Here is a 130,717-nt window from a genome sequence, read left to right on the forward strand (position 1 = left end):
CTGGTGAGTATTTGCTTCAGGTTGGGGGGCTGTCTGTAAGCGAGGACTGGCCTGTCTCCCAAGATCTGAGAGAGTGAGGGATCGTCCTTCAGGATAGGTTGTAGATCCTTGATGATGCGCTGGAGAGCTTTTAGTTGGGGACTGAAGGTGATGGCTAGTGGCATTCTGTTACTTTCTTTATTGGACCTGTCCTGTAGTAGGTGACTTCTGGGTACCCTTCTGGCTCTGTCAATCTGTTTCTTCACTTCCCCAGGTGGGTACTGTAGTTTTAAGAATTCTTGATAGAGATCCTGTCGGTGTTTGTCTCTGTCTGAGGGATTGGAGCAAATGCAGTTGTATCTTCGGGCTTGGCTGTAGACAGTGGATCGCGTGATGTGGTCTAGATGAAAGCTGGAGGCATGTTGGTGAGTATAGCAGTCAGTAGGTTTCCAGTATAGTGTGGTATTTATGTGACCATCGCTTATTTGCACTGTAGTGTCCAGGAAGTGGATCTCTTACAGTTTTTGGGCATCTACGTATTTGTGAACCGAGAACACCTAGGTTTGTGCATGCTGATGAGGTTGTTAGACATCTAACTATATAGACAAAGGGATCTTTATTTAGGGCCTGATCCAAAGCCCAGGGACATCAATGAGAGTCTTTCCTTTGACATCAACGAGCTGTGGATAAGACCAATCATCACAAAATCTAAACTGGAAGTAAGTGGAAAACCATGGTCATTTGTGCTGCCACACAGTGATGAGTTAGCAGTATATCCAGGAACTCCACAGTCAATGGTAAATTCAAGCAATCCAAGTCATCTCAGTAATGCTAGCTACAGCTCAATAAAACAATTACAGAGAGACAGCTGTACTGTTTCAAACTCACTATCACTTATAGAACAGAATCACACCATAAACTTCAGCGATAAGAAAAGTGATAAGACAGCAGCTAAAATCACCAATAGTTCATGGCGCCACAGGAAAGTCTCTCTCTCTCTCTCTCTCTAATATCCTGGGACCGACATGGCTTCAACTACACTGCATATAACAAGAGTATAACACAGTCTGAGGGAATGACTGTTTAGAGAGAATGAACGTAGACTTGTGAAACTGCAGTTTGCCATAAGTGGAGAAACCTAGGTTAATTTCAAGAACAGACTAAAAATCTTTCAGCCAAACTTACACCTGAGGCCTCATTCCCCACTGTCTTGCTTCTTGTGTAGTCATTTGGACATAGCATTTAAATACGTGCTTACCTTTAAGCACACAAGTTGTTCCACTGAAGACTACTTATTTGCTTAAAGGTAAGTACACATGTAAGTGCTTTATTGGATCACAGCTCAGCACGTAGCAGAATTGAGCCCTAAACTAGCCAAATGTGCAAACTGTGGAAGTGATGCCTGCTAGGGTACTAGCAAAAAGGACCGGAGACCAACAAAAAGTAGCTGTGCAATAAAGAAGCTCTCTGATTGAATCAATTGAAGCATTTAATCTGATCCAGTTCTGTGCAGCAACCATACATATCTGTCTCAAAATATGTCCATTTCACAATGCAAAAAAAACAAAAACCCCACAGCTTATGGCCTTTATATTGTTAAATATTTTAACAGTATATGCCAGTAAATGTATTCTCAATATGAAAATATTTCAAGTGTTATTTTTTTCAATTGCTACTGAAGATAGATTCATATTTTAAAAAACTTGGTGCAATGAATTATCATTTGTCTTGAAACACCCACTGATTCGTACTGAAGTAAATCTGCACTGGAACCACACACCTGGGCGTCATCTGACCCAAAACAAACTGGCAATCTTTGTATTTATATCCTGCTGCAGTCAACCTGAAGGAGCACATCTGGTGAAAGAAAGTACAAAATAACCATGAAATGGAGGAGGATTTTTTTTTAATGCAGCAGTCAGTAATCCTGAAAATGATCACATTACGTGGAAAAAAGGAGGTCTTAGGGCAGCATCCTAGACTGTGTATGCTCATGCACCGAGCCATGGAAGAGCCTTATACTTCTCATCTCTGCATTTTCTACAGTAAACATACATACGCCACAGTATATTTTTCATCTACTCATTTAAAAAAAAAAGTTTCTCTTAATTGTAATTCCTTTTTCATTTGTCTGTGTTTTATTTCAATTCTATTCTAGCTACTGGTCTGGATAGATTATACTTAATGGCTTTCCCCGTTATATTTTCAGGTTTTCATTTTTTAAAATCCTCTGTTTTGTTTTTCCTTCTCATTTTGACTCAACTCCCTTTTCAAGTTTTAATCCCTTGGGCCTGATTCTCTACAGCCTTGCAACTTGGGTGACTATTTACAGCTGTGCAAAGTGAGTATAGAGTATCCAATGACCTGGTGCTAACATTCGGATTTGGTAATGTCTTGCACCCACTTTTCATAGGTATAATTGACTACACAAGATGCAAGACAATGGAGTATAAGGCTTTAACATTTTCTTTACATCTTAAACTATTTTCGGGTCAGATCCTCAGCTGTTGTATTAGTCCCCCCTAGTTACACCTTACAACTTCTGTTGCTTTTCTTACCAACCCTCATGTTCCACCGGACTTACTCAAATATGTAAAACAACAGAATCTGGGTTGGAGTAAAAGTGGATTTTTTTTAAACATGATGGTAATGTTTTAAAATCTGAGTGTAGACAGGGAAAGTCATAGTTTTAACACATTTTAGCTGAATGAGGTGAACCCCTAGGTGAGGGAGAGAAAAATGAAGACATACATGCAAGAGAGAACTATATGATCTCAGATAAGATTTTAAAGGAGAAATACAGATCATATACTTATACTCCACAATACTAATGACTATATACATGAATCATTTTACATATATATGGTTACCTGATCTACTCATATGGACAATATCTAGTCAGTATTTTGTTCTCTAGCTAGAACAAAAAATAGTATGAATACCTTGATGCTGCATGTGTTCTGACTCCTGTAAATAAGGTGTGGCTCCAGTGAAGTCATTGAGATTAAAGAATCATAGAATATCAGGGTTGGAAGGGACCTCAGGAGGTCATCTAGTCCAACCCCCTGCTCAAAGCAGGACCAATCCCCAACTAAATCATCTCAGCCAGGGCTTTGTCAAGCCTGACCTTAAAAACCTCTAAGGAAGGAGATTCCACCACCTCCCTAGGTAACCCATTCCAGTGCTTCACCACCCTCCTAATGAAAAAGTTTTTCCTGATATCCAATCTAAACCTCCCCCACTGCAACTTGAGACCATTACTCCTTGTTCTGTCATCTGCTACCACTGAAAAAAGTCTAGATCCATCCTCTTTGGAACCCCCTTAGAGATAGTTGAAAGCACTTCTCAAATCCCCCCTTATTCTTCTCTTCTGCAGACTAAATAATACCAGTACCCTCAGCTTCTCCTCATAAGTCATGTGCTCCAGCCCCTAATCATTTTTGTTGCCCTCTGTTGGACTCTTTCCAATTTTTCCACATCCTTCTTGTAGTGTAGGGCCTAAAACTGGACATGGTACTCCAGATGAGGCCTCACCAATGCCAAATAGAGGGGAATGATCACGTCACTCGATCTGCTGGTAATGCTCCTACTTATACAGCCCCAAATGCCATTAGCCTTCTTGGCAACAAGGGCACACTGTTGACTCATATCCAGCTTCTCATCCACTGTAACCCCTAGGTCCTTGTCTAAAGAACTGCTGCCTAGCCACTAGGTCCCTAGTTTGTAGCAGTGCATGGGATTCTTCCATCCTAATTGCAGGACTCTGCACTTGTCCTTGTTGAACCTCAACCTTGTTGGTTACACCAGTATAAATCTGTTTTCAGAACAGACTCAGACTTCTTATGTATAACTACTATACAGTGGGCAACAGGAGGTGATGACAATTCATACAGCTTATAGTGGCCTCCAAAATGTTCTTCCTGGGTCTTTCTCCTGCCTCTTCTCTCTAGGCAGCAAAAGGCTGGGATCTCCAGTCAAATCTGCACACATTACAATGAAGCCATCAAACTGGTATGGATGAATGCAAAGTTGTAACCAAACCGATAAACTTTTTCATTAATTGATGCACTCTGGATAAACCTTATATCAGGTCAGATAGATAAAGTCCACAAAAGGAGAAATTAGATTAGTCTGTGAACCAATTTTGATATTTGATATTCCATCTGTTCTATTTGCATTGACTAAAGGCTCTGTCCACTCAGGCAATTTCTAATGGGTATCTAAGTGAAGACTCTAAATGTAACAATTTATTTTATGGCCTATTTTTCATTTGTCTGAAAAAGCAAGGATGCCCCCTTTTGACAACTTTAAATGTTTTCCCTATTATACCAGGAGAGAGAGCAGTAGGCATATTTTCCTTTAAAAAAAACAATGTTGTTTGCTTAGCAAACATTCTATTCCCCCAGCAGATTAGGGTTTAATCTCCAGGTTTCTTACCATATGGAGAAATTTTGCCAGTTAAGATGCATGTAAAGAGGAAATTGTCTAAAATTACTTGTGGCAGGTAACAAGGACTATAAAAACACTCTCTCAAATCAATGGAGAGACAAAAGATGTGTTGGGAGATAGGGCATCCTGTGATTAATAGATAATGGGCCAATGCTGCTCTCTGGTATATCTATGTATCAGAGGGGTAGCCGTGTTAGTCTGTATCCACAAAAACAGCAAGGAGTCCGGTAGCACCTTAAAGACTAACAGATTTATTTGGGCATAAGTTTTCGTGGGTAAAAAAATCCACTTCTTCAAATGCATGACTCTGCATTGTTTTTCTGGTATATCTATGTAAATTCTGTTCTTAGTTACACATCTGGTTATCTACAATGGAGTTATTAGGGTCAAATAAATGTAGCCCCCTCTTCACCTATGCAAGGTGTAATGAAACATCTGAAAGAACTACTCCAGTATCTCCATCAAAGCTTGTAGCATTTGTCCTGTTGATGACAAAGAGTGGAAGCTGTGGGCTGCTTCGGGTCCAAATACGAAGATACTTAAAAGTCGTTTTCATCTCTGAAATTTTCATATTGAACCTAGTTTATCATCACAATTGAATATATACTGAATCTGAAGCCAAATTTGAACACAAAAATCTCTGCAAAGTTCAAATCCATTTACCCCTTATCCAAAGAACAGAATGTTTGTGAGAAGCCTTGTAATATCCCTTGAGGCTTAATTGGGTGTGGACTTGCCCAGGTCCATAACTATTTCTCCAGGGGAGACCATAGAATCTAGGGTACTTTTGCCTTCCCTTCCTGCTCCTACCATGCATCCATCTTCTCTTCTAGGCCCATACTAGGGGCTAGTATAACTCCCATTGTTCCCCAGGCTGGCTTGAACCAATTTCATTTAAACAAGTCCTCTGTACAAGGCTCACAGGGCCGCAACTTAGTTCTCCAGCTAAGATTCATGGCAGCTAATATTTATTTATTTTAATTAAGATCCAAAAATTGTCCTAAATAAATGAACACAAATTATAGCAATTTAGCGACTTTCATCCAGAAGAATTCCAAAGAGATTTACAAAGTGATTACAAGATAGTTTGTACAGAACCTCGCACCTAGCATCCTGAACCCTAGTCAGGAGACCTTGGGTTCTGTTCACAATCCCAGCTCTACCGCTGTTGTGTACCCTTAGGCAAGTCAATTCATCTCTCTGTTCCAGTTTCCCCACCTGTAAAATGAAGTTAAATATAGTTACCTTCCTTTGTAAACCACATTAAGATTTATGGATAAAAAGCACTATATCAGAACTAAGTATTATTGTATGAAAATGCAACTGTTTCTAGAGAAAAACACAGCAGCTGTTTAACAATGGGTAGCAACACTACACAACCATTTTAACATAGAAAGTGCAGAATCCTTTGGCCAATTGAAATAAAGGGAATTGTAGGCAAGCAGAATGGAAAAACTGAAACTAGACTTTGGTCAGTCACCAGGGCTAACATCCTTACATTTTTACTTCAGTTTCACGTCTACTTGGCCTCCATACACAGCTGTAATTCATCATTATTGATCCTGAAGTTCTTACTCTACCCATACTCAGTCCTAACGCAGGCAAAGTCAATGGGACTTTTGCCTGAATAACTAAGGAAGGATTGCAGGAGTTGGCCCATTATTTATTACTTTTTATCTAGATCCTTAAGAGTCCATATCACACACTGCAACTGCATACAGCCAGCCAGGGGAGAACTCCCCCAGCACAGGCCCACTCATTAGGCCTGCCATGGGCAGCATGCTGGGTGCAGAGCCAGGAGGGCAGTAGGAGCTGTGCAGCGCTACATACATCCTGCTGGGGGCTGCTTCAGCCCCCACGGCAGCCCAGAATTGGGAGGGTGCAAAGTTGTCTTGGGGTTCCCAAAAGGCATATCACAAAATCTAATTCTATACTTTTTATCCTAAAGAAATGAAGTCTCCTTTTGCAATGCTTGAGAGAGTGAAATAACTTCACTGTCGCTTCCTGGCTTTTTAATTTCAAGTCAGTCAGGTGGGTTTCCTGGGCCAGCAATTCCACCTACAATATTGTTTTTGAGGTGCATTGCTGCGTTCACCAGGGTCACTATGACCTGTTGCAATACAGCTACTACATTTTCAAAGAGTTGTGTGCATATTTAGCCACACATGTCCCATTAAAATCAAATTGTCTTGGATCAAAAAATCATTGTGTGTCTAATTACCCGTGCAACTCCCGAAAAAATTTTAAGAGACTACATTTACATTATAGTCTCACTTTTTCCTTAACATAGCCAAAGATTTATCAACCCATTTCTTTCTTGAGCAAACTAAGTTTTCATGCAGTGTATTATCACATCATTCATTAGTAGCACTGGCCTTGACAATTTTTCACTATTAGCATTGGCCTCACAATTTAAAAATTCTACCCTTCACTGTACTAGGTATCTTGGTCTAGATCATCAGCTGGTGTAAATTGTCAATGGAACCATGCTAATTTACACCAGCTGAGGATCTGGCCCATTATTTTTAAGCAAGGAAGAGACGTAACAAAAAATAACCAAATTCTCTATCCTGTCTAACATTTATGCAAACAGAGTGTCATTATAATAGTCCACATCCAACGGCACTGCTTCTTCCAAATGCTGTATCAGCACAAATATCAGGTGAAACCTGGTGACAGAAAATTAATTCAGACCCTTTCCCAAAGGTATTTTCTGTGTTGTCATTGTAAGGAATCTCTGTCTGCTTAAACAGAGAAGTATTTGCTATTCTGTGAGCAAATTAAGGTCCTGCAGTTAAAGGAGGTCACCTTTGAAAAGGTTCTCTATCCATCATCTAAGGGTCAGATCCTATATGGCCCAAAGCATAACCTGAGAAATGCTGAGTGCCCTCCTCTGCAAATCTCAGTTAAAACAAATAAGCACTCGGCCTCTTTTAGGATCAGGTTCTAACATATAGATATGACTGGCTAAATCCAACATCCACAAAAACCAAACGTCAGAGTTCATTGTTTATTTACTTTACCTTGATTTGATTTAATAGTTAGATTTTTTTAAAATGTCTCTTCCAATGCTCTAGACCACAGGTTCTCAAACTGGGGGGCATGCTGGGGGAAGAGGGGTTGAGACGCTTTAGGGGAAAAAAAAAAAACTTACTGAGCACATTTTACCCACAGGAATAAATAACTAACAAAGCTGATTCCTCCCGACAGATCAGGTCCTCAGGTGGCACTGTGCATTCTGACGGATTTCTGGTAAGCTTGCCTGGCATTATACAAAGTCGTTGCCCTCTATACATTATTCTGTTTGCAACGATGCGGTGTACATATTTAATTGTAAGCACTGACAACAACCAGAGTTTTGCTTTTTCTCTTATTACAATGGATCCTTGGCTCTGTTTGAATCAATGCCTTACTGTTTTTAATAGTTAGTAAGAGCTGTGTGTTGATTTTTTTCACTATACGTACTTGTGTAGCAGAGGTGGGGGGAATAAACTACTACAGACACACAGATGGGGGATACGATAAATCAGTTTGAGAACCACTCATCTAGACTCATCTACTAACATTATAAAAATATACATAGGAAGTAGGCTCTAGAGTTCCTAAATAGGAAGGTCCTCCTAAAATCCCACAGCTTAAAAACCCTCAGCATTTCAAAACAAGCCTTTCCCATCAACCTCACCCACTTTTCATCCCTTTTGCTCCCTAATATACCGGACAGCTTTAGTTTTAATGAAACCTGGAGGAAATAAATTCAGGTTAACTGTAATTCCAATCTCGACGTAGACTCAAACCACCCCAGCAGGGCATTTGTCTTTGTGATTTTCAGTTTAGACCTATCTTTAATTCCTGGTTCTACAGGCCATTTTTTTTTTTTGGTCTTCCTTGTGCTACCCAAGCCTTTAACAACTTATAGTGGTTTGTATTTGTTCCTTCCCTTCCCTAATACTGCTATAAGAGGTTTGTGACAGGTTGGATCACAGAAACCCCCTTGTGACTGCCAATTTTTGTGCCAAGACTACTTCTGCCCCGCTTTCCCTGCCAGCTTGAGACTCCAGCACCCTGTCTTGCTGAGCCAGACATGCCAGTCTGCTCCAACACAGACCCAGGGTCTGAACCACGTACCCCAAAGCTGCAGACTTAGCTGAAAGCAACTTAAGAAGTGTTCCTGTCTTTAACACACAGATGCCCAACTCCCAATGGGTCCAAACCCCAAATAAATCCATTTTGCCCTGTATAAAGCTTATACAGGGTAAACTCTTAAATTGTTTGCCCTCTATAACACCGATAGAGAGATATGCACAGCTGTTTGCCCCCCCCTTCCAGGTACTAATACATACTCTGGGTTAATTAATAAGTAAAAAATGATTTTATTAAATATAGAAAGTAGGATTTAAGTGATTCCAAGTAGTAACAGACAGAACAAAGTGAATTACCAAGCAAAATAAAACAAAACACTCAAGTCTAAACCTATTACAGTAAGAAAACTGAATACAGATGAAATCTCATCCTCAGAGATGTTTCAATAAGTTTCTGTCACAGACTGGATGCCTTCCTAGTCTGGGCCCAATCCTTTCCCCTGGTACAGCCCTTGTTCCAGCTCAGGTGGTAGCTAGGGGATTTCTCATGATGGCTGCCCACTTTGTTCTGTTCCACCCACTTATATATCTTTTGCATAAGGCAGGAATCCTTTGTCCCTCTGGGTTTCCACTTCTCCTTCTCAATGGAAAAGCACCAGGTTAAAGATGGATTCCAGTTCAGGTGACATGATCACATGTCACTGTAAGACTTCATTACCCACTTGCCAGCCCACAGGTATATAGGAAGACTTACAAGTAAAACAGAGCCATCTACAGGTAATTGTCCTGGTTAATGGGAGTCATTAAGATTCCAAACCACCATTAATGGCCGACACTTTGCATAACTATAATAGGACCTCAGAGTTATATTTCATATTTCTAATTTCAGATACAAGAGTGATACATTTATACACATAGGATGACCACACTCAGCACATTATAAGCTTTGTAATGATACCTTACAAGAGACCTTTTGCATGAAGCATATTCCAGTTTCATTATATTCACACTCATTAGCATATTTTTATAAAATCATATGGAGTGCAACATCACAAGGTTTTACCCTTCTCTTTCGTAAATATTGTTCACATTTATTCTTAATTTGGTTTCTGGTTTCCTAAAGTAGGGCTGTATTCAGAGATAATAATCATTTGATAGATTTAGAAAATTAATTTAAATCATTTTAGCTTTTTTAGAGCTCCAAAAACATTCACTGTTATGCTTCTCTGACCACTCTTTTCATTATTAAGTAGTTTAGGGATGAGATTATTCTTAGATTTAGAGAATATTTTATTGGCAGCAAGTTCCAAGTAGATCTTTTCTTTTCATGTTCAGTGTGTTTAGCATTCACTATCAGCTCTGGGATTTACTGCAAACTCAGAAAAGTCTGTTCTCATATTTTGCCAAAGATTAGAAATTTTAGGTTTTTCTATAGACATACTGAATTGGTTTCTAGAAATCTCTTTATCACAAATGAACTCTGCTTTGCTGAAATTAGACTCATAATATTTTAAAAATTCTCAAGATCATCTAGTATCAAAAGGATTGAACCAGTCACTGCGCAAGTAGCACTTACTATGCCCCCGTTTACCTAAAAAGAAATGGTTACCTACCTCTCGTAACTGTTCTTCAAGATGTGTTGCTCATGTCCATTCCAATTAGGTGTGCGTGCTTTGCATGCACGATTGTTGGAAGGTTTTTTCTCTAGCAGTACCCCTCGGGTCGGCTGTGGAGCCCCCTGGAGTGATGCCTTTATGGTGGTGTAAATAAGTACCTGCCAACCTGCTGCCTTCTCAGTTCCTTCTTGCCAGAATACTCCAACAGAGGAGTAGGAGGGTGGGTATTGGAATGGACATGTTGCAACACATCTCGGAGAACAACAGTTATGAGAGGTAGGTAATCATTTTTTCTTCTTCAAGTGCTTGCTCATGTCCATTCCAATTAGGTGACTCCCAAGCCGTACTCTTGAAGGAGAGGTCAGAGTTCATCTGGTAGCAGATTGCAGCACTGCCCTGCCAAATGCTGCGTCATTTCTGGACTGTTGCGAAATTACGTAATGTGAGGTGAAGGTATGGATAGAGGACCATGTGGCTGCCCTGCATATATCCTGAATGGGCACTTGAGCTAGGAAAGTGGAAGATGTAGAGTGCGCCATCAATGCTGGGGATGGAATCTTGGCCAAGTTTTAGCAAGTCCTGATGTATGGCGTGATCCAGGATGATATGCGTTGGGAGAAGATGGGAAGCCCTTTCATTCTCTCTGCAACAGCGATGAAGAGCTATGGGGACTTCCAGGGTGTGTCTCACATCTAAGGAAAGCCAGGGCACATTTCACATCCAAGCAATGAAGCACGTGATCTCTGCTATTGATATGTGGCTTGGGAAAAAACACTGGTAGGACAATATCCTGATTTATATAGAATTGAGAGACTACCTTAGGGAGAAATGCAGGCTGTGGGCATAGTTGCACCTTGTCTTTATAAAAGACAGTGTAAGGGGGCTCAGATGTCAGTGCCTTGAGTTCGGAGACCCTTCTGGCTGAGGTGATGGCCATGAGGAAAGCTACCTTCCAAGACAGGTATAGGAACATGGCCAAGGACAAGCAAGGAACATGTCGCCATGGGCTCAAAGGGGGTGTGTGTGCCTATAAGCCTGGCAAGTTCTAGATTGAGGTCCCAAGGAGGAAGGGGCTGCCTCACCTGAGGATACAGTCTATCAAGCCCCTTGAGGAAGCAGCTTACCATTGGGTTTCCAAAGACCGACCTACCCTCCACCCCTGGGTGAAAAGCAGAGATGGTGGCCAAGTGAACCCTGATCGAAGAGGTCACCAATCCCTGCCTTTTCAAGTCAAGCAGGTAGTCCAAAATAAATGGAATCTATGCTCGTGGTGCAGGAGTACCCTTCTGCATAGACCAAATCGATAACCACTTCCACTTGGCGAGGTAAGTGGATAGAGTAGAAGACTTCCTGCTTCTGAGAAGGACCCCCTGAACTGAGTCGAAGCTTTGAAGTTCAGACTGGTTTAACCCTGGAGCTTCTACGCCGTGAGGTGGAGGGACTCCAGGTTGGGATGTCATAACCTGCCATGGTCTTGTGTGATGAAGTCCAGGAACAGGGGAAGGGCTACGGGCCTGTCTACTGATTGGTTCACCATGCTGTTGGACCTGTGTTGGCAGGCCCATGACAGCGCTATGAGGATCAACGAGGCCCTGTCCAATCGGACTTTGAGGATGACCCTGTGTATGAGAGGGAAAGACAAATGCGTAGAGCAGGTGATTCGCCCATGACAGGTGAAACGTGTCCATGATGGAACCTGGGCTGTGGTTCAGGAAGGAGCAGAAGTGCTGAAACTTCCTGTTGCTCCATGTCACGAATAGGTCCAAGTGAGGAAAGCCCCACCTCCGGAAGATGTCCAGGGTGATATCAACTCTGAGGGATTCATGCCCATTGAATGAGTGCCTGAGCTGGTCTGCTAGCTCGTTCTGAGCTCCCGGCAGATACGACGCCTCCAGGTGGATGGAATGGGCTACACAGAAGTCCCACAGATTGAGGGCTTCCCGGCACAGGGGAGAAGAGTGAGCACCACCCTGTTTGTTTGATTATAGCATCACTCTGGTGTTGTCCATCAGTACCGACACACAATTGCCTTGAAGGTGAGCTTGGAATGCCTGGCATGCCAGACGGACCGCCTTCAACTCTCTGACATTGATATGCAGTTATAGTTCTGCCTGGGACCACATGCCCTGTGTCTTGATAGTGCCCAGATGTGCTCCCCACTCAAGTGCCAAGGCATCTGTGAATACCCAAGGGGCTGCCGAGAGCTCAAACAGGAGCACCCTAAACTGGTAGTGCTGGGCATTGACCACAAACTGGAGAAATCATCTGTGGGCCAGGGTGATGGAGATGTGGAAGTACGAGTCCTTCAAGTTGAGGGTGGTGTACCAGTCCCGCAGACCAGGGAAGGAATAATGTAGGCCAGGGAGACCAAGCAAAACTTTGCTTTCTTCATGAATACGCTGAGGTCTTGCAGTTCTAGGATAGGTCTAAGCCCACTCTTGGCCTTGGGGATGAGGAAGTGTCGGGAGTAGAACCCTTTCCCCCTGAACTCCTGAAGAACCTCCTCTATCGCCCTGAGAGCAAGGAGCAATTGCACCTCCTGTAAAAGGAGTTGCTCATGAGAGGGGTCCCTGAAGAGGGCTGGGGAAGAGGGATCGGAGGGTGGGAACAGAATTGGATAGAATATCCCACCTCTACCATGCCCAATACCCAGTGATCTCAGGTAATCTGGGCCCAGGCATGGCAGAAGTGGGACAGACGGTTCACAAATGGGGGAGAAGGATATGGGAGATGGATTGGTGTTCCGTCCTCGGGCGCACCTTCAAAAATTAGGCTTAGGGCCAGGAGGCTGTTTAGATGAACCATGGCCCTGATCAGAGGATGATCTCAGTGGCCTCCTCCTGTTGTTCCTGCCCCTCCTTCTATTGAAGTCCTGCCTCGTGCTCCCCCTAACAGAAGCGCTGGGGAGGCTGGGGCTTGAAGGGCTTCCTCTGCAGAACAGGCGTGTGGATTCCCAGGGACTTAAGGGTTGCCCTAGAATCCTTCAGACTGTGCAGCTGTGAGTCTGTCTGCTCTGCAAAAAGACCAGCACAGTCAAAGGGGAGGTCCTGGATGGTATTCTGGACCTCCGTAGGAAGGCCTGACACCAGAAACCATGAGCTTCAGCGCACAGTAATCACAGTGGCCATGGTCTGTGTAACCAAGTCTGCTGAGTCCAGGGCCACTTGGAGAGAGGTCCGAGCCACCACCTTACCCTCCTGGAGTATTGTGGTGAACTCCAAACAGGAGTCCGCGGGCAACACCTCCAGGAACTTGGACAGGGAGGCCCAAGAGTTGTAACCATACTGGCTAAGCAATGCATGCTGATTGGCGATGCGAAGCTGGAGCCCCTGGTTGAATACACCTTGCAACTGAAGAGGTCCAGCTTCTTGGGCTCCTTGGCCTTCAGACTGGGACCCGGCTGTCCTTGCCACTTCTTGTGATTGGCAGCATCCACCACCAATGTATCCACCTGGAGATGGGTGAAGAGGTGCTCATACCCCTTCTGTGGAACAAAATATTGGCATTCTACCCCTCCAGCTGTTGGTGGGATAGAGGCCGGATTCTGCCAGAGCACCTTAGTTGTATTTACAATAGTCTTAATAAGAGGAAGGGCCACCCTAGAGGGCCCTCAAGAGTCAGGATATCAACTATTGGGTGTGAATCCTCTGTGACCTCCTCAGCCTGTAGGTTCAAGTTTTGTGCCACCCAGTGAAGGAAGTCCTGATGGGCCCTGGTGTCCATTGCTGGCAGAGAGGTAGTCATCCCTGCCACCATCTCATTGGGCAAGGAGGAGGAAGATGCCTGGGGAGGGATTGGGTCCTCTTGCCCTTCCAAATCTCCCTGATGGTCACCGGGACAGTTTCAGGTGCATCAGCTATAGGTGTCCTTCTTTGCACCAAGGGTGGGGAGACAACAGCTCCTGTCTGAGGGTCAGATTGCCCCAGGTTTTCCTCTTGAGATGCAGCCTGCACTCCTGGATCCCTTGAGACTGATGTGGCCACCGAAGTCACCCTTGAGCCCAGTCCCTGGGTCTGATGGTAGGCCCATGGGGTCCAGAAGGGCCACTGCACTGGCCTCTGCCACTGGGGAGGCCACGACACCATTGGCACCGGTTGGGATGCATTCCTTTTTGAGTGGTGCCAGAAACAGGGCTGGGATCTAGAGCTGTACCAGCTCCGCCTGGAGGCGTAAGATTACACCTCCGACTCAGAGGAATATTTAGATACAGACCAAAGCAGGGCAGAACCCGATGGTGCCGGGGATCAGTGCTGCAGCAAGGATAAGCAATGACCCATCATCACAGGCTTGCCTCTATGTCTGATGGGGGCAGAGCTGTCATCAGTGCAGTCATTGTCAGAGCTGTCGATGTCGGCACTGTGAAAAGCAGATGTGGGTGGGTGGTGGTGCTGGGCATGTGCCAGCGGGCCCGAGGATTGAGCTGTTATGGTGATCAGATCCCAAGCCACTTTGAATGTGTCTGGTGTGGAAGGAAGATTGAGGTCTTCTCCCTCCAAGTCCTCCGGCACTGGAGAGTCCACCCACACTGGACTCGAATGCACCCGTCACAGCCGGAGTCAATGGCTGCGGGACTTGCAGGCCAGGTTTGGGGTGTCCCAACACAGGCCACACCCCACTGGCGTGCCATGCCAGCAAGCGGCCTGTCCACCTTTTTCTTCTTATGTGGCACCGACAATTGTGAACGGTGCCTCATGGTGGAGCTGGGCCTCGGGGCCGGAGGGTGGTGCTGATGCTCCTTACTGGAGTCCTTTCTCAGTGCCGAGGGTTCCCGCACCAATGCTGCTGCGCTGCACACCAAGGCTGCCGGTGCTGGCTCCAGCTGTGGGAGAAGTGCAGATTTCATTAGGAGGAGCTTCAGGCGAGAGTCCCTCTTCTTCTTTGTTCTGGGCTTAAAGCCCCTGCAAATCTTGCACCTATCCACCTGATGACCTCCCCAAGGCACTTGAGGCAGGAGTCATGCGGATCGCCACGTCGCATAGGCTTCAGGCACTTCTCACAGGGCTTAAAGCCCCGGGGACCGAGGCATGCCCTGGTCCGGGGGAAAGGGAATTGGGGAAAATCCCCCAGCTAAGTACTATTCAACTAATTAACACTAACGGGTAACTATTTACAACAACTATTCGAAGGCAGACCGCTAAGTAGGCACTTGCAATACTGAAGACCGAGCTGCTCCAACAACCGTCACTGGTGGTAAGAAGGAACTGAGCAGGTGGCAGGTTGGCAGGGACCTATATACACCACCATAAAGGCACGACTCTAGGGGGCTCCACAGCCGACCCGACAAGTACTGCTAGAGAAAAAACCTTCCGACAATCATGCACGTTGCACGCGCACACCTAATTGGAATGGACATGAGCAAGCACTCAAAGAAGAACTTAAGGCTTATCTGCTGACAGCAGGAAACATTCACTAAACTGGAAATTTGCAGTATAGCTGTTGCACACAAGTATGCAATTTGTAAAGGTAAAGTCTGAATAGTTCCCATGTTTTCATCTTTTTTTTCTCCCAAGTCCTATACATCAGGTTGGGATGCTGTCTTGAATGGGGTTAGTTATAGTAGAGTGTGGAATTAGAACACCTATCAATCCTAAGTATAAGCAAACTTGACTAATTAACAATTTTTGTCATTTTCTTAGATACTTCATTGGTGGTGTACATATAGAGGGAGTGTAGAATGAATCCACATCAATTTCAGATCTAGGCATGAAGATAAGCTACCAGAGAAAGAGGTCTCCCAACCTATATTTCTGAAAAAGAAAAAAGACATTAGATTTTTTCCCCAGGAGTTAAAATCTGAAAGATTAAAAAAAAACAAAAAAAACCCTTTACTTATCTGCATCATGTATGGACAGCCCACCTTTAGATCTCTTTGCTGTGAAAGGGCTTGTGCACTAGACAACTGTACTTTTTGAGCTCTCTCTCTACTCTGCATCAGTTGTGAAAATCTAGACTGTCTCTAGAGGGATGGAACCGAATATGTGGTTGCTGAGATTCAAGACAGCAAGTTAGTAGCCCCTGCTCTGTTTCTGTATTTACAGTAAATATTATTTTAATCCCAACCAATTGGAGAAGTTTTAAGAGAAAACTTTCTTTACCACTACAAAAGCTATACGAGGGGAAGACTTTTTTTTAAAAGATGCAAAGAAGAGGGACTTCCCATGTGAACACCTTGCCTCCATGTTATGGAATTTGCATTAATGAGCAAGATATTTGACAAGTTGGCTCTCTTTTTCCTCTGATGAAAAATTGCATCTGTGGGTGTAATTTAGGTCTATTAGGTGTCTCAGTACCTGATAGCGCTCTACTACTTTGACATCTAAAAATTTACCTAAATTGTGCCTGCAAATATTGGCACCACTAAATTGTGGGCACAAACAGGGACACTCATTTAAGGCCAGGATGAAAATCAGCTTGTATGTTTCTACCTTTACACTACTACAGATAAAGTCAAATCCTGTAGCCTATGAAAGGATCACAAAAGGCCTCAGAGCAGCACAACCTTTGCAGTTCTGATGCCGGAAGCTCTCAGCTGTGAAGTCCATCCTAAGGCACTCTGCCCCTGCCATGCTGTACAGAGCAGTGTTTTGTAGTAACTCTCCATGCCACTGTGATCAGAAGCAATTTCAGGAAGCAACTGGTGTGCAGCAATTAGACCACATGCCAAAACCTCCCATGAAGGCAGCAATAGAGGCTGCAGATAATGCATCCTAAAAGGCTGCAGTAGTAACAGCCATGGAAAAGCCCGACAATGGGCACTCTGAGGTTTGGGGAGCAGAAAAGCTTCCATTCTCCCACTGAGAACCCCTGCACTCTTCCCTGTTAATAAGCTTTGCACAGGGCTCAGTATTTGGCCCAAAGTGATTATAAAAATCATGGGGAAAACAAAGATGGATAATGTGTGATAATTACCCAGATCACGGTTCAGATCTCTAAATCGGGTGTTAACAGACAATCCCCAAGACTTGGAAAAGTTTTCAGGTTTTTAAGTACCTTTGGGTTCTCTTCAGTAAAAAATCATTCCAATAGAGAGTCACTTGTCTTATTCAGGGAATCATTGCAACCATTGATACACAAACAGCTACAAGATGTAGTTGTTATTATTCCCTTTTATTAGCACCCATTCCCATCATCCATAGGTGCCACTGCATACATTAAAAAAAGCAAATCAATGATCCATCAAGAGAAGGAAGCTATGGTTTGACAAATAAGATATTGGTGAGGACATGGGCCACATCCACTTGTAAATAAACAACATGCCTTTTCCCTGTGCCATACATTCACCTACAGGACACATGGGGATACATGTCTGTTTTTATCCCCTCAGGCACAATTGCAGCATCATGTATTTTCATTGTATAGCAGTTTTCAGTTATCTTAAATTGACATAGTCCTTTATTTTCATGCCTATGTCCATGTGGCTCTTCTGCCAGAATTTGTTCTTCATTAGGGTGCGTATGGATTTAGCTATGTAACTATCTTTAATCCCTGTAAATGCTGGTTGTTTGCACAAGTTATGTAGCAAAGACAGAAAAGTAAGTACAAAAAGCAAGTGTTAAAGTGTGACTTTTTAATTTTGTACCTGTCCCCAGCCTCACACTATAATAAAACATCCCCAAAGCTTGTCAGAGAACATAATTAAAAACAACTTTGTGCAAATTAATACTGTTCCCTAAATATCTGCAAAGAAAGAAATATTACTGTATAAAACAGAAGAGTGCAGAGCTGCAACAGACTTCCCATTGAACTGTGAACTGAACCATCCCAGGAGGTGCTACCATATCTAGTTCTCATCGATAAACAAGAGCTCCTTAAGGAAAACAGAGTGCTTCAAAGATGGAAACCTTATCTACTGACAAATTCCTACTGCATCAAGAAAGAGATTACTTGAAAAATAATAATACAGTACATTGGAAAGCAATGTACAGGCATCTACACTGCAAACACTTCCCTTTTTATTACATTATCATAGACAGCAAGTATATTAAGTGGAAGCTTTTAGATTAAATTGGAATTGTGTTACCTAAAAGAAATAAAAGCAAATATACATTATTTAACAGGATGTGGATGGAACAGAACAGTACAAATCTAAATGTGACTAACACACATACAGTAGGGATGGACTGAGTTATAGCACCTGAATTCTGTAGACCCAATTCTCAGGTATATTAAGGCCACTTTACACCATTCTGGTAATGTAAAGGAGTCTTAAAGTGAGATTAAATTATATTTACCCACCCTCTAATGCCCCCTAGCATTGCTAGCACAGTGGAAAGTGACCTTAGTGTACATAAGAATTAGGCCCTATATTTCAGTAGTTCCCTATTTTCTTTTCCGTTGGAGACCCTTACCCATTGTGAGAAATTGATAAATAGACCCACATTTGCCCAATTCTCCAGCATATCATGACTGTACATCTTTCTGTCCATTCTCTCTCTCTCTCTCTCCAACCCCTTTCTATTCACATTCCCCCCCCCTTCTCCTCCTTGTTTTTCTTCTCTCTTTTCAGTTCACTTTTTATTTAATTTTATACTTTTCCTTGGTTGTGGGGGTTATTTTGGCTCCTCTCTCCTGATTGCTCCCTTTACTTGATATGTCACTCACCAGAAGCCTACATATTCCTTGTGGAGGCGGATCCACAGGAGCTCTGTGGAGATGGCATACAGGTCCTCCCAGCTGAATAATGTGTTGCAAGGACATAAAGCTTTGAACCTCTACAGTGCTTCCTTAGGTCTCAGTTTAGCCAAACACTGAAGTACATGCCTAACGTCAAGAACATAAGTAATCCCTCCATGTTGAGGAAAGCACTAAGGCATGTGCATAAATTTAAGCATGTGCTTAAGGGACTTGGCTGACCAAAGATGGGATTGTTCACATGCTTTAAGTAGCTTTATATGCATGAGCTGTTCCTATGACCAGCTGTATAGGGACCAGCGCAGAAGAAATGGGGGTAGGTGGGTTTCAAAAAGCTGCTCACTGCTTTCCCCAAAGCAGCACATTTGCAGACGGCAGTCGGAGATTCATTAGCTCAATATGGTACTTCTGTGATTAGAAGTAGAGTGCAAAAGTTTAGGTTATTTAGCTTGGAATGGAGAAGTGCAAAGGGGATTTGACTGAGGAAGTTAGAATTATGAAGACCATAGTGAAAACTGAATTGTCTTTCCTTTTTACAATGTTAAATAATACAAGAACAAGAAGACTTTTAATGAAGTTAACAGGCAGCCCCAATAAAGTGCTTTTTGCAACGCAAAGACAACCTATGGAATTCAATGCCTGGTAATTCAGACTATACTAGGGCTAGAGCTAAATATCTGAGATAACAAAATTAACAGCTATGCAAGCAAAAAAACCAACAATAGGATGTGAAATTTCTTCTAGCACAACATCTGAGATTCAGGATATCTGCAGGAATCATGGAGCAATGTGTCCCTTACGTATAGTTTATACCCATTGGCTAGATGCATTTTTGTCCTGCCTTCCTTTGGAGCACCAGGCTACTGCTAGAGGCAGGATACTAACTAGACCAGCGGTTCTCAACCCACGGGCCGCATACGGCCCAATTAGCACACAGCTGCGGCCCAGTTCATCTGTGTGCTAAAGGCTGGCCTGTGTGCCTGCGTCCGCGGTGGGGGTCAGGGCAGCCAGTCAGCCCAGTGCAGCAGGGGGTCTGAGGCGGGCAGCCAGCTGGCCCAGCACAGCAGAGGTCCAGGGTTGGGGCTGCTGGCCCACCTAGGGGGCCTGGGGCTGCCAGCTGGCCCCATGGGGTTCAGGGTCTGGTGCAGCTGTGCGGCAGGGGCTCAGGATGGGTAGCCAGCCAGCCAGCCCCGCATGGTGGGGTCCAGAGTCAAGGTCTGGGCTGCCGCTGCAACTATCACCGAGCCCCTGCAGCCCAGGTAATACATTGTGTAATAAGTTGAGAAACACTGAACTAGACTATATGAACCGATGGTCTGATCAAGTCCCTGGTGGACAGGGTGGAGTATAACATAATGACTATTAGGTCCCTTACTTGTAACTGAAGACACAGTGAAGGTGAACTGTGAAACTTTTACATAGTTGAAAGCACATATAGGAGCTGCTTTCCTAGTTACGTACAATGTGCACTCTGCCCCCTTGACCTCTGCTTACTAGTCATCAAGACCAACAGTGTTATGTTCATATATACAGATTTATATACAAACGGAAAACAGCTTCAGAATATGCACATAAAACTACGTAACCACATAATCTTATTCTGCAACCTTTTTCTCCCTCTCTTGTCACATTGTTTAATGATAATTACACAGGAAATGCATCCCTATCATGTCTATTAGGAGTGGGAGCACAAAATGGAGGCAGACACAAAGGGAACAGCTGAAAAGGAGTACTTGTGGCACCTTAGAGACTAACAAATTTATTAGAGCATAAGCTTTCGTGAGCTATAGCTCACTTCATCGGATGCATGATGAAGGAGCTGGCCTACACTCTTTTGGTCCCCCTACACCTCCCACATTGACTAGAAGTGTAAGTAGTAGGTGAATGCGCATAGTAAACAACAACAAAAATTTTAAAAACCCAGAACAAGTATGGAATTTATCTAATAAGATCTGAGGAAATCTTCTAGGTCAATGGGGCTCCACCTACACAAGTGTCCACCCACAGAGAGCTCATTGTGAGATAAGGACTATGTCTGTGACTGCCTGCAGGTCACATCCTCCTGATCACACTGACTATGGATCCGATTCCAGCTCAGTAATTTCATATCTAATTTTTATACAAGGAGCATTTATAAGAAGTTATCATTAGTGATTTAGTGTTTTACATTCAAACAGATACTTAGAAACTATTTTTTATTCTCCTGAAGCTTTCCTTTAAATCATGGGCCAGATCCTGAGCTGATGAAAACTGGCACAACTGCATCGATTTCCATGGAGCTCTGGTAATTTACACCAACCGAGGATCTGGCCCATGGTTTTCTCAAGGCACAAGAAACAACCAAGGTACAGCAGGAAGCCAGGGATTTGAGAGTTCCTCACTAGGAGTATGTCTGCACTGCGATGTAAACCCAGGATTAGTGGGACTCCAGTTGGTGGACCCTGGGTTTAAAAGCCCAGGGCTTGACTGTCCACACTCATTGGAGATCCCAGGTTAAGAATTTTTGAGCCCAGGTCTCACACCAGGACCCCAGAATCCACACTGCAGTAGGCAGAGCTGAGTCCAACCAATCATACCCGAAACTAGCGAGTGCCCTTCTGAGATATGGCCGCTCTAGCACTTTGTTCATGGTATAGTGTGGGAAAACTTAACTGTCTCCCCGTCAGACCACCCCACGTCACAGGAAGTTTTTGCAGCCTGCCAGCACATCTTGTCGAGCCATCATTTTGGTCTGCACACTCCCAGCAACCAGAGCCAGCAACATGGAGGAGTCACCATTTGAAGAATTTCTCTTGCTTGGGCTTTTACTTCTCTTTCAGGAAACAGGCAGAGCTTAAATGAGATGCAGATGGACCTTTTGGTGGTGTTTTCTGACCCACAGAAGGAACCTGACAGAACTAATGATGGTGCAGGAGGATGATATAGACATGGAAGATCCCAACTGGCTGATGCTGCTCATGACTCTCAGAATAGCCACAGATGCCCCTGCATAGACTGGCACTTCTGGAGCAACGCCACAAGTGCAAACTGGTAGGATCACATCATCAAGTGGACCTGGAATGACCAGCAGTGGGTCCAGGACTTTCACATGAAGAAAACTACATTTCTGGAGTTTTGTGAGCTGTTTACCCTGACCCGCCAGCATCACAACGCACATATGAGGGCAGCCATATCAGACAAGAAGCAGGTTGCTATAAGTATTTGCAAACTGGCTACTCCAGACTGCCACCAATCCACTGCTAACGAGTTTGATGTTGGAAAATCAACTGTAGGTAAAGTGGTGGCAGAGGTTCTGAAGTGACCAGGCATGTGACTTCTGCAAAAGTGGTGGGCATAAACAATTCTCCTAAAATAATTACTGGATTTGAGAGAATGGGCTTTCCAAATTGCACCATTGATGGGACTCATGTGCCCATGGTTTGGCCTTCTGGGGGAAGCAAATACCTCTATACCCAGAGGCAGATTAAGCTTTTGTGGGGTCCTGGGTCAGAGCAAGTGGGGGCCTCCTCCCCACCCCTTCCACCTGCAGTCCCCCCTTCCCCCTCCTTCCAGGGAGTAGAATCGGAGTGCAGGGGCTTTCCCCGCTCCTTGGCAGGAATGCCAGGCAGGTGGAACGGGGCAAGCCCCGCACACCCCAACCCCACTCCCTAGCAGGAGAGCTGGGAAGGCAGAGTAGGGCAAGCCCCCATGCCCTGACTCCATTCCCTTAGCAGGAGCACTGGGTGAGTGGATGGAGTGGGTCAGAGTGCGGAGGCACCCATTTTTCTAGGGCCTCCTAGTTGGCTTGGGCCCCTAAGCACAGGCCCTGTTAGCCCAGTAGGTAATCTGCCATTGTATATACCCTGTATTTATCTTTATTATTCAAAATACACGATAAGATGTTATAGTGATCACATCATTTGCATTACAAAACTAACAATATTAGAGCATTGCCAGGCTAGCCAGCTGCCACTACAACACCTAAACAACAGTACTTAACCCACACCACAAGCAGTTATAAAACACAGTGCACAGACCAAATGTTGAACAGTGCAAACAGTGCTGTCAAAAAATCCCGTAATTTTGCATGTCCTGTGGCATGTTCTCCTTTCCCTACCTTATGTGAAAAGCATGCATTTGGGGCCACTGCACTGTGGAGACTTGCTTCAGATCCTAGAAGCTCCATGGACACAAAAGGGTTAATTACAGTGAAGAGTGCACAGAGAATGGCAAATTAAAAAACACAATTTTGTTTAAAAATTGCAGACCGTTTTGTGGTGCATATTTTCTAAGTTACTTTGTTGTTCTTATTTTTTTTTAGCTCTAACATTTTTGAAAGGTAATATACACTAAAAACACTGATAAATGCCTTCAACCTTAACTTTATTTTAACGAAAGATTTTTGTGTTGGATTACATTTGTCTTCTAATTTACTTTTTCCATTGTCATTGTTTCCAAATGAAACATAAGAACAAGTCCCTCTCCTGATTTTGCTGGGAGGTTGTCCACTTTTAACGTAATATCATCTGACACTAAGGCTACCAGCCATGAGGGATTCAGAATCATAACTTGCTGTCCATAGCTACACAACTTTTAGTTTGTCCTCTCTGCTACCTGTATTAACTTGTGTCTGCTGCATTATTTTTCCCTGGCCATTAGCAAATTATCAACCCTTTTTACAGAAAACACAGTAATCAAGCTGCAGCTGGGGTCAATGCTATGAATTATTAATACTGCACTATCACTTAGAGACTGTAATCAGGGCCCCATTGTGCTAGGCACTATCCATACATGTAATAAAAAGACAGTCCCTGTCCAAAGAGGTTACAGTCTTAGTATATGACAAGAGACAAATAGTGGAGAAAAAACAAACTTACAGCACTCTAGAAATAATGAATGCTAATGACATAATATAGAAATTCATCTCATGCACCAGTAAACTTCCCCTACATTTTCTAATATTGAGAAATACAAAGGTCACTGAATAGTTATGAGAATTCTAGTAATCAAGATCATACAAGTGTTTCACTCAGTTTCACAAATATTATCAAATTAATGTGAACTCCTACCCTCACACCTAAAGCTTCTCTCTGCATGTCCTGAAATAACTCATTTACTGAGTTACCATTAAAAGCCCCCTTCCTATGCTCTTATCAGTTTTCCATTCTATTCAGGAGGTGTTCAATTGAACAGAACTGGTTCCTGGTCTGTTGGGCAAGAAGATTTTAAAGACTGTCTACATAACCTATGCGTTGCAATGATTTTCAAGAACTGGTAGGGTCTGGGTGGAGGATTGCTATTTAGATACCTTATGTGTGAAAGGAACTGTATACTCCATCCTACTGTCATAAACCCAAAGCTAGCTATGCTAAAGGGAGGAGAGGTGGCAAAGAGAGATTTTCATCAAACTCCTGATTCTCTAATAATCAGTCCTAGCTTGCTCTTACTCTGAAGTGTATTGAGAGAGAGAGACTTCTCTTTTATAGGGCAGCACCACTTACCAGAGTTGAGCAGTGTATGGAAAGAGGGAGTAGAGTAGAAGAAGAATAAACAACTTTTTGGAATTGGGTAAGTGTGCAATTGAGGTGGGTCAGAGGGAGCATAGCCAGGAGAGAACTAGCAGCTCCTTACCTCCCCTCATGATCTTCTGCTGGGACTGGGAGACCATGAAATTTTAGGAATTATTTTTTCTCAACCCAAGGGGTAGCTATCAGGAAGCAGCCCCTCACAACCACCTGTGGTTTGCACCCCATCTATTGAAAAGTCTTGCTTTAAATGGAATGGAGGAGTCTTTCAGAAGACTGGCTCAGGTAATCAAAGTAGCAAACTACCAGCCATAATACTGCCAAGTGATTAGAAGAGAACTGGTTGTAAATTTAAAATACCACTTTTATTCATTAATCTCCAATAACTAAAGACAAACTAGAAGCAAAATTAACATGATTGTAAACCAAGCACTCCTATCCTGTGGCTATTTTTTGGCCTGCTGAGAGAGAATGAGCTGATCAAAGAAAGAAACCCTCATTGAGAGCAGTAAGATTAGTGCTGCTTCAGTGAGCTCACAGAGAGTTTCTATAACCTATCTGTTTTAGAAGCTGGTGAATACCACAATTAATCTTGGCTTCAATTTGGAGTGAAATGAGGGAAATGACCTGTTCAACACACTAATCCTAGTGTCCACTGGGATCCAGACTAAGTAATGTACAGTCTCCTGCAAAGATATTTCTGTTGAAGGGGTGAAAAAATATAGAAAATCTTGTGGAAATCCATGGGTGCCAAGAAGAGCATAACATTAAGAGATTTCTGTAGGAAAGATGATAACTATTTGTCTCTCTGGTTCAAGTGGAAGCCTCACCGTTCAAGCTGAAGTCTTAACAAGCAGTTGAAAATTGACAAGGATTCAACTACAACTGTCAGTACCAGACATGAATAGCTCACACCAGTAGAGGCAAACCAGCTCGGTCAGAAAAATTACATACCACAGGCTAGCAGTGAAGTCCCTTTCTTGGTTAAATATCCAGAGCCATGTTCTTTGAAGACAATTTCTGGGTATATATTATAGCAGAGTGCCAGCTCCACTATAGTTAAGAGTCACTTTCTGTTTAATGGATGACTCTTCTAAGTGCTCTAAAATCTGCATGGTTACTTGGATTGCTCTGAAATTTGGTGTGCCTTAGGGGGCATGGGTTAGGGTTAATAAGCTAATTTTGGGGCCATTTGAGCAAGGGGTGCCTGAGATACAGTCTCCCCAAAAACATCGTTCCTTAAGCATGACAGATTCTATGAACATTTTTTGCAAGCCAGGGTTCTGATTGGGCCCCAAAGGGTCTCAGGCACTCAACATCTAACCCAGCTAGTGCTTGCCATCCACTACCCCTTTGAAGCAGCAATACTGGAAACACTATTCAAGAAAGAGTTAGGTACTACAGACAGGGTCATGCCTAATGCTCACACATCAAAAGGATTACACTGGTCATATGCAGACAGAGTGCCCAAGGGGGTGGCTAGCCATCTGTTATTCACCAGCTCTGAGTGGCTGAGACATATTATGCCCATTGAACCTGCACAACACCCAAGCACTGCAAATTCAAACCCAACCTTGGGCAGAAATCTGAAAATGAAATGTAGACATGTTACTACCATTGGCCTCTGTCAAAGGGTTTTAGCGGGGGAGGGTGGATTATGCTGAGAAAATTCTACAAGCAGAAAATTCAGAAGACCCCCAAAGTATTATGACATACGTGAATGCTTGCTGGGAGAGGAGAGGGCTTTGGAGCTGCCGCGAGCGAAGGTAGATTATGGGAAGAGGGATAAATAGGGATGTGTGATAGGGGATTGGGACTCTGGTTGGGGGGGAGGATGTGGGGATTAGAGAAATGGGAGGGAAGAGGTGAGATACTGGAAGGGGTGACATGTAGGCAGGTAGCAGGATGAGTGGGGGGCATTAGGGGCCTTGGGCACCTGTCAACTCCACATTCTCCCATCCTGTGTGTCCTGGGATCTGGGAGCGGGAGGCTGTCCCTCTGTGGGTATCCAAGCATCTCTCTTTGCCTCACATTTGAGTGCAAGGATTTGGGGACCTCCTGGCCCTCTAGGGTGTCTGAGCCCCTCTCCCTGCGCCCAGGTGAGCCAAGATCTGGAGGCCCCAAGTGAGCCAGCATCTAGAGAAGCCCTGTGCCTCTGGAAAGCTGAGACGAGGCATACTGGGAGCATGCACCAAGAATACACTACTGAGACTGGGGTGAGGAGTTGAGAACTGGCATACTTGACGTGTATCACAGGTTCTCAAGCACTAGTTTTGGGGTAGGTGTTTAGGGGGGGTACTAGGATACCCATTGAGATGAATGGAGAAGTTCTTATGTCTCAGAGCTATTTTTCAGGCTATATTCATCTTAACAAGGTGTTCTCATTCATCTGAAAATATTGCATTGAGATGACTGGCCACTTTACACCTCTCCAAGCCCCCTATGCTGTATAGGATGTGTAGAGCCCCCTCCCAAGTCATTTTGTGTGTCTCAGTTTCCCCATCTGTACAATGAGGATAATGATGTTTTCCTTCTTGGTAAAGTGCTTGAGCTCTACCGATGAAAAGCACTATGTAGTAGTTAGGTATAATTATCATTACCTGGCCAAAACAGCATGTCAATTGCAAACCTACATAACAACTACAACGGCCTAAATGAACACTAACTCCTACCAACAACATTTCTTTCTGCTTAAAAAAAATTAATGGACAAAAACTTGATGCAGAGTTACGGTTGCCCGATATCTCATGCCCTTTCAGAACTTTGAGTTCAGCAACTCTCAGATTTCTAAAATCCAGGAAATATAGCGTTAAGGTAAATGCCCACACAACCTTAACTCTGCCCTCTTTAAGCAATGCCCCAATACACCCAACACACATACTTGTGTAGCCTTTGGGTGGGCTAGAGTTCACTTCACTGCCCTTCTCCAGTGCCTTAAAAAAAAAAATCACCAACAAAAAACCCCCAGCTCCCATAGAAAAGTAGCTAGGGCCCAGAGTTCAGTCTCTAAGGATTTTCAGCAAGAATTGCACAGGGTCAACTCCCCACATTCAAGTCCCAAAGGGAACTAAAGAAATGAAGTTATTTAATTAACTTTATAAAATCTTATGATAAAGAAACAATCTAATTTTTACAGCATAACATGGCTATTTTATAACCACAGACATTATCTTCACAGATAAACATAAAGCAAGAAAACAAATCAAAATCTGAACAGTTCACTCCCTACAGAAACACAATGAGAAGAAACTGAGAGTTCCCAAAAGCTTAGGTTAGTTCACCTAAGTCTCACAGTTAGTGTCTTTGATCACCAAATCTAGACAGTCTACTGAGTCTAAAACAACATCTTCCCTCCACTTGCTTGTAGGACTCTTCAGATGGAATCCAGGCAGACTCTTCCTCTGCTAAAATCACCGCTTGCCAGTCAGCTAACTGATTAACCAACCACTCGGTTAAGTCACAAGTGTATAGATTTAAAGAAAACTCTGCTGCAAAATACTTCAGAGTTAGGGACAACAGCCTGCTTTCTGCTCCTGGGCTCAGCTTCTCCCAACTCACACAAGACACATGGCTCTTACCGAAGCAGCTAACCTGGCTGCTTGCCCTCATGGAATCTGACCCTAGCAACAAGGGAACCCATCGGAGCAAACCCAAAACTACCACACCCAATTCCAGAAGCTTCTGGATGCGGAGTGCTAAATCAGCCTCGCAACAATGACCCAGACCCAACTCACTCCTACCTCCCCTCAATGGGTCTCTTAAAGAGATATCTCCCTATTAGGCACATGGGTTACACTTGTACTCTGCCTTTGCACTGTACTGAACAGGAGCTACCTATGCCAGCCCTCCACTCAAATTTATACTTAGCCTGTTCCACAGAAAGAATATATGGTAAATTTTACAATCCCTTCATCCTTATGCACATGGTGCCATCTAACATCGCTTATCCTTCATTAAACCCACAGACCATACTCATCTCCCACCTAGCTGCCGACAATCCCCATGACAGGAAGACCCCTGTGCCCTATTACTGAAACAACCTACACAATGCAGTGCTGAAATTAGGCATTCTGGATCTCTCAGTATACACATGCACCTCTTTCCTTTGATCACACACACAGGGATCTGGGAGAGGGACTCAACCTGCTCCCAGAGAGGCATGTGCCCCCTGACTCACCTCATATCACAAACACGGCTCTACCAAACTGCTCCAACTAATCGTTTCACCATGCAGTACAGCTACACATAACACAGTGAATGCAGCTGGAGTGCATGCAGAAAATTCCCAGTAGCTATTGCCAGCTTCACAGGGCAGAGTTGAGATCACATTGCCATGTACCTTAACTCTATATTTCTTGGTTTTCAGAAATTTTAGTTTTGCTGAAGTTTATGTTCTGGAAGGGCATAAGATATCACCAGGTAACCTTAACTCTGTGTTAACAAAGCTTTTTGTCAGTAAATATATATTACATATGCCTAGTAGTGTGACAGGCAACCTTAATCCTAGCATTTCCTAACTTTTGAGTGCTTGACTTTGTAACCTTTATGTAATTTCCTAATTAAAAAAACAGAAATACCATGAGGAGGAACCCTACAGACCCATAACTTGGATCATTAGCAGCATTCAGTGTTTGATCCACAGCACTTGAGCACTGAGTAGAAGCCTGTTATCCTCTGTATGAATCAGTTACTAGAACACTTTGCCAAAAGATTTCATAGCTCTTTCCTGACAGGACTCTTGAGCTCACTTTCAGGTTCTGCATAGGAGTGTGAGATAGTGATTATAGATACTTCTGTCTTTAGCCCATCTCCTTCCCCATCTGCTCCTACCCACTCGTCCCAACCCATCTTCTGTCCCTATCCCACATCCACTCCTCCATACCAGCTCCTTGCCCTTCTCTCCCTGTGCTCGTATCCCCCAACATATCCAAGCTCCCTTCTGCCCATCCACTCTGCTCCTATCCAATCCCCTTTCACCCTGGCTACTCTCCCCCTCCTCTGCTGTTGACTCTTCCCCCCTATTCCTGACCTCCTCTGCTCCTGTTCTACCCCCCATGCCAGCTACTGCCACCTCCCCATCCTACTATCCTGCTCCTCTAAAACAGTGGTTCTTAACCAGGGACCGGGATCCCCTGGGGGGCCATGAGCAGGTTTCAGGGAGGCCGCCAAGCAGGACCCACATCAGACTCACTGGGGCCCAAGGCTGAAAGGCAAAGCCCTCCTGCATGGGGCTGAAGCCTGAGGCCCTGAGCCCCACCACCTGAGCTGATGCGAAAGCCTGAGCAGCTTAGCGTTGTTGCTGGCACAAAATGCCCGAGGCAGGCAACAGCTGGATTCGTTGCCCGGTGGGCATCGCCCAATAATCACAACGGGGTGGAGAAGTAGAAAAGTTTATTTGAAGCTTCAAGCGGTACAGGGAGACAACAATCTCAAATCCTGCACACCAGTGCAAGCAGTTACACATATTTTATACATTCATTCTTTAGCATGCTTATCCAATAGCAAGCTGTCCTAAGTATCCATATAGCCAATCCGGTATACCAGGCAGTTCCCCTTTTTCTTCTTATCATCTATTCCCCCATATATGGAGTTGTTTATTCAGCACTATCTAACCTTCCTGTCCTGCTTGACCTAATCTTACTCCAGCCAGTCTGTGCCTGCAATACACTGTTGCAAATTTCTCAGCCTGAAGGCTGTGTGTATCTCCAGGCAGAAAAGGGAATGGGGGGGCCATCTGGGCTTAGAGTGAGGAGGCTTCATCGACACTCGTGGTCTTCCATCCCCTTGAGTTACCTAGTGGCCATGCCCGGTGTCCCCAACAGCATCATGGGACTCCCTGGGGCCCCAAGCAATTGCCCTGTTTGCTACCCGCTGATGCCAGCCTTGGCTTTTATATGCAAAAAATCAGTTGCTGTGACACAAGTGGGCCACTGAGGTTTTATAGCACCTCAGACAGAAAAAGGTTGAGAACCCCTGTTCTAGGGTCCTCTCTGCTTATATAATCCCCAGTCGCTTTTGCTTCTATTGCCCCCCTCCTCAACCTCATCCAAACCCCATTGAAGTCAATGGAAAGACTCCCAATACCAGGCCCCAGTACAAATTAAGGCCCCAATCCCGCAAACACTTATGCATGTGTTTAATTTTACTACCACTGCCCCTTTTTGAACCAAGCAGTCAAAGTTGAGGGCGGAAGTAGAGATTGATGGAGTCTGGTATTTTCTTTAATGCATTCCAGTTTATTTACAGGGAACATACAAAGTCCTTCTCAGAAGGCAGGAGGAACTAAGACCAAAAGGAGCAGTTTCTTAGCTTACAGCTTCAAGTCTCTTTTGCCAACAGAGCCAAGCCCTAGCTCTCTGTCTTTTTCTAGAGTCACTGTCAGGATGGAATGAGAACATACAGCTGTAGCTTCACAGTCTCCAAGCAGCCTCTGAGCACAGCTACTTGATTGACTCCACCTCCTGATGGGCTGGGGAAGTCAGCAAACCTGCTCTTAACCCTAACAGCAACAGGTGCTCTCTGGCTACTCAATGCCGGTGCTATCTGTCCCCTCCCCACTGGCTTTGTAATGCTAACTCTGACCCCTTGGCTTTGGTTTCCTGATGCTGGCTGTGACTCCTGGCTTTAGTTCCTGACACCTGCTCCAACCACCGTCAGTTTCATCAAAGAGACCAAGAATGAGCATGGAGACTGATCTACCTTTTCATCTCTAGAGATAGTCACCCTAGGTCAGACTTGAAACAAAGGCAATGTGCATAAGCTTTACTGCCACTGCTGTGAATATATACAAAGGACTTAGGCATAGGTGGCACGTGAACCCCTTCTGCCTGAGGCCCCCCCCTTCTGGACACATCCCCACCGGAGCCCAGAGCCCCCCCATTGTGACTGCCAATCCATGCCCCCAGGCTAGCACGCCCAGCCCCAGAGTGCTGGGAAGGTGGCCAGCGCATTCCCCACTAGCCCCGGAGCACCAGGAGGGCGGGTGGCACAACCACAGCCTCCCTTCCCCCAGCCTCGGAGCACTGAGCCGGGGCCACTGCACAGGGGGAACTGCAGTGGGATGCAGGAGGGAGTCTGGGGGTGAAGTGTGGGTGGGGCCACACCTGGCTGTTTGGGGAGACACAGTCTCCCCCAGCCTATGATACCTACCGCCCATAGACTTAGGCCCCAATCCTGCAAGTTGGTTCATATATACAGGTGCCTTATAAAACTCTACAATAGACAAATAGTGCTATCAGTTCAGTAACTTTCACAAGCACTAAATTTACACAGAGACAATATGACTTAAGGAGAGCAATGGAAAGTAAGAATCTTTATCCACCCTTGCAAAGTGTACTGAGAGATTCTGTGTCAGGTACTGGTCCTGTAAAATGATTCTGCACAGGCAGAAGGGTCGGCTCTTGTGGATCACTTTCCAGAATTGGTGCCTAAGTGGACTGAATAAAGAAAACTGAATTACTGACACCCTACCACTAGATGGACCTTAAAATTACATTTACCTTTTACCTGAACTGAGCTGTATTAGTGTGCAAATCCAAAAAAAAATCCCTTCCATCTGTTTTCCCAGACAAGGGCTGTGAGGCTAATAGGTGCCATGTAAACCAGTAAAAGACTTTTAACAAAGTTATGTGTCATCTTTGTGAGAGATAAACAAAATTATTATTTGGATGAGCACTCAGGTTTTCTGTTTGGCACAGAATGAAACTCAAGAAGTATATTACATGTTTGCACACAGATGGGTTTTTAAAATTAATAACATCGGCTTCCTTTAGACCAACAATTTTCTGAAGATATTATAAAAGTTATGGTCTATATGCTTGAGAGGGCTAACAACTTAATACCAATAAAATATTCACAGATTTTAATGAAAAATTTTAAAATTATAATAACATTGTTCTGCCATGTTGTGACCCCAGCACTGCACTGTGCAAGAGAATCAAGAAATGATAATGACCAGTTTGGTTTCCCCATCCAAATACATCCAGTGAAACACAATAAACCATATATACATTATTTAGTTTTAATTTTAATTAGAAAAAGCTGTTAGTAGTGCAAGTAAGTACAATTAAAGTGAGTGTGAGCATCTTTTGTGTACACCTTGGCAGTTTCTACTGTGAGAACAATGTGAATGGGAGAGATTCAATATCTCATTAAAAAACACAAAGGCAAGATGCACAACATATTCACTGCATACTTGAGATACCAAAATAAGGTGTCACTTGCAATAGATTGTGCAGACATAAGTTCTTTAGGAAAGGGACAGTCATTTTCTATAGGTCTGTGCAGCACCTAGCGTAACAGGGTCCTAGCTAGGTCAGCTTCTGTGCACTACTTCAATAGAAATATAAAATCAATAAGATCATGTGTGCTCTCAGGGCTTTGTTGATTCCTGCAGGTTAACTCCTCCCTCCCCCCACAGTGGGACTCAGAAGTTCACCTGGGCTGCTTGGGCTTGGTTCTTTGCAGAAAAAAATAAGGGTGTCTTCACTGCAGAGTTAACCTGAGTTAGCCTTGCCCAGGTGTGAGCTATCTACAGGGGAAAGGGGGGGACATAGCAGAAAGCCAGATACACAATGCCCACTGCCCCACTACCTAAGAGGGAAAGAGGGAACAGGGCAGAGACACACACACCCCAATACCCATCCTCCCCACCACCCTACAGAAGAAAGGGAGAATATGGCAGATAGATAGATATCCTGATCCCCTCCTGCCCCAGCACCTACTGGGGAAGGGGAGAACACAGCAGAAACAGACACCCCAATTTCCTTCCACCTCAGTAGCTACTGGAGAAACAGGTAACATGGCTGAGAGTCAGACATCCCAACCCTCTTCAATCCTACCACCTAGGGTTTGTCTTCACTGCCAATTTAGCCCAAGTGACCAGCATCCAGGTGTGAGCAGGCACATTGCAAAGCCCTGCTTGAGTTAGTGTCCTCACTGGTGCTGCGCTCCCCGTTGTGTGTCACTATAACTTCTGGGGACACATCCTGTTCTTCTTTGTGCTTCCGCTCTATGATTCTTCCCTTGTGAATTGTGGGAGAACTTGTCTGTCCTTCTGGGCACTGGGCAGAACTTTGGGACTATTATTGCAAAGGGGGTTGGTAACCAGCTCAAGGCCTTGTCTTCACCACTAATAGAGGTGTGTTTTTATACAGAGGGAACTAACATGTATGAGCTACCCTGAGGTAAAACCACTGTGAAGACAAGGCACTTTAGTTGTAACATGAGGTAAACTAGGTGAAGTCAACCCCAGGCAAGAGTATTGTGTAGACCTCACCTGGTTTACTTTGTGGTAAAACTAAAGTGCCTTGTTTCACTGTGGTTTTACCTTGGGATAGCTCACAAGCCTGTTACTCGGAGATTAAAAAACACACCTTTTTAGCATTGAAAACAAGGCCTCAGCAAAAGCCTGACTCTGGCTCTGTTCTAACTCCAGATAAGCCAGTTACCCTCAGTTGAAAGCACTTCTGAACTTTGGTGAGAGGGATTTGTGTGTCGACACAAGGGGATTAGGAGCAACTCCTGAGTAAGAGCCCAAGTTAACTCTGCAATGGAGTAATACTCTCCCCAAGACATTCTCTCCCAAGTTGACGGCACCAAAAAGAATTGTTGCTCAGGTAGATTGCTTAGAGTTTCATAATATGATCTACTTCTTTATTACATGCTTTGATGGTCAGTGAAATAGTCAACACTTAAAGCACCATCACTGGATCTGAGTCAGCACTCACTGAGATGAATGGGGCTGCTCACACTTGTCAGTACTATGGCTGCAAGCTCTCCACAGACATGCCTTTACTCTTGTTTCAACTCTTGAGAGAGATGCTGGTATGCACTACTGCCTAGGAGGGCCCCAGCTCATGCTTTCCTCCATAAAGCAAAATCCTCCAGCTACAAGGAGAGTCACCAATTTGAAGTTAAATTCTAGTGAGTGAGGGGAGCCTGGAGCAGCATATGTGGGAGGGAGTCTCCTTCCCATGAGCAAGAGGGGCTCAGGACTGGGTCTGTATGAGAAAGTGTCCCCCTGAAGAATGAGGAAGGCCCAAGAGAGGGTCTCTGTAAGGGAATGTCCCCCTGAGGAGCAAAGGAGGAAACAGGACGGGGTCTGTGTGAAGAGTCAATCTGCCTCCACGTGCATTTCCCATCAGAAACTGTTTACACTCCCCAATAGGCCACAGGCTGAGGGAAGGGCGGGGCAGTCCTTGGCCTCTGGGGCTATTGGGAAGGCTGCGCCTTTCAGAGGCGAGGCACTATATAGAGGCAGGCAGGGGCTGGTGGCAGCTTGCTTTTGAAGCAGAGTGTTGGTTGGTTTCACTTGTGCAGTGCTTGCAGTGGAGGCTATGAAGGAGATGTGTGGGTGAGGATTGGCTGGACAGCCCCGGGGGGCTATTTTATTGTAGCTGCAGTGAAGTTTTGGGGGTGGTCCCTGTCCCCCTTCTCTGGTTATATCAGGTGTCCTTGGACTTGGCTACTTTCCCTGGGGTCCTTCTTTTTACCCTGGCTGTGGGGGGTGGAGGTTTCCCCAGACCTGTTTATTTTCCTTGGACCCTGGTGTCTGAGATTTTGGTGGTGGGCTTTAAAAGGGGTGAAATTCTCTCCTAGAGGAGCTCTGCTATGGCAAACCATATGGCCAGGCTCTTCTCTAATGTCTAGTTGTCTCCATTTTCCCTATATTCCATACTGCTTTACACCCCCTTTCTCCCCCCCCCCTTTCTTGGGAGAGGGGAGCACCTGAGGCTAGTTTCCCTGTGAGTTTTTTTCACAGCCCTGAGTGATGCAGCTAGATCAACCTAAGTTTTATGTCTATACTAGGCCTAATCTCCTTCTTTATGTGCTTTGATGAGCAGTGAAATAGTTAATACTTAAAGCCCCATCACTAGCATCTGAGTCAGCACTCACTGAGATAATTGGGGAAGCTCACACCTATCAGAGCTATGGCTACAAACTCTCCACAGACATGGCTTTACTCTTCACTCGGCTCTTGGGAGAGGTGCTTGTATGTGTTCTTGCCACATAGAGCTCCAGCTCGTGCCCTCCTCCATAAAGCAACATCCTCCAGCTACAAAGGACAGTCATCAATTTGAAATTAATTTCTAGTGAGTTGGGGTGGGGACCTCGGGCAGGTTCTGTGTGAGGGAGCCTCCCTCTCAATGAGTGAGACGGATGGGGGGAAGGGCTGTGTGAGGGAGTCCTTCCTTCCCCCTCCTCCCATAATGAGTGAGGGGTCCCAGGGCAGCATCTGTGTGAGAAAGTCTTTGCTTCCCTCTGCCAATGATTGAGGACAGCTGAGGTCAGGGTCTGTGTGAGGGAGTCTTCCAACCCCAAATGGGGGGTGGGGGCAAGTCAGGGTTTTTGTGAGGAGTCATGAGTGAAGTGGGGACACAGGTCACAATCCGTGTGGGGTGTCCTGGATAACCACGCAATCTCCCTGCATGTGCACTTCCTACCAGGGACTGTTTACACTCCCCAGAGGCTTGAGGGGGATGGCCTCTTCCTGCAGGGGCTGGTGGGATGGCTGTGACCAGTGGAGGTTTCATTATGTTGCAGACTGTGCTGCACTGTACCATATAAAGGTAGGGCAGCGGGGCTGGGTTGTTTTTGGAATGGAGTGTTGGTCCATTTAGCACTCATGGAGCTTGCAGCAGAAGACATGAAGGAGATGTGAGGGTGAGGATCTGCTAGGCAGCTCTGGGGCAGGGCTGAGGGCTACTTTATTGTAGCTTCAGGGTAGCTTTGGAGGTGGCCTCCAGGGCCCTCCTCACCTGGCTGTTTGGGGGAGGTCTTTGGACTTGGCTGTTTTCCCCAAGCTTCTGCTTTTTCCCCAGGCGGTCTGGCGTGGTTGTTCCTGGACCCAGCCACTCTTTCTGAGACCTCCAGTTCAGGGTCATGGTCACACTTACTAAGCCTTAGACAGGGCGAAGTGAGGCCCCAGAGGAGCTCTGCTGTGGAAAACCATATATGGCCCTTCTTTAATGCCTGCTTGTTTCGCTCCCCTCCATCCAATCATGCTGCTTCACATCCCTTCCTCCCCATTTTGGGATATTGGGGGGGGGGGGGGAGGGAAGGGGAGGTCGGTCTGCTTGAGGCCAGCGTCTCACCTTCCTACTGACTGAGCCCAGTCCACATGTTCCTGATCAGCATGTGTGGGAATGCTAATTGTCTTTACTCAACCATGTCTTTCCCCAATGATGGCTATGGGGTCCCTTCAGCCCATTTGTTTTACTCATCTTCTGCTGTCTGTTAACCTGTGTTTAAAGCACCCCAACCTAGAGTGACAGGGATTTGTGTGTGAACAGGTCAGAGCAACACCTGAGTAAATGCCCAAGTTAACTCTGCAATGGAGAAATGTTCTCCCCCAAGACATTCTCTCCCAAGCTGATGGCACTGAAAAGAGTTTCAGTGATCCACATCTTGCTTTCATGTTTTGTTGGGCATTGAAATAGTTAACTTTCAAAGTATCACAGGCATCTGTTTTAGCACTAAGATGAGTGGGGCAGCTCATGCCTGTCAGAGCTGTGGTGCAAGCTCTCTGCAGACATGGCTTTACACTTAGGAGATTCAGCTCTTGAGAGGGATGCCTGTGCCCTGTGAGGGCGGCAGAACTCCATCCCCTTGTTGTTTCCCCTCTCTCTCTTCTCCTCCTCCCCCACTCCATACAGGACAATGAAACATGATTGATTGGGGGCAATGCACTCCAAAACAAGGGCACAAGTGGTTAACAGACCACCTGGGAGGGTTTGAGCCAATGAGCAGAGTTTGGAGGGGGGAAAAAGAAGCTGGAGCTGCCCCAGATGGATTTCAGCAGCACAGAAAGATGCTGAAGCCCAGGGTTGTGCGAAGTCCGAACTAAGCTGCTTGAAAGAGAGCCAGCTGCTGTACGGGTGATTGTGCCCACATGGGTCCCCTTTTTTGGAGAGCGAGACCCACCATTTTGAGCTCTCAGCGCACACCAATGTCTGAGTGTGTGGACAGGTTGGACTGACCTGGGGGGGTGGGGCAGGGTTGCATTGTTGTGGGGCAGAAAGTCTGTGTGTGTTTTGCTAGGTTAGAGGTCAGGGCTGTGGTGTGTATGTTGTTCTGGAGCTGTAATGTTTGCTAGAAATTCTACCCTGGATTTACTCCTGACTTTGCCTGGGTTAGATAAAAGTGGTGTTCTATTGTTGTGTGGTACTTTTCACAGGGGTTAACTCTGACCTCTAGGAGGAGGGTTGGTGTTTGTGCAGAAGCATGTGGCTAGGACCCTTTCCCCAAACCAGGGAATCCCACACCTGACATGCTGGTATGTATTGCTGCCAAGTAGACCTAGGTCATGTCCTCTCTAAAGCAAAATCCTCCAGATACAAGACAGAGTTGCCAGTTTGAAATTAATCCCCAGTGAATGGGGGCACAGGGCTAGGGCTGCGGTCTGTGTGAGGGAGTCTCCCCACCAATGAATGAGTGGAACTGGGTCAGTGATTATCCCCCAAGGACTGGGAGGGGGCAGCAGGCCAGGCCAGAGTCTGTGGGAATTTCCTCCCAGAGACTGAAGGGAGCTAGGGACAGGATCTGTGTGGGGAGTTCTGGACAACTAAGTTTCTCCCCCCCCCCCACCATGCACTTCCTGCTCACCACAAGTTGAGTAAGGGTGTCAACTTTCTAGTTGCACAAAACAAACACCCCTGCCCCTTCCCTGAGGCCCAGACCCCCATTTGCTCTCCCCCACCCTCACTCACTTTCACCAGGCTAGGGCAGGGGATTGGGGTCTGGGTGGGGGGAGAGGGCTCTGACTGGGGGTGTGAGCTCAGGTGGGGCTGGGGATCAGAGGTTTGGGGAGAGGGCTCTGGCCTGGGCCAGGGGGGTGGGGTGCAGGAGGGTGGTATGGGCTCTGGGCTGGGGGTGAGGGCTCTGGGTGGAGCCAGAAATGAGGGGTTCAAGGTGTGGGAGAGGGCTCTGGTTGGGGGCAGGGGGTTGAGGTCTGGGGGTGGGGATGGGCTCTGGGGTGGGGCTGGGATGAGGGGTTTGGGGTACAGGAGGGGGCTCAGGGCTGGGGCAGAGGGTTGGGGGGGTCCAGGTTGCAGGCTCTGGGAGGGAGTTTGGGTGCAGGAGAGGATTCCAGGCTGGGGCAGTGGGTTGGAGTGCAGGAGGGGGTTGGGGCACAGGGTCCTGGCAGCACTTACTGCAGATCCCAGGAAGTAGCCTCCAGGTCCCTGCGGCCCCTAGGCACATGGGAGGCTCTGCATGCTGCCCTTGTGCTTGCAGGCACTGGCCCCACAGCTCCCATTGATCATGGTTCCTGACCAATGGGAGCTGCAGAGCTGGCCCCTGGGTGGGGGCAGTATGCGGAGCCTCCCTGGCTGCCCATGGACCCTGGAGCTTCAGGGACTTGGCACCTGCTTCGAGGAGATGCACATAATAAAATTCATTCTGCACTTGGACATAAATTAGAGGGAATGCTGCCCAGTCCATACATTACTGCTAAGGGAGTGTGGAAATCCTCATTGGGCCTGTGTCACACTCAACAAGGTCTGTTCTCAGTGATGGCTATGGGGTCCCGTCCATTCATTTTTTTATTCATCTTCTGCTAAGTTCAGTCTTGTCAGGGTTAGGAAAAAGGTAATTTTAAAAAATTGATGGCAAATGCTATTTTAAATAAAAGGAATACTTGTAGCACCTTAGAGACTAACACATTTATTTGAGCATAAGCTTTCGTGAGCTACAGCTCACTTCATTGGATGCATTCAGTGGAAAATACAGTGCATCCGATGAAGTGAGTTGTAGCTCACGAAAGCTTATGCTCAAATTTTAGTCTCTAAAGTGCCACAAGTACTCCTTTTCTTTTTGTGAATACAGACTAACATGGCTGCTATTCTGAAATCTATTTTAAATACCACTTAGTCTTTGTCTAGACTAGGATATAAAGGTGTGATATCGCTGACAAATCTAACAGACAAGGCTCCCTGCTGTTAAAGCCACTGAAAACTCAAGTCAGTTTAACACATGTTAAATGCAATGTTTCAGAGTAGCAGCCATGTTGCCTGTGAAAGCTTATGCTCAAATAAATTTGTTAGTCTCTAAGGTGCCACAATTACTCCTGTTATTTAAATGCACTGTGTCCTGTTGTCAACATTAGACTCTTTCAGTATGTTGGCTACACCATGAGTTGGCTGAGGAGATCTCTGGCCTGCTGATACTGTCTTTTATTAAACCTTGGAATACCAGGGATATTCCAGAAAAGGGTTAATGTTATACCTATGTTCAAAAAGGGTGAGCTCACTGACATAGGTAACTAACTATATGTCAGTTAGCCTGACATCAGTCCTGGCAAAATATGGAATTTAATTGAGAGAATTAAAAGGACAAATATAATTAAGGCCAATCAATGTGGGCTTATGGAAAATAAGTCTTGTTATACAAACCTGATTCTACTTGAGATGACAAGATAAAGGTAATTGCACAGATTTAGTATACATAGATAATACAAAATCATGTCATCTGCAGATTTTATCAGCAGTGAAGATTGGCAAGTCATAAATGCGGACAGGGCAGTCGCACAATGTGATCTGCATCATTTGGTAAATGGCACATTCAAGAAAATGTATTTTAATACAGCCAAATGCCAAATTATAAATTTAGGAACAGAGAATGCAGGCCAGGCTTACAGAATGGATGGGGGCCAATATTCTGGATGGTGGGTAACTCTGAAAAGGATGTAGGGGTTATGGTGGGCAAGCAACTCAATATGAGCTCCCAGTGTAATGTTCTGGCAAAAAAGGGCTAATCCAGTGCTTGGCTAAATCAAACGGAAGTTTGTAAGTAGGAAGAGGGAAGGGATTTTTACCTCTGTATACAGCACTGATATGACTGGTACTGGAATACTTGCGTATAGTTTGGTGTCAATATTTTTAGAAGGATTGAGCAATTGGACTGTAGAAAAGAGCCACAAAAATGGTCTGAGGGCTGTTCACTTCTAAAAAGAAACCAAGTCAGGAAGATGTGACTTTAGTCATTGCCTTTTATTCCCCTCCCCAAGAGGCTGCTTCCTTATCCTCTGCTTCTGATGTTTAAGATTGTAAATCATTATCCCTATGCTCATTCTCTATCATGAAGTGGCTGAACTAGCTTTCCTCCCCTCTTTTGCAGCTCCTTTAATACCTGACTCTCTGCCACTGCTGACGAGCTGTTCTCTCCAGCTGATGTGTTGTGATGGAACCACAGAGATTCTGTGAACATGAGAAAACAAACTTTAGTTTAGGACTAACACAAATTGGGTCAGCTTTGCTTCTCTTGCAGACATACTTTCACTATCAACTTTCTTTCTAGAGTCTTGTCGTCCCTAGGAAAAGTGTTCTTAACTTGTTAGCTAACTTGAATTAATACACTTTCGCCAGGAGAACCTTGCTGAACCTGAGAAGAACTGGCCACTTTATACCTCTGCTATCCTCCTAAGCTACAGTTGGATGTGCAGAGCCTGTTCCCCATATGGTAGGCCCAGATTTGGAGTGGGGAGTCTGTATCTCCATGCTCCTTTCCCTTCCTGGCTCCAGCTGGTAATGCACTCTTTACTGCCCCCACCACCTTTCCTTCTTGTGTAGCCCCTCCAAGTTTACCAGGGGCCTGGAGAAATCTGGAAGAAGTGGGACTTGGTAGTTGACTGGTGGTGAAGTAGGTCCAGATGTGCCACTGAGACATGGGTGGTGATTGTTATACAGATTCATGATCATTTGGTGAAGAGGGTTCCTGAGATACTGCCACCTCCAAAACGAACTGCTTATAAATTTCATAGTGCTTTAAAATTGATGTGCAAAAGGAAATAGCTTTAAAAATTGGGGTGGAGTTTGTGCTGCAAATTCAGTGTTACTTGATGAAGTTCCCAAAATGCATCCCACAAAACTACTTTTTAATTTTTAAAATGTGCTAAAATCCACATGGATAATTAAATTGTCTTGAATGTTATCCTGCAACAAGGGCAGGGATATACTTTTGGTGAAAATTTGGGATCATCTAGCCAAAGGGGTCCTCAGATACAGGCCTGTAATAAAGAGCTCATTTTAATATTTGTTTTAAAGCCCATCTGCAGAAGAATGGTTTTTAAAATTGGTATGATACAACAGTGGCTGGGCTAGGATACCTTTTATAGGGGTAGGGGAAGAACACACATTGTAGAGGTTCAAAATGTCTTCTCCATCTCAGTCCTCATATGCGGTGGAAAGTTATATAGAGTCCCTTCTCCTACACTCCCCCTGAAGTGAAACAGGAAGTCTGGAGCTCCCCCTTTCCCACTTACTGGTGGTAAACATGCTCCTCGCAGCCCATTTCTTACCATTTCCCCTCTTCCCTATCTCCTCTCCAGCCCTACTTTGGAGCTGTTAGTGGAGGGGCAGTGGGGTCTTCCCAGAAAGACACTTCATTCCTACCACCATAGGTACTTCAGTTATGCCCCCAGATTACCACCACTTTTCTCGGAAAATGGTTTATAAGGCTTATTTTGCTTATCTTTAATTGACACTGGTTTACTGTATCTAATACATAACTAAAAGCAAACCAGTACTGAGATGTTTGCTGCATATGTCTTCATCTTGCTGGGTTTGGAGTTAGCAGAAAATTGAAAACAACTATAATTTGAAAAAAGGTGGGGAAACAGAACAAATGTAAAACTTGAAAGTAGTCACTGTTATCTTTACTGGCTCAGTGACCAGCTTCATCCACCTGACTCTATATGTAAATAGCTTGAATTAAGGTCTTGAGTATGGCAGCAGTAAATTTCTTTTCCTCCTAAATCTATATTGGTTACTAAAATATAATGCTTTCATTATCATTGCAGTGCCATTAATTTGACCTCTTGCATTTGGATAAGCTCATGGATAATCATTACTTTCTCTTTAGTCAGGATTAAGTCTGGCTTCCAACTTGGCACCTTCTTACCACTGTGGGTGAAAAAGCAGAGGTTGGCTTTGAAAGTGTAGGCTAAAGTGGTATAACCATTGACTACAGTAAGAGTACCATTTCTGGCATTGGTTATATTTAACATTACTGTTTCCTGCAACAGAAATTCTATGCTGGAGAATCAGCCTCAGAAGCACTATGGAATAACCTCTCCAATTAGCTTGACTCCTCCTAAGGAAATAGATTATATTTACACTCAGAAATTAATTGAAGCCATGAAGCCATTTGGAGTATTTGAAGATGAAGAAGAACTAAATCACAGGTATTACTTTTAATATAATTGAAACACATTGCTTGAATCTATTTTAAAACCAAGTCTAATGATGATTCTCATTACAGGCTGATTGTTCTTGGTAAATTGAATAAATTAGTCAAAGAATGGATTTCAGAACTCAGTGAGAGTAAGGTAAACATTTTTAAATTTCCAATTTAAGAAACAAATTAAAAGAAAACAAGTACTTTATTTCTACTATTCAACTTATTTTCTTGCATTCATAGTGATAATTGTCAATCTTGTATTCTGGAGTCTGTCCTCTGACTTTCTCCAAAGGAATAATAAATTTTCCATCTACATATTGGGCAATAGGCTTGTAGCAATTGTCACTCAAGTTAAGGCTTGGAAGATTTTAACTACCTAGATCTAGGGTGACGGGATGTCCTGATTTTATAGGGACAGGCCTGATATTCGGCCTCAGCCAGGCCAGGAGCGCAGCCTTTCTCCATCTTGTTCCTGTGGAGATTAAGTGTGACTGGCCCCACTCAGTCCCCAGCCAGCAGTGTGGAAGTTGTCTCTGGGCAGGAAGTGTTGAGCAGCAAGGCGGCCGCTACCACTGCTTCCTCCTTGCAGCCCTGACCAGGGGTTTCTGCTCTGCCCTGCCAAAACCACAGCCAGCCTACCTCCCTCCCTCCCCTCACCCCTTGTCTTCACAAGGATCAGGTGCTGCTAGGCCTGAGGCAGTGCAGGGAGCCCTCTGAAGCACTGCTGTTGCAGACCCCCTTGCTCCAGTAACAGCAAGGCTTCAGAGGGCTCCCTGCATGGCTGCAAGACCAGTGACACCTGATCCCAGCAGGCACGCCCACTGTTGGGATTTATAGTTTTTTCATCAATTTCAGCATCAACAGAAATTGTCATTTACTGACAGTTACTAATTAAAATTTAATCCTGCTGAGCCTCCCAATAGAGCAGAGAGTGACATTCTAGCCTTGACTAAAGTTTTAAAAATATCTGTCTGGCAGTGAAATAACTACTTGTAGTTATCAGAATGTCAGTTATGATCCAGTTTATATCCTGCACTGGCTGTATTTAATTTATTACCTGGCTCTTCAGATTCACATAAATGGAAGTATCTCTTATCTACACTGGAGATGTTACTTCTAAAGTAATAAATGCATCCATTGTATTTTTGTAAATCCTTCAGGAAATGACTGCCACCATGATTTCATATTGCTGTTACTTCAGTTGGCTAGAGAACATTGGTAGGGTAAAAAAAAAAAGTTCTTACTCCAGTGACAACCTTTTGTACCTGAGCAATCCAGTATGTTGCTGTTCATTAAGGAAGGCTAAGCCAATGTCCCCATAGAGCTATTTTTATTTTTGTTTAGAAATTACTGAGATCTTATTTTCCAAATTATTTCATATGTAGTAACTGCACTTTATCTATTGAAATCTTATTAACTGCCAAAACAAGCCACTTAAACTCAAAGTGCTAATATAGCTTGTAGGGCTTTAGACCTTGGGAACCAAGAGCTGTTTTTTTAAACTTGTATTTCTGCTCTATTTATAGAACCTCCCACCTTCAGTTGTAGCAAATGTTGGTGGAAAAATATTCACATTTGGCTCCTATAGGCTTGGAGTACACACCAAAGGTATGTCTTTTTTAAAGTGTCTAGTCATACACTGTTTCAGACTAACTGCTTGATTAACTGAAGATATATGGGGTATTTTTGCAGGTGCTGACATAGATGCTCTTTGTGTTGCTCCTAGACATGTGGAAAGATCAGATTTCTTTCAGTCATTCTTTGAAAAGCTAAAGGTTCAAGATGGAATCAGGAATTTAAGAGTAAGTGGTTTGGTTTTTTTTAACTTGTATTCAGAGTAATAAACTTGTCCATGTTAAAGGGACACTGTCAACTGGAACTCTTAAACTGACCAGTTTCACAAAATTACAGTTGCTGACAATAGGCTTCAAATAATATTGTACACACAATGCTGTTAAAACACTAAGGTTGCAAAGTCAAGTACTCCAATTCTGATATTTCCTACCTAAAGTTGGAACTGTGCAACTTTAATCAACCCATTTGTGTATATGCATTACAATAGTGGATCACATAGTGTTCTTTCTACAAGTTTCCACTACTTTTGTGTGCCCAATTTGAGAGACCCTGAGAAAAAGCATGTCCTACATGGTTTGCATTATACTGCACTTAACATGTTTAAATCACAGCTCCCATTGATTTCACTTGCAGTTGAATGCCCAGCATTTCTGCAAAATCAGGCACCAAGGTCTAAAGTTAGGCATCCAGACAATGAGGAACACACACATTTAGTGAAATTTTTGGTTGTAAGTGACTTGCCTAGATTACATAGGAACTGTGCAGCAGAGGCAGGGATAGAATTCAGTTATCCAGGAAGAAAAGGAGTACTTGTGGCACCTTAGAGACTAACAATTTATTTGAGCGTAAGCTTTTGTAAGCTACAGCTCACTTCATCAGATGTATTTGGTGGAAAATACAGAGGGGAGATTCCACCAAATACATCTGATGAAGTGAGCTGTAGCTCACGAAAGCTTATGCTCAAATAAATAAATTAAAATAAATTTCCTTAGTCTCTAAGGTGCCACAAGTACTCCTTTTTCTTTTTGCGAATACAGACTAACACGGCTGCTACTCTGAAACCAGTTATCCAGGACAGCATTCAGCTGCTTTAACCAGGAAACTGTCCTTCCTTTTCCTACAGTCCCCTGTCTCATTCTCTACGTGCCTTCCAGCTTCTGCAACATGAGGCAGGGGTCCTATAGGAACAGCCTCCTTTAATAGACATGCTCTGAGGATGAATTGGGGATGTACATCTTGTGCACTGAATGAGGCAAGGGTCCTGCGGGAAAAAAAATAATTAAAACTGTATCATGCAGGCACACAAGGGGGTCAAATTAAGGTTGAACAGGCAACCTTAATTTTGGCATTTCCTAAATTCTGAATGCTTTTAAAAGAGCATTAAGGTTGCAATATAGTGGTTTTTAATAGCTTCCCATAATTGTTTTTTCAGTTTGCCTTTTTTTAAAATTAACTCCTTCATGTTGCATTATACTAATGTCCACAGGGTCAGCAGCAGGACTGGAACCTTTAAACCTGCCACACAGACTCTTGCCCACTTGAACTAACTGGGTAACTGATAGGTTGTTTTGGTTTTTATTCCATAATGGTTACAGTAAACGAAACATGTGAGAGAAGGCTGGTGTCTTTCTCCTCCTGCTATCCCCTGCAACATATAATATAGCCTGAATCAAACGCTCAGGTGTGTGAACTGCTCCATTCATCTCAGGTGAATGGGGCAGGCGTCTCCTAGATCCTGGCACACATAAGGGAAAGGAGAATATGGGACTGACATACACCCCTCTCTTAATTCCTTCCTGTAGTCTCTCTCCAACCACCTACATGTCATCCCTCACCTTGCCCCTTACACCTGCTCCTCATCCTGAGTCCCCAACCCTTCTACCCTGCCACCCATCCCCATGTATCTTCCTCCCCTCCCATGAAGCATTTCCTTGTGTAATGTTTTTCTTTTCAAAGATAGTTTGAGTGCACTCAAATACAAGTTTCCAAAATAAAAAAAATCCTTTGACGGAAGCAGATTTTTAGAAACATGCTTACATTTTTTTGTCCTGACTTACTTATATTTTTGGCTAACGGCAAGATTAGAAGTTACTGTGCCGGGTGTTGCTCAGGTTCAGTGGTAGTAATATGTTCCTTTGAGCTGCTCAGGTCTTGTGCCTTGTGGCTGGCTAACAAGCCTTTGGGGTTCTCTTTCTGCTAGGGTGACGAGACAGCAAGTATTGAAAAGTTGGGAGGGGGCGGGGGGAAATAGGAGCCAATATAAGAGAGAGACCTAAAAATCAGGACTGTCCCTATAAAATCGGAACATCTGGTCACCCTACTTTCTGCACATACACAGTGTAAACAATTGGCATGTGAGCATTAGGCAGGTGCATCTCTAGAGAGCTAAGCTTCCTGGGAAATACTGTTCAGTTTTGCTCTCCCAAAGAGTTAATGGGTGCCTTGTATACTTGGAGTAAATGCCAAGCAACTGAGACCATTTTGCACATGATCAGAGTCATTGCTTGATTCCCAGGTCTGTGCAAAAAAGTTGACTAACTCTGTCAACCTTAAGACAAGCTTTTTTTGGGGGGCAGGAAGCTGTATCTTAGGAAAATGACCCTAAACTTGGTTCAGTAACTCTGCCCAGTGCCCCCCTGAGCTAATCCTAATTTCAATACTTAGCAAATTGGTGGAAACCATAATAAAGAACAGAAGTATCAGAAATCTAGATAAATATAATGTATTGGGGAAGACTCTGTAACGATCTTGGGGTTCATTAAATAACAAACCATTCAATGAGAGGAATAAAACTTTAATAAAATAAACTGGAGAGCTTCTGTAGTGAGCTGCTGCACACAGCCAGTTTGGTGGTCCCAATGCCTGCCTCCAGGGCACATCTCCAAATTCTTGTGCTCATAATACCCTTGAGGGAGCATCTCTAAATTATACTCTTCTACAAACATATCCCTACAGACTCAACATGGCTTTTGCAAACAGAAATCATGTCTTACCAATCTATTGGAATTCTTTGAGGGTGTCAACAAACATGTGGATGAGGGTGAACCAGTGGATGATAGCATACTTAGACTTTCAGAAAGCCTTTGACGAGGTCCCTCACCAAAGGCTCTTGAGCAAACTAAGCCATCATGGGATAAGAGGGAAGGTCTACTGATGGATCAGTAACTGGTTAAAAGATAAGAAACAAAGAGTAGGAATAAATAGTTTCAGTAATGGAGACAGGCAAATCGTGGGGTTCCCCCAAAGACCTGTACTGGGACTTGTGAGATGGCAAAATTTGCAGATACAGAATTATTCAAGATGGTTAAGTCCAAAGCTGACTGAGAAGAGTTACAAAGGGATCTCACTTGCCTGAGTAACAAAATGGCAGATGAAATGTAATATTACATTTTTAAAAAAACCAACCCAATTACATCTATATAAAGGTGGTGTCTAAATTAGCTGTAGAAAGAGATTTTGGAGTCATTGTCGATAACTCTCTGAAAACATCCATTCAATGTGCGATGGCTATCAAAATAAAGTTAGGAACCATTAGGGAAGAGATGATAAAATGGAAAATATCATAATGCTACTATATAAATTCATGGTATGCCCACACCTTGAATGCTGCGTGCAGTTCTTGTTGCACCATCTCCCAAAAGATATATTAATTGGAAACAGTACAAAGAAGGGCAACAAAAATGATGAAGGGTCTGGAATAGTTTCTGTATGAGGAGAGATTAAAAAGACTGGGATGGATCAGCTTGGAAAAGATACGACTGAGGGGGGATATGAGGTCTATGCAACCATGACTGGTGTGAAGAAAGGGAATAAGGACGTTGTGTTGACCCCTTCACATAACGCAGGGGCCAGCCGATGCTCTGAAGAGACAGCAGGTTTAAAACAAACAGAAGAAAGTACATTTCATACAACTTACAATTAACCTGTGGAACACATTGCCATAGGATGTCGAAGGCCAAAAGTAGAACTTTTTAATTTTAAAAAATAAATAAATTAAATTTAAGTTCATGGAGGATATCCATGGCTATTACACAAGATGGTCAGAAATGCAACTCCATGCTCCAACTGCCAGAAGGTGGGACTGGATGACTGGATAGATCACTTGAAGTTACCCAGTTCTGTTCATTACCTTTTGGTCATTTGGCAATGTTATAAGACTGGATAATGGGTTAGATGGACCATTGACCTAGTATGGCCGTTCTTATGTTCTCATGTACTCAAATTTCAAGGCAATCCAAGTAATCATCTAAATTTTAGAGGAGTTGCATTTTAAACCAAGCTTTTTTCAACTTTTGAAGGTAGCTGAGCATTAACTGCTGTCAGCTGCAATCTTATTGATTACAGCAGACAAATGTAAACACCCTTTTTTAAAAAAAGTGGACTTTCCACCTTCCCAAGAGAAATGGGAAGACTAACTAAGTATTGTATTGCATATATGCAAAATGGTCTAGCAAATTGATTTGTGTTAGTACTTTTAAATATTGGTGAAATACTTTTTCTGGCCTTACATCCGGGGGGGGGGAAACAAAAGGTCAGGAGGTGAAACACAAGACTTGCTTTTTAAAAATGCAAAAACTATTGGGCATTTTCCCTTCCCACTTTACAGGCAATAGAAGATGCGTATGTACCAGTTATCAAGTTTGAATTTGATGGTATTGAGGTAAGAATTAAAGTTTAGTGTCTTGTTAAAATGCCGATTGATTGGTTTTTTGCTTTGGAATTTTAATGATGTATCAGCTGGTTCTGGTCTCACTGGCACAACAAACTATTTTGCAAGGTTATTCATTAGTACCCCAAAGTGTAAGGGCTTGTGTACACAGCTCTGCAGTTCAGATTACGGGATGTGAATTGCAGCATGCACCAAAGTGCTACACTGTAACTGCAACATGTGGACACTGCTGGCATGAACTAAAAGGCACCTAGCTTGGGTTAAGACTATGTTAACGTGAGCTAGTTGCCTTTTAGTTCATGCCAGCAGTGTCCACATGGGGAGTTGCAGTGTAGCACTTTGATGCATGCTGCATTTCAGACCAGCTTTAAGGGATGTCTACACTGCAAAGAAAAACCCATGGCTGGCCTAAGTCAGCAGACTCAGGCTGAGAGGCTGTTACATTGCTGTGTAGTGCTCGGGCGCAAGCCCGGAAGTCTAAGACTCTCCCACCCTGCAGGGTCCTAGAGCCCAGGCTCCAGTCCAAGGCCTGAAGTTTACACAACTATGAAACAGCTCCACTGCCTAAGCCCAAGTCAGCTAGCACAGGCCAGCCAGAGGTGTCTAATTGCTGTGTAGACATACCCTAAGAGCTCATCTAGTTTGGGGTGGGCTGGATTCACACACTAGTTTGCTGCAGTCTCGTTGTTTGTGCCCTCTGCTGATGTGAATTAACAGTCCTCTTTCAAAGAGGACTAGATCAAAGCATGTTAACAGACTGTTAATGTATGTCAGCAGAGTACTTGAACGGATAGTCCTAGTGTGGGCTAGATTCATACCCCAGCTTGCCACAAACTAAATGTTCACATAGACAAGTCTTTAAAAGACTACAAAGTCAGTCAGGCTCTCGTGGGGCATGCCTTTCCCCAGATTGCATTACACTAAACTTCTATTTTAGGATATGTCTACACTAGAAATGTAAATTGAGCTATATTAGGTTGATTTACAGCCACCTCAGTAATTACTGCTGGGTACATGTCCACCCTACCCTCCTTGAGTCGGTGCTGCATGTCCCCACCAGGGATGCTTCCACTGACCTGAGAGAGGCTGTGTGGGGAGCTCAGAGGCCTGTGTCTCAGCTCTGCTGGCAGCTCACCCCACAGGGTCCCAGCAGGCTGCCCCATCCCCGTTTCCCACCAGGAGCAAGAGGAGGGAGAAGCCGCTCAAGGCTTTTCAGCTCCCCACTGGGAGCAGAGCAGCCTTGTCAATTTCCTGGTAGGGAACAGGAGCAGGGCCTGGTAGCCCAGGGCTTTTTGCCCCAGCTCCCAGCCAGGAGCAAGGTCTAGCCACCCAGGGCTCCTGCCATGAAATTGACTGACAGCCAACAGCTGAGGTAAGTGACAGAGACTGCATTGCCCTAATTACATGGATGTGAGTCCTACGCTTCTCGTGAAGGTGGAGTTATGATGTCTGTGTAGCAGGGCGCTTACCTCATCAGGAGCAAGGCTGTAGCATAGACACTGACATAATTAGGTTGGCATAAGCTGCCTAACTGTGTCATGTAGACTAGGCCTTAGTAGAAAAAATATCTGTGGGATGAAAATCGGAGCTAGGGTTTTGAGATACACACGTTCCTACTCAGTGACCCCCTTTCTTCTCCCCTCTGCCCCTGAAATGTATAGCATGAATTGACTTGAGTAAATGTGATGGGACTTTCAAGGAAGAACACATCAGATTAATGAAGCAGAAGAGACTTGCCATCTTTTAGAACAGAAGTTTCCAGTTTATGTCCCTGAGGCTGCTTGTGACCCTTCAAGGAAACTTAAATATTCATTTTTCTTATAAATTAAAAATGTGTTCCCTGAGCCACACTCTTAAAATGAAGTGTTTGAATTAGCTCTTGCTGCAGTGAGTGGAGAGTGTTGCAGAGGAAGGCAGTTCTGTGGAGTAGTTCTGGTGGGATCCAGATGTGTGCTGAGCAGCTACTGTCCCTTCTCTGCTGTACCCCTTAGCTTCCCGCTGGCTGGCTACTATATTCTAGCAGAGGGAGGTAAGTGGCTCATTTGCTCCAGAGACCAAGAGCAGGATTTTGTCTCCAGAAAAAAGAAAAGGAGTACTTGTGGTACCTTAGAGACTAACAAATTTTATTACAGCATAAGCTTTCGTGAGCTACAGCTCACTTCCTCGGATGCATACAGTGGAAAATATAGTGTAGAGATTTTATATACAGAGAACACGAAACAATGGGTGTTACCATACAGACTGTAACAAGAGTGATCAGGAAAGGTGAGCTATTACCAGTGGGGGGGGGAGAAGGAAGGGAACCTTTTGTAGTGGTGATCAAGGTGGGCCATTTCCAGCACTTCACAAGAACAATAGGAAGGGAAATAAACAAGGGGAAATAGTTTTACTTTGTGTAATGACACATCCACATCCAGTCTTTATTCAGGCCAAAGTTAATTGTATCCAGTTTGCAAATTAATTCCAATTCAGCAGTCTCTCGTTGGAGTCTGTTTTTGAAGCTTTTTTGTTGAAGGATAGCCACTCTTAGGTCTGTAATCAAGTAACCAAAGAGCTTGAAGTGTTCTCCAACTGGTTTTTGAATGTTATAATTCTTGACGTCTGATTTGGGTCCATTGATTCTTTTACGTAGAGACTGTCCAGTTTGACCAATGTACATGGCAGAGGGGCATTGCTGGCAAATGATGGCATATATCACATTGGTAGATGCGCAGGTGAACAAGCCTCTGATAGTGTGGCTGATGTGATTAGGCCCTATGATGGTGTCCCCTGAATAGATATGTGGACACAGCTGGCAACGGGGTTTGTTGCAAGGGTAGGTTCCTGGGTTAGTGTTTTTGTTGTGTGCTGTGTGGTTGCTGGTGAGTATTTGCTTCAGGTTGGGGGGCTGTTTGTAAGCAAGGACTGGCCTGTCTCCCAAGATCTGAGAGTGTGCTGGGTCATCCTTCACGTTCCAGCGTCTCTTGGAGCAGTGCAGAGGGAGCCACAGGAGCTGGTTGAATATATTAGCTGGGCAAAATAATAAACCAGTATTTGCAAAAACCAGTTGCTCAAACAGCAAGAGAGCCATATAGGACAAACGTGAACGTTTGAGGAGCAAAAGTTGAGGCAGTGGTGCCAAACAAAGACTGTCTAAAAGTTCCTCATTTAAGTTCTGGTTCACAGTATCTGCCAGTTGCAGGGAATGCTGTCAGAAGTCAGTAGTGTGTCTGAGGATCAGGTTGCTAGTGATACTTGTTCTATGGTTAATACCTAAACAGTACATCAGAAGGTCTTGGCACTGTATATTATACTTTAACTCTTCACAAAAGTATCTTATTGTTAACAATCCAACTTAAACTGTCTAAATACTAAATGTACATCAAGGAACAGGAGTTGCAAAATGAGAGGGAGTTTTCAGAAAACATGGGTAACAATTGAGGTTTTTTGAGTCTTTCCTGTTATGGATCACTATCTTGGCAAGATATTGTATTTTGGGTCCTTATTTCCTTAATAGAGATTAAGCACTGCTTTCATACAAGTAGGCCAGACTGCTATTTATCTCTTCTCTTCCCCGCTCCCCCCAAAAATGAATTGTATTACTATATTGCCTTAATATATTGACAAGACAAGTCAGAATACTCGGAGCAGTACATCTGCTCTGATGGGCAGATAGCTCCTAGAAAAGTACAACTGTTAGCAGAGTAGTATAGTGTTGCTGATATGACTAAATAAATCAAAATGTAAAAATTCAGAGGACAGGAGATTAAGAAACAGTACTGAAAACTAAGGATGTAAATATCGGTTAAAGTTAACTGGTTAAACAATTAAAATTATATCTTTAACTGAGGTTGCTCTGGCCAGGCTAGCACAGTGGGGGTTCCTGTGGCCGTTCCAGCCAACCTGGCATGGCAGGGGTAACAGTTAAGGTCGATAAACGTAATGCTTACCAGTTAATCTTTTACATTCCTACTGAAAACAGCATCTGGTAATTGTTGCTTTTTTTTTTTTTGAAGCAAATCTTCCTTGTCAGAGTCTAGAATACTTCTTAACATAGTGTGGGGGGGGGGGGGAAGCACACATGACTATATAGCCATAGCAAAGGATATAAAGTTCAAGGCCCACGTTCTTCAAGCTGAGCTTTACCTGGTACAAGTTAATGGGAGGAGCATGGGCAAAGATTGCTTTAAGATACCCTTGCATTCTCCTGATTACAGTTGTGCTGGTCTACTGCATAATAGGGGTCTGAAGACCTGTGTAGCTCATGCTAGGTTTTCCTGCATGTAGGGATCAGCCCCACAAACACCCTGACAATGTCCCATATGCTGGGTCACAAGGAGGGGGTTGCATAACGTTACTGTTGTGGTTCTACATCCACTCAAGGATTCCTGGATGTAGGGAGAATGTGATGCTCTGGTGGCTCGAAGCTTAACAGGCTGAAAGAAAAGGAGTACTTGTGGCACCTTAGAGACTAACAAATTTATTTGAGCATAAGCTTTCATGAGCTACAGCTCACTTCATCGGATGCATTCGGTGGAAAATAAAACTTCAAAAACAGACTCCAGCGAGAGACTGCTGAATTGGAATTAATTTGCAAACTGGATACAATTAATTTAGGTTTGAATAGAGACTGGGAGTGGATGAGTCATTACACAAAGTAAAACTATTTCTCCCCCCCACCTCACCCCCCACTGTTCCTCAGACATTCTTGTTAACTGCTGGAAATGGCCCACCTTGCTTGTCACCATGAAAGCTTTTCTTCCTTCCCCCTCCCCCTGCTGGTGATGGCTCATCTTAAGTGATCACTCTCCTTACAGTGTGTATGATAAAACCCATTGTTTCATGTTGTCTGTGTGTGTATATAAATCTCCCCACTGTTTTTTCCACCAAATGCATCCGATGAAGTGAGCTGTAGCTCACGAAAGCTTATGCTCTAATAAATTTGTTAGTCTCTAAGGTGCCACAAGTACTCCTTTTCTTTTTGCGAATACAGACTAACATGGCTGCTACTCTGTAACAGGCTGAAGAATCTGGTCCTGAATCTTTCTCACAAAATATGAACTCTAAAGCTGCCTTTGTGTATTTAAAGACTATTCTCCATGAAAAGAGACAACTTTTTGTAGAAAGTACAAAATAAACATAGTATCTATAGTACTACAGGAACTATTAATGCAGAAAAAGTTACCCACCCTTTAGTCATGTATAGCAGAGCTGGTCAAATTCTTTAATTAAAGAAAGGGGGTTGATGTCTTGCATAGAAAAGTTCCATTTTTGGTTTTCAATGAAATGTCAATTTGTTTAGAAAACCTCCACTTCTTGAAAATTTTTAAATTTTTGTTTTGAAACTTAAATTATAAGCAAAATGGCTTCCTTCCCTTTTAAAAGGGGCTGGGGGGGGGGGGAGAGTGGTCTTTCCTGTCAAAAGAAAAAAAGTGAAGTTTCAAACAAAGCAAAAATGTTTTTTCCCCCACCATGAAACATGCTGCTTGACAGCTATATGTCCTGTTTTCTTGATCTAGTGCACTAAATCCTAATAATCTGATGAACTCTCCAGATTTGCACAATTGTAGCATTCATTGAGGAGAATTTAAAATTGTTACTTCAGCTTATACTTCTCTATAGATGCAAAGCATAATGCACTTGAAATTTTTCTCCCAAGATTGATCTTGTGTTTGCAAGACTGGCTGTACAGACTATTTCTGATAACTTGGAACTTCGAGATGATTCGCGTCTAAGAAGCCTGGATATAAGATGTATACGAAGCTTAAATGGTAACTTCTGTTTTAATCTTAAACCTGATAACTATCATTCAGGTGGGATAAGAAAATATTTTGTAAAATGTTAAATTGTATTCGAAATAGACATGTATTTTGTTTACAAATTACCTTTTCCAAGTTTGTACAAAAAAGACATTACTCCTATTGCATAGATTCCCAATATTCTCCTGTATGCTTTATTGGATGAGATCTGAGATATTTAGATACCACAGTGATGGGTAAGTGGTTTTTTTGTTTTTTTTAAAATCTGGATAGATCAAGGTTCTGTCAGTTCTGGATATTGGACACTTTAATGAGTAAGGCAAATGTCTGACAATACCTAACATTTTCCTGATTCTTTATTCACTGTGCTTATGCCAGTTGGTTGTCTCTTCCACTACGGGGGGAGCTGTATGCCAGTGCTGCTGTATATAAATAGCTAAAAGAACGAGTACCACCTGTGGTACCTTAGAGACTAACACATTTATTTGAGCATAAGCTTTTGTGGGCTAAAACCCACTTCGTCGGATACATGCAATGGAAAATGCAGTAGGAAAAGATGTATACACACATGAAAAAATGGGTGTTGCCATACCAACTATAACAAGAGTAATTGGTTAAGGTGAGCTATTATCAGCGGGCAGGGGGGACTTTTGTAGTGATAATCAGTATGGCCCATTTCCAACAATTGACAAGAAGGTGTGAGTGGGGGGCAGGGAGAAATAAGCAATAAGAAAAAAATTCTTTATGGTGTCCGTTAAATTAAGCTTGAATAAAGACTGGGAGTGGATGGGTCATTACACAGTGTAACCATTTCCCCATGCTTATTTTCCCCCCTACTGTTACCACACCTTCTTGTCAACTGTTTGGAAATGTGCTATCCTGATTATCACAACAAAAGTCTCCCCTCTCCCTTCCCCGCTGATAATGGCTCATCTTAACTGATTACTCTTATTCTAGTTGGTATGGCTACACCCATTTTTTTCATTGTGTGCATCTTCCTACTGTATTTTCCACTGCGTGCATCCGATGAAGTGGGTTTTAGCCCACAAAAGCTTATGCTCAAATACATTTTAGTCTCTAAGGTGCCACAGGTGGTACTCGTTCTTTTTGCTGATAGGTTTCAGAGTGGTGGCCATGTTAGTCTGTCATTAATAGCTAAAGCACTTGACATGAGGTGATACCTATAAAAGTAAACTATTGCTATGAATTACTTAAAACAAAGGAAGTCTTCTGATACTTTGAGCTTAACCTAACTACTCTGCAGCCTTGAGTTCTGTCTAATTGTGTGTGGCTGTTAAAACTGATCGACTTGGCTCTTAGATCTCCTCTTCTCCCCTCCCTTCCCCCCCAATCTCATGCAGAATGGACTTTCACTTGTTAAATTGTTATAGCTGCAGCCTAAACTCTGAAAACATGAGATATTCACAAGGTATGTGGGTGCATACTGGAGGCTACTAACGTCCTCTAACTGTATTTACAGTAGTAAAATATGGATTTTGTTTATACAAGCAATTGTTATACAATTTATACTTTAGAAACTTTCAACAAAACTGAAGTGGAAAACTAGCAAAAACCTGAGATTATTAAATTTGCAATTTAAATCTCTTGTAGGTTGCAGAGTTACTGATGAAATTCTGCATTTAGTGCCACACAAGGAGAACTTCAGACTAACCCTTAGAGCAATTAAACTGTGGGCAAAACGTGAGTAAAACACAATCATTCTTGATCTCTACCCAGAAGCTTAATGGTTCTTGAAAAGTTCATGAAAAGTCTAGATAACTGAAGGCTGAGAGTAACATGTCTAACCACTTGAGGAACGTTTCATGGGGTAATTCAGGAATCTTTTTAAAAGGCCAAACTTGCCAGGTATGTGATCGTGAATAAGAACTGCAATTTTTATTTCAAAACTAAATTTTATTCAGACAAGCTAAAGTAGTAAACACTCATAAATAGTGTATTGAGTAGTCATGATGCTAGGTAAATAGTCATACATAGAAGGTGAGGCAAATGTCTCCATGGGGGTCAAAGTAGCTTAAAGCGTGTTTATATATTTGTCATGAGAACTGCTGAACACCACCTTTTCACACAATAAGCCTCTACTTTTCGTATGCCTATTGCACAATGGATTATATAAACTTAACTAACCTTCTTTGAGTGTCCTCTGCATATTTTCACTCTTGGGATGTGCCAACCAGTGCAATTTGGACAATGGAATTTTCTGGTAAGAGCGCTCGTAAGAGCGCTCCCACACCCTTCCTGCCCCTCACCCCAGTGTTTGAGTAAATTCTCAGGCACCAAATGCTGCCTCAGTCTCTTTCAACTGCAAAGGACAGATGGATATGGACTTCTCTGGATCTCTTAGATCCATAACTTTTTGTTAAGTGCCTTGGTGGGTGGGAAGGAGAGTGGGTGGTTGGGTTTTTTGTTTTTGTTTTTTTGGTTTTTAAGATTAATCAATTAATAGTGTTAGGTTAGGTTTTAGGATAGTTCAGCTATTCAGCAAGACTTGGTACAGTTGTCCATGGCAGATTTGAAGATGAAGAAACATGGCTTTAAAAGATGACATGCCATAGCCACACTCTTGCCAGATGTCTTAAATGCCTTGGGAAAGACATTCCCCTTTGCCTTGTGCTATTTATAGTATGTTCATTCCCCAGGCCAGAAAGACTAAACAGGCTCCCCCAAGCCACCTTACTGCCAGACCTCTGGGATTATAGGTGTTGAAGAGATCTGAAGGAAAGAATAGGAGGCCTGAATAGGCTCAGAGTACTTCTGCATCCAAGCAGACTACCATGGTAAAGGTATCTGCCTCAACACCAACCTCCAGTTCCAAATCAACAAAGCCATCTGTACCTAAGACATCAAATCTGGTTCCAGAACACTTGAGCCCCTCTGACATTCTGGGGGGCAATCCAGACCAGTGGGGGGACTGTCAGCACTGCCCTGCAAACTTAGGTGCCTCACAATGCTTTGCTGCTGTAGCTGTCACCTGAGCCACTCAGACTTCTAGCACACAGGGAAGACTCTGCATATCTGTGTATTCTGAAGCCTGTCAGCCACACATCAGTCATTCTGGCTTCCACCAGGCTTGGTTATCACTTTCAAGGTGACCACAACACATTCCCAGTCTCAAAGTTTCCCCCAAAATGTGTCCTGGACACACCAGATGCCTTAGAGGGGCAATGGATCCAATATTTCTACCCTAAAGGGAGTTACCCATACTGTTTAAAACACTGGATTAGTTTTGATTAAAGAATGAAACAAACATATTTAACTACAAGGAGAGAGGTTTTAAGTGAGTATAAGGCAATAAGGTCAGAAATGGTTACAAGAGAAACAAAAAATGCTTCCTAGTACTAAAACTTAAACTAAACTTGGTTCAAGGTAAAGTCTCTTACCATGTGTTCCCAGTAATATTGCTGACTGATTCTCAAGCCAGAACCTGCTCCCAAAGTCCAAAGGCTGTTTCTTTTTCCCTTTTTTTTTTTCTTTCCTTTTCTTGGAATGTTTGCCCCTCGCTTTTACAGTTCAGTCACACTCTGAAAGGCATTTTCCTGAGGGTTACCCCTAGATAAAGTTCTATCCCACTGTGAGGATGGAGTCAAGGAGTCTGATGGTGAAAGAGGTTCCATGCTGTTTGCTAAAATGCAGATTGATCTGTTCCTGCCCTCCCTTCTTTGTCAAATGGTGATTCTGTGGCAGGTGACTGCCCATCAATTTTAACATCTAGCTAGAGGCATCAGCTTGTCCTTTGTCTTTAAGAAGCTGGTTTACCCAAACTTATTTGGCAAATACATTTTAGACCTAATTTCAGCTTGTGTTCATAACTTAACACATAACATTGCTACATATGTTTCACCATATTCAGCTTCAAGTTATTAGTTTTCAAATTGTATCTCACAAGGCATATTTTATACAAAGATTATTACAATGGTTTGAAGGGAGGTGGTTCCAGATAAGGGACCCAAAGAGCCAGATAACATACCAGAACAAAGTACTTCAGTTCCAAGAAAAAGGAAGGCTAAATCAAAACATATCTGACCTCACTCTGGTGATTCATCAAATTCTCACCTTTATCTCTTTTACAAATTCCAATTACAGTTTTGACCAATAGGTTTCATTATTGGATCTGCATTTTGAAGGAGAGCTGGATAAGTGATTTCAGAGGTAGACTTTCTTCACAACACTGTTTCCCTAGTCAGTTTGAGAATGACATCCTGTGGTCAGATTGGCATATGCTGCCTTGGGCATCCTGCCTGACTCCTAGTTTCCCTAACTGTTCTCAAAAGCCAGGATTCCCGGTTCCAGATCAAGGAAAATCTAGCTCTACAGACCAGAGACAATGGGATCCTCAACGTTTGGAACACTTTCCCACTTTAGTGTCTGGTATAGTTTCTGAATAAAAGGAGAATCCACCTCTTCAAGTGAAGTTTCAGCAAAAAGAACAAGAGTTGGAGAGTGATTCTCTTCCTGATGAGAATGTGAGTGTTGCTTCTGCATCATCCCCTTCTGAGGACACTATCCAGCTTCATGAATTGGTGAACAAGAAGGTGCCAATTTTGAAGTTCTTCCAGTGGTTGCAGACATGTCCTCCACTCAGGTGTGCATTCCTAGTGCACCAAAGCTGGAGAACTTTACTTAGTAGTACATAGCAGGGTGGCACTCGCATCCTCTGGCCCCTTGTAGCCCCTCCTCACGCTATTTAAGGTCAGCACCACCCAATCCCCTTCAGTTCCTTCTCACCACTTGCAGCTGGATTGGGTGCATCCTGTGTGGTATCTTCCCTCACACTTCACTGTTTGTGCTTTGATGTGAGCTTGTGTATATAGTTTTAGAAGTACCCTTAGTATTTAGTTAGGATTTAGCCTGGTATGATGCCCTAACCAAGTTTTAAACACTGCCAGTTGTGTGGGGTGGCTATCCCTAATAGGAACTCCCCCACACTGTTTTTACTTTGCCTTGGACAAGGGCACATTTTAAAGGAAAGTGTTCCATCTGTAAGTCATTCAAAAAAGAATCCTGGTGACTAGAGACTTGTGCTTGAAGCAGCACCTTATGGAGCAGGCCATGAGTCTTGCTTTGGTACTGGAAACCTCTGCCAATTGTCTAATCCCTCAGAGCCGGTAGGGCTGTTCCACAGCCAGATTCAGACTCTGAGGAAAATGAGTCTCAAAATAGATGAGAACCTTTGCAAAGTTAGGAGAGAGTCCTCTTCCTCTCCTACGAGGAGTGCAGACTGACAGATTCCTCTGGTACACAGGATAGAGGCAGGCTGTCTATCTACTCTCTGGTACTGAGATGAGAACAATTTGACATATACTGTCAAGTCTGGTACCTATGACATTGATGTTGACATCAATTTGTTTCTGGTCTGTTGACATATCAGGCACAATCTGTCTTGCTTTGCCTTTCTGCCCCAGACATTCTATTAATTCAGCACCACTCAACTGTGGTGGCCTCTTCTGTGTTATCAATACCTCCTAGACTGGTTACAGAATATTCACTGCTGTCAGCACTGTCATCTGCACTGCTTAAAAATCAGGATGCAGAGCTAAATTTGGCCCCTTTATTGGTACTGAGGGGTCATCAGTTCAGCTACAATATTCAGTAATGACCATTTCAGAGCAGACCACATTTTGACTTCATTACTGATGTCCATTCCGGTGTCATGTGAGGGCAATGCCCCTACCACTACTCAAGGCACCAGCTGCTTTGCCATCATCAGCATTGCTGCAGCCTGCATGTTGGGCTTCAGGTGAGGCTGGATGTTTGCTTGCTCTAGCTGAGTGGTTCCTCCATTGCCACAGGACTGCTTGGAAGTTTCTTCAAGAGAGAATTTGGGAACATCTTCTGCCTCTGTCACCTTCAAAGTACTATTCTCATTCTTTGAGACCTCCTGGGGATCACTAGCAGTACAGAGATTGGCACTGCTCCCACAATAGGGATAAGGGTATTGGTCCAGTTCCCACTGGCCACCAATGCCATATCCTTATCCTCAATGGCCTCCTTGGGATGTTCCTCAATCTGTGAGGTCCCAATGCACAGGTCAGTCCAGAGCAAGGTCACTGATCTTTGTTCATCTTCACTCTGAGCTAGTTCAGTCTCAACCATTGTTACAGAGGCAGGTGTTGCCACAGGAGATTTCATTGGTTCCACTTCATTTTTCTTTCTCCTCACTGAATGATTCTACGGTGCCAGCTTCCTCTTGTCCTGTACCTGAGGATTTTAAGCCGTATCAAGATCTCCTGAGGTGAATGGCTACAAACTTGGGCATTCAGACAGTTTGTTCAGGACAGTACTAATAAGTTGGTATATTTTCTCCAATCATGGCTCCCAGGAGAGTAGCTCTCCCTATAAATGAAGCACTTTTTGGAGCCTGCAAAAATGTACCCTACGTTCCTTACCACTCAAAGTGAAGCATACTGAAAAGAGGTATTGTGCCCTTATGCAGGGTTTTCAGTGCTTCTGTTCTCATCCAGCCTCTAACTCACTTGTCATAGCAGCAGCAAGTGAGAGGTTGCATCAGGGGAGATATAAATGGTTAGATTTAATGGAAAGAAAAAAACGTACTCAACCTCCTCATTACAAATTCACATTGCTAATCAGCAGGTGCTGTTAGCCTCCTAATTTACAAAATGTGTCCAAATTTACATATAAATTGCTAGAATCCTCCTGGGAAGAGTTTAAGGCATTCATTGTGGAAGGTCGTCTGGTGACCAAGAAGTCACTGCAATCCACACAGGACACAGAGCACACTTTTCCCCAGTATTATTGTCTCTACTGTCTCAATGAGAAGAGCCTCATGGTTACAGAATTCTGGCATAGCTTCTGAGATCCAACAAAGCATAGAGGACTTGCCTTTTGATGGATGTTTTTTTGTTTCCAGAAAATTGATACTCCATTCATTCTTTTAAGGACTCTCATGCTACTTTGTTAATTGGAGGCTTATATTCCAGTGATAAAGGCATCATGGAAGTCAGCAGCCACAATACTACTCGGTTACTTCTGGCAGTCAGCTTACCCCAGTAGGCAGCAAGATTCTCTAGGAAGGGACATAAGTCCCAGAAGAGGTCCTTTCCTGGTCCCAATAATCAGCCAGCCAGCTCCTCACCTATCAAGAGCAACACTCCAGTTATCAACTTCTTCTCAACCATATCACCTCCATTTGCAGGCAAGCTATTTCACTTTTTACAGGGCTTGGGGAAACAGTAACTATATATGGACAAATGATCCTAAGTACTGTGGGATAAGGTTATGCCATCCTGTTCCTGTCCATTTCCCCCTTCTTACCCCCTACCCCATCCCTTTTCAGAGATCCCTCTCAAGTCACTGCTCCTACAGCAGGTCCAGGCTCTGTGTGCTTTGGGAGCTGTAGAAGAGTTTTCCCTTCAGCATTAGGGGGAAAGGGGTTTTACTCACGGTATTTCCTGATCCCCAAGCCCAAGGGAGGGTTGAGAGCTGTGTTTGAACAAGTACAACAAATGCATAAGAAGCATCATGGTCACCTTAGTGGTGATTCTCACCAAGCTGGATGAATGACTAGTATGCTGATCTTCAGAAAGCCTACCTCCATGTGACAATTCTCCCAAGCCACAAGAAATTTGAGATTTGTAGTGGCAGGTCAACATCAGGACATAGTGCTCCTCTTTGGCCTATTCTCAGCTCCACATATATTTACTAAATGCATGACTGTAGTAGCAGCATATTTCTGAAAAAGAGGCATTAATGTTTTTCCTTACCTAGATGATGGGTTAATGAAGGGAAAGTCCAAAACCAAGTCCTACATGTCCATTTCATGCTATGTCTCTTTGATCTGGGTCTGATTTGAACAAAGAAAAGTCAGCATTAAACACAAAATTGAGTTCATTGGGGTCTATTGGACTCTGAGTTAAAGGGATTTTATGCTGAATGAGAAATTTCAAGCAATTTGTTGCCTGTGTCCATCCCTCTGATCTCATCCTTCAACTATAGTCTGTGTATGCCTGAAGTTGCTTGGTCATATGTCCACTTGCATGTACATAGTCCAGCATGTGAGATTTGTCTTCTCCTCTTCAAGGCTGGTTGAAGTTGACTTATCTCCAGGATTTTCAATCACTGGACAGCCTAGTAAAAGTGCTACCAGCCCTCTGGCATTTGTAGAGTGGTGAACACATCAGATTAATTATGGTCCTGCTTGGTGCATTCATTGTAGAAACCTTGGAGAGCACATTTAGGGACATTGAAAGTTCAAGGTTTGTGGACAGAACAGAAAGGTTCTCTTCATGTCAATGTCCTGGAACTTTGAGCCATTTGGGCTCAGATCAAGGGCAGTGGTTCATATACTCTCAGACAATACCACCACAATGTGTTTATGAAAGAAGCAGAGAGGAGCCTGCTTCAGCCAGCTTTGTTGTGGAGCAATGAAGTTTTGGCACTTTTGCATCAAGGAAGCCATTTCCCATAGCTGCACTCTAACTGGGTGCTCAGAATCAGTGGCCAATCATCTTAGCAGACATTTGTCCCAGAATCACAAGCAGTCCATCACCAGGGTTCTGAGGTCCATCTCCAAAGAATGGAGTATTCTGAAGATTTACCTGTCTAGACCAAAAGGCAGCAAACAGCTGCCAGTTTTTGTTCTCGAGCAGATCTCAGTCCAGGCTCTTTAACTGATGCCTTCCATCTGAACTGGGGATTAGCGATGTATGCCTTCCCCAAGCCAATCCCACTCATTCCTCAAGTTATTCTCAAACTGAAGTTAGATTATGCCAAACTGATACTCGTTGCACCACTGTGGTAAAGGCAGTGTTGATTCTCTGACTACCTCAATCTGACCTTCCAGATATATTCTGCTGTATCCCAACCTACTGATTCACCACAATGGTCAAATTTGGCATCCAGCACTAGGCAATCTGCACCTCAGTGTGGATGCTGCAAGGGTAGATGAAGAGAGACACTGTTCAGAAGCAGTCCAGTGACTTTTACTTAATAGACAAAATTCCACTGTGGTTATTGATTTGGCCAAATGGAAACTTTTTTTTTAGTTTGGTCACTAGCTCAGAATTCAGGTGAGTCTAGCTCACATTCAGGACACTTGAGATTACCTGATTACACCTTCAGTCCTCGGGTTTCTGTTTGCTGACTGTCTGCTTACCAGCAATCTCTGCATTCCATCCTCTGATTCAGTGGAAGTAAATTTTTGCTAACTCCATGGTAGTTCTTTCCACCTCTGAAGATAACATCTATTGTGGGATCTTAACAGTGTACTGGCTGTCCTCCTGGAACCTCTGTTTGAGCCCCTAGCAATTTGTTCTCTATCCCTCCTTTATTTAATCTGCAAGAAGAGTAAGCAAATGGAAGACCCTAATAGAAGGACCTTCCTATATGCAGTATTTCAAAGATAAACAGTCCCTAAGGCTACGCTCAATTTTTTTTAACAGAGCAATTTTCTTACTAGTATTCTTTCTTAAGCTATGTTCAAGTCTAGATGAACAGCAGCTTCATATGTTGCATGTGAGACCATGCTTGGCATTCTATGTAGAGAAGGCTAGACCATCTCATTGATTGCATTGATTCTTTGTCTCCTAGGCAGGATGGATGAAGTGTCAGGCAGTCTTCAGACCATTTCCAGGTGGATAACTTCCTGCTTTACCATGGCATATGGAGTAACTCGGACTACAACAATCGCATAGTCTGCAGAAGAGAAGAGTGAGGGGGGATTTGACAGCACCCTTCAACTACCTGAAGGGGGGTTCTAAAAAGGACGGAGCTCGGCTGTTCTCCGTGGTGGCAGATGACAGAACAAAGAGCAATGGTCTCAAGTTGCAGTGGAGGAGGTCTAGGATGGATATTAGGAAACTCTGCTCCACTAGGAGGGTGGTGAAGCACTGGAATGGGTACCTAGGGAGATGGTGGAATCTCCATCCTTAAAAGTTTTTAAGGCCTGGCTTGACAAAGCCCCGGCTGGGGTAATTTAATTGGCATTGGCCCTGCTTTGAGCAGAGGGTTGGCCTAGATGACCTCCTGAGGTCTCTTCCAACCCTAATCTTCTGATTCCTCAGCAATGTTTTGATATTGGACATTTGCAAGGCCACCATGGCCTTCAGTGCATATTTTTACCAAGTACTATGCTGTTACAACTGCATCTAGATCACATGAAACTTTGGGAAGTTTGGGAAAGTTCTGCAGTCGTTCTTTAAGTAGACTGAGCCCCAAGTCCTTCTGTTACTACTTGTGTGTCAAGTGAGTGGAATAAAAAATCTGCAACCACTCGAAGAAAAAACTGTTACTTAGTTGTACTGTAACTGATATGTGGGTGTAGATGTCTAGTCAATGACCCACTCTGTCTCAGTTTGATGTTCTGTGCAAAGGAACTAAGGGAGGTCAGGATGGTGCTGTACTTAAATAGCCAGTGGAGAGCTACGAGGGGCCAGAGCGCCACCCTGACAGGTAGTACTAAGCAAAGGACACCAGCTTCAGTGTGCTGGGCGCACACACCTGAATGGAATACATATCTGCACTCACATTTCAAAGACCAACAGATAGCCACTGAAGGAAAAATGGTTTTCAAAGAGGTCACCCACCCAGTTTTTGACATTTTTAGATACCACTTCAAGAAATTCAGTATCTTTACCAATATTAGATGGACTTTGGGAACCAGATAAATCAATATGGTCCAACCCTTCTTCCTATCAGCCACTTTCAGAGAAAGCTGACAAGTCATATCAGATCCTTAGGGAAAATTATTCTGTTTTTCCCTCTACACCTTCATCTTAAGTGACTGACTTGTTGCATCAGCTATGATCAAATGATCCAAAACGGATCATTATCCCTTCTTTGATTAGGAGTAAGTTAATTCTCTAGGAAGAAAATTGAACATGAGTTGCCAATTAGTAAGCAGTCATGTCAAGGTACCAATTCCATTTTTGGGGACGCTATCTCCCTTTTTTCACTAAAAATCTTCCAGAGATCAACAAAACTAGCTAATACCCTCATAAGTCAGAATATCATGAAGCATGCACTTAAAGCATCATCTGAGGTATCGGACACTGCATCCGGATCAGTTCCTTCATTCACTGATCTCTGCAGATGTGTGACTAAGATCTTCTCTCTGCCTCTGGACATGGCCTAGAACAGAGGATCTCCCTTTTAAGGGTGACTATTTTATGTAGTCAAAACTGATGAAGTTATAGAAAAGACAAAAGAAACTGTTTTTTCTGCAAGATCACTGGGACGGTTTCAATCCTTTAGATGGTCACCTGGTCCCATGTTTAGATATCATAAGCATTACTACCCAAACAGTATCGGCATCAACAGTCCTCCTTTGCCTTAGCAGAGGAAAAGAGCCTTTAAACATCAGAGGATGAAGAATTCTTTGCCTTATGTTAGGCTGCAGGTTTGACATAAGGTTTTGAGATCTGTGAACCAAGCCTGGATCATTCTATCCTTGTTTTAGGAGAAGTCTGTCTCAGAATTCCATGAGTCGTAAAAATATCACTTCAAACGGACGAATGTTAGACATAATAAAGAAGGCTTATGCTATCAAATTTGAATACCTTCCTTCTCACAACCCCCCCTCCCTTTCTAGGGGGTCCATCTCATAAGAGGGTACTAAGAACATAAATACAAACTCTTACAAGCAGGAGCAATAGAGGGGGTCCTAGAAAAGTTCTGGAACCAAGGGATTTATTACAATTTTTTCTAATTCCAAAGAAAAAGGGAGTCCTAGAGCTGGACAGTATGTTCAAAGTAATCATCATTACCCAAAAAAGCCACTAGCCTCTCTAATATAGTGGTTGAGCCTAGAGAATGCTCTGAGGAGTATCATTCTACCTCCCCCACATTCCTGCAATAGCTACATCAAATGTATCCAAGAAGAGATGGGGAAGGGGCATCTCAATCTATTCAAGGTCTCTGGAGTCCTCAAATAATAGGTTTCAGAGTAGCAGCCGTGTTAGTCTGTATTCGCAAAAAGAAAAGGAGTACTTGTGGCACCTTAGAGACTAACTAAAATTTATTTGAGCATAAGCTTTCGTGAGCTACAGCTCACTTCATCAGATGCTGTAGCTCACGAAAGCTTATGCTCAAATAAATTTTAGTTAGTCTCTAAGGTGCCACAAGTACTCCTTTTCTTTTTGGAGTCCTCGAGTCACACTTGCACATGAATGTTAGAACTGAAGGCCATCCTTCTGGCTGTCAAGTCATTCCTTCTACAGGTACAGGACAGGATAGTTCAAGTCACCACAGAAATATGTCAGCAATGTATTATGTGAACCAACAGGGAGGGGCATGTTTATCTCAGCTTTGCAAGGAGGCAAGAAAGCTATGGAATTGGTGTATTCTACGGTCTCTGATCGCCCTGCACGTAGTGGGAACTCACAAGCAGTTCACAGGCAAGCTGAACAGAGATTAGACTAAGACGCTTGAGTGCTTAGTAAAGGACTCAGTAGTTCAGGACACTTTCAGCCTTTGCAACTTCCTGGACATGGATATTTTTGCACCAAGTTCAATACAAAATTCCTTTGTTTTTGTTCAAGAGAGCTTGAATATTCGTGACATATGCTTTTCTTCTCTGCTAGGGGACTAATTAACTTTCCTCCTTTCCCACTACTGTTAAAGGTATTGAAAAAGACTTGGCCAGAATTATGCAAGTGATGATTATGGCTGAGACCGCAATGGTAGATGCACCTAATTCTTCTTTCCAAGGGGAAATGCAAACTTCTACCAGTAACACCAGCCCTATTGTCCCAGCAGAGAGGGAGAGTTCTTTATCTAGCTCTCCAATTGTTACATCTAACTGCTTTGGGCAATAGAACTTTAACAGATCTAGAAAGATCTTGCTCTGTAGAAGTGTAGCATGTCCTAATTCTAGGAAACAGTCAATTAGAAAATGTTAAGATTTTAAATGGAAAATATGTCTAAGGCTATTGATTCAGTATCTGTTCCAATTCAATGTATTTTAGAATATCTAGTACACCTAAAATGTGCAAGTTTGTCTATTTCTTTGCTTAAGGTCCATCTAGTGGAAATAGCTGCCTTTCATAATCCTATTGACGGTAAAGCTATATTTTCACTTGACTGTTTTAAAAACCATTTTAGAGGTTTTTTGATCTTCTATCCATCATTAAGAAAAATCCATTTCCTCCATGGTTATCTAAATTTGGCATTAATACATTTTATGACTATACATTTAGACATCTCTCAAATTGTTCATTGTTTCATTTCTCCATTTAAAAACAGCCTTTATAATAGCAATCTCTTCAGCTAGAAGAATTAGGGCTTTTCTACACTAACGAGTTTTTTGTCAATGAAGCTAATGTCAACAAGGAAAAATTGACAAAAGCAAAGTTGCCAAAGTGTCTACATTTTGCTCCCTCCGTTGACAGATCGTGTCCACATTTGGGGCATCTTTGTCGACAGTGAGAGCAGTGGCCTGTGGGTATGTATCCCACAATGCCTGGCAACACCATCTGTCGCTAGGTGTTGTGGAAATGCAGAAATGAAGCGCCTTGCATCCTGGGACGTGCAAAATGTATGGTCATGGACCGCTTTGTGTCCCACCCCTACAATGGCTTCTGTTTTTCTTTCGCACTGTTTTTCCAACTGTCATTCTTTCGTAGTGCATGCCAGCATCTGCAGTGAGAGAGGATGGATCCTGCACTTCTCTCCTATGTGCTGTTAGCTGTCGTGAGGACATCGTGCATGGCAGCACAGTTACTTGCAAAGTTAGCAGAGGATGAATCGCAGGCACCTGACTGTGATATAAATGGCAGCAACTTATCGGTGCTTTGTGCATTCACAGATCAGCTGCATATGGTAGAGCATCACTTTTGGGCTAGTGAAACGAGCACTGATTGGTGGGATCACATTGTCATGCAAGTGTGGGATGACGATCAGTGGGTATAGAACTTTAGGATGTGAAAGCAACCTTCATGGAGCTATGTGCTGAGCTGGCCCCCGATCTGTGGCACAAGGACACCAGATTGAGAGAAGCGTGTTGCAATCGCTCTGTGGAAGCTGAAGAATCCAGTCTGCTACTGGTCAATCGCAAATCAATTTGGAGTGGGGAAAGGCCACTGTTGGGGCTATATTACTCCAAGTGTGAAGGGCAATAAATCACATCCATAGGACCATGACTTTGGGAATGTGCATGACATAGTGAATGGCTTTGCAGAGATGGGTTTCCTTAACTGTGGCAGGGCAATTGATGGTGCACACATTCCAATTTTAGTGCCAGACCACCTTGCCTCTGAATACATCAATCGGAAGGGATCTTCTCCATGGTGTTGCAGGTGCATGTGGATGACCAGGGAAGTTTCAGACATCAGTGCAGGCTGGTCTGGAAAGGTGCATCACGTACGTACCTTCAGGAACAGTGGCCTGTACAGAAAGCTGCAGGCAGGGACTTTCTTTCCAGACCACAAGTTCATAGTGGGGGATGTGGAAATGCCAATAGTAATCCTGGTAGACCCAGCTTACCCCTTACAGCCCTGGCTCATGAAACCTTACACGGGGCACTTGGATATCAGCAAGGAGCATTTTAACAGGCTGAGCAGGTGCTGCATGGTAGTCAAATGTGCCTTTGGCCATTTGAAAGCTCACTGGAGGTGTTTAAATGGCAGGCTAAACCCCCAATAACACGTGTCTGCTTGGGAGTTGCTTCCCTGTTGCATCCATGTACAATTTTGGGGCCCAAGATCCATGCAACAAAATGCTTTAGATGCCTGTACCTGAGAGTGAATTGATTGCTATACGCTTTTGTAGAACACAGAATAAAAATGCTGTACCATTAAATACCTTGGGCTTTATTTTTAAAAAGAGTAAAACCTCACAACTGTGTGTCACTCCACCCGCTCTCACAGCTTGCACAATGATAGCTGGAGTGATGGGGAAATTCAGGAGTGCTGTGGAGTGAAAAGGAATGCGTGGCCCTGGGGGAAGGAGGAAGGTTGGCAAAGAATCGTGCATCTGCTGCAGAGGCACTTGAACTTGGATCTGCTCGGTCTGCAGCTGTATCAAGGACTTGAGCATCTTTGTCTGATCCTCCATCGCTTTTATCATCTGCTCTGTCGCTTGCCTAGCAAAAGCAGCATTCTCTTTTCTGTCATGCTTTTTGGCTTTCCAGCACTCTTTCCATGCCCTGGTCTGTCTCTCATTGCACTGTGGCACCTCACAGAACATCTCTTCTTTGCTGCGCCAAGGATTTTTTTCTTATCTGCCGCAGCCAGTCCGTGGGGGGGTGTGATGTGGTGTTCAAGGTCTGTGCTGAACAGAAGAGGGATTGCTTTATTTCAGCAAACGACTGAAACATTTTAATAAAAAGGGCCTTTTGCTCATAGAAATCATTTTCTCTGAGACTCTCAACAGGCACACAGCTCCACAAGCACCCCAATCATGGTGAGTTTCAGGAGTGGGAAGGCAGTTGTGCATATGGACAAAAAGATCATGGCTTGCAGGGCAGCTTTGAAGGGAACTCATTGTAAAATTATCCCACAATTTTTCACAGGCAGCCAACCTGCTGGCTGACATCTCGCTGATGAGGGTGACTAGGGAAAACAGGGCTCAGCTTCTGAATGCTTACAGCTTTCACCCTGGTCTATATGCAGCTCAGCTATGTGCCACTTTGGTCCTAACTCCAGTTACTGCTAAATGGCAAGGTACAGTTTCCTACAATGGGGGAACCTAACAAGGCTGCAATCCCTTGAAATCTGCAGCAGAGGATTAACAAGTACCTCTTGGAAACTTTCCAGAGCTTCTCTCAGGAGGATTCCCTGCAGGTCTCAATGTCCATCAACACCCTGCTTGGCGATGCAGATTAGTTACATGCTACCTGCCTCCCACTTCAATTCACTACACAAGCCACAGCAACTTACCCAGTCTCATCTGCTTCCTGCTCCCCATTGAGCACTTCTGGAGTGGAAAGTTCCTGGCGGCATGCCCCACCGGGCAACCCCACTGGAGCACCTCTGCCTCTTCTATCTTGACTTCTTTATCCACAATTTCAGCCTCAGGCTTACCCCTTCTTTCTGCTGCCTGAAAAGTATCCACGGGGCTATCGGCGATGGAGGTGAGGTCACCACCGAGGATAGCATTCTTCTCTTTTTACAGAGCAGCAGGTCTTGGTGCACCACCGGAGCAATGGTTCACCTCCCTCGCCTTATGGGACACCTTAGTTAGCTCCTTTATCTTTGCTCTGCACTGCTACATGTCCCAGTCATAGCCCTTCTCGCACAAGCCTTGAGAAATTTGCCATGTGTTCTGATTCCTACGGGTCACTCACAGCTGAGACTGAACAGACTCTTCTCCCCATATACTGATCAGATCCAACAACTCACCGCTGGCCCAAGTGGGAGCACATTTGGGGTGATACCCAGCCATGCTCACCTGGGAAGCCACAAGCAGGAAACGAGATTTAAAAGTCCTGGCGCTTGCAAGGGGGAGGGGCGCATTGGCTGCAGGGCAGCAGAGTTCAAACCGCTGACCAGAGCGGCAGCAGCGGAATTCTGGGATGCTGTTCTGGAGGCCAATAAAATAGGAGGTAAAACCTGTGGTGTCTACACTGGCTGGCTGTTGCCAATAAAGGGAGGGTGAAAGACAAGTCTCTCACAGGGGTAGAAGTTTTTTTTGTTGCCAAAACTGGGTGGGGGGGAATAATAATAATAATAATAATCTTGCAATGTGTAAGCTATTGCTGTGTTGTTGCCAAAACCCAGTTTTTGGCAACAAACCTGCAAGTGTAGACAAGCCCCTAGTTAACTGTAGGCCTTGATGGCTGACCCTCCTCTTACAATTTTCTGTAAAGACAAGGAGGCACTTAAGCCTCACCCCAGATTTCTCTCTAAACTAATTGATTGGTTAACATGAAAATCAATTTATTGTGCGTCTCCTTCCCTCCAATCTCGTGTTAAGTGAATCTGGATTGCATTTTTTAGATTTTAAAAGCTCCTTATTTTACTGTCTGAGGAGTTTAGGATTTTCCCCAAAACTGTTCACTTACTCTGCTAAAAATTGCAAACGCCATGCTTTTTCTGTGCCAACCTTGTCTAGATTGGTTATTAAAATTAAGTATTAAAATTATAAGGCATCTTCTCTCTCCAGCACTGGGTCTCAGAACTATCTCTACTAGAGCAGTTCCTACCTCTCATGTATTTTACATATCTCAATAAGGGCATCATATCTAAAGCTACCACTCTGGGGTTCAATTCATACTTTCACTAAATGCTTTTAGATTTATCTGGTAGATCTGATACTCTGTTTGGCAGGGCAATGTTTCAATCTCTATTTAATTAGGACCTTGTCCCTCCATCCTTTGCTGAATATTGCTTGTCAAACTACCCCAAGAGTGGGGATATGCAGAGGACCTTCAAAGAAGGAATGAAGGTAACCGGAGTTCTTCCTGATGGACTCTGCATGTTCATGCTGTCCACACACCTTCCCCTCTTCCGTAGAGTCCTAACTAAGTAATACCACTGTACTCGGCACTAGCTGTGGGGGGGAACAGAGCAAGTGCTCACACCATGCTCCTTTTTATGGCCACGCCCTTACAACATGCTTGAACACTGAGGGGACTGGGAGGGGCATGTGGGCACTCACTGGCTGTATTACCAGAAAGTGCCATCAGATGGCCCATCACGAAAGTGAATATGCAGAGTTAGTTTCAGAGAAATTGGGTTACAAGTGAGTAACCTTCATATATATAACAACAAAAAAAGACAAAGTGCCTTCAGAATAAATGTTATGGGAATTGAAATAAATTGCAACTTGAAGAGCAGTAAACTGGATGTTTGACAGATGACTCTACTGACCTGAACAGACTTTATCTTGTCTGACTTCTAAAAGTAAACCAGTTTGAATCTGGCTAATGTTTAAATGGATGACTGAGAACTGTTTGCTGTTCTAGACTTGTTGCCGCTTTGTGATAGTAATGGCTATTAATTTTGTCTTGCCTATAGACAATGTGAAGTGTTCTGAGATCTGCTTTTGGTCTTTGAATAAAAATTACAATCTCTAGCCCATGATCTTGGTAAACCTGAAATATGACAAGATTAGGATGGAAAAGTCCATAGGTAATCATGTGCACCAAACCGTTAACTTGAGAAACATCTTAGACTGCAATTCTTTCCCATCTCTGTCTTGATAGGAGGGATCTAGTGCTGATCCAAAACTGTCAAAACTTTCACGAAAAAATTCTTAATAGGCCTCTGCCAAAATGTTGACCAGCTCTAGTCTCTGAGCAGGACCTGGATGGCACTGAAATCCTGTGAAGTCGGGGAGATGAGTTGTTGAATCTGGCTACAAATGCTTTCCTTACCTGGCATAACTGGGGTCTGAGCAAGGCTGCCTGGAAAACACTGATGAAAACGCTCATTGACTAAAGCAGCTACAAATATACTGTCCACACTTTCATATGTGGATTTTGCTCAATATCTTGTCTGTATTCATATGATGTGGTTCAGGCCCATCAGCCCTCAAGTCTTGAAAAGGAAGGCAAATTTTTAAAGGCTCCCCTCTCCAGCTGCCAGAACAGTGCAAGAATCAGTGCAAAATGAGCACAGCCAAAGAGCCCTCTGGTTCTGCAAATTGGAAGCATGTATGGGGCCTTCAGTATATCTTACCGTGAGAGACAGGAAACTGGAATCATACCATTTTTTTGGCTTGTAAATGGCAATAAGTAGACGTGATATAATTGAGTATAATCTGTACAGGTTGGGTTATAATCAGTTTTGTTAAATCTTTTCTAGAGCTCTGTTTTTCGAAAGCCTTTATTTTTAAAGTGTGCAAGTATGAGTCTAACTTTAAAATGTATATATTCTAGGACGTGGTATTTATTCCAATGTGTTGGGGTTTCTTGGTGGTGTTTCCTGGGCAATGCTGGTAGCAAGAACATGTCAGCTCTATCCAAATGCATTGGCATCTACTCTAGTTCACAAATTCTTCCTAATTTTTTCAAAATGGTAAGTTTTTTTTAAATACTTCTCATAGCCCCCTCCCCAAAATTAGCTAAGCATTGTCTTGTCAAACTAGTTCTACACTTAACTAGACTTAAGCTAAATTGTCTTCATTTTGTGTCTTAAAGAAAAATTACTTTACATGGACAAAGCTATACATGATGGTCATTCTTTGGTCTTTTCTACAGGGAATGGCCAAATCCTGTGTTGCTCAAACAACCTGAGGATAGCAATCTAAATTTGCCAGTCTGGGACCCTAGGGTATGTAGATGTCTTGTCTGTCTTAATTTATAATCACTTTAAACACACTAACAGAACCATTCTAATGCCATAGGTAAACCCATCTGACCGATATCATCTAATGCCCATAATCACGCCAGCCTATCCGCAGCAGAATTCTACATATAATGTTTCTACTTCAACACGAGCAGTAATGGTAGAGGAGTTCAAGCAAGGTAACTCATTTCAAACCTCTCCATACTTTTTACATGATATAAAAATGAGCCAAAATAAATAGATGCCAAGTATAGCTTTTCTTCCTCTAGAAGAAAACACATTTATATGGTCCTCACAGCATATAATTGTTAAACAATCTGGCACTGGCAGAAGGATGGAACAGATGAGCTACGTCTCTTCTATTTCTCATTTCTAGGAATCCGTTTGGACTAGCATGGTGATGCAGGGGGTCAACTTTCCAAAGTGTATTGAGATTACGGTAGTAGGTGACCCAGTTGTGTGCAGTGACAGGAATTCCCATTTGTTCTATCCTTTAGTTAACGGCGTAGGATGAAGATTCCTAGTTTTCATATAGCTTTTTTCATACATAGATCTCAAAGGACTTGGTAGAAATGTAATGTGCTTACCTGGTCAGGTTAACTGTCTACAAAAATAAAACATAGCAAATTTTTTTTTTAAACATAGGTCTTGCTGTCACAGATGAAATTCTCCAAGGAAAATCGGACTGGCCAAAACTCCTTGAACCCCCAATCTTCTTTCAAAAGTACAAGTATGTATGACTCCATTGTCTGTCTGTCTGAAATATTTTGAACTACGATGCAATTGGAATAAATTTTTTGCTCTGATTTTAAAAAAAGAAAAAAATTTCAGGTTAGTACAACTACCATAATTTGCTGTTTGCTTATAGGGACTTCATTTTCTCCCATCCCTATTCTACCTAGTGAATTAGAATGCAGTAAAAGTAAAATGCAGACTACTCTTCAGTAAGAAAACCTGTAACTTTTATACTATGCAGAAATGTTTTCAGTACTTCTAAATGTGGCTAGAAAATAGTTTGAAGAAAAGGGAATTGGAAGAGCCTTATTTCCATTTAGGCTGAAATAGCTGAACCATTACCCTAAATTTCTTCTAAACATATGAAGAAGCATACTTAGCTCACCCTAAAGAGCATAACTCCTAGTTTATATCTAGCCTTATGGTGGCATGTAGAGTACAAGCACTACACATGTAGCAGTGAAGGGCTCCAGCAGTGGGGACACTACACAGCTAAAAATAGTACTGTAGATGTGGGAAACGCTGCGTGGGTGTGGGAGCCATGTAGGGTGTGTACCCTGGGGCTTCAGGTGTGTGGAACACTTGCTCTACTAAGCCATACCCATGCTAGGAGGGCATTTGGTGTCTGTACATATGTACAGGTATGTATGTCTTTACATATTGCCATAAGTGTGTAGATATACCCCCTAGACACATTAGTGCCGATCCCAAAGGAAGAAAGCATTGGTTGTACATAACTAGAGTTCTTTTAAGAGCCATCCTAGAACAGTTAAAATATTCCATTGGTTTGGACAGATTAAACTTTCAAACTGCATTCATGCATTTAGGATTGCTCCTTTGATAAAATATAGTATAATGCTAGATGATAGGTGGTTAAGCAATAAGATATAATACATTAATGAACTAATACAAGAGTAAATTGCATGTATATGTGTTCGGTTCAGTGGAATGTGATCTTTCAATCTGTTTTCAGTTACACAGCTACCCAGCGTAGATTTATTCTTCATAGTTCTGGGAAAGTATGATCCATGACTTTTCATGTCAAGAAGTCTTGGAATTGTTGCAGTGAGTTTTCTATTCTGAGTTTGGCAACTAAACTCTCTGATCCCAGAGACTGGCTAAATATTTTAATGTTTTCCAGGCATTATATTGTGTTGACTGCTAGTGCCTCTACTGAAGAGCATCATTTAGAATGGTAAGGCATTCTTAAATATGGGTTTATTCTTTCACTTGAAAAATGGTATAGAGTTGGATTTTCTTCATGTATTGGGGGAAAATAGTGAGCACTAAACTCTTTGTTTAAAACTATGCAACTTGGAATTAACTACTGTAGTGTATTTGAACACAAAGGTGTAAGTGCTACATGTGGAAAAGCTTTTGTCAAGGTTCCTTCCCCACTCTGAATTCTAGGGTACAGATGTGGGGACCTGCATGAAAAACCCCCCTAAGCTTATTTTTACCAGCTTATGTTAAACTTCCCCAAGGTACAAACTATTTTACCTTTTGCCCCTGGACTTTATTGCTGCCACCACCAAGCGTCTAACAAATATATAACAGGGAAAGAGCCTGCTTGGAAATGACTTTCTCTCCTCCTCTTCCCCCCCCAAAAAAATCCTCCCAAACCCTACACCCCGTTTCTTGGGGAAGGCTTGATTAAAAATCCTCACCAATTTGCACAGGTGAACACAGACCCAAACCCTTGGATCTTAAGAACAATCAGGTTCTTAGAAGAATTTTAATTGAAGAAAAAATAAAAGAATCACCTCTGTAAAATCAGGATGGTAAATACCTTACAGGGTAATCAGGTAGATTCAAAACATAGAGAATCCCTCTATGCAAAACCTTAAGTTACAAAAAGACACACAAACAGGAATATACATTCCATTCAGCACAACTTATTTTATCAGCCATTTAAAGAAAACGGAATCTAATGCATATCTAACTAGATTGCTTATTAACCCTTTACAGGAGTTCTGACCTGCATTCCTGCTCTGGTCCCCGCAAAGGCAACAGACAGAGAACCTTTGTTTCTCCCCCCTCCAGCTTTGAAAGTATCTTGTCTCCTCATTGGTCATTTTGGTCTGGTGCCAGTGAGATTATCCTAACTTCTTAACCCTTTACAGGTGAAAGGGTTTTTCCTCTAGCCAGGAGGGATTTAAAGGTGTTTACCCTTCCCTTTATATTTATGACAGCTTTCTATAATTCTCTTGGAAAAGGTAGATAAGTGTTAAACCTCCAACCTTCTGGGGTGGTTTCTCAAAACGCCACAAGCAATGATAAGCACTAGTAAGATGAAACAATATCTGCAGTTTAAGTGCTGCCCGACTGTTTGGCAGTATGCAAGAGGAAGACATGCTATCTGCACCAGGTAATTTGCAATTAAAGCACACAGTTGAGAGCAATAATGCATCAAGTGACCAATTTAATCATAAAACTAACCAGTTTTAATATAGGTGGTGGTAAATTTTGACTGATCAGTATTGGTGGCCTGTGCAGAAGTTTGAGGGATTTGAAAGATGATAAAGGATTGGGACACAAGTGATATGTGAAAACATTTTTCCTTGTATGCTCTTGAGTGTTTTTCTGTTTTTGTTTTTTGACCCTGGGTAAACCTTGCTCCTGTCTAAAAAGCTTCATTGGTATGGGGACTCTGAAGCAAGTGGGGGGGGGGGTGTCCTCTTATGTTATACAGCTGTATGGTCACTACTATGAAATTGGCTCTTCAAGTCATATCTTTCCAAATGCAAGATTTCTCCTTATTACTTTCTTCTGAATTGTAAGTGGTATGCTGGGGTTTACAAGTAAGCTTCAGTTTCAAAAAAATTTTCAGTAGTTATAGTATCAACATATTACATGATTTGTTCTTATAGGGACTTGTTTCAATAATCAACCATTTCTCTGAAATCTAGATGTGGGATCACACTTCTGAGGCTGAGAATTTAAACGTCGACATGGTGATAAAGACTTTTTCCTATATTAGATATAAGCCAACAGCTTTGCTTTTAGCACTGACTAGAAAGGAGCTTGATCTGAAGGCAGTCAGGATTCAAAAACAGTTATATAGCGATAGCCTTTTAATAGGCTGCGGAACACTAGCCACTTTAAACTAATCTGCAGGTCTCCTTGTGAGAGCACTATATCAGAATAGCAATTCAAGAAAAAAGTGGTTGGCACCATTTGCTATATTCTAACCTATTTCTATTTTTTCCAATGAAGTGTGGTTATGATAGTTTATTTACCTTGTGTAGCACACCAGGTAATAGGGTACATATTTCAGAATATCCTCCTATTTGTTCTGTAACTAACAACCCAAATGTGCTCATTTCAATCAAACTATCATATTAAATACCAAACATTTTTAAGGCCAAAACTAGGCTATTATGACATAATACATATGTTGAGCATTAGTTTTTTTGTTTCTGAAATGAAGTTCTTAACTGTGGGGGCACCCTGCTAGAAACTCCATAGTTAAGGTTCTGTTTTAAAATGGAGCATAAATTTCTGTTGCTGCCCTAAAAATAAGGGGCTTTTTGATACAAAACTGCTTCTTAGGCCCTTTGATTTTTCTGCGCAGCCTTGGCTTTTTCTCATTTTAATAGGAAAGATTTGAAATTTGGGTCTTGTTTTCCTTGGCAGTCTGACCATCCACTAAAAAAGAACAGAAGCTTTCTCTTTATAAAATGCATGTATGTTTGCATGCGCACACAGGGAAACAGTACAGTATGTAGCTTCATTCATTCACTCACAGATGCGGCTCTCCTCCTCCTCTACCAAATGACCCTGTCCTAGTTGGGTGTGTTGTGATGCACTGGGAGGGATAACTCAGAGGTGATGAAAGGCTGGCATCTGTAGGGGACAGAGTTAAGTTTGTAGTGCAAGTAGTTGTGGTAATAAGGTATCTGGGTATAAAAGAGAACATGTACTGTTGAGTTGGCTTATCCATTTCTGTTTTTTGTGGATTTGAGTCAGGTCTGAGTGTAGCAAACCTAACTATTGCACATCTTGTGTGTGTGTATTAATGCAGGCAGGAGTAACCTACAACAAGCTGTATAAATGCAGTTAACATATGTTTGTCGCAGTTTCAATAAAATATTGTTTTAACTGAACTAATAGCTGTCTCAAGTGGCTACTCACGGGCAAAATCCATCTGTAAAACACGGCTGTTCTGAGGATATAACTTGTGCTGTGTTGATTAACAATATAACTGATTCGCAAAAAGAAAAGGGAGTACTTGTGGCACCTTAGACTAACAAATGGGTCATGGATTATCCCCGCTAAAGGTTTTCGTCCTCTTCCTCCCCCCCCCCCCCCGCCCCACTGGTAATAGCTCATCTCAAGTGATCACTCTCCTTACAATGTGTATGATAAAACCCATTGTTTCATGTTTTCTGTATATGTATAGGTATAAATCTCCCCACTGTATTTTCCACTGAATGCATCCAATGAAGTGAGCTGTAGCTCACGAAAGCTTATGCTCAAATAAATTCGTTAGTCTCTAAGGTGCCACAAGTACTGTATTCACAAAAAGAAAAGGAGACTAACATGGCTGCTACTCTGAAACCTGTCAATATAACTGATTGTTTCACTATATTTTTGGTTTGTTATGAAAAATGTTCAAGCCCAAATAACCAAAACTAACCAAAATGTATAGCCTATAGACAAAGAATGCAATATAAAAAGGAGACAGTACATACCAACTTTTCAGGAAGCAATTCTTACCTTGCAGCATGTTCACCTTATGCAGTAAGTGTGAGTTGAAGAAGCACCTCCAAAATTACCTCCATTTATATCATGACTGTTTACAAGTTTTAAAAGCACTTTATATGTCACCTACAATCCAGCCCACCAGTTCCTTAACATGTTGTTCTGTACCTTTCATTATCTCTGTTCTGGAAACCACATTCCAAACCAGTTGGACTTAGAACAGGTTGGGATTTACCTCTAGGACACACCATTGGTGTATTTTGGCTTTGACAGGCTTCTTATTTTCTAATGCCAAAGCTGACTTCAGCTTTGCAGTGTTGTGGGATATTTGACATGGGTGAATAGAATTGTGGGAAGAGTATAATACATCTAATTAATATAACTTCCCAATACCTATACATATTCTATTAACACTGTGTACATAATACCAATTAATGTAATGTATACTGTGCCTTTATATATATATATATATATATATATATATATATATATATATATATATATATATATATATATATATATAAAAAAAACAATTACCATACGCTTAGGGAGTTTCTTTTGACATGATCTATGTATCTTTTTAATTTATAGCATAATATCTAATCTGTTACAGTTCTAATGTATGATGAAACAATTTATGTACAATAACAAATTCTAAGAACAAGGAAATAAATAAATATAATTTAAAATCACTGTATGTAATAAAGGAACATAAGGACAAGAAAAAGACCAAGCTTGTCCTTAACACTTCTTCTTTACCTGATACCATGAATTTAATTCAGTTTGACTTTTTAAACTTACTGGTTCACGCAATAGTTATGCTGAAGTATTAAAGAGAGGGGAAATTAGTCAGTTCGACATTTGACATCACTTTCTGTACAGGCTTTTTCTTTTTGTTGCTTCCACACTGCCATACAAGTTTTTTAAACTTTATTTTCCTAGTCAAACCATTTTCAGGTGGGTTCAGGGATGAATACAGTACCTGAATTCTTTGAAATGTATGGAATTGACTAGAAATTTTTTTAACTGGCTTCAAGTTAACAGTATTCCTTTAAGTAACTGAGGAAAACCTGCTACTGTTCAGGTCTTCAACATAATGTTAAGTTTGTTCCAGAATAACTTGGGTTATTCTGCCCTTATCCTCATTACAGACTTTCCTCTTGGTTTGGATAGGAAGACATTCTTCCTACACTTTCACAAGGACAGACAGCTGGAGCTAATTGGGGAAAATGCCAACAAAACAGTTTGCTGGTGAAATCTAAACATTTTGTTTAGATTTAGGCAAGGTTCTGATGGGACACAGGAGAGGCTCCGACAGAACCCAAGTATACCACTTTCCCTTTTACAGGGAATTCTGCATTTTTTGCTTACCTTCCAAATCAGAACAAGATCAAATTTCAAAATGTCTAAATACTCCAGAAACAGAACTATCTTTCTCTACTTAGCTCTAGCAAAAAAGCTAAAAAGCTCTGAAGTGCAGTTTTCAAAACACAATCCTCCCGTGACATCTCGAACTACAAACTAAAGTACCTTTCCAAGCATCGTTTGCTTCAGACTGACTTTTCTGCCTACCTACAATCCAACCAAACAGTGTTAGAACGTGCAACCTAGGATCTTGATCCTACAACCTTTTGATGGCTAGAATGGTAAGGGCCGTATTTTAACTCCTTTAGAGGATAATGGTTATCATGAACTTGTCAAAGGTTTTCAATCATGTAAAGCAATATTGTCTAAAGGGAACTTTCTCCAGTCCTAATTAAAGTGAACATACACTTTGAGAGATCCAGCCTTGGGTTGCTATATTTAAATCCCACTGAGCTACCTGTCATGTTGGGTTGATTGGACTGGTATCTTACGCTTTTTAAATTCTAACTGTTAGTTCAAACTATTGTATTGTGCCTGATTCATTAAAACCAAACTAATCTAACACTTGATGTTTTTATTAGGGTTGGTCTAGTCGAATCTAAAATTCGTGTACTTGTTGGGAACTTGGAGAGAAATGAATTTATAAACCTTGCACACGTTAATCCTCAGTCTTTCCCTGGCAACAAGGAACATTGCAAAGAGTAAGTTAAGTTTCTTTCTTCCTTAGTTTAAGAATGTGGTAGTTTGGTCACTGTTAAAATTAAATTGAAATCTGCTAGTCTTCAGTTATTCTAGATATCTTGCAAGAATGTATGTGGAGATATTTCAAGCTAATCAAACATTGCTTCGCAGCTGTGTATCTTCAAGAAAAGGCAATCTGAACAAGTCATAACATTTAAGAATGAGTGAAATATTGTACCTCTGACTAGTATACCAAAACACATAAGTACTAAAGTGCAGATTAAATCTGAAACTCCATAATATTAATGAACAGCTAAATGATGGAGATTATTTTATTTAATCCAGTTCCTGAAGTTAAATTGGGAACATCCAAATAGAACTGATATTGACACACAAATGAGACACACACCAGTGATTTTTTTTTATTATTGGTTTTTAAAGGAGCAACTATGTATCCATGTGGTTCCTTGGAATAATTTTTAGGAAAATGGAAAATGCAGAAAGTGTTAACATTGACTTAACATATGATATACAATCATTCACAGATACAGGTAAGCTTATATTTCACTTTAGTCTTGGTGTGGTTTTTAGTTTGACTCTTACAAGATTATCTAAATAGGTAATATAATCAATAAACTCTTCCCAAACTCTGCCTCCTCCAGGATAGTCATGGTGAAGGTCTAGGTGCAGAGCATGTGGAGGCTTAATTTTAAAATAGTAACTTCCTATTTTGACCACAAAACAGATATCTATCTTGGATGTATACCTGCTGTAGCCATACAATAAGTTAGAAGGTGCATTCCTTGTCAGATACAAACTATATGAGGAACATGGTGAAGACCTGAGTTGAAGCACTCTATAGCCTCTTACATCAAAGAGTTCGGCTAGACTTGTAAAAATGACACTATTTACATCCATCATATTTTTATTTTATTTTTTTTTAGTGGCAGAAAAATCCGTAACATGAGAGCTACTCTTCCCTTCCCTTTCATTTGTGATGTGTTGGAACCACTGAAGTGTAGATCTGAAGGGACAACATTAATTTAATTTAATTCCATGATATTTTACTTAGTATTGTTGCAAGTAATTCCCAAGGCTACAGTAACTGAAAAATAAGAGATTTTTTTTTTGTTTCCTTTAGTTTGATCATTTGACAGCATTTTGTGTATATGCAGCAATCTGGTTCGTTGCTCTTTGGCTTACAGTTTCTCAGTATGTTGTTGGAGCTATGGTGAACTTATTACCTTGAGTGCAGGCCACTGGACTAGATGACCTCTCAAGGTCCCTTCCAGTTCTATGATTCTGTCTGAGAAGTTCAGTCAAATTCCATGTGGGCATCTGATGGGTAATGAAAAAGTGCTTGTTAAACTTCAGTTGTGAGTGAGGTGGCAGTGGTGCTTGGATAATATGGTAACTTAGAGTCATAGTCATAGAAGTCCTAGAATATCAGGGTTGGAAGGGATCTCAGGAGATCATCTATTCCAACCTCCTGCTCAAAGCAGGACCAATCACCAATTTTTGCCCCAGATCCCTAAATGGCCCCCTCAAGAGTTGAACTCGCAACAACCCTGGGTTTAGCAGGCCAATGCTCAAACCACTGAGCTATCCCTCCCCCCCCCCACCCCCCAACTTCTAACAGTTCCTCAGGGCAAGAGTCATTGAGGGCTAAAGCAATTGAGAAGCCTGCAGAAATCTGGCATACAAATGTGTAAGCATTTGAAACTGTTAGTGTGGAAGCCCAGTATGCTAGTTTTGTTAGACTTAGGAGTGGACTGTCTGATACTTCCACAAAGTCTTTGCAGTATATGTATTTATTTGAATGTCAACTGTTGTCTTCAACCTTTTAAAACTTTAATAGTGCACTGATGTATTTTTTTTCTTGCATTTTTAAGTTGTTATAGCGATTGGCCCATATCAATGCATTTATGGATGGCGTTCTGCATGGGCGCTGACTTCCCCTCTGATGGGTGGGTTCTTGACACCCCCCGCCCCTGCACCGCCCTCACCCTGCCCCCATTCCATCCCTTCCCCCAAGTCCCCGCCTCTTCTCTGCCTCCTCCCCAGAGTGCGCCACATCCCTGCTCCTCCCCCTCCCTCCTGGAAAGTCCTAAGCTCTGCCAAACAACTGTTAGGTGGCAGGGGGGTGGGAAGCGCTGGGAGGAACAGAGATGTGGTGCGCTCGGGGGCAGGGTGGGGGAGAAAAAGGCGAGAAAGTGGGAGCTTGGCTACCAGTTGGTACAGAGCACCCAGTCGCCACCTATGCTGTTATGGATGTTTTTGTTTGCAACTCTGTGGCTCAAACTGTTACCAGGCCCCTCTTTTGAAGTCATTTAGCAAATATTGGGCCTTCCTAAACAAATTGTACCATTTTAACTATAACCAGTATAGTTAATCGTTCAATACCTAAACTGGTATAACTGCATCCGCAGTAGAAATTTACTTTGATACAGCTTATTCCTTGCTTACCCAAGCTCTGCCTTGAGGCACAGGCTTTCCTAATCAGATTGGCAGTGGGGAGGGGAGATACAGAAAACCCTGTGTTTTAAATAAGCCCTTAGTCTTTTTCTATAATAAATAACCTATACGTAAATGTATCAATATTAACACCTTTATCCTAATAGTATATAGTTAAATTTGGTACATAAATGTGGCATAGACAAGTCCCACTGATTTTAGATTTAAATGGTTTTAGTGAAAGATCAATGGAAGCTCGGGATCTTTTAACTAATTCTAGTATCCCCAATGCTCTTGGCAACCTACTGAACAACAAACTTAAATTGCTACGCATCAGTTAAACAAATGCAGAATATAAAGTCCAATAAGTAAACCCTTAAGACTGAATATCCACAAATGTGATGCCCAGTATTAAACTTCGAATCGGTAAGAGTGGTATTGCTGCACTTAATTTATAGGAGATGGAAACTGAAGATGCCCTCTTAAAGGGATATCATAAAAAAAAGTGCCAAATTTTAACTTGCATTATCAGTCCTATTTTGTCTCTACCTCTGCTTTGCCTGTCTGCTCGATTTCTGGGCAATCATGCTAGTGAAATGAAATAAACTGCCTCAATCTTTTTTGTCTGCATTTTTAGATTTAAGTATTTAAACAGCTGAGTTATTTGATCTGCAAATACATGTATTTGAATCCATCAATTACCCAACACGGTTTGCAGAGGCTAAAGTTAACTGAACTTTCTCAGTCCAGTGAATCAGAGGGAATTAAATTTAAGATTAAAAAAACACACACACACACACACACACACACACACACACACACACACACACAAATCCTACATTCCTCTTACACTCCAACACTGTTTGCAACCTTTTTAAGCAGCACAGACACCTGTAATCAGTTGTTTTAAAGAGGTATCTTTTTTAAACAAAGTTAAAATGACTATAGGATGGTGACAGACTGCAAACATCAAATGGACTAAATTGGTTATGAAATGTAAAGTAAAATGGGCTTCCCATCATACAGTTCTCCCATTTTTATCAACTGGCATGAATTTGGAAACTCTCCTGGTAACCTTCTGTTATTGTAGCTTTAGTTTAAATGAGCTTCAACATATTGACAATATTCCAATATGATATGTTCAGAGTAAAAACACTTAATGAAGACCTGCTGTTGGCTTCTTCATTCAGAAACATAATTTTATAAAAATATAATCTAAGTTGAGGGAATTGGAATCTGCATGTATTCTGGCTTTAAATTGGGTAATTGCATATTGCAGTTCATAGGCAGGCAAATAACATCAATATGCTAAAAGACGGCATGAAGATTGAAGCAACTCATGTGAAGAAAAAGCAACTGCATTATTATTTGCCTGCTGAAATTTTACAGAAAAGAAAGAAGGTATGTTGAAGTTTTGATTCTTCACATATTTGCATGTGTGCGTATCTTTTTAAAAAAAGATTTATATCTCGTAACCTTTGTTTTCAGCAAAGCATACCAGACATTGCTCGAAACATTAGTGGGCTTTCATCGAAAAGGGCTTCAGTGGATGTAAGCTCTTTGGATGGTTCCATGAACTCAGACACAGGAACACGATATAGCTCCCCTTTCTTGTTAAACAGGATCTCTAAATTGGACAACAACTCTCTGATAGAAACAGAAAGGTTAGTAGTTTGTAAGCTTGTGCCTTGTAGCAATGTGAAGGGCTTGCAAAGGGTAACTTCTACTTTTAACGTGGACAAGTTTATTTGGCAGTTCTTACTTCAGTCTTTATATAAATTGCTGTGGCATGTATACTAAATTTTTTAATCAATAATTAAGTTGACTCTTGGTCTTGCAAAATAAATATATGGAATAATTGTAGTGTCTTGTATATCTACAAACTTTTGAAGGATAATGACCATGAATAAATGAATGGCAGCAAAAATGTAAAGGGATGTTATGCCAGAAATCAGCTGTCTTCAGTATACAGTATATGCATTTTCTTCGGCCAGTGGATAGTTCAAGGAGATAGACTAGCTGTGTAACCGAAAATGTGAAAGAGCATTACAATGTTTATTTAACAGGAACACTGTACTTCAGAGAACCAGTGCTGCTACCAATAGAGAGAAGTCATTGAATGTCACTGTGCCATCAGTGCCTGTTAAAAGACTGTCCATTCCAGTTATTGGTTCAAGTATGTATCCAAACATAGTGAGGAAAATGTAACCCTTAACTCTATGTAACTACACTTTAAAGGCTGTTTTCTTTGTGCAGAGACCGAGATTGCAGGTACAACAAAAGCAGTGCTACCTCCAACTGGATGCACCATACCTACAGTAGTAGGACGAAATGTGATTTCTCGACTTATTACACCTCCTCCTGCACAGGGACAACAGCTCCTAAATGGAATTTCAACTCTAAACTCTAAAAATGCAGCACCTAAAAGACCTCATTCACCTTCCTCAGAAGAATGCACTAAAAGACTTAAAGATATAGAAAAGGTAAAAACACACTTCAATATGGAATCAAAGAGAGAAAGAGTTGGAGAGATGTATATAGATAAACTCCAAAAGACTCTGCAGGTAATGTTATAACTTCAATTTTTAATACTGTCCTTTTAAAAATACTGGCTGTCAGAATTAGCCTAGTGTTTAATGTTCAAAGTTCGTGTATGTAGAATGCAGTGTTCAGATCTGACATGACAGTTTCATTCCAGCAATCCATGACTAAAGCCTAAACTTTGATTATAGGCTCTTGGAAAGTTTGAAACAATTGCATACCACACCTACCATTAGATCCTCTAGGAAGAGGATAGAAAATGTCTCATAGGAACAACATCTAATCTGAAGCTCTATGAAACATTTAAAAATAACCTGGAAAAGATTTTTTTTAAAAAAGCTAGGCTTGTGCCCTTTATTTGTTGCTTAGTGATTTATAAAGAGGGCCCGAAAGTTCCTACTGTTATGCTTGCTTTAACCATAGAAATATCAGTATTGTTAATTCTGGACTATCTCTTCTTTTTGCTGAATGACCTAGATGCCTATTGTTAATGAAAGGCACTATAGGGGTGGTATTGAAATCTTTACCAAAGCCTGCCTTTCTCCAAGATGTTCATTAGTCATTGAAGTTTGACTAAAGAGTCTACATTTCTTCTACTTCTTTGAGTAATGGTCCCTATTGTATTCCATGGTGGTGGGTTATGCATGTGTACCAGACATCCAGAGCTGGGGAATTTGAAAGTAGTGTCTGTTGGTCCACACATGCACTCTGATTTACCTGTGCCTCTGTCTGAGGGGATAGAGAGCAGGACAGACTGATCACCTCTACGGTTTCTTCTCACTACTGCATGGTCCAGGTTGAAATCTTCAGTGTCTACAGCTTTGGCTACATCCTACAAAATAAGAATTACCTAGTTTGTAAACAGCTTTAACAGTTGAGTGTTTCTATAGATCAGTTTCCTAGGTAAAATCACCCCATTTAGGTACAGGATTATGCCCAGGACTCCAGGCATCAAATGCCATGCTTCCTTCCCATGATCCTTCTCTGTCAGCGACAACCACCTCGGTCTGTACTGCCGTGGGAAAGCCCACATCATGATGAGGTGCAGTATCTGTCAATTGTTCCCCAGCTATACCCGAGAAAGGCAGGAACTTCGTCTCTGCAAATACCTCATGGACAAGGCCATGAAGCCCCAGTCGGATCCACCTCTGAGGTAATTGACCATGGGAAGGAGTTTATCACCCATCCTATACACAACACTTCTCCCTTCCAACGGCACCAACAGTACCGCCACTGGAACTGGAATCTGACTTCTCTTCAGGAGAGTGAATCACCCTATGAACTTTTCTTCCCCTACCCTGTGTGTTCACCACCACCCAAGAGACCTGCACCAGTTTGGGACCGACCTCTCCTTCATCTAACTTGGAGCCGCAAGTACCCCATGTCATGGGGGGGCCCCCATGACTACCTACTGACCCTTCCTACTGGGGGCCTTGGGACCAGTAGTCCCATGCAGAGTCTATCCAATCTGCCAGGGAGTCACCCCTTGCCTCCCCTCTAAGGGAACACTCAGATCTGGCATGGGAGGAACATTGTTTTGGATCAGGTGGTTTCACTGGAACTAGTAAGACTGCCATCTTCATCCCTGGATGAAGTGGTGACTCCTACATCTCCATCCACATCTCTTCCCCCAGTGACTTCAGGAAATTCCCAGATCATCTCCACAGAGTTGCTGGAGAGTTTGATTCCTCTCCAGGAGATCCAGGACTCTCAGCACAAACTCTTAAACATCCTCCATGCATCTAGACCCCAACATATTGGCTCTCCCTACTAATGAAGCCATACTGGAGCCATTTAGAACAGTTTGGTGCTCCTCTGCCAGTTGTGCTCCTACCCTGTAAAGGGCAGAAAAGCGTTATTACATGCAAGCTGAAGGAACAAATCTATTTTCTAAGTGGTGGTCCATCCTGCTTCCAAAAGGGCTAGACAGTCACATCCATGGTCTATCCTTGCTGATAGAGGGCAAATGCCTGGATCTGCTGGGGAGAACAGTCTTCTCATTATCCAGCCTCCAGTTCATGATACGATTTCCTGATGCTGCCAAGTTTGCAGAGTTTACTGACTGCCTTCCGCAGTAGGATGGAGCTCATTTTCAAGCTCTGATAGATGAAGGCAAACTGATAGCCAGGACCATTCTCCAATCTGTAGTCGATGATGCTGATACTTCCTCTAGAGCTATGGCTACTTCCATCATCATGAGCAGAGAGTCATGGCCCAATGTCAGGGTTCCCTGCAGAAGTCCAAAACAACATTGAGGACCTCAATGAATCACACCTCTTCAACCAGAAAACAGACTAGTCCCTCCATACCCTGAAGGACTCCAGGGCTACCCTCCATTTGCTGGGGATATATGCACCTGCTTCTAAGAGGAAGTTTCACTGCATATCGGTCACATCTAGGCGCATGGTTCAGCTGTTTGTTTGTTTGTTCCATCAGAGGCCCTATGAACCATGTAAGAGACGGAGGATGTATGGAAGCAGGGTTTTTGAACCCTCTAACAGCTCAAAGAAAAGGAGTACTAGTGGCACCTTAGAGACTAACAAATTTATTTGAGCATAAGCTTTTGTGAGCTACAGCTCACTTCATCGGATGCATCCGATGAAGTGAGCTGTAGCTCACGAAAGCTTGTGCTCAAATAAATTTGTTAGTCTCTAAGGTGCCACTAGTACTCCTTTTCTTTTTGCAAATACAGACTAACACGGCTGCTACTCTGAAATCTAACAGCTCAGCATCTCAATATCAGCTCCTGGCTCAATGTTGGTTTTGATGGGTGCTTGAGATCCATGAAACACTAAGTCTGACACCACCTGACCCCACACACCATTTGGGGGTCTTTCTACACTATTTCAACGCTTGGACTGCCACAATAACAGACAAGCAGGTGCTGAATGTCATGCACTCTGGCTATGATAGTATGCATCCCTACCTCCTCCAAAACCACTGCCTGCCCCCTTTAGAAGCCACTCGCCTGAGAGTATTCTCAAACAAGAGGAACTCCTTGCTGCAGCAAGAAGCAATAGAACTTGTCCCTCCTCAATACTAAGGGAGAGGGTTTCACTTGACTGACTTCCTGGTATTCAAAAAGAAGCTTGGTTGGAGACCGCTCCTATACCTCCCCCATCTCAACCACTTCATTTGCAAACTATGATTTTGCATGGTCATGTTGGCAGCTATAATTCCATCTTTATAAAAGTTCATGTGGCTTATGGCACTTCCTTCCATGTAGACATTCATTCCACCCACAAATGCTTCCTCAGATTCTTGGTGGACTTGACCCATTTTCAGTACTGAATGCTCCCCTTTGGAATAGCAACTGCCCCCAGAGTCTTTTACCAAGATAGTCTCTGTAGTAGCAGCCCATGTCAGACATTGTGGTCTCATTGTCTTCCACTACCTTGATGACTGGCTCATTGTTAAGTCCCGCAGGGACACCTGTGTATTAACTTCGATGATGCTACACCTGCTCTCCTCACTGGGAGTCAGTATAAACACTGAAAAAGCTGTTCTCAGCTCCACACAATCTCCAGATTTCATCCAGACAACCTTGAATTGTATTACAGCAAGAGAGTACCTGCAGGATAGGTTCCAGACCATGAACAATATCATAGCCTACATCACAAACAAGCCTCGAGTACTGGTTAAGTCGTGTGTATCTGCTAGGTCATATGGTCTCATGCAACTACAGCACTCCACTTGCAAGACTCCACTTTCATTACCTTCAAACACGGCAATTGGTGTACTCCCCAAAATGTCAGTCAGTGAACCCCATGATGACCATTCTGCCCAGTGTCTTCCCTGCTATGGTGGACAAATCCAAATCCTTGTCCGGTATGCATGGGCTTCTTTCTCCCTTCCTCTCCAGACAGACCATTACTACAGATGCGTCCCTGTTGAGTTGGGGAATCCACATGAACAACCGCACAGCTCAAGGTACCTGGACATCTCAAGAGTCCAGGATGTGCATCAATATTCTGGAATTGTGAACAATCTGAAAGGCATGAGGGTCCCTTCTTTCATTCGTCCATGCTCACCAGGTCCTTATAATGTCAGACAACATTACACTGTCTTCATCAACAAGCAATGAGGAATGGGTTCCGCCTCCCTGTGCACAGAAGCAGTCTGCCCCTGGAACTGGTGTATCATCAATCAAATCATCCTGTTGGAAGCCTACATTCCAGGAAAGCAAAATGTGCTTGCAGACTCCCTTAGCAGACATTTCAGTTAACCACAAGAGGGAGCTCCATGATGCAGTACTTTGTGAATTTTCACTCTGAGGAACCCCAACCAAAGACCTGTTCACTTCTCAAGAAAACAGGAAATGCACCACATATTGCTCCAGAAAAGATCTTGGTTGTCACCCAAGACACTCTGCTGCTTCCTTGGTTGGACCAGCTCAACTACAACTTCCCTCTTTTACTGATCCTTCCACAAGTTCTATGCAAAATCCAGTAGGATGGAGAATGGGTTTGTCAGATTGCCCCCCCTTTCTGGGGTGCCACCTCATGTATTGGGGTACCACTCAGCCCACCAGTCTGGGTTCCCTTACACTACCCTGCTGAGCCAGGCCCTCAAGCCTTGTCCAGCACACAAACAGGTAGGGCCACACCCAGCTGCAGAAAGACTTACTGAGATCAGCTCTGCGTAGGAAGACTCAACTCGGGAATTGCCCAGCACTCAAGTGCATGCCCCCTCTGGAGTGCAAAACAATTTTGGGTTTATCTTGCACTGTACAGAAATCTGTACAGCAGAAGCTCATGAACCCACCTCCTCCCTCAATGTGGAATAAGATTTGCCCAGCTTTTTGCTCCCCACCCCCCAATTATGAATTCCACAAACTAGTTTCAGAATGAACAAAAACAAGTTTAGTAACTACACCAGATTTTAAGTGATTATAAGGAATAGCAAACTGATCAAAGCAGATCACCTTAGTAAATAAACAAAAAACGCAAACTGAGCTTAACGCATCTAGATAGGATATAAATTAGCAAATTCTCACCCTGAGTGATAAATAGGCTGGCAGATTCTTAAGGCACAAGTTTCCTTGGCTTTCCCAGGTTTTCATACACAGGCTAAAGATCCTTCTAGCCTGCGACCATCACTTCCCACCATTCAGTACTTGCCCCTCAGGTGTTTCCAGGTGTGTTGTTGCAGGGAGAGCGAAGTACCTTCATGATGTCTTTATCCTCCTTTTACAACATCTCCCCACTTGCTGGAAAGCTCTTTTTGCTGTGACATGGGTCAAACAGTCCCCATGACGTAGTGCTGTCTCAGAGGTTTCTCTTGTACACAGTTCCTGGGGTAATCCTTGGGCTTATGTGCCTTTCCTCAGTAAGTCATTAACATTGTTAGGTACAACAGTAAAAAGGCCTGAAAGGCTGCTTGTGGGTGTTTTTAACCTCACAACATGTTTCAGTAACACATACATAGCCTTCACATACAATGATAGCACATACAATCCAACAAGATATTAATATCTGGCAGATCAAGACTTTTTTTTGAATACTTCACAAGACCTACTTTATACAAAACATATCCTAATTACATGATAGTGGTGAATATTGGGATGTCAAAGGGTTATCCTGATTGCCCTCTTCTGTTCCACACAGTTCTGGTTTCCCAACCTCCTACACATGTTATCTTGACCACTAATCATCCTCCCAACATTTCCTGAGCTCCTGACCCAGTGGAACAGCAAGATCAGACACCCTGATACACGTCCGCTCCTCCTCAGGATTTGGTATTTGGATGGACATCATTATGTTCACGCTCCACAGCCATAAGAGACCTCTCAAATAATAGAAAGGACTCTACTAGAAAATGTTACCGAGCTAAATGGAAGCACTTATCTTGGGCACATCAGAGAGGCATTCTCCCAGAAAATACAGATATTCCTCTCATCTTGGACTATATCCTATCTTTGAAGACATCAGGTTTGTCCATCAGCTCCTGGCAAGTTCACATGGGGTAATCGGGGCATACCCGCCACCTTCTCAGGGCTACCTGGTCTCTGCACATTCTCTGTCCAATAGACTCTGGAAAACCCTAATAAGAACTTTCCCAGGTATTCAGAAGCCTACTCCCCAGTGGCACCTAAAATTTGTTCTCTTGGTACTCAAAGGCCCCCCTTTGAACCTTTCGCTTCTTGCACAATGTGTCTCCTTTCCATGAAGGTCATGGAGCCATCACCTCAGCTAGAAAAGTTGGTGAACTTGGAGCAATGATGGCAGATTCTCCTTAAACTATATATTCCATAAGGATAAGGTTTCTTTGTGTCTACCCCCCAAATTCACCCCAAAGTAATTTTGGAATTTCACTGTAGCCAATTTGATTCACTTACCGTGTTCTTCCCAAAACCACACGCTTCAGCAGAGGAATGAAAACTCTGGTCCCTTTTACCTGCACAGAACAAAACCACTCAAGAAATCCCTGAGACTATTCATCACTACAGCAGAAAGTTGGTCTCCACCCAGAGAATTTCTAAATGGATCTCTGGCTGCATTCAATTCTGTTGCTATCAAACCTTCTCCCCAATGATGGAATAAGAGCTCATTCCACCAGAGCACAAGTAACAACTATGGCATCTCTTTACAGATGTCCAGGAGGAGGACCTTTTGAAGTGGGCACATGGGCCTCCATTCAGACATTTGCAAGACACTTTGCCCTGGTGCAGAACTCTTCTGCTTATGCCTCCTTTAGGACCACAGTACTCCTCTCAGCCCTCTGTCTACATCCTCGTACCCTTTTCCTACTTAAGTCCTGTTTGTCGATCACCCCCAGTGGAACACAATAGGGATCATCACTCAAAAAGAGAAGGTTATTTACCTGTAACTAGAGGTTCTTTTAGATGTATGGTCACTACCTATATTCCCTACCTGTCCTCCTCCTTCCCCTCTGCTTTGGATCTTAAGAGGCAGTCGGTCCACCCTCAGATGGAGGCAATGAGGTGAGCTGGGCCGCATGCATGCACTAACAGATGCTATTTTTCTCTGGCTCTGGACATATGGTATGCATGCACCATCCACAGTGAAATACAGATAATGACTACATATCTCAAAGAACTTCCAGTTACAGGTAAATAACCTCCACTTTCAATTGCTCAGCTTTCCCCAACTTTGGAAATGTATAAACATAACTAGTTATGTTAAGTTTCTAAGCAAAACATTAATTTTCATGGGGAAAAAAATAAAGGCCTGAAAGGGCTTTTTCTATGTCAAATTATCAAAAAACACAAGCCAAATGTTTTGCTAGTCATCTTCAAAACTTAAAACCTCCGTTGGTCCAAGCAGCAGTGATGATGTAAGGAAGTAATTCCATTTCTGCAGGTGTATAAACCCACGCTTTTCCACTCCATAATTGCTATTAAGTATCTTAAATATGGATTATAGAATTAATGATGGGAGAAATCTTGACATTGCAGGAAGCATTAATTGCACATCTTGGCTGAAGTGAATAATCCCTTTCCCCACCACTTCTAGTAGGTATAGGTGTTTGATAGTACTACAGCAAAATATAGACAAAACTGATTTGTTTAGAAGGTTCGTCAGCTGCTTGGATTAGCTAAAATTCTGTGGAGTGTGAGGCTTGGTTAATCTGTTGTAATTTGCAGTGACAGATAATAGACCAAGAAAACTACAGAATCTTCCTTACAAAATGTTAATGATTAAACCACAAAAGATGAGTTAAAATGGTAGATGTAGTTCATTCGTCCAATGTTACACAGTTGACAGATGCAGTATGTGCCTTCTGATATAATTATAAAAGGGGTAATACACTGGAAAAAATGGCTATAGGATGTCTTTGTATTACGATTAATCTTCTGTATAGTGTTTTGGGGTTTTTTGTACAGTATCTCAGGCGCAGGTGGCCTTCAGGAGCAGACACTTAACCTGCTGGACAGGTTATCAGCAGCTGACATTGACAGAGCACTAACTTTTTTTTATAAATTCCATTTCTCTGGAAAAAACATAGCTTTTGCTAATTTTACCTCCATTTTTGTGGAAAGGCAAGAAACAACTAGAAAACACTACATTTTGGAATTTGTTTATACATTTCCAAAAATGTAAACTTTAATTTTCAAGTAATTGAAAGTTCCTACTGGGCCTCAGAATAGGCCAACTCATCTGGTTCTTGCTTGTGTTTTGTAGTCTAACAGCAACGCTTTCTTCCGTAAGGACTGTTCGTGCTAGGTCAAGTTCAGACTCGGATATGCTCTCTCAACTTCCATTGATTTGAATGAAAGTTGTACTCGTATCTGAGGATAGTTTGGTCCCTGAGCTCTAACCATATAAATGGCTTTGATACTATGTATCCTACTCTAGTAAATTGGACTGGATTCAGCATTCAAAGACTGTAGCATCCAAGATGATGTAAAGAGAAAATCTACAGGGAAAAAATATAATTTGAGGCATTCGTCTCAATTTTTTTTAAATCCTGAATAAACTACTTTAACTCTTAACTAATTAAGTAAAATTCCTTAGATATTCCACTTGACATGACTAAGAAAATAAATTTTAGTTAAAATCACGGTTAGACAGAAAAACGTTTGTTACTTACAGCTCTTATCAAGCTTTATCCATTTTCCTGTTTCTCCACACATCACACCCAGAAATTATTTGCTGGGAAGCTAAAGTGTAACCTGGTACTTTAGTTCTCTCCGAGCATTTGAATTATTTCTAGACTTAAAACTAGAACTGGGTGAAATTTTTTGGACAAATAGCTTATTGGATGAGAATTTCAGTCTTGGTCAACTCTAAACTATTTGAACTTTGACACTAATTTGCCCAATGATTTCAGCCAAATTTTTAGCTTGGGCACCATTCACAAAATGGTGGGAGGAGGTGGTGCCTCCTTTTTTATGACCATGTTGCATTATACCACTGGGCTATGGAATATTATGGGACAGATCTCCCAATCTCTTATAGTCATTGGAACAGGGACTTGAACTTGGGTCTTCCCCTTCCAGATGAGTACCCTAATCACCTGGCTGTAGTCTCTTTCCCAATGACTATTCAAACATTTTTGTATACCAAGGGGAACAGCTTCAATGGAGAGATTGAGACGCCCAACCCAGATTATGCAATGGTCCAGTTGTTTGGGCGCTTTCCTGCAATGTGGGAAACTCAAGTCTGGGGAGGCGGGTATTGAATCCAAGTCTCCCACATCCCAGCTGAGTGCCCTGACCAGTGGGATAAAAGGTATAAGGGAGGTACAACCACTACCTCTGGCCATCTTGTGAATCATTTCCTTTGCTGCTTTATTTTAAAAGTGCCATGAAATTAAATTTTTATTTTGGATCAAATTAAACATTTTGTTTTGACCTAAAGTTTTTATTGACTTTTTCAGTTTGGCAAAAAACTTTTTTGAATTTGTTGACTCAAACCAAATATTTTTTTCCAGAAATGCCAGTAAACCAAAAAAGCAGTTACTTGCTCAGCTCTTCTAGCTCAAACAATTTAAATCTTGCCTCCTTCAAACTTAATTTTTTTCTATCAACTTCTTTAAAAAAAAAAAAAAAAAAAAAAAGGCAGCCCAACCTATAGGCAGAAGCTGGGCGCTGCTTAGGTAAGTTCACAGAGCCTGGATTTATATGTAAAATAGCCATGTCAAATAATGGTCTGTTTTATGTAAATTCAAATTTTGAACACACTTCCCTTTTCCTGTGAAAAAGGTCTGAATATGTCTCATGTAAGAAAAGTCTAGCTAAAAACTGTTATCGTAAGAGGGCGCACCCTGTGATTCATATCTTTGGGTACATATGTAGGTCCTCCTTTACAGAAGAATAAAATGACCCAAAATGCCTTCCACATAAAGAATAGATGTCATGAGGCTTTTAAAGTTTCATAAACGCTTTCTTGTTAGTTGGAACTAGAAATATAGATATAACCGGCATTTATAAGCATTTGTTAGCTGATATTTGTGCTTTTCATATAAAGGAACTTGATTGCAATGCATTCAGTACACTATTCTTAAATACTTTGGGTTTTTAGGATAGCCTTGGAAGAGGGGAATCCATGCCTGTTCCAACTATTGACACATCAAGATCACAGGTATGGTCTACCTAGTCTTTATGTTCACAGATAAAGCAAAACTAGTGAATATTTCCAGCATATATTAAGGTAATATTTGTTTACACACAAAGCTAGCTATTTGACAGCGTAAAGTACTTTTCTGTTGATTTACTATAATTCTTTAACTCTTGTGGCAACATATGGTAACTGTGATTCTCACTTACACACTGTGCAGTAGTATTTTGGAGAGCTGCTTTAGCAACTCTCAAACAGACAGAAGTCCCAAACTGCCATGCTTGCTTAAAAAGGTTTAGGCATCCAGCCAAAGATTGAAAAACACTTCATTTGCACACACAAGCATCTTTCTCCTACCATCTCAGGTATTCAAACTTCACAACCCTGTCAAAAAACTAGACAAAGTCCCATTCTTTCCAAACAGCCTTCTTAGTGTCACTAGAATCTTTGATCTGCTTCAATCACATTCTTCACTGAGTGCTCTGAGCAGTTAGTCAACCTCCATATCACATACAGGACTTCAATGTCAAAAATTGGATATGCTCAAAAATATCAGCAAATTATAGCAATTACACTTCAGATTTTGAAACCTAATTTTTTCAGGCTCTCTTGATCTAAAGTTAGGCCAATCAAGATATGCAGTCTGAAATTTAATATTAAGACTCTTACCACATTCATTCGTTTTCACCAGGCTGGGACAGGTGGTTGGGGTGTGGGTGGGGGTGCGGCTCTAGGGTGGGGCCAGAAATGAGTTCAGGGTGCGGAAGGGGGCTCTGGGCTGGGGCCAAGGGGTGTGGAGTATGGGAGGGAGTTCTGATCTGGGACTGAAGTGGCTGGAGCACGGGAGGAGATGCAGGCTCTGGGAGGGTGTAGTGTGGGTGCAGGAGGGGGCTCAGGGCTGGGGCAAGGGATTGGGATGCATGATGCAGGCTCTGGAAGGGAGTATGGGTGCAGGAGGGGGCTCAAGGCTGGGGCAGGGGCTAAGGTGTGGAAAGGGGTGAGTGGTGTGAACTCAGGGTGGTGCTTACCTCATGCTGCCTCTGCCTGTAGGCACTGCCCCTGCAGCTCCCATTGGCCATGGTTCCTGGCCAATGGGAGCTGTGGAACTGGCATTTCAGGATGGCGGCAACATGTGGAGTTTAGGAGCCGAGGGACATGTCACCACTTCCTGGCTCTGTGTGGCTTCCCAGTAGGGAGCCTGCCAGCTCCAGAGCCACCAGGGTCTCTTTTCGACCAGACACCTGGCAACCCTAGCAACATGCCACTTGATGCTGGTTTGCCTAATTCAGTTGAACTCTTGAGGGAAGATGGGGGGGGGGAGGGGAATGTCCCTTCCCCTGTACTATCTTCGTGAATAGTGAAAATTCTTCACAGTGAAAAGCAGACACTTTGCCTGCAAGTGTCTAACTTCTAGTAGAGAATTGGCAGATAATTACTATGGTGGGGGGAATAGCATATTCTAGACTGCTTGGTTTGGTGTGGTAGGTCATGAAGTTAATCTGTAGGTCTTGTTTACTGCTGAAACAGTTTCACTTTCTACCCAACTTCTGTTTACATTATGCATATTTAAAAATATTTCCCCTTCCCCCTTGGTTTCAATTTCTCTATTGTAGAGACTTGCCAGTAAAGAACTACCAGATTCATCTTCTCCTGTTCCAACAAATAACATTCGTGTCATTAAACATTCCATCAGATTGACCCTTAACCGGTAACTACAGTGCCTTTTCAGGTAAAGATAATATGCACTTGTTTAGTGGTTCATATAAGCAATTTTTACTTTTATACTGCAGTTGCTGTCCCACATAAAATATGGAGTTAATGTCTCCAAATTGGAGAGATTTTTCCAGTTGTTAATTTTTGTCCGCATTTTGACCTGCAGATGCTGTAAGATACTTCCATTACTCTCTAGCTTTCCCAAGATCGCCTGCTGACAAGCCACTATCTACAAAATCATGGCTTTTGAGTCCTTTTTTTTTAAATTGCCTTTAGTTTAAATATTTGCTACTTCTGACTGATCTACTTCTCATTTTGAACACCCTTCCAACAGCAGTCCTTGTTTTTTAAAAAGTCTTGTGTTATAATCATTGTCTTGAGCTGAAAAAAGTTCTGAAAAATACAAAAAAAATGTCCTGTGATACCATTTTTCTGAATGTATGTAAACATGTTTACTTCAGTCACTGGAGCCACATTCTCTGGTTAGAAGTATGTGTATGAAAGTCCTAGTATTGTTTGTTTCTGCTTTCCTAATAGTGTAGATATACATTATTTTGTGGACTTCAATTTTTTTCTGGTTTAGCACACATTCTTTTCTACATCTGTCACACTGGTGCTCAGCATCTATAGCCAATAGCTTTATGGTATTTAACACGTAGCCAGGCACTACCCAAGTTATACAGACTGCCTCCCATGGAGGCCCAAGAAATCAAACCTTAATTTAAAAATAAAACTTCAACAATTAAGGATATCTGCCAAGATACTGAAATGATAGGGATGTCTTATGCTATGGAATCTGATTCTTGTAAATCTTGTTCTGAAACAGGCTTAGGACTTCTTCCAGTTTTCACTGGTTAATTAAACGAATTTCCCCACAGCAACAAATTTCTTACTCAAAATACTTAAGATATAGCTAAATATTGAAACTAGGAAAAACCTATTGTGACACTACAATCTACTCATTCTGCAGTTATGCAGAACAATTCTTCACTGATTAGGCATGCAGAAACAGATATTGCTTTCAATACAATGCCTGAAAATATTTCCTTTTGAATAACAATGGTTACGGAACTCTGGCTTAGGACCATTGCAATCTTCATGTAAACAAACATAATTGTCATCATACAGCTTACTCAGTTAAATAGAGTGAAGTTTCAGGAGAAAAATGCATTTTCTACAAAGCAAATCCTAGACTACATAATTTCTCTTGTAATTTATTTAATTCAATGTTTTGTAAATGAAGTCATGTGTATTTTTGTATGTACTATAAGAACATCTTTTCAAAAAGAAAAGTTTAAAAACTTTACTGTTTCTTCTTCAGTCTACTTTTTAACGTAGGTCAAATCTTCTAAAAGCCCTTAACACAAAAGCATTTTAAAGAACATATGAATATATACAATACCTCTGTTTTGAATAGAATTCTAACTTGCAGATATTCCTTAATGGTATTTTCCTTCAGTACCACAGCTGTCATTGGTCAGCTGTATGAGGCAACCAGGAAGGCTAATAGTTTTGAGACTAATATTAAATAAAATCTTACCATGCAATGTGTGCCTTCATTAGAAAGTAGTAAAAGTATATACAGGAAAAGCATTATCTGGTGTGTTGAGAGAATGGCGGGGGGGTTGCTGGTAAGTCAAAATTCCAGTTAACTAAGAGGGGAGGGAGTTTGGGTTTGGGAGGGGGCTTAGGGCACAGGGTTAGGGCACGTGAAGTGGTGCAGGGTGCCAGATCCAGGTGGTGCTCACCTTGGGCAGCTGCACGCAAGCAGCGACATATCCCTGCTGCTTCTAGACAGAGGTGCAGCTAGGCAGCTCTGTGCATTGCCTCTGCCCGCAGGCACCATCCCGTTGCTATCATTGGCCTCGGTTCCCAGACAATGGGAGCTGAGGAGCCAGTGCTCAGGGCAGGGCAGGGGCAGCATGCAGAGCCACCTAGCTGCTCCTCTGCCTAGGAGCAGCAGGGACATGTTGCCACTTGTGGGAAGCCACCAGAGGTGAGCACCGCCTGGATCCTGCACCCTGAAACCCCTCCTGCACCACAACCTCCTGCCCTGAACCTCCTCCCACACCCAAACTCCCTCCTAGATACCCTGACCCATACCCCCTTCTGCACTCCAAACCCCTTGTGGTCATTCCTCCACCTAGGAGCAGCAGGGAGCCAGAGAGAGAGAGAGCCTGCTGGCCCCATGCCAACTGTACTATACCAACTGGAAAGCTCTATTAAATTGGCATTTCTGATCTTCATTGAAAGTCTGGATTAAAGTACCAGATAACACAGCTTTTCCTGTACTACAATCCCTGCATTTTGCATCTGACAGCTGAGTTGATGGCTGAGGTAGCAGTTTAGCATCCTGATAATAGTGTACCTGGATTTTTTTTCCAAGAATAAGTTGCTTGAAATAGATCAGTTCTAAATGTCAATTCATCTCATTTTAAAATAACTAAGACACAAGGGATGGGAGCAAGGGAGAGAAATGCATGTCTTGCCAGGCCTTCTTTCCTTATTATCTTCACACAGATACAGAAACTAATGGTCAGCATAGCAAAGTTTCATCATGTCTTTTTTTTGGCATGATTTACTTAAAGCTCTAACCTATAGATTTGGTTCTCAAGTGTGCCTCACTGTGCAGGTCTGATCTGAGAAATTACTGTAAAAATGGACATTGGGATTCCATATTTATCTCAAAGGCTACTTAATCAGTTGAGTGTCCTTTTCAACTGCAAGCTCTCCCTGGTATCTGCATCTAAGTTGGGGGGGGTTGTCTTTTCCTCCCCCTTCCCCCCCAGCCCACTCATCAATGCAACGTGACATTCACACATCATGGTAGGTTTGCAGGGCTCTGTTTAAGAAAAGTTGAAATGGGAATTTAATGTGGAAAGAGAAACACTCATGCTATTTTAGTGGCTTCTTGGAATAGAACTACACTTTAAAATTCATAAATGTGGCTACTGCTCACTTTTGTAATGCTATAATTTAAATAGCCTGATTTAAATTGTCAGATCTTTGTATGAAAAGGGTGTGTGTGTGTGTGTGTGTGTGTGTGTGTGTGTGTAAAACCTAAACATCTGTATATTGTATCTGAAGATTCATGAATTTAAAGATATTAGAGAATTGATTTAAAGGTGATCAAAGTGACAAACTGCAAAACAAATATGAAAACTAGTTCAGTTTTTCATATCTACCATCATATGACATACCAGAGCACAATCCAGACTAGTGGTGGGCTGTCACCCATGCCTCACAGCCTTGGGTGCCTTACAGTGCCTTGCTGTAGTAGCTCCCACCTCAGTTGCTCACAAACAGCCTTACAGCATGCATGCCCCACCCTAAGTGGCTGTATGTAACTGCAGCCTGCCAGTTCCACCCTGATTTTCACCAGCCTAGCTTCTACTACATTGTGACCACCATACCACCAGTCCCAGACCATCCCTCCAGAAATTTTATGTCCTATACTTCCTAGCTGTCTCCTGAACAGTACAAATATATTAAGTCAGTTTGAGGGACTAATATGCCAGTTTCTTACCATAAATGGTTTCCCAGACACTTCAGTTTAAACACACTGGCTGAGATAAAACAGTAAAACAAGTTTATTAACTACAAAAAGATATTTTAACTAAGTAAAAATAATGAGGCTTAAAAGTCAGAACTGGTTACAAGAAAAATAAAAACACAAGGCTTACTAGCATCTACTTAAACTATTTTAGTTGTAAAGCAGACTTTGTCACCATGTTTCCAGTAAGCTTACTGACTAAACCCTTCAGGTCAGGACTCCTCCCCTAGAGTCCAATGGCTGTTTCCTTTTGTCTTCGCCGGGGTGCAGAATGAGAGGGGCAGAGAGAGAAAGAGAGATGCCTTGGCATGTTGGTCCCTCTCTTTTTATAGCTTGTCCCCGTTTTGAAAAATATTTCCAGCTGAGAACCAGGAGACAGTCTTTTGTGGAAGGATATCCCTCTTGGTTTTTTCACCGGTTTGAATTTCCCTTCCTGTCTGACTGTGTTTGCTGGTTAAATGCAAAATTAAGGCAAGCACAGATTCCTTCTTTTGTTTAGGATAGACCTGACTTCTGCCTGGACTGTGCTGGGGATTTGGAATATGTGTTGGTAACATAATCTAGGGGAATCTTTTAACTTCACGTACAGGGTTGCCACACATTTTACCAGAACAATACTGACCAGCTAATTGAGTTTGTACATACCCCCTTACAAGGTATACTTTGTTCATAGATTATTATAATAGTGCGTAGGGTGTGAATACAGGGGTGTATTCCATCACACCAGCATGTAGAATAGTAACAGAAATATGTCAATGTAAAAAGACAGGTTTCCCTATGAAGTCATCTTGATATCTTGAATGAGGCAGGAGCCATCTATAATGGTGTCATGCAGGGGGTTAGTCCTGGACTTGGATAATGTAGCAGAGAGTATGCTCATAAAATTTGCAGATGATAGCAGGCTTGGAGGGGTTGTATAGACTTTAGAGGTCAGGATTAAAATTCAAAATGACCTTGACCAATTAGAGAATTGATCTGAAACCATGCAGATTAAATTAAGTAAAAACAAGTGCAAAGCATTACACCTATGAAGGGAAAAATCAAATGCACAGCTACAGAATGGCTAACCAGCAGTTCTGCTACAAAGGACCTGGGAATTGCAGTGGATGAATTGAAGCTGGATATGAGTCAGCAGTGTGCCCTTGTTGCCAAGAAGGCTAACAGCATATTAGGCTGCATTAGCAGGAGCATTGCCAGCAGATTGAGGAAAGTGATTTTTCAGAGTATTGTGTCCAGTTTTGGGCCCCCAACTACAGTAAGGATGTGGACAAATTGGAGAGTCCAGAGGAGGGCAATGAAAATGAGCAGGGGGGTGAGGCACATGACTTACGAGAATAGGCTGAGGGAACTGGGCTTGTTTAGTCTGCAGAAAAGAAGAGTGAGGGGGGATTTGATAGCAACTACCTGAAGAGGGGTTCCAAAGAGGATGGAGCTCGGCTGTTCTCGGTGGCAGACATGGGCACCGACTCCATGGATGCTCCAGGGCTGAAGCACCCAAGGGGAAAAATTTAGTGAGTGCTCTGCACCCACCAGCAGTCAAGCTCCCCTCACCCTCCCACCCCACTACCACCACCACTTCCTCCTCCCCTAAGTGTGCTGTGTCCCCACTTCTCCACCTACCTCCAAGTGTTTTCTGCCCGGCCACTGCCAAACAGCTGTTTGGCAGCGTTAGCATGCTTTGGGGAGGAGTGGGAATGTGGCACGCTCAGGGGAAGAGGCGGGGCTGGGGTGGGAATTTGGGGAAGGAGTTGGAATATTGGCAGGAAGGCAGAAGAGTTGGGTTGGGGACTTCGGGGAAGGGGTTGGAATAGGGATGGGGAAGAGGTGGGGTGGGGCAGAGGGGAGGTCAAGTACCCATGAGAAAGAGGGGAAGTCGGTGCCTATGGTGGCAGATGACAGAACAAGGAGCAATGGTCTCAAGTTGCAGTGGGGGAGGTCTAGGTTGGATATTAAGAAATACTATTTCACTAGGAGGGTGGTGAAGCACTGGAATGGGTTACCTAGGAAGGTGGTGGAATCTCCATCCTTAGCGGTTTTTAAGGCCCGGCTTGACAAAGCCCTGGCTGGGATGATTTAATTGGTGTTGGTCCTGCTTTGAGCAGGGGCTTGGACTAGATGACCTCCTGCGGTCTCTTCCAACCCTGATATTCTATGAATGGGGAATAGCTGGCTAGGTGGTCATACTGCTGAAAAGGATGTGAGGGTTATAGTGGAGCATAAATTGAATGAGTCAACAATATGATGCAGTTGTGAAAAGGGCTAATGTCATTCTGGGGTATATTAATGGGAGCATCATATGTAAAGACATGGGAGATAATTGTCCCACTCTACTTGGCATTAGTGAAGCCTCACCTGAACTACTGAGTCCAAGGGAGCCATGCTTTAGGAAACCTGGGTAAATTGGAGAAGGTCCAGAGGAGAGCTTCAAAAATTATAAAAGATTTAGAAACCCTGTGAGGAAAGGTTTAAAAATGGGTGTTTAGTCTTAAAAAGAAGATTCAGGGGGGACCTTATAAGCCTTCAACTATGTTAAGGGCTGTTATAAAGAGGATGGAGATCAATTCTTCATGAGGAGCTAGCAAACAGGATCACTAAACTTGCTCACAAAACTCCCGTTAGAGGGAGAGTGGGGGGCTAGATGCACATAAGTCTTTAAACTTAAGGCCAAAAACACACACTGATGAAAACAAAACATCAACAAAGGAATGAGCTGCAGGAGTAAAAAGAGAATGCAGGCATAAGTCCAGCAACAGAGAGGGGGATATCCAGTTTATTGCACCCAATGCAGCATGTATGATTACCTGCCCTCTGGGCTGATGGCATATGTGTGCATTTGGTGGAAGGAGCTCCTGGCCCTCAAAGCCCATGTACAGGTTTTGGAGATCAGAGGGGCTGAGCTGGAGGAGATAGAGAAGTGCATAGATGAGACTTTCTGGGATCCAGTAGAACAGTCCCACCCCTGGGCTGACAGCCTCTGTGCTGTTCAGGACGATGAAAGTCTCAGGGAAGGAGAGCATCAAACTGGAGCAGGGAAAACGATCCATACTTGGGACCCTCCCAGATGTGATATCTTCTCATACTGAGGATGCTTCTCCAGGGGAAGCAACCCCCCAGTTATTAGGAAGAAACAAATAATGGTTATGGGGGATTTGATCACTAAGAACATAGATAGCCGGGTTTGCAATGACCAGGAGAACCGCATGGTGACTTGCCTGCCTGGTGTGAAGGTTGCAGATCTTTCAAGACGTCTAGATAGACTTGTGTGTCGTGCAGGGGAGGAACCAATGGTCGTGGTGTATGTAGGTACGAATGACATAGGGAAGAATAGGAGAGAGGACCTGGAGGCCAAATTTAGGCTGCTAGGTAAGAGATTGAAGTCCAGGACCTCCAAGGTAGCATTCTTTGAAATGCACCCTGTTCCATGTGCAGGGCCAGTTAAACCGCTAGAACTGCAGGGTGGATAAGAGTGGATAAGACAATGGTGTAGGGAGCAGGGGTTTAGCTTTATTAGGAACTCAGGAAACTTTGGGGACAGGGAGAGCCTATACAGGAAGATGGGCTCCACCTAAACCAGAATGGAACCAGATTGCTGGCACTTAATATTAAAAGGGTCAAAGAGCAGCTTTTAAACTAAGGGCTTGGGGAAAGCAGACAGGTATGGAGGAGCACGTGGCTCAGACAGAGACATCCCTTAGGGGAGGATCTATTAATGGAGATTCTCTATGTCCGAGGAAGAAGGAGAGGATGGAAGATGATGATAAATACAGGTACAATCTTATGAGAAACAGTCAAATGAAAAAGATTCCCATTCAATTACATCATGTAATGGCAGACAGCTAAAAAGTGACAGGTTTTTTTAAGTGCTTATGTACAAATGCTAAAGTCTAAATAAGATAGGTAAACTAGAGTGCCTTATATTAAATGAGAACATTAGTATAATAAACAGCACAGAAACTTGGAATGAGGATAATCAATTGGACACAATAATACCCGGGTACAAAATGTATCGGAAGGACAGAATAGGTTGTGCTGGTGGGGGAGTGGCACTATATGTAAAAGACAGCATAGAACCAAATGAAGTAAAAACCTTAAATGAACCAAACTGTATTATAGAATTGCTAAGGATAGTGATTCCATGCTCGAATAATAAGAATATAGCAGTAGGGATATACTATTGACCACCTGACCAGGATGATGATAGTGACTGTGAAATCCTCAGATTAGAGAGGTAATAAAAATTTAAAAAAAATCAATAATAAAGGGGGATTTCAACTATCCCCATATTGATTGGGTACATGTCGGCTCAGGACAAGATCCAGAGATAAAATTTCCTGACACTTTTTAAATAACTGCTTCTCGGAGCAGCTATTCCTGGAACCTACAAGAGGAGAGGCAATTCTTGATTTAGTCTTAAGTGCAGCACAGGATCTGGTCCAAGAGGTGAATATAGCTGGACCGCTTAGTAATAGTGACCATAATATAATTAAATTTAACATCCCTCTGGTGGGGAAAACACTACAGGAGCCTAACACAGTAGCATTTAATTTCAGAAAGGGGGACTACGCTAAAATGAGGAAGTTAGTTCAACAGAAATTAAAAGGTATAATGCCAAAAGTAAAATCCCTGCAAGCTGCAGGGAAACTTTTTAAAGACTACATAAGAGAGGCTCAACTTAAATGTATACCCCAAAATAAAAAACATAAGAGAACCCAAAAAGTGCCATCATGATTACACAACAAAGTAAAAGAAGCAGTGAGAGGCAAAAAGGCATCCTTTTAAAAAGTGAAAGTTTTATATTCTAGTGAGGAAAATAGAAAATAGTATACACTCGGGCAAGTAAAGTATAAAAATATAATTAGGAAGGCCAAAAAAGAATTTGAAGAACAATTCAAAAAGTAGTAGCAAACTTTTTTTTTTTTTTTTTTTTTTAGTACATCAAAAGCAGGAAGCCTACTAAACAACCAGTGGGGCACCTGGACCATTGAGATGCTAAAGGAGCACTCAAGGACAATAAGGCCATTGCAGAGAAACTAAATGAATTGTTTGCATTGTTCTTCACGGCTGAGAATGTGAGGGAGATTCCCAGACCTGATTAATTCTTTTTAGGTGACAAATCTGAGGAACTGTCCCAGATTGAGGTGTCATTAGAGGAGGTTTTGGAACAAATCAATAAATTAAACAGTAATGTCACCAGTACCAGAGATAGCGTTCATCTGAAGCAGCTCAAATGTGAAATTGCAGAACTACTAACTGGTTCGTAACCTATCATTTAAATCAGCTTCTGTAACAAATGACTGGAGAATAGCTAATGTGTCTCCAATTTTTAAAATGCCCAGTAAGCCTGACTTCAGTAGTGGGCAAACTGGTTGAAACTACAGTAAAGAACAGAATCGTCAGAAACATAAACTAACATAATTGGTTGGGGGAAGAGTAAACATGATTTTTGTAAAGGGAAATCATGCCTCACCAATTTACTAGAATACTTTGAGGGGGTCAACAAGCATGTGGACAAAGGGTGGCGGGGTCCAGTGGATATAGTGTACTTAGATTTTCAAAAAGCCTTTGACAAGGTCCCTCACCAAAGGCTCTTAAGTAAAATAAGGTCTTCTCATGGATCAGTAACTGGTGAAAAGATAGGAAACAAAGCATAGGAATAAATGGTCAATCTTCAGACTGGAGAGAGGTAAATAGTGGTGTTCCCCAGGGGTCTGTACTGGGCCAGTTCTATTCAATAATTCATAAATGATCTAGAAAAAGGGGTAAACGGTGAGGTGGCAAAATTTTCATATGATACAAAACTACTCAAGATAGTGAAGTCCAAAGCAGATTGCGAAGAACTACAATGTGATCTCACAAAACTGGGTGACTGGGCAACAAAATGGCAGATCAAATTCAATGTTGATAGATGCAAAGTAATGCACATTGAAAAACATAATCCTAACTATACCTATGAAATGATGGGGTCTAAATTAGCTGTTACCACTCAAGAAAGAGATCTTGGAGCCATTATGGATAGTTCTCTGAAAACATCCACTCTGTGCAGCAACAGTCAAAAAAGCTAACAGAATGGTGAGAGTAATTAAGAAAGGGACAGATAGATAATAAGACAGAAAATATCATATTGCCTCTATATAAATCCATAGTATGCCCATATCTTGAATGCAAATGTGGTTGCCCCATCTCCAAAAGATATATTGTAATTGGAAAAGGGCAACAAAAATTATTCGGGGTATGGAACAGCTTCTGTATGCGGAGAGATTAATAAGATTGGGACTATTCAATTTGAAAAAGGATGACTACTTGGGAATATGATAGAGGTCTATAAAATCATGACTAGTGTGGCGAAAGTAAATAAGGAAGTGTTGTTTACTCCTTCTCCTAACACAAGAACTAGGGATCACCAAATGAAATTAATAGGCAGGTTTAAAACAAACAAAAGGAAGTATTTCTTCATATAATGCACAGTCAACCTGTGGAACTCTTTGCCAGAGGATGTTGGGGAAAGCCAAGACTATAACAGGGTTCAAAAAAGAACTATATACATTAATAGAGGATAGGTCCATTAATTGCTATTAGCCAGGATGGGCAGGGATAGTGGCCCTAGCCCATTTGCCAGAAGCTGGGAATGGACGATGGGATGGATCACTTGATTACCTGCACTACTCATTCCCTCTGGGGCACCTGGCTTGACCACTGTTGGAAGACAGGTTACGGGGCTAGATGGATCTTTAGTCTGACCCTGTATGGACGTTCTTATGCCCACTGAAGGTAGGAGAAGATGCAATGGGCTTAATCTGGAGCAAAGTTAGATATTTGAAGAAAAAATTCTAACTGAAAGGGTAGTTAAGTTCTGAATAGACTTCCAAGGGAGGTTGTGGCATTCTCTATCACTGGAGGTTTTTAAGAACAGGTTGGACAAACACCTGTTAGGAATGGTCTAGGTTTACTAGGTCTTGCCTCAGTGCAGGGAATTGAACTTGATGAATTCTTGAAATCTCTTCTATCCCTACATTTCTATGATTCTGTGATCCTAGTGTGTGATGTCACATAGTAAAAGAACTGCAAATTATAAGAGTTGTCCATCTATCTCAGAAATATACCTCTGTAGTGTGAAGTAACAAGACAACTACAGTGTAATGGAATGAGTATTGGAGAAAAAAAAAATGTTGGCCTCAAAAACCCCGCCTACTGTCCAGGCATCTGCTTACTCTGTACTGATTTCCAGTTCACCTTTTAAACATATTTGTTCATTTTTTTTTCTCCTGCTTTAAATGTTTTAAACAGACTGTGCCTGCGATGGAGATAAGCTTCTAATTAAATATTCACTGGAACTTGCTTCTCCCTAAACAGGATCATGTATTTTCTCTCTGTCTCTTAATTATACCCTGAATTAAATACCACTTCCATATGCTGGACCAAGTGTGTGTTTTTACTGTTGTGGAGTTTCCGTGAAAGTTGTAAAATAGCGTTATTACCCCACTGTTGTCCAGTAATCTGGTGGTTTTATCAGTTACTCTGAACTTAGGTCTCAGATCTTACCCTTCAGAAGGAATGGTAAGATCTAACAGGTCTTTAAATAGAGTTTATTGCAGTAATTTTTGCTCATGCTCTCTGATACAGACCTAATGCTGTGTATGTTGAACTAACTGAAGGCCAGGGGCATTGCCTTTGTAAAAGAGATTGCAGGAATGGGAGTTCAGGTCAGTATGCTTATAGCAAAAAATCTTGCCACACTGTGCTTTCCCTCAGTTTCTCTAGCTAGCCACTTCTAGTGTAGTGACTTTCGTGTGGGTTTGTTTTTGTTTTGTTTTTGTTTGAGTGAGGCAGCAAAAGGAATTTTGTTAGCCTGTCAAAAGAAAAACTTCCATTTGAAAAACCTATGTAGAGCTTTAAACTTAACTTGCGCCTTGTCTCTGACCTGTTTTTAAAAAGGGCTTCTTACAGCCATTAAGACAGTTCAGGAGTGAGTTTGGTTTTAAGTAAATAAGAACGATTTATCTACCAGGGAGCTAGTCTACGTGTTTTGCAAGTCTCTAGTGTAGTTTTTGGGTAATGCAGGGTGAAGAGACCAGCTGATGAAAATCGTCTCCCTCTTCGTGCTATTGAAATGACACAGATAAAAGTGGCCAAGTAAAAGCGAACATTGCGTGCACTCAAAAGGAGCAAGTAAGGGATCTCCGAGTGCCTCATTTTTTATTAAAAAGAAAAAGGAGGACTTGTGGCACCTTAGAGACTAACAAATTTATTAGAGCATAAGCTTTCGTGAGCTACAGCTTCCAATGCATCCGATGAAGTGAGCTGTAGCTCACGAAGGCTTATGCTCTAATAAATTTGTTAGTCTCTAAGGTGCCACAAGTCCTCCTTTTTCTTTTTGCGAATACAGACTAACACGGCTGCTACTCTGAAACCTGTCATTTTTTATTATAATATAGCCTTGAACACCCCTTCTTGATTCAATTCGTTGAGCTGGTTAGGTCATAACCTGGGAGCACCCTTGCACCTGCGTCAATTACGGTGCAGTCAATTTCCTCCTTCCACGGGCTTCAGAGGCAACAGCGCCCCGTAAGTGCGGGGGGGGGGGGCTCTGTACCAGGGGTGGGGTGCGCCACTCTCTGGCTGCTCCGGCCTAGAAGAGTTGCAGCGAGGGCACAAGACACCCCTCTTGGCCTTCCTCTCTCCTGCCTCAGACCCTGGCCCCGGGGCTGTGCTGCACCTTGCGCAGCGGCTGGGGGGGCGGGCGCCTGTCTGGGAAAGGCGAGGGGCTGAACGCCTGGTGGCGGGCTGCGGGGGCCAGGGGGGAGCGAGAGCCGCGACGTGTCAGGCGCGTGTGACGGCTCCGGGCCCGGCTGAGCGGGGGCGGCTGCCGCAGTTTCCTTCTCGCAGGAAAGGCGAGTGGGAAGCACCGAGGCTCCCCCCCCCCCCCCCCGCGCAGCAGCCGCGCCAGACCGCCTCGACGTCATTCGCCTCCCACCGGGCTCGCCCCGCGGTTTCGTTCCCCTCAGCTCGGGCGCGGGGAGCGCTGCCGGCCGCGGGAGCCGCCGCTCTCTCCCGGGGCGTCCCACGGCTGCCTGGGTTTCCTTGAATTCAGGGCGGGTGCGGCGGGGTGTTTCCCAGCCCGGGAAATGCCCTGGCAGTGGCGTGGGGAAGCCGGGCAGGGAAGAGAGCCCGCTGCGCACGCCAGCCGCCGCCCCCTCGCCTCCCGCTTCCCGCTGAGGGGTGCTCAGGTGCAAGGGCTCCCGCTGGAGCAGCTGGCGGGCGGCCCAGAGGCACGTAGCGCCTTTGTCGCCAGAGTTTTAGTGACTCTGTTTCAGAGTAGCAGCCGTGTTAGTCTGTATTCGCAAAAAGAAAAGCAGGACTTGTGGCACCTTAGAGACTAACACATTTATTGGAGCATACGCTTTCGTGAGCTACAGCTCACTTCATCGGCTGTAGCTCACGAAAGCGTATGCTCCAATAAATGTGTTAGTCTCCAAGGTGCCACAAGTCCTCCTTTTCTGTTAGTGACTCTGGTTTTCCTCGCCGGAAAATAAGCGTCAAAGTGACCCGTGACAAATCTCGTGCCTTTCACGGCCACTTACAGTGAGGGTCGGAGAAAGAAGGCGCAAGCAGAACGCGTATCGTCACAAGCCGCTCAGTTGTGTTAATAAAATCCATTGCATCCTCTTGCGCACCCAGGTCCCTCTCATTACCCCTCACCTGAGCGTGTCCTCGGAAGGAATCGCATCCCCGGGCTTCCTGGGCTGAGATCACTATAACCTGCAGGCGAGGAAAAGACGGTTGTGGAGGCTAATTACATACTTCGCTAAAATCAGGGGCACTTTGGAGAGAGCAGCACATTAGCCAGGGCTTGTTTTTAACCAGATGTGTTTTCTTGCTGCTCCATGGTAGGTAGCATACCCTGTGATGCAGGGAAAGGTGGCTAATGAAGCAGGCTGGGTGGGGGAGGCAGGTTAGCCCGTGGGGAGAACCGCACCCCGTGGAAGGTGGGGTGGGATGAGACAGGGCCATGTGCCCCAGTGGGGCGGAGGGGCACTGTGCTTCCAGGAATGAAACCCTTACTGCAGGATCAAAGGTGGAGCTAGCTTGATTTCAGTTCCCCTTTACTCCTTCCCTTGGCTTGGCCTTGGATTATCTGCCCAGCTGTTTTCAGAAATCAAACCCTTTATGCAGGGGGAAGGGATCTGGGTAGCGGATTTTTGTTTTTAAATCTACTTCCTTGGCTCCCTGCAGCACCAAGGTCAGGTCAGGTGAATGCCCTCTTCCCCTGGTTCTGGGCTCTCCCTTTCATTAACCTGTAGGCAATCCAGGCTGGCAAGAAATGGAGACTTAGCTGAAGTTAACCAACCCCAGCCAACCTGGGCTGCAGTGTACAGAATGCCCTTCCCAATGAGCAGAGGGTGCCCTTCTGATGATGACAGTGTACTGTTGTAGTTGCTTCTGGTGTGCAACAGAATGTAGTAAGAAGAGCATGGATGTTTTATTAACACTCCTGAGCTGCTTGTGAATGATTTTGTAACTATACTTGCCTGGGGGGGGGGAGTGTGTGTGTGTGTGTGTGTGTGTGTGTTTCTCTATATATATATATATATATATATATATATATATATATATATATATATATAAAAAATTCTCCGGAAATTTTGTTCTATGACATTTTGGACTCCTTTTGAGTGCTTAAACAGCTACATATAGTGACTTTTCAGGGTTTGTCTGGTGACTTCCTGCTATGTGGAGTTGGCAACACTGCCGTACTGTTTAGTACCTTGTAGAGGTTGGGCTGGAGTCAAATCATCCCGCACCACACACACACTCTCCTCCTTGTGTATCATTCATGTGTGGCAGATCAACCAGAGTTCTGATTGCTTTCACCAGAGAAGGGTACAATGCAGGTTCAGGGGTCCTCTGCTCAGAGAAGTGGAACAGAGATCCAGCTACAGGATGCCTATTGTCCTGACACCAGCGAGTAAGTTGGTGGCAAATCAGTTGTGCCTGAGGCTGTATTAACTATTCCCAGATGCTTCCAGGGGCTGTAATGCCTACTGAAGTCTGGCAGGGTGGAATGACTCTCTTCCAGCCAGGACTGAATGGTTTATGGGAAAACTCAGTCCAGACTGGGAGTTTTACTAGGCCTTCGAAGTTTTCTAAGAAGGCCTCGGTATGATCGCCTGCCTTGTAGGTGGGGAACTTCCTGGGATGTGAAGCGGTACCTAGAGAAGGATTACTATTCTGCTGAGCCTTTGCCTTCTCCATCTCCAGTGCATGCTTCCACTATTTTTCCTTTGCCTCCATTTCTCTCCTGCAGGCAGCCTCTTTGGCTTTTTCTGCCTTGGGTTCTGTCATCTTAGCCTCTCTGTTTTTAACTAACTTTACACCTGAGAGTTTAAAAAAAAAAACCTGGCTTCTAAAATTTTTCTGCTGTAATGTGATATCTATGTTCTCTGATAGCTATTCTCAGTCTACAGAAAAATCCTTTGTCTGCAGGCAAATAGACAGGAAAACCCTCTAGTTGCTCTTAGCTAAAAAAAAAAAAAAACCTCTTCAGGTCTGTGAAAAACTTGTGAATTTCCCTACAGGAGGTTAACTACCCTGTCTTGAGGTAGAGAAAACTCAAGCTCAAAAAAGACAAATCCCTTTGTTATGCTTGCTGCTCTGGCCCCCAGACAGAGATTGAAAAACTCTAATTGCTTTCAGCTTAAAACCTGTTTCCAAGCAGCCCAAAGGAAAAAAAAATCCTTTTAAAATCCTACTGTGCTTCTGTTTCAAAATGATCTAAAAAAAAATCTCAAAAGGATCCCAAAAAAATCTGAAAATGATCCCACCGCTCTGTCACCATGTCAAGGTTCCTTCCCCACTTTGAACTCTAGGGTACAGATGTGGAGATCTGCATGAAAGACCCCTTAAGCTTATTCTTACCAGTTTAGGTTAAAAACTTCCTCAAGGTACAAACTTTGCCTTGTCCTTGAACCCTATGCTGCCACCGCCAAGCGTATTAAACAACAGGGAAAGAGCCCACTTGGAGACGTCTTCCCCCCCAAATATTCTGCCAAGCCCTACACCCCCTTTCCTGGGGAAGGCTTGATAAAAATCCTCACCAATTTGCATAGGTGAACACAGACCCAAACCCTTGGATCTTAAGAACAATGAAAAAGCAAACAGGTTCTTAAAAGAAGAATTTTAATTAAAGAAAAAATAAAAGAATCACCTTTGTAAAATCAGGATGGTAAATACCTTACAGGGTAATCAAATTCAAAACATAGAGACAGGTTTCAGGAGTAGCAGCCGTGTTAGTCTGTATTCGCAAAAAGAAAAGGAGTACTTGTGGCACCTTAGAGACTAACACATTTATTTGAGCATAAGCTTTCGTAAGTTTCAGCTCACTTCATTGGAGCTTATGCTCAAATAAATGTGTTAGTCTCTAAGATGCCACAAGTACTCCTTTTCTTAAAACATAAAGAATCCCTCTAGGCAAAACCTTAAGTTACAAAAAGACCCAAAAACAGGAATATACATTCCATTCAGCACAACCTATTTTACCAGCCATTTAACAAAAGGAAATCTAATGCATTTCTAGCTAGATTACTTAATAACTTAACAGAAGTTCTGAAGAGCATTCGTGACCTGGTCCCGGCCAAAGCATCACACAGACAGACAGAACCTTTGTTTCCCCCCGCTCCAGCATTGAAAGTATCTTGTCTCCTCATTGATCATTTTGGTCAGGTGCCAGCGAGGTTATCTTAGCTTCTTAACCCTTTACAGGTGAAGGGGTTTTGCCTCTGGCCAGGAGGGATTTTATACTTCTGTATACAGAAAGGTGGTTACCCTTCCCTTTATATTTATGACAATAATCTATAACCTTACTATAACATTACTGTAACAATTACTATAACATCACTATAACAACCATGCTCAGTGCATTATGAGCCTTCTGAAGACACCCAACATGACATGGATTGGATACTACACAATCATTTTATAAAGATGAACATGGGAGTGTTGGGTGTTCCCCCGAGGAACAGCACGTCACATCCACGCCTATCTCTCTCTTTTTTTATACGTTTGAATTAGGTGGCTTTCTCCATCAGGCTGCCTGCATGCCATCAGGGAAAGCATCAAGAGCGCAGGAGAAACAGTCTTCGTTCCAGTGCTATCATGCCCCACAGCAACCAAAAGAAGCAATTGCAGGGAATGTCCTGTTCAGTGCCTGCGTTCCTGGGCTGGAGCATACTCAATGGAGACAGAAACATCAGAGAATTTAACTACTAAACTCAAGTGTCTGTTGAGCACGTACAAACTGAGATAGTTTGAAAGGCTTACAAATTGTCCAGTTGTGGGTAGTTTTTCTTGGGAATGGCAAAAAGCACATCTCTGATGCTAGGGTGATCTCCCTGTGAAATACCAAATTCCCACTGCATAACATGAAGGTGCTAGAACTTAACAAAAGTTATAAGAATCTTTTAATATAGGCAAAAAATATATTTTCCCTTAATGTCATTCTCAAAAATAACTAACTTTACAGAAAAATTAAGACTAAATCAGACACCTAGCATGGGAAATTTCAGCCCATACATTAAAGTTTGTCAAAGTTATGAGCAACCGAAAATAGTTGTATAATGGGAAGTGTTGGGCAGCCTAAACAATAGGCAGCATTACCAGCTCTGCCTTTAATAACATAGCAAAAATCTTTGTTGAAAGAACATTAGTAAATCACAAAAGCCAAGGACTCAAAAACTTAGGAAATGCCAGAATTAATGTTGTCTGTGCAACTTTAATTCTGCCCCCTCATTCACTGAATGAGGCATGGTCATGTGGAAGAAATAGTATGTGATCCTGTGGTTACTTATCAGAACACATACACACAAGGAGACAAATGAGGGTAGCATGGTTATTAAGGTTTGAGTGTTTGATTTTGTAATATCATATTGTCCTTTTAATATGGTTTTATGTATTAAGTTTGCAAGTTTTTGAAAAGAACAGATTTGTCCTTTATCATATGCAAGAACCTTCCCCATTAGTGATCAGCACAGTTTGAACCCAGGAGCTTCAGCCCTGCAGCAATACAGATGTCTGTTACTTAAGCTAAAGGAGTAACTATATTAGCTGACAGCAGATCTGGTCCTCCAAATTAGGTTGGTCCATGGCCATGGGGAGTCCAAAAACTGGTTCTGGTTCTAAATCTTCTCCTGCAAAGACACTGACGACTTTTATTTGGATCAGCGGCTGTTTTTTGCCACTGCTCACTGAAAGCATTTTTTGCTCATATCTGGATATCCTGGTATATGTGACTGAGGGCTGGTCTATAGCAGGAGTTCTCAACCTTTTTATTTCTGAGCCTCCTCCCCCTCCCCCCAGCATGCTATAAAAACTCCACTGCCTACTTATGCTACAATAACTGTTTTTCTGCATCTGAAAGCCAGGGCCAGCATTAGGGGGTAGCAAGCAGGGGAATTGCTTGCGGCCCCATACCACAGGGACCCTGAGCTACATTGCTCAGGCTTTGGCTTCAGCCTCATGTGGCAGGGCTTTGGCTTTCTGCCGAGGGCACCAGTGAGTTTAAAGCTGGCCCTGCTTGGCAGACTCTTTGAAACCGGTTCGCGGACCCTTGGCTGAGACTCACTGGTCTACACTACAAAGATAGGTTGTCTTAACTATGTTGCTCTGGCTGCGAAATATTTCATGTCCTGTGTGGTATAATTAAGCCAACTTAAGCCTCAGTGTAGACATTGCTGGGTCGATGGAAGAATTTTTCTGACCACTTCCAAAGAGGTGGATTTACTACCAGGACAAAAGAGCCCCTTCCATTGACATAGTAAATGTCTTCAATGTCTAGCTATGCTGCGGTAGTGGTTCTAGTGTAGACATACCCTCATACAACTCATTTTTGTAATACAGTTTTCCAGATGTTTCCCTCACTATAACTTTTTTTTTTTTTTACTATAAAGGGGACTTGATTAAAGTTTGTATAATTATTTACGCTTATAGATTCATAGATACTAAGGTCAGAAGGGACCATTCTGATCATCTAGTCCGACCTCCTGCACAGCGCAGGCCACAGAATCTCACCCACCCACTCCTATGAAAAACCTCACCCATGTCCGAGCTATTGAAGTCCTTAAATCGTGGTTCAAAGACTTCAAGGAGCAGAGAAGCCTCCCTCAAGTCAACCATGCCCCATGCTACAGAGGAAGGCGAAAAACCTCCAGGGCCTCTCCAATCTGCCCTGGAGGAAAATTCCTTCCCGACCCCAAATATGGCAATCAGCTAAACCCTGAGCATATGGGCAAGATTCACCAGCCAGATACCCAGGAAGAATTTTCTATAGTAACTCAGATCCCATCCATCTAATATCCCATCTCAGGGGATTTGGCCTATTTACCCTGAATATTTAAAGATCAATTACTTACCAAAATCCCATTATCCCATCATACCATCTCCTCCATAAACTTATCAAGTAGAATCTTAAAACCAGATAGATCTTTTGCCCCCACTGCTTCCCTTGGAAGGTTATTCCAAAACTTCACTCCTCTGATGGTTAAAAACCTTCGTCTGATTTCAAGTCTAAACTTCCTGGTGGCCAGTTTATACCCATTTGTTCTTGTGTCCACATTGGTGCTGAGCTTAAATAATTCCTCTCCCTCTCCTGTATTTATCCCTCTGATATATTTATAGAGAGCAATCATATCTCCCCTCAACCTTCTTTTAGTTAGGCTAAACAAGCCAAGCTCCTTAAGTCTCCTTTCATAAGACAAGTTTTCCATTCCTCGGATCATCCTAGTAGCCCTTCTCTGTACCTGCTCCAGCTTGAATTCATCCTTTTTAAACATGGGAGACCAGAAATGCACACAGTATTCTAGGTGAGGTCTCACCAGTGCCTTGTATAACGGTACTAAAACCTCCTTATCCCTACTGGAAATGCCTCTCCTGATGCATCCCAAAACCGCATTAGCTTTTTTCACAGCCATATCACATTGGCAGCTCATAGTCATCCTATGATCAACCAATACTCCAAGGTCCTTCTCCTCTTCCGTTACTTCTAATTGATGCGTCCCCAACTTATAACTAAAATTCTTGTTATTAATCCCTAAATGCATAACCTTACACTTCTCACTATTAAATTTCATCCTATTACTATTACTCCAGTTTACAAGGTCATCCAGATCCTCCTGTATAATATCCCGATCCTTCTCCGAATTGGCAATACCTCCCAGCTTTGTATCATCTGCAAACTTTATTAGCACACTCCCACTTTTTGTGCCAAGGTCAGTAATAAAAAGATTAAATAAGATTGGTCCCAAAACCGATCCCTGAGGAACTCCACTGGTAACCTCCCTCCAACCTGACAGTTTAATTCAGAGCATTTACGTTCAAGAACCCCTTTCATGTTATTCAGAATTTGTAATAGAATCTGACAGCAATGCAGTCATAATTTCAATATAATAGTTGCTCACAGTGATTTATTTGTGCGGTTAGGGGGAAAAGCAACACATAGGTGTGGAAGCCACAGACTGAGGTACATTAATGCAATGTGACGTATAGTAAGCAGATATATAAAAGTTGAAAGTTGCCATATGAACTGTGAGAGGCTAAGTAGTTAAGATGAGCTATTATTAGCAGGAGAAAAAAACTCTTATAGTGATAATCAAGATGGCCCATTTAGACAGTTGACAAGAAGGTGTGAGGATACTTAACTTAGAGAAATAGATTCAATATGTGTAATGACCCAGCCACTCCCAGTCTCTATTCAAACCCAAGTTAATGGTATCTAGTTTGCATATTAATTCAAGCTCAGCAGTTTCTCGCTGGAGTCTGTTTTCTGTTGCAAAATTGCCACCTTTAAATCTTTTACTGAGTGACCAGAGAGGTTGAAGTGTTCTCCTACCGGTTTTTGAATGTTATGATTTCTGATGTCAGATTTGTGTCCATTTATTCTTTTGCAGTTAGTATCAGGCAAGATATCTTTTGATATGTTTTCAAATCTTTTGGAATCATTCCTCAAAGTGTGTAAGTGGTCTGGTAATGATTGACAGAGGTCTGCACATGTTTTCAAATCCAGTTCTTTTTCTTGGAGAGCTAGACTTGTGTGGTAAAAGAGTTGTAACATTTCATTCCACATGGTCAACATGAATACAAACTCTAGTTCTTGCATCTTGTTTGCAATGTTTTCTGCCTCTTGTATAGTTTCTCCCTTTTGTGATTGGTCTTCAGCTATACTTTCTAATGCATCCACAATCTTTGAGTAGGAACTGCATGTCATCCTCATCAGCTACCCCACTTCCATCACCAAGAGCCTTGTGAATATTTTGGGGGGACTGGAGGCAGCAGCCAGTGGACTCAATCCCAATGAAGTGATGGATGAGGAGGTGGAGGACAATATGGAGCACACAGCAAGGTCATCCAGTGGTGCGGCGAGTCAGGACCTCTTTTCCACTCTGCAAGGGTCTAGCCGGTCCCAGCGCTCCAGCTCTGGTGCACAAGATACAGGAGAGGGGAGCTCCAATAAGTGCTCATTTTGCTTTGATACTGCACGGTGAGAGGAGATTGAGCTGTCATGTACTCTGTTATATGGTAGAGGAGGGATAAAAGACAGAAATTAACAACAGAGTCTGTCCATCTATTCAGTGGGGCCACAGTGGAAAAGTTTGTTAATGTACATGGGTATGTCTCTAGAATCCTCCATAGTGATCTCTAGGAAACTTTCCTGTAGGTATTCTGCAATCCTCTGCCAAAGGTTCCTTGGGGGATCTTCCTTGATATTCCCCCACTGTAGGCAATTATTTCTGCAGGGACCATAGTAACACACAGGTGAGCGGCATACAGAATGGATCTGAAACTTCACACATGCAGGAGATGCTCCCTTGCATCCTGGGTTACTCTTAGGAGTGAGATATCGAGTTTGATTACCCTAGCCTGTGGAAAAGGGTACCAATATTCAGAATAGGCTCACTAGCCACTTATAGTAACTTCATTCACAAACCACCCTTTGTCCCTTCCTCCCCTTACCTGCCCCCTCTCTCCCCACAAACTCATCATAATTGGGACTTGCAGCAACCTGTGTGCTAGCCAAGGGACAGTGAGAAAGAGGTGTGTGTAACTTTTGTGATTCATGGCTGTGAGCACAATCACAACACTGTCTGTTCATTGTTTCTTTGCTTTCTGCAGATGTGCCCTTGAGAACACACTCCTCCACATCAGTGGAGTGCCTCCATCAGATAAGGCAGTAACCCAAGAGGAGTAAGGAGGATAAGTTTCACAAAGTGCTGCAGTCAACAAATACAGCATAGAGTGAAACAAGAGCATGGAGGGAGACAATTAATGAAAGACTGAAGCTGCATAGCCAGGAAAGGACACAGGGGAAGGAGCTGATAATAAAGTTCCTTGAGGACCAGACAGAGATGTTGAAGTCCCTCATTAACCTGCAATTGCAGCAAATCTGTTCCCAACTCCCCCTCCAAACACTACAGAACTCTGGTCCCTGCCCTCCCCAAACTCCCTCACCACATTCCTCGCATGTTCCCAGTCTCTGCTCCATGCGCTCCGCACCTGCGGACAGGTTTCCTCAAGAAAGCTGGAGTTACACTCAGCTGTGAAATCCCTAACTGTGAAACTGTTCTTCTTTCTCATGTCACCTGTTTGACCAAAAGTTTGTGTTTGATCCTGTTATTAAACTTGAGTCTTTGAAAATAAATGAGTCTTTATTTGTGAAATTCATACATACATCGCTCAGCGCTAACATTGAAACACATTGGCTAGAGGCAAGACTATTTGCTGCTTGCAATTAACGCCCAAGAAGCAAGCACTACAAGAGTAGTTCATGGCAGCAAGTAAACATTGTCTGGCCAAATGCATCACATAGAGACATATTTCATAGAAGAAGAAGAATCATAGAATATCAGGGTTGGAAGGGACCTCAGGAGATCATCTAGTCCAACCCCCTGCTCAAAGCAGGACCAATCCCCAATTTTTGCCCCAAATGGCCCCCTCAGGGATTGAACTCACAACCCTGGGTTTAGCAAGCTAATGCTCAAACCACTGAGCTATCCCTCCCCCGGGAACTATTGTCAAAGTGCTCCTTCAAAGCCTCCCTGATTAAAATAGCCTCCTGCTGCACCCCTCTAATTGCCCTTGTATCTGGCTGCTCAAAATGAGCAGCCAGCTGATCAGCCTTAGCAGCCCACCCATGGGGAAACTTTTTCCCCTTAGATTCGCAATTGTTATATATTGTACAGCAGGCCGCAATGACCATAGAAATATTTTCCTCATTGAGGTCTAACTGGTCAAAAAAATAGCACCAGCAACCTTTTAGTCGGCCAAAGGCACATTCAGTGGTCATTTGGCACCTGCTAAGCATATTGTTGAAACACCCCTTTCTGCTGTCTGGGTTCCCAGTGTAAGGCTTTATGAACCACAGGAGTAAAGGATATGTGGGATCTCCAGGATCACTATGGGAATTTACACATTCCCCAGTGGAATCTTCTGATCTGGAAAGAAAGTCCCAGCGTGCAGCTTTCTGTGCAATCCAGTGCTCTGAAAGATGCGTGCATCATGCACCTTCCCTGACTACCCTGCATTGAAGTCAGTGATCCACCAGAGCCTGCAAGTCCATAGAGAAAGCAGCCTTTTTTGGTTGCTGTACTCCATCACAAGATGGTCTGGGGCCAAAATTGGGATATGCATGCCATCTATCGCCCCGTCACAGTTAGGGAATCTCATTGCCTAAAAGCAATCAATTATTTCCTAGACATTACCGAGAGTCACAATCCTTCATAGCAGGGGGCAATTAATGGCTCTGCAAACTTGCACCACCACAACCCCCACGGTGTACTTTCCAACTCCAAACTGATTTGTGACTGACTGATAGCAGTCTGGAGTTTCCAGCTTCCACACAGCGATTGCTACTCGGGTTACCACAGTGAGGGCAGCTCTCATTCTAGTGTCCTTGCATCGCAGTTCCGGGGCAAGCTCCGCACACAGTTCCAGGAAGGTGACTTTGCACATCTGAAAGTTCTGCAGCCACTGCTCTTCATCCCATACATGCATCAGAATGCGATCCCACCACTCACTGCTTGTTTCCCAAGCCCAGTACTAACAGTTCACCATGGCAAGCTGTTCTGTGAATGCCAGCAGCAATCCTGAATTATTTGTTTCCATGGCAGACAGCAGGGCAGGCATCACTGATTCACTCTGTTTTGCAACTTATAAAATACTGCAGGACCAGCCGCATTGTGTTCATAATTCTCATCACCACAGTGGTCAGCAGCTCAGGATCCATGCTGTCAGGCAGAGATGGCAGGTGCACACTTTACAAGGACTGTTGAAAAACAGCACAAAACAAAGTAGGAACTACGAAGCTCATGGAATGGGATGGAAATAACTGATCAGAGGATGGTGAGCACATCCCCATGATGCATTGTGATCTGTTCCGAGAGTTCGCAGCAGCAGAAAGTGACAGAGGGTGGGGAGTTGCACAGTTGGGTAGCTACCCATGATGCAAAATTCTTTTTGTTGATGCAAGAACAATGACCATGGACACACACATCTGATACAAGTAGCATTGTATGGACATGCTCCACTGATGTTATTAAAGCAACTTATGATTGTCAACAAAACTTAAGTCAACTTAACTCTGTAATGTAGACCAAGGCTGAGAAAGGTACTCAGTGTCACAGCTAACTACAAGGTGGAACAGATTGTTAAGCATAATAAGTTAACACATATCGCAAGAGGCCATTCAAGGTGAAGTGGGCAGTTAACTCCTCTGTAGTCATAGGATAAAGGAGGGTTAATGGGTTAAAGATTGTTGTATTGAACCTTAAATCCAGTGTATTTATTGAGTCCATGATTTCTAGTGTCTAGCTAAGTTATGAAATTGTACTCCCAGGCTTGTCTTTTGAAAGTGTTGTGCAAGTTTCCTTTGAGGATGAGGACTTGTAGGTCAGGTATGGAGTGATCATTTTGTCAAAGTGTTCACCCATGGATGGTATGGTGGTTTTGCTTTTTATCATTTTTCTGCATTCGAGAGCATAGTGACTGGTTTCACCCACATAGTTGTTATTGGAGCACTTAGTGCACTGGATAAGGAACAACACATTGTGATAGGCATGTGTAGGACCCTTGGATCTTGAAAAGTGTGGTGAGGAGAATGGGTACTGAGCAGTGGAGATATGTTGTAGGTTTTGCATCTGTTGTTATGGGAGGGTCTGGTGCTGCTTTGAGTTTGTGTGTCCTGGTATGTGGGGAGCTTGCTTCTGATGTTGAGCTTGGGGGATTGTTTGAAGTCCAGAAGGGGGGGGGGAGGGGTTGGGAAAGATTTATTTCAGTTTGCGGTCCCCATTGAGGATTGTTACTGTTGAATTATACCCTATATGGGCTCCAGTGTGGAGTGATAGGTGACAACTAGGGCCATGCGGTTGCTGGATTTCACGCCTCCCCCCGCCCCAGTATTAAAGCAGGTACTCTTGGGGTATTTGTGTGGCCCATTCTTTGGTGCGATCTACTTCTCTGGTGGTGTGTCCTTGTTTTGTAAAGGTGGTTTTAAGTGTATTAAGGTGTGATCCCAAACTTTCACATCAAAGCATATTATGTGGTATCTGAGTGTCTGGCTGTAGAAAATAGATTTTTTTGGTGTGTTTCAGGTGCTTTCTTGGATCTGTGAAAGTAAGTGTGGTGATCCAGTGGGTTTATTATATATAGTTGTCTATAGGATTCCCGGGCTGAATCTAATTGTGGTGTCCAGGAAGTTGATGCTGCTGTGGGAATGTTCTAGAGAGGATTTGAGAACTGGGTGGTGGATGTAGAAGTTGTGGTGGAAATCTGTGAGGGAATTAAGGTCTTCTATCCAGGATGAAAATATCATTGATGTAACTCAGGTATAAAATTGGTTTTGTGATACATTTGTCCAGAAATTCTTCCTCAGTTGTGGCCCATGAAGAGGTTGGCATATTGGGGAGCCATCCTAGGACCCATGGCTATTCCCATGATTTGGACAAAGCGTTTGTTACTGAATGCAAAATTGTTATGGATGAAGATGAAATGGATGAGTTTGGCAATGTGTTTGGGGTGGATTACCGGAGTATTGGCAATTGTCTTGAACATATTTGAGGCAGGCAGTGATGCCTTCATGGTGAGGGATGTTGGTGTATAGGGAGATGACATCCATAATGGCAAGGATGGTGTTCCGAGGGAGGTTGTTAGTGTTGTTGAGTTTCTGGAGGATATTGATTGTGTCATGGAGGAAACTCGCCATTTGCATGGTGAGTGGTTTGAGGATGGTTTTTGAATCCTGATAGTCCTTTAGTAAGAGTGCTGTGGCCAGATATGATGGATCTGCCTGGGTTCCAATGTTTGTGTATCTTGGGAAGCATGTAGACATTCTCTAGGGTGGGTTTGTGGGGAATGAGCTTGTGGAGTTTCTCTTGGAGTTGTTGGGGTTGTTGTTGTTGTTGTTGTTGTTGATCATCAGTTGTTGATGATACCCTTAATTTCCTAGATAAATTGTGGTGTGGAATCTTCTTGGAGTTTTTTATAGTAGGTGGTGTTGGAGAGTTGATGGTTGGCCTCATTGATATAGTCATCACAGTTGAGGACTATGACGTACTCCCCCTATGTCTTTTGGTTTGATCACTATCTGGTGGTTGGATTTCAGGGACTGAATAAGTGTCCTCTTGGTGGTGGAAAGATAGTGGTGGATGTGATGTTTGTTAAGGATTTCACAGTCAATTTTCCCCCCTGAAGCAATCAATGTAATGATTAAGGATACGATTCTGTCACGCAGGTCATGGATTCTGTGACTTTCTGGGATCTTCCTGATTTCTTCTGGGGCAGGGCTTGCCAAAACAGCTGGATGGTGATCAGCTCTGGGGCTGCTACAATAGCTGGCTGGCAAAACAGCTGGCCGCATTCAGCTCCGGGACCACCAGAGTAGTGGCCAGCCCCAGAGCGGTGGCCCCGGAACAGCTGGCTGGTGGTTAGCCCCGGGGCTGTCAAATAGCTGACCGGGGCCAGCCCTGGGTATGCTGGAGCAGTGGTCCCTAGCCTGCCAGTGGAGTGGCCAGGGTTAAGTCAGCCCACCTGGGGCAGGAGCAGGAGCAGTCAGCCCCTGACGCAGGAGCAGTGGCACAGCTGGAACAGCTGCAAGCCCCAGCAGTGCTCTGTTTGTCCTCTCCCCACCCCCCAGGGTATTTTTAGTAAAAGATAGGTCACAGGCTTCTGTGAAATTTTGTTTATTGCTCATGACCCGTCCCTGATTTTTACTAAAAAACTTGTGACAAAATCTTAACCTTAATAATGATCAAGTGTGTGGCTTCATCATTATGCTCCCAAATTAACTCTCTCAGAAAAATGATAAAAGACACAAACACCTTATCACCTGTGTACAAACACTTTTCACAAAGCAATCACTCCATATTTGACCTCTCGGTCCTGTCCTCAAAAGAAACCTGCACAACCTTCAAAAGACAAGCCTGAGAGCTTAAATTCATAACTTAGCTAGACACTAGAAATCATGGCCTCACTAAATACACTGGATTCATGGTTCATTACAACAATCGATAACCCAGTAACCCTCCTTTATCCTATGACTGCAAGGATGTTAACTGTCCACTTCACTTTAAATGGTCTCTCGCAACATGTTAACTCCTTATGCTTAACAATCTGTTCCATCTTGTATTTAGCTGTGACACTCTGAATACCTTTTTCAGACCGAAAAAAGAGCTCTGTGGATCTTGAAAGTTTCTCTCTTTCACCAGCAGAAGTTGGTCCAATAAAAGAGATTACCTCATCCACCTGGTCACTCTTATTTCAGTTTGAGTGATGTATTCTGTGCTTAGTTTAAACCCATTCCTAATTGACTCAAGCTAATTCAGTATCAGCCAGGTTACTGTTGATCTGAGTGTCCACTCAGTTTTTTGCAGTTTAACTACATTGATTTTAAATTACAATTTTACTCAAAGTGGTGTGACCCCATATAGACAAGCCCACAGTCTTTTATGCCTTCTACTTCCCATTTCCTCTCTTTCTGTGTCCTCCCAGGTTAGTAGGAGACAAGTCCTGAGGTCCTCTCAGGCAAAATTCTCATTGATCAAGTACAACAGGCTGCTATAAAACATAATTATCAGTACAAACTTAACTGAAATTGCTGTTGTCACTTCCCCATGTGTCACACGTCTAACAATAGTGAATCACAAGATGTCAAGCACTTCTGATTTAGTTTTTTTTTATAAATAAATGCTGGACTTTAGAATCACAGTCACCACAGTTGATGTACTGCTATGGGCAGCTGTTAATTTATCTTTTTAAAAAATGTTTAGCTCTTACCATAAGCACAAGGCAAGAGCTATACAGCTATGAACTGGGCTAGCAATTTTAGATGGAGTCTTTATCGTCTTCTGTGTTACAATCCTTTTCATCATCTTTGCAGTCACATTGGGCCTGATCCAAAGCCCATATGTTCAGCAGCCTTTCAGTGACTTCCAGGTCTCCAGCTAATTTTCTGGTCACTGTTATTGTACCAGAGGCTTCCTTAGTGGGGTCCCCTGGAGAGGGCATCATCAGTTGTCCCTGGGCACTCTTCTTGAACACACCCATCTCTGCTTTACCCAACAAATTTCTTTCCCTACCTTTTGGAGAGGCAAGAAACCACCCAAGAATGACCACCTGTCAGAAGCAGATGCAGTGAACAGATTTTATGGGACCCCAGTGGAAAACAATAGATTTTCGTATGCTTTAAAAAAAGATTTTTAGATAGTGACCACTAGGAGACATTGTATCAAGAAGCCAGGAACACAACACTATTATGAAAACACAAGCACTAGATGGAGTTGCATCAAGTAGCCATAAAGAAAAAGAGCTATTATGATGGCAAGGGTAAGCTAAGAGACAAGCTCCCCACTTGAGTTCCTGCTCCCTTTGCCTTGAGTACTGGAAACTTTAATGCTTATCTTCTGACACTACAAGCTGAAGCTGCTAACTAGTTCAACAAGTCAATCTCCAACAATCCTGGCCTTCTTGCAGCCCAGGGTCTCCTTTGACACTAATTGGATGTGCTGCTTAGGTATTAACTAGGTGTAGTTAATTTTCACTATATGTGCACTCCAAGGGCCCCTTACACAGGATCAGTTCTAGGGCCGGGGGAGCAGGACAGTCACCCTGGGCTGTGGGCACCAACTTCTAGGAGGCACCCATACTGTTGTATCACATTTAAAAAAAAGTTTTATTTGTTCTGCTGATTTGGCAGGGTTTTGGTTTTTTTGTTTGTTTTTTTGTTTGTTTTGCCATTCCTGCCCTCACAGTAGGCAGCTATCTGCTTTAACTCCAGCTTTCCAGGCACCACCATCACCATCCATCTGGGTCTTGTCTAATTACACCTTTTCTCTGTTGGCCTTTTTTTTCTCTCTCTCATGATGGTAGGGTATTCCCCTTTCCTTTACTTCCTTTACTCAACTTGCTTAAACAAGCTAGCAACGGTAATTTGTCCTTCATCTGTCTTCTCTCTTTCCACTATCATAGGCTAACTATGCAGATCTACATTTTTGCCTGGCTAAATCCCTCACAGAAGAAAGATAGAGTTCACTTTCCCTGTCCCTCAACTTGCTCAACTATTAATCTCAGAGAGTCAGCTCCCAGGCACGTGGAACAGCTGCTATTGTTATGTGAGAAGGAGGGTGTCAGCCTCCATCTTGGAAAGTGGGTTTCAGAACCACAGGGGATAAAATGGATTGTATCAGGTTCCAGCTTATGACAGACTCTTATGGCTGTGTTTTTTAATGTTCAAATAAAAATAATACAATTGTTTAAGATCAATTCTACATAACTGAATAAGAACAATACACAGAGTGAGAGAAAGGTGTGTCCACTTCCCCAATTAATTGCTGAGAAGTCTCTGGTTACCAAAATTAAGCTACAGGTACCCTATCCCCTTCAATACCCTTGTGTGCTTAGTTCCCAATATGGGGAGCTCTTCTCGCAGTGAATAGATATTGATGGTTTGGGTGGAGCCCGATGAAGTGAGCTGTAGCTCACGAAAGATTATGCTCAAAGAAATTTGTTAGTCTCTAGGTGTCACAAGTCCTCCTTTTCTTCTTTAAGAAGGAGGTTTTTTTAAAGGTCAAAAGCTCTTCTTTTCACCTAGGGAGTCAGGCTCAAATTAAGGAAGACTATAACATGCTATGTTACTTAAGGCAGATAATTTTAAATATTAGAGTCTCAGCACTGCGTGGCAGGACTTTTTATCAATGATTTTCACAGACACATTCGGTTTGGTCTTTCATCTCTGAGCATCTTTCCCTATGTCTAGTTTAAGCAGGAATCCATCAGGAATGAGGAATCCATGTTTTGAAGACTGTTATGAGGTAAGGGCTAGATTTGTGCAAAACGTTGACAATTGTCTGGGTTTTGACCTGCAATGATTTGAACCTCCCTGAATTTTGCTTTGAACAAACCAAATATCAGACAGTATTACCATTTTCATATTGTAAATATGATTCTAATTCTCTCACATTTTGACATTACAGTTGTTTTGTTAACCTTTATGAGGTATCCAAGTAAGGTGTGCTCTACACTTAAAATGCTGCAGCAGCACAGCTGCACCATTGTAGCACTTCAGCAGGGACACTACCTACAATGGGAAGGATTCTCCCATCGGCATAGGTAATCCACCTCCCCCAGGGGTGGTAGCTAGATTGACAGAAGAATTCTTCTGTGGATCTAGCGCTGTCTGCACGGGGACTTAAAATGGGTTTAACAATGCTACTCAGGGGTATGGATTTTTCAGACCCCAACCAACATAGTTAAATTGACCTAATTTTCTAGTGTAGACCAGGCCCTAGTTATAAATATGTTCCATTCTGCTTTCTGCCTCTCCCAGTCCCTTAGCCATGTCAGCTCTTTCTCTAAGTTTTTGTAGTGCACTTTATTTTCTTTTATTTTTATACTGCACTTTATTTTTTACTTCACCATTTTCACTCCATGCATCTGAAGAAGTGGGGTTTTTTACCCACAAAATCTATGCCCAAATAAATCTGTTAGTCTTTAAGGTGCCACCGGACTCCTTGTTGTTATTGTGGATACAGACTAACATGGCTACCCCTCTTATACTGCACTAGTTACATTTTATCTTTGTTCCAAGGTTTCTGCTTTAAACCCAATATCATTTGTGTGAGTATTCACTTGCTCCAGCCTATCATCAACTACTCTGAGTAGTGTCTTAATCTGGGTAAGGTTTTTGGTTGATGTGGGCTGTGTAAATGTTATGACTTTTTTTCCTTGTTCCCCCCTCTTCATCTCTAGGAAATCTACAAGACAGCAGTTATTTTATGAGGCAGAGATGGTACAACTGTATTATAGATGAGAGAGAGAGACACACACACACACACAGTGTTCTGGAGATTTTACTTGGATTCTTTCTTAGTTTTCGTTAGTCTAAAATTAAAGTCACTCAGATTGAAAGTGTATAGTTAATCTTCTTGTATAGAAAAAACTAACTCTTTATTCTTCCCAGACATATGAGAGCGTTGTCCTGTAAGACTCCTGGCACGTCATACCTTTTATTAGGCCTAAGGTAGTGACTTAGAGCAATATGTAAAGCTAAAAACTCTGAAGACATTGTTTACCTCCTTTCAACATTATTACTGAGCAGAAGGATCTATAAGTAGAAATAATGTGCAGCTAAATGGCTATTTATCAAATTGTTCATGTTTATATAAAAGAGAGGCCAGCCACTACATCAGATTACAATGACAAGTGAACACTTAATTTTTTCCCTACATGTGTTAAATATAATAAAAAAAAGTTAACAGCCATTCATGAAACTGCCATCTTGACAGTCAAATGATGCAGAGCAAGGCTGAGAAATAGCAGAACCCTTCTATATTTCGTATGCATGACAAAGCAGGGGCTTTCAAAGCTGTTATAAGGAAAATTCAAATTAACAATGACCAAACAACAAAAACCCAAGCCTTACCTTTACTACAAATTTGAAAGTTCCCTGTTAATAGGAATTACTATTATATTTCATTGTAATACCAGTAGTCTATTAGAAAAGGAGTACTTGTGGCACCTTAGAGACTAACAAATTTATTTTATAGTCCCTAAGGTGCCACAAGTACTCCTTTTCTTTTTGCGAATACAGACTAACACGGCTGCTACTCTGAAACCTGTCAGTAGTCTATTAGTACTTTACATAATTAAGAGACAAAGTCCTTGCCTCGGAGTTTATCATTTAAGGACCCAATCCTCTTACCACTGTGACTTCAATGGGACTATCCACAGTAATAAGTCTTTGCATGCCCAAGCAGTAGTGGGTTATATAGACCCAATGCAACATGAGAGTAGAGAAAGGGTTAATACTGGTCCAAGGAGAGGGAGGAGGTAGGACAGCTGGGCTCAGTTACAGCTTCACTCTAAACAGACTTTAATTTCAGAGTATAAAAAGGTTAGAGCCTGGTCCCACAAGGTGCTGAATACATGGACTTTAGGATCAGGCTTGCGGAGGGGGATGTTATGCAAAGTAAATCACTTCTGAATGAAAAGGAGTACTTGTGGCACCTTAGAGACTAACAAATTTATTAGAGCATAAGCTTTCGTGAGCTACAGCTCACTTCATCGGATGCATTTGGTGGAAAAAACAGAGGAGAGATTTATATACACACACAGAGAATATGAAACAATGGGTTTATCATACACACTGTAAGGAGAGTGATCACTTAAGATAAGCCATCACCAACAGCAGGGGGGGGAAAGGAGGAAAACCTTTCATGGTGACAAGCAAGGTAGGCTAATTCCAGCAGTTAACAAGAATATCAGAGGAACAGTGGGGGGTGGGGTGGGGGGGAGAAATACCATGGGGAAATAGTTTTACTTTGTGTAATGACTCATCCATTCCCAGTCTCTATTCAAGCCTAAGTTAATTGTATCCAGTTTGCAAATTAATTCCAATTCAGCAGTCTCTCGTTGGAGTCTGTATTTGAAGCTTTTTTGTTGAAGGATAGCCACTCTTAGGTCTGTAATCGAGTGACCAGAGAGATTGAAGTGTTCTCCAACTGGTTTTTGAATGTTATAATTCTTGACATCTGATTTGTGTCCATTCATTCTTTTACGTAGAGACTGTCCAGTTTGGCCAATGTACATGGCAGAGGGGCATTGCTGGCACATGATGGCATATATCACATTGGTAGATGCGCAGGTGAACGAGCCTCTGATAGTGTGGCTGATGTGATTAGGCCCTATGATGGTATCCCCTGAATAGATATGTGGACAGAGTTGGCAACGGGCTTTGTTGCAAGGATAGGTTCCTGGGTTAGTGGTTCTGTTGTGTGGTGTGTGGTTGCTGGTGAGTATTTGCT

General features: G+C 42.9%; 1 protein-coding gene across 4 annotated transcripts; it reads left to right on the top strand.

Annotated features, from left to right (window-relative positions):
• The first annotated feature begins 34,508 nt into the window (after positions 1 to 34,508).
• Positions 34,509 to 98,091, top strand: PAPOLG (poly(A) polymerase gamma). Of its 4 annotated transcripts, XM_043511952.1 has the most exons (23): positions 34,509 to 34,612; positions 42,281 to 42,439; positions 42,517 to 42,583; positions 43,962 to 44,043; positions 44,128 to 44,237; positions 48,617 to 48,670; positions 54,318 to 54,429; positions 56,029 to 56,118; positions 73,208 to 73,346; positions 73,529 to 73,601; positions 73,675 to 73,795; positions 74,262 to 74,346; positions 75,493 to 75,546; positions 81,002 to 81,121; positions 81,543 to 81,652; positions 84,835 to 84,956; positions 85,044 to 85,219; positions 85,622 to 85,731; positions 85,812 to 86,119; positions 96,083 to 96,142; positions 97,732 to 97,847; positions 97,998 to 98,007; positions 98,038 to 98,091. In XM_043511952.1, exons 1-21 carry the CDS (start codon positions 34,596 to 34,598, stop codon positions 97,828 to 97,830), a joined length of 2,268 nt encoding a protein of 755 aa, XP_043367887.1. In that variant the 5' UTR covers positions 34,509 to 34,595; the 3' UTR covers positions 97,831 to 97,847; positions 97,998 to 98,007; positions 98,038 to 98,091. The 4 variants fall into 4 exon arrangements, with proteins under 4 accessions (XP_043367887.1, XP_038252639.1, XP_038252638.1 ...); XM_038396711.2 differs by having other exon boundaries at positions 85,812 to 86,038; positions 97,998 to 98,091; XM_038396710.2 differs by lacking the exon at positions 34,509 to 34,612 and adding an exon at positions 35,253 to 35,351 and having other exon boundaries at positions 97,998 to 98,091.
• The last annotated feature ends 32,626 nt before the right edge of the window (positions 98,092 to 130,717 follow it).

Source organism: Dermochelys coriacea, chromosome 3, assembly GCF_009764565.3.
Source record: "Dermochelys coriacea isolate rDerCor1 chromosome 3, rDerCor1.pri.v4, whole genome shotgun sequence".
Classification (NCBI taxonomy): domain Eukaryota; kingdom Metazoa; phylum Chordata; order Testudines; family Dermochelyidae; genus Dermochelys; species Dermochelys coriacea.

What these genes read in the sequence shown, in the direction of transcription:
- PAPOLG (XM_043511952.1), top strand. An exon ending in TGCCAGTCTGGGACCCTAGG is followed by an intron (nt 73,602 to 73,674) that starts GTATGTAGATGT and finishes CTAATGCCATAG; the next exon opens with GTAAACCCATCTGACCGATA. An exon ending in ACAATCATTCACAGATACAG is followed by an intron (nt 81,653 to 84,834) that starts GTAAGCTTATAT and finishes TGCATATTGCAG; the next exon opens with TTCATAGGCAGGCAAATAAC.